The sequence below is a fragment of the Chiloscyllium plagiosum genome, unplaced genomic scaffold, assembly GCF_037043375.1.
Source record: "Chiloscyllium plagiosum isolate Xiang-an unplaced genomic scaffold, Cpla_swu_hap1 HiC_scaffold_13, whole genome shotgun sequence".
NCBI classification, from domain to species: Eukaryota; Metazoa; Chordata; class Chondrichthyes; order Orectolobiformes; family Hemiscylliidae; genus Chiloscyllium; species Chiloscyllium plagiosum.
Genome location: NW_028270151.1, coordinates 86,732,743 through 86,876,921, shown reverse-complemented (window position 1 = coordinate 86,876,921; position 144,179 = coordinate 86,732,743). Strand labels below are relative to the sequence as shown.

The 144,179-nt window shown below is 45.9% G+C and overlaps 1 protein-coding gene across 5 annotated transcripts; it reads right to left on the bottom strand.

Annotated features, from left to right (window-relative positions):
• Window positions 1-57,185: 57,185 nt before the first annotated feature.
• On the bottom strand, window positions 57,186-143,703 carry LOC122555685 (lactosylceramide 4-alpha-galactosyltransferase-like). Of its 5 annotated transcripts, XM_043701701.2 has the most exons (5): window positions 143,430-143,505; window positions 99,119-99,228; window positions 79,521-79,661; window positions 73,476-73,921; window positions 57,186-66,245 (listed from the first exon to the last, which is right to left on the bottom strand). In XM_043701701.2, the coding sequence occupies exons 4-5, from the start codon at window positions 73,914-73,916 to the stop codon at window positions 65,655-65,657; spliced, it is 1,032 nt and encodes a 343-aa protein (XP_043557636.1). In that variant the 5' UTR covers window positions 73,917-73,921; window positions 79,521-79,661; window positions 99,119-99,228; window positions 143,430-143,505; the 3' UTR covers window positions 57,186-65,654. The 5 variants fall into 5 exon arrangements, with proteins under 5 accessions (XP_043557636.1, XP_043557635.1, XP_087850010.1 ...); XM_043701700.2 differs by lacking the exon at window positions 99,119-99,228 and having other exon boundaries at window positions 143,430-143,533; XM_087993884.1 differs by lacking the exon at window positions 79,521-79,661 and having other exon boundaries at window positions 98,153-99,228; window positions 143,430-143,507.
• Window positions 143,704-144,179: the final 476 nt, after the last annotated feature.

Here is a 144,179-nt window from a genome sequence, read left to right as displayed (position 1 = left end):
GGGGATCATGGGAGTACAACCCAGATGGCCTCCTCCTTCAAAGACCGCAATTTCCCCCCAGACGTGATCGACGATGCCCTCCACCACATCTCCTCCACTTCCCGCTCCTCCGCCCTTGAGCCCCACCCCTCCAACCGCCACCAGGACAGAACCCCACTGGTCCTCACCTACCACCCCACCAACCTCCATATACAGCGTATCATCCGCCGTCATTTCCACCACCTCCAAACGGGCCCCACCACCAGGGATGTATTTCCCTCCCCTCCTCTATCAGCGTTCCGAAAAGACCACTCCCTCCGTGACTCCCTCGTCAGGTCCACATCCCCCACCAACCCAACCTCCACTCCCGGCACCTTCCCCTGCAACCGCAAGAAATGCAAAACTTGCGCACATACCTCCCTTACTTCCCTCCAAGGCCCCAAGGGATCCTTCCATATCCACCACAAATTCACCTGCACCTCCACACACATCATTTATTGCATCCGCTGCACCCGATGTGGCCTCCTCTATATTGGGGAGACAGGCCGCCTACTTGCGGGACGGTTCTGAGAATCCCTCTGGGACACCCGGACCAACCAACCCAACTACCCCGTGGCTCAACACTTCAACTCCCCCTCCCACTCCACCAAGGACATGCAGGTCCTTGGACTCCTCCATCACCAGACCATAGCAACACGACAGCTGGAGGAAGAGCGCCTCATCTTCTGTCGAGGAACCCTCCAACTACAAGGGATGAACTCAGATTTCTCCAGTTTCCTCATTTCCCCTCCCCCCACCATGTCTCAGTCAAATCCCTCGAACTCAGCACCACCTTCCTAACCTGCAATCTTCTTCCTGACCTCTCTGCCCCCACCCCCACTCCGGCCTATCACCCTCACCTTAACCTCCTTCCACCTATCGCATTTCCAACGCCCCTCCCCCAAGTCCCTCCTCCCAACCTTTTATCTTAGCCTGTTGGACACACTTTCCTCATTCCTGAAGAAGGGCTCATGCCCGAAACGTCGATTCTCCTGTTCCCTGGATGCTGCCTGACCTGCTGCGCTTTTCCAGCAACACATTTTCAGCTCTGATCTCCAGCATCTGCAGTCCTCACTTTCTCCTCGAAGATCATGGGAGCAGGCTGAGATGAATCATCCATTCAACAATTCTGGCTGAAGATTGCAAAAGATAATACTGAAGCATTCACAGCACTGATGTCCTGGGCTCCTCCATTATTGAGATTGGGGATATTTGTGGAGCCCCTCCTCCGGCGCATTGTTTAATTGTCCACCACCGTTCACAACTGAATGTTGCAGGACTGCAGAACTTGGATCTGATCACATGGCCATGGAATCGCTTAGCTCTGCCGATCATTTGCTGCTTATGTCGATCGGCGTACACGTCATCCTGTTTGGCAGCTTCACCAAGTTGACTCCTCATTTTCAAGTATATCTGGTGCTGCCCCTGGCCTGCTCTCCTGCACTCTCTATTGCACCAGGGCTGATCCCCTGGCTGGATGGTAATGACTGAGTGGGGGATATGCCAGGCCATGAGGTTGCAGATTGTACTGGAGTATAATTCTGCTGCTGCAGATGGCCCATAGTGCCTCATGGATTCTCAGTCTTCAGTTGTTAGATCAGTTCGAAGTCATTCCCATTTAGCACAGTGATAGTGCCATATAACACAATAGAGGGTATTCTCGATGAGAAGGTGGGACTTTGTCTCCACAAGGACTGTGCAGTGGTAACGCTTACCGATACTGTCATGGACAGATGCACGTGCAGCTTGCAGATTATTGAGGATGAAGTTCAGTCTGTTTTTGATTCTTATTGGTTTGCTCACCACTTGCTGCAGACCGACTCTGACAGCTCTGTCCATTAGGACCTGACCAGCTCGGTCAGTAGTACTGCTGCTGAGCCACTCTTGGTGGTGGACATTGAAATCCCCCACCCAGAGCACATTTTGTGCTCTTGCCACACTCCAAGTGTTGTTTGATAAAGAAGAGCACCGATTCATCAGCTCAGGGAGGACAGTTTCCTAACTTACACTTAATCTGAAGTCATGAGACTACATCGGGTCTGGAGTTCAGGACTCCCAGGGCAACCTCCTCCATGGTGTCACCCATCTCTGTTAGGTCTGTTCTGCTGGTGGGACAGGACATAACCAGAGATGGTGATGCTGGTGCCTGGAACATTGTCTGGAAGCTATGATTCCATGAATATGACTGTATTAGACTGATGCTTGACTAGACCGTGACCGTACAGCTTTCCCAGTTTTGGCACTCGCCCCCAGATGTTAGGAAGGAGGCCTTTGCAGGGTCAGCAGGGCTGTTCCTGTTGTTGTCATTTCTGGTGCCAACTTACATGAGAGGAGGTCTCTCTGTCTTCATTTCTTTGATGGCACTTTGTAGCGAGATAAGGAAACTGGTGAAATTGACGTTGATGCCATGTGGTTGGAGTGTTCCAAAGTGGAAGATGAGGCGTTCTTCCTCCAGGCGTCAGGTAGCTTGGATTTGGCAGTGGAGGAGGCCCAGGACTTGCATGTCCTTGGTGGAGTGGGAGGAGGCGTTGAAGTGGTCTTTGGATTAACAGTCTGGCGATAATACCATTATCGCCTGACAATTGGAACAATTCAGATATTGAAGTCCTTTTAACAAGAACAGCCAGATAAATCTAGAATTTTTAATTTGCATGAGCAAATATTTGCTTTCCTTTTTAATTCTGGAAACAGTAAGTGCTGGAATAACTCAGCAGGTCTGGCAGCATCTGTAGAGAGAGAAACAGAGTTAACATTTCGAGTCCAGTGTGGGGTTTACCCATCCCATTATGTAAAGTTAACTTAAGGTGTGACTTGATCACTGATTTGGTTGTTTTTGGGGTCATGGCGAAGTTACCTACTAAAGAAGTTGATTAGCACGTACACTCACTCACTGAGCTGGAAGGTTTGTTTTCAGACATTTCATCACCATGACTAGGTTACATCATCAGTGAGAAGCATTGGTGGTATGTCCTGCCTCTATTTATAGGTCTTGGTTTCTTAAGGTAGGTGATTCTTTTCTTCAAAGGAATGTAGATGAGATCTAAGTTGATGTGTTTATTGGTGGAGTTCTGGTTAGAATGCCATGCCTGTAAGAATTCTCGTGTGTGCCTTTGTTTCACCTGTCCTAGGATGGGTGCATTGTCCCAATCAAAGTGGTGTCCTTCTTAGTGTGTCTGTGTGGAAACTAGTGATAGTGGGTCATGTCTTTTTTGTGGCTAGTTAGAGTTCATGTATCGCGGTGGCAAGTTTCCTGCTTGTTTGTCCGAGGTAGTGGTTTTCACAGTTCTTGCATAGCATTTGCCCCATCCATATTACCTTACTCTCTCAGCTCACCATCTTCCACCTCCATTTTCCCTACTTCATTCCGCAACTCACCTTTCCTTGTCCAACCCTTTCCCATTCCATCTATCCTATCGCTCTCCAGCTGGTACCAGGAATCTTTTTATTTTATTCATTCATGGGATGTGGCATCACTGGCTGGGCGCAGAATTTATTACCTGTCCCTAGTGGCCCCTGAGAAGGTGGTGGTGAGCTGCCTCCTTGAACTGCTACACTCCATGTGCTGTCTGTTGATCCATAATGCCCTTACGGATGGAATTCCAGGACTTTGACTCAGCAACAGTGAAGGAACGGCAATGTATTTCCAAGTCAGGATGGTAAGAGGCTTGGAGGGAAACTTGCAGGTGATGGAGTTACCATGTATCTGCTGCCTTTGTCCTTCTAGATGGAAGTGGTTGTGAATTTGGAAACGTTGCCCAAGGATCTTTGGTAAACATCTGCAGTGTAGCTTGCAAACAGTACACACCACTGCTACTGAGCATCGGTGGTGGAGCGAGTGGATGAGGTGCCAGACAAGCAGGCTGCTTTGTCCTGGATGGTGTCAAGCTTCCTGAGTGTTTCTGGGGCTGCACCCATCCAGGCAAATTGGGAGTACTCCATCACAGTCCTGATTTGTGGATGGGCTTTGGGGAGTCAGAAGGTCAGTTACTCGTGACAGTACTCCTAGCCTCTCACCTGCTCTTACAGCCATTCTGTTTATGTGGCAGGTTGTGTTTCTGGTCAATGGTGACCCTCAGAATGTTGACAGTGGGTGATTCAGTAATGGTACCACCACTGAATCTCAAAGAATCTTAGAATCCCTACAGTGTGGTAGCAGGCCTTTTAGACCATCGACTCCATACCAAACCCCTAAAGAGCATCCTACCCAGACCCAACCCCCGAACCTATCCCTGCATTCCCCATGACTAACCTACGTAGTCTGCACAGTCTTGGACACTAGGGGAATTTAGCATCTACCCAACCTGCACATCTTTGGACTGTGGGAGGAAACCGGATCCAAAGGAAACCCACACAGACACGGGGAGAATGTACAAACTCCACACAGGGAGTTTATATCCCAAGGGTCACATCAAACCTGGGTTGCTGGTGCTGTCAGGCAGCAGTGCTAACCACTGAGCCACCATGCTGCCCACAGGTGGTGGTTAGACTGTATCTGAATGGAGACAGTCATACTTGGCATCTGCGTGGTGCAAATGTTTCTTGCCACTTTTCAAGCCAAATATGGATATTGTCCAGACCTTGTTGCATTTGAACATAGACTGCTTCAGTATCTGAGGAACATTGCACAGTCACCAAAGGGTTGGGAAGGACCAGGAGATCTAAATGGTCATCATCTCAAATCGCCTTTCTTGAACCAAATCCTCAGGTTCAATGTGCCAGTCGCTGTTTTGAAATTTCAGTGAATGTGTGAAGCTTGGTGTTTCACACCTTGAGGGCAGACAGCTGCAGGTTGAAAAGCCTTAATTGGTAATTTAACGAAGAGGAAGGAACTGATGTCAAAGGTCAAAGTAATGGATTAACCAACAAGGTTAAACGCTGAGTTTCATAGCACCAAGGTTTCTTGGTCTGTCATGTGCAGGGCAAATCAATTGAATCACACAGACAGTTCCAGAATGACAGTGCTGGTCTGGGTACACCTCGGGCATGGACACAACAGAGTCCAGTCCATTCCAAGGAATCCTGGCAGTGGTAAGTGGTTGAATAGCGTTAGAGTCGGATGAGAGGATCACTGTGAGGAGTCAATAGTTAGTGAGATGACTTCGGTAAGATACAGAGAGAAATCTCACTGGGCTTTACAGAGAGAAATCCTCCATGAAACTGAGTGAAACCGACACTTAATCAAAAAAGCGTAAAACTGTTCATTTGGTTTGGAATGCAGATATCATGTTGTTCCCGAATCTGGCACTGTTTAATTCAGCAGCAGGTTGATTGGACTTTGGCCTTGGATTGAGTTTGAAGTTTCCTTTTCTTTACAGTCTTTTGAGTGTCATTTCATTTCCACTCACAGCAGAAAGGTGGGGGCGTGGGGGACAGAAAAACAAAGTGAGACAGAGGGAGAGAGAGAGAGATAGGGACAAAGGGATTTGGAGAGAAAGACAAAGACAGAGTGAGAGAGAGCGTGTGCAAAAGAGAGAATGTGAGAGATCAAGCTGGAAAAAGAACCAGTTAGAGAGAGAAAAACAGAGCGAGAGAAAGAGTGAATGAGCAAGAGAGAGAGAGAGAGAGAGACAGAGTGAGACCAAACGAAAATGCTGGAAAATCTCAGCAAGTCTGGCAGCATCTGTAAGGAGAGAAAAGAGCTGACGTTTCGAGTCTAACTGACCCTGTGTCAAAGCCCTTACAGATGCTGCCAGACTTGCAGAGGTTTTCCAGTATTTTCTCTCTTTTGGTTTCAGATTCCAGCATTCGTAGTAATTTGCTTTTATCCAGAGACGGAGAGAGCCAGCCAGAGAGAGAGAGAGACAATCTCACTTCCTTGAAAGGCGTGGGCGGTCCGAACAGTGACCTCCCCTCTTCTCTCAGTTCTGCTCCTTAAACCAATCCAAACGCTGTTTCTGGGCCCATTGGTTTTTCCAACCCAAAAGTACTTGGTGCAGTTTGTTCTCCCAAAAGTTACGAATCCAATTCCAGCAAAAATCATATTCTCTTGCGGAACCAATGAGTGAATACCACACTGTTCCACTTTTGCTTTGAGTTTATTAAACAAAAACGTGTTTATTTCCCTGTTAAGTCATAGGCCCACCTTCTGGTTTTCCAACACATGTTTCATGTGAAATACATGCAGTTCATGTAAGTTACTGTTGTGATGTACTGAGGGAAACGATGAATCAGTTCAGAGCGCTCCGAGATGATGGCACACTATCTATCCAGGTCTTTCAGGAGTGAAACTAGGAAGCACTTTTACACACAAGGTGGATCTCTCTTTGGCAAAAAGCAGTTTGAAGCTGGATCAATGTCAAGACCAGCAACACTGCTCACTGCAGCCCAGGCTGAATGTAAGCAAGCACAGCATGGATTGGAGGCTGGAGTATTGTCAGTCAGATAGTTGACAACTGCCTGACAGCTCAATCATTGGGTAGACAGAGCATTCTTGCCCTTCACTGTTCACGGAGTGAGTTCCCACATCCCGAAAGAAGCAACTTGATGATGTCAGAATGAATAAAACTCCACAGATTGTGAGATCTTTGAAACCACATGGTTGAAGAGTGGCACAACAAGTTTCATCCGACATTTCTATTATAAATTGTTGGCCCAGGAGATTGTACAGTGTGGGAACAGGCCCTTCGGCCCAACAAGTGCACACCAACCCTCCAAAGAGTAACCCACACAGACCCATTTCCCTCTGACTAATGCACCTAACACTATGGGCAATTTAGACTATCTTTGGATAGTGGGAGGAAACTGGAGCAGCCGGAAGAAACCCGCGCAGACAGTCACCCAACGCTGGAATTGAACCTGGGACCCTGGTGCTGTGAGGCAGCAATGCTAGCCACTGAGCCACCGTGCTACTCTCAGTGAACAGAAAACGTTGAGAGGATGCAGGTGAGTCTTTTTTGTTTTTGTACATGACGACGTTGGTATCAGAACTATGGGGAGTGCTCAAACCTGCTGGCTGTTTGGATTAACTTTATTTACATTTCTGGAATGGATCACAATGGTTGTGCTTAACTGCCTTCTGAAGTTTCCTTACAAATTACTCAGTTCGTTCAAACTACTACAAGCAGTGGTCAGGAGAAAGGACCATCATCACCCAGGAAGTCTTGAATGGGGAAGAAATTCCAGAATTGTCAGTGACTTCCACATCCCGGGAATTAGCATCAACATAGTCCAGTCATTGGATTGTGCTGTTCCTGACACAGAACCCTCCAAATGCAAGTGAAGAATCCTGGATTCCTTCTCTGGAAGTGTAGCTCATTAATCACATCTTTATGAACAAACGTCTCCTCACACAGGGTCAAGGACTGAGTCTGTTGGATAGTAAAGAAGCAGAGTAACTTTTAAACTCTGGATAGGGATTCCACTGTCGTCTGAGGGCATCACCATCTGAGGCCTGGTTACTGTGAGGTGAGCTTGACGAGAATGAACAAGATGATCTTTGGTTTGGAATTTTGGGGGAAAAAGATGCAACATTTAAAAGGCATCTGGATGGGTATGTGAATAGGAAGGGTTTAGAGGGATATGGGCCAAGTGCTGGAAAATGGGACTATATTAATTTAGAATATCTCAGCATGGATCAAAAATTGGAGACCAATCTCACTATTAAATGCAGATTACAAAACCTTGGCAAAGGTCATCGCCAACTGGGTCAGGTTTGCTCTGGGATCGGTGATCCACCCTGACCAAACATGTGCTGTACTGGGCAGGAAGATCGCTGAGAGTCTCGCACTCCTCAGGGATACGATCGCCTACGTGCAGGACAGGGGGGTGGACACCTGCCTGATCAGCCTGGACCAGGAGAAAGCCTTTGACAGGATATCACACAGGTATATGAGAGATTTTCTGTCCAAAATGGGCTTTGGGGAGGGAATCTGTCATTGGATCAGACTGCACTACACCAACATTGTCAGTGCAGTCTCAATCAATGGGTGGGATCAGATAGCTTCCCAGTCAGATCTGGAGTCAGGCAGGGCTGCCCTCTCTCTCCTGCCTTGTTTGTGTGTTGCATAGAGCCATTTGCCGAGTCCATCAGGAAGGATGCGAGCCTGAGAGGGGTGACTATTCCTGGCAGCGGGGTCCTGCAGGTTAAGGCCTCCCTGTACATGGATGACGTCACCGTTTTCAGCTCGGATCCGCTGTCCGTGCACAGACTCATGTGCATCTGTGACCAGTTCGAACGGGCCTCGGGGCCCAAGGTAAACCGAGGCAAGAACGAGGCCATGCTCTTCAGGAACTGGGCCGACCAATCCTCGATCCCCTTCACCGTCAGGACCGACCACCTGAAGGTGCTGGGTACTTGGGTTCGGAGGGGCTGGGGTGTGCGCCAAGTCTTGGGGGGAGTGTATCAAAAAAGTGAGGCAGAAACTGGGCAGATGGAAGTTACTATAAATGCCAGAGGAAACAACACAGAAGCGCTTCACAGGAGGCTCCCAAGCAATGAGGATGTCACCTAGACAGGGGACGAAACATTTGCAACACAAATTCCCAGCTCGGCGAACAGAACCACAACAGATGGAAGCTACGGTCGCTCTCCATCGCGGGTAAAATCCTGTTCATCAGGTGTGAGGCACTGTCATTGCTGTTATATATGGCACAGGTCTGGCCTATTTCAGAACCTGTACAGTCTCAGTCGCCTGGGCCACCTTCCATTTTATATGGAGGTCAAAGATGGACCGGGTCCGAAGGGACTCGCTGTACAAAGCTCTGGGCAACGGGGGAAAAAACACACCCAAGGCCACCCTCACCCTGATGGCCACATTTGTGTGTGGCTGCATCAAGCTGTGCGTGGATCCCCAGTACGCAAACACCAAGTGTCACTACGCACTGAGGTTCTACCTGTCCCCGGTGTTGCGAAGGATGGGCCTGGCCTCGCTGCCGCGGAACGCTCCGAGTAGTTGGACCGTTCCGTATCACCTGTCCTTCATGGAGAAATTTGTGAAGAAAAACACGTTTGGCCACAAATCCATCAGGAAGTGGTCAGCACATAGTGTCCTTGAGACCCTTCGGGAAAAGGAGAGGGTGGATCCTATCGAGCGGTTCCCTGAGCAGACTGTCAAAGCTATTTGGCAGAATGCCTCATCGCCAGAACTTTCCAACAAGCACCAAGACATGGCTTGGCTGGTGGTGAGAAGGGCTCTGCCTGTGAAATCCTTTATGCACGCCCGGATTCTCTGCCGCACCGCGCGCTACCCTCGAAGCGGCTGCAGGGGGGACGAGACTGTCACACACCTCCTTCTGGAATGTGCCTATGCAGAGGAAGTCAGGAGAGGAATGCAGTGGTGTTTGTCGAGGTTCGTCCCGAGCAGCGCCGTGACGCGGGACTCTGTGCTCTACGGTCTGTTCCCCGGGACGCACACCGAGACGAACATTAACTGTGCCTGGAGGGTCATCAACTCAGAGAAAGACGCTCTTTGGTCTGTCCGAAACCTGTTGATCTTCCAGCTGAACAAGCTGACCCCAACTGAGTATTGCAGACTGGCACATTCCAAGGTCCAGGACTATGTGTTGAGGGACGCGCTGAAGCTTGGGGCAGTTGCCGCCAACGTGCGGTGGGGAAAGACCACCATGTAACATCTGCCTGCCTAAACACAGGGGTCCGACGCTGTAAGTGGGCTCTGCTGATGCCTCACCTAAACATATGGATAGTAAATGTACAGACCTGTATATACAAATGATTACTTGATCTCTGTGTGTAAAGAAATGGAATGTTTACGTATGTATGGCATGGCCAACTGTACAGATCATCAAAAGATGAAAAAGAAATCTGGTCAGCATGGACAAGTTGAACAGAAGGGTCTGCTTCTGTGCTATACATCTCTATGACTCTAGAGGGAAGATAGGGCTGCATTGAGGGAAGCTACCGGAGGACAAATTTTGTTGAGGAAGGAACTATTGAAATCTCCAATGAAGAGCTCCCTCTGTTGGTCTATGTGAACAATGAAGCCCAGCATGGGAGAAAATGCCAGACATCAGCAGGTCCTGAAGCATCTGTCGAGAGAAAAACAGATAATATTTCAGCTCAATGACCTTTTGACACACGTCACCTGACAAGACCCATGAATAGTGTAGCTTGAATCTTGAATAGAAGCAGAATTTCGGAGCCCAGCCTTCAAGAAAAGGTTTTTCCTTTGCCAGTGATCAGTTACTGGACAGGAAGAGCTCCCAAAAAGCTGCCATGACATGTCAGAAAGGATGGGGACGGGTTCCCTGCCAATGTGGATGCAGTGTTTCTGCCATGACGTTGAAGTAACCCACCCAGAGATTTGAGCCCACAATGAAAGCTGATCCTGTGTTGAGGTGAGACCTACATTCTTCTGAGTAAACAACTACAAACATTATTGAATGGACCTGAATACAGCAGACAGTAAGTGAGAACATGTTATCTGGAGTCTACACACCCAGACCCTGGTTTCATGTGAGTTGATGTCACCATGACATTGTTTGCACATACTCAGTGGCTACAGAGGAAAGCTAACATTTCCTTTGCTCTTCATCTCCCTTGTTCCTTTACTGTATCCTTTTTGCCATCACCATTCAACCTAAGATATTTAATTTCTTTTCACTTTATTTCTGACCCCTCTCTCTCCACAATACTCTCCTGTTTGCGGGACTGATGTCTCCAATAGTTGGTTCGCAGAGAGGAGGTGTAGGATGGACCTGTGCTCTGTTGCCATTTCTTTGGAGTACTAACACATTGGTGGAGTGGGATGGAAACCAACTTTAGATTTGGTTCCCCAATGCCCTTTAGAAAAGACGTTTGCCTTATCTGGAGTACATGCAAAGTTATTCTCTGACAAGGCAAAAGAGAAAAGTATTAGTATGAGATATAATAAAGTGATAGTTACAGGATGGATAGGGAGTGTCCGAAGAGTAACTCAACACCTATGCCTAGAAGTTTTTTAAAAATTCAGTAAGGCATTCAACAAGGTTCCCATGGGAGACTGGTTAGCAAGGTTAGATCTCATGGAATACAGGGAGAACCAGCCATTTGGATACAGAACTGGCTCAAAAGTAGAAGACAGAGGGTGGCGGTGGAGGGTTGTTTTTCAGACTGGAGGCCTGTGACCAGTGGAGTGCCACAAGGATCGGTGCTGGGCCCTCTACTTTTCGTCATTTACATAAATGATTTGGATGCGAGTATAAGAGGTACAGTTAGTAAGTTTGCAGATGACACCAAAATTGGAGGTGTAGTTGACAGCGAAGACGGTTACCTCAGATTACAACAGGGTCCTGATCAGATGGGCCAATGGTCTAAGAAATAGCAGAGGGGGTTTAATTTAGATAAATACGAGGTGCTGCATTTTGGGAAAGTAAACCTTAGCAGGACTTACACAGTTAATGGTAAGGTCCTAGGGAGTGTTGCTGAACAAAGAGACCTTGGAGTGCAGGTTCATAGCTCCTTGAAAGTGGAGTCGCAGGTAGGTAGGATAGTGAAGAAGGCGTTTGGTATGCTTTCCGTTATTGGTCAGAGTATGGAGTACAGGGAGGTCATGTTGCTGCTGTACAGGAAATTGGTTAGGCCACTGTTGGAATATTGTGTGCAATTCTGGTCTCCTTCCTATCGGAAAAATGTTGTGAAACTTGAAAGTGTTCAGAAAAGATTTACAACGATGTGGCCAGGGTTGGAGGATTTGAGCTATAGGGAGAGATTGAATAGACTAGGGCTGTTTTCCCTGGAATGTCGGAGGTTGAGGGGTGACCTTATAGAGGTTTATAAAATCATGAGGGGCATGGATAGGATAAATAGACAAAGTTTTTCCCTGGGGTGGGGGAGTCCGGAACTAGATGGCATAGATTTAGGGTGAGAGGGGAAAGATATAAAAGAGACCTCAGGGCAACTTTTTCAGGCAGAGGGTGGTACGTGTATGGAATGCGTTGCCAGAGGAAGTGGTGGAGGCTGGTACAATTGCAACATTTAAAAGACATCTGCATGTGTATATGAATAGGAAGGGTTTGGAGGGATATGGGCCGGGTGCTGGCAGGTGGGACTAGATTGGGTTGGGATAGCTGGTCGGCATGGACAGGTTGGACCGAAGGGTCTGTTTCCATGCTGTACATCTCTATGACTCTATGAGACCTCTGTTGACGGCTGACAATTGGTTGTGACACTGATGAAGACTTCAATGTAGCCTCAGGGATAATCAATCAATTAAAGTAAAAGTGATCCACAGGAGAAGGCTCCGGGTTCGAGTGATCATTGTCTCAGGTAAAGGAGGCTGAGGAAGTGATATGCTCACTCTGCTTCCTATTTGCTTTGCTCTCTGATCTCTGGATGGATGTTAAAGGGATATTCTGAAGATCATGCTGGAGGTGAGGAAATGAAAGATTTCCATGGGAACGACCTGGACAGGAATTTCTCTTTCTGTCATTAATGGTATCTCTAGGAAAATTGGCCGGGATGTGAGGATGCTGAGATGCAGGCCAGGACATTTCAGTGACTCTGTGAGAAATTATGACGGTACCGTTATGGAGAACAGAACTGGAAATGAAAGCCAAGAGGAAATTCAGATGTATGACTGCAATCTGCAAGCTACTTGAAAGGGCAACCTGATTCTCCAGGCAATTCTTATCCTTGACACAGGAGTGAAGATTCACGTTCTTTCCCTCCAGGTTTCCATTTTTGAAAGGCAAGCACATCATTTATCAACTGTAGCTAATCATTCACTGTGATCTAGGAATTTGAACATTTCTGCAACAGAGAGGCTTTTTCCTCCATGTCTATCTTTCTCTGTTGTATTAGTTTGGTGAGAACACCAGTTGTCTGGATGTATAATTGTGGTGAGTCATCTGCAAACTTCTCATTTTCAGACTGCACTGCTTGATTGTACTATTTGACATCAAACGTTGAACATTTAGTTCAGTTGCATCATCTGAGATAGGTAGACAATGCTGCTTCTGTCACTCTATGCTCATTTCGCTGGCGTGCCCAATGTTTCTTGAGAAAGAATTCCTGTGTGCGGTGATCTTCCACTGTCAGGTGACATGATCATCAATATTGGTCTTTTCACGATAACCTTGTACTTTGTTTTGAATGAACTAAGAATGTTGAATGGCTCAATTGAAACTTCTTCCATGATTCTTCTAGAGGGAAAGAAACAGGATAGAGGAGACAAAGAGGGAAAAAAGATATGAAAACAAGAGAAGGCAGATGTGAAAAAGTAGAAAAAGAGCAGAAGAAAGAAAGCAACTGAATTCAGCCAAAACCTTCCACAAACAAATTACTTCACAATGCCCCTCATTGCTGGTTGTGGGAGCTTGCTGTGTACAAATTGGTCACATATCTTCTCTACTTTACAAAATAGGCTCCATTTCAAAAGCACGTTAATGGCTATATTGTGTGTTAGGATGTCTTGAAGATGTGAAAGATGCTATTTCATTGGAAGTTCATTTATTACCTGCTTTAAAAATGCATTTAGTGATAAGAAAGTATCACAATTAGATTTTTACCCAGCAAACCTGATGTGTTTATTGATGGAGTTCTGGTTAGAGTGCCATGCGTCTAAGAAAACCAGAAATGACATCACCCACCTTAAGAAAGCAAGATCTATAAATAGAGAGGCAGGACATAGCACTAACCTTTCACTGGAGACTCTCACTGATGATGTTATCTAGTCATGGTGACGAAACATCTGAAAACAAACCTTCCAGCTCAGTGAGCTAACTACATACTAATAATAGGGTTATAATGGTAGGGGATTTTAACTTTCCAAACATAAACTAGGACTGCCATAGTATTAATGGGTTGGGTGGAAAGAAATTTGTTAAGTGTGTGTAAGAATATTTTCTTATTCAAGCTGGGGATGTATCTATAAGAGAAGGAGCAAAACTTGACCTTCTCTTGGGAAATAAAGCAGGGCAAGTGACTGAGGGGGACCACTATGGGGCAAGTGATCATCATCATCATTTAACTTAATTGTTTGATCAGCTACATGCAGGTAATTTAGTTATAAACTGAGCTGAGAGTGAACTTGCCAAGGTCAAGGTGATATATTTGGGTGACACTGTGCGACAAAGCAAAGCATCATCTAGCAAAAAAACAAGCTATTTTAGACTTTCCAGTTCCGAAGGTGAAACACAAACTTTATAGTACATTGGAATGAGCGATTTCTTTAACACATCTGTTCAAAGCCCCAGCATTATTGTTCCACCTTTAACAAACTTTTTAAAAGGATAGAAAATTTGAATGGATACAAGAGTGTCAAATTGCCATTGAATATTAGAAAACAATACTAACAGTGACATCAATGTTAGCAGTCATACGACACCAGGTTATAGACCAACAGATTTATTTGAAATCACAAGGTTTTGGAGTGCTACCCCTTTGTCAGGTGAAGTTCTGACGAAAGGGCAGTGCTCCAAAAGCTTGTGATTTCACTGGACTGTAACCTGGTGTCAGGTGACTTCTGACATTGTCCACCCTAGTCCAACAATGGCACCTCCACATCATCAATTTTAGCTACACCGAATTATGCAAAGATTTTCAAACCGGCTGTTGGGGCCAGTGACATAACTCGGGGGCCGGTTCTATGGGATGAAATGAGGAGTGAGTAGCCTTCAATCATTTCTCACAGAAACTGACTGCATATCAACAAAAATATTCTAGCACTGAAAAAGAGACATTGAGTCTTGTGCTGGCTATATGCCACTTTGAAATATAAATCACCGATAACGTGGACAAAGCTGTTACCTATCCGGACCACAATCTTTGATTTTTTTTCTTGGAAAGATTAAAGGACAATTATTTTTGGTTATTTGATGGAGTTTATTTCTTAAACTGCCTAAGTTGGAGATCATTCATGTGCCTGGAAAACAAAATATCATTGTAAATGCTTGATTGAGAGACCCTGTAAAAGTCAATTGCTGTATGACACAGTGTCTAATTAATATTACAATTTCATTTCTGCTGGTATATTTTAGACAGAATGGGAAGATGACTTTTGATGAATGAAGAAAATGCCTTGTTAAAATGCTTTTTATTCCTTTTTAGGAGGAAGATGTGATATAAAGTGTGGGATTTGTATATCTCAATATAATTTACTTGGACATTTTGGATTTCTGGTTTTGAGGGAGCAACTGTTGACTTTTTGGTATGTGAAATTAATAACTAACTCGTAACAATTTCTGTCACCATGCTGATTCTTTTCAAAACATTTTGAAGCCAGCTGTAGATTGAAAGAGTTTGTGCGAAATCCTATTTAACTTTTGTTTATTTTAGACAGCTTTGCAAACAGCCAAGTCAATAACGGGACCATTGGGTTTGTTAGAGATTTCTGAAACTTCTCTTTAAATTTAAAAGAAACATTCAAATTTTAAAAGAGTTTTTTTTTAAATTTTCCGCAATCCTGAGAAGTTCTTCAGGATGGCTGTATCAGAAGTGCTTTTGATAAGGAAAGGATAAATAGTGAACGAGGTTATCTTAGTTAGTATTACTCCCAGACCAGAAATGTTGGAATAAACCCCTGAAGAGATTTATTACAGCTGAGTAGATTGAACTTCAAGTGTGTGGTAGCTATAGAGAGGAGTTATCTACAGTCTAGTTGAAAAGTTCAAGTTACCTTACCAAAGTGTTAGATACAGGACTCTGGTGTGAGCATAATGTAAGCAATGATTTTCCAAAAAAAACTATTTTTTTTTTAGTTTATGAAGGAGTTTTTTCAGATTAAGGGGATCATACTCTTACGGTGTATTTAAAAATTTTGAATTTGAATTATAAGTTGAAGATTTGGTTCATTCTATTTTATGTTAATTTCTTTTGTTAATAAATTTTTGTTTTACCGTTAAAGCAAAATCTGCAGCACTTCATGTGTTATTTTTTTCAGCCAGAGCCCACTTCATTAAAACCAAAATGATTAAAATATTATCTATCAAGCCAGATTTCTGTCTGGAATCCACCTTAGCAGATAATAACGTTAGCTGTGATCATAACAATGGAGAGAGATCACAGAATTCTGCAATGCAGAGGGATCTGAGTATCCTGGTACAGGAATCGAATGAAACTGGTGAGCAGATACAGCAAATAATCAGGAAGACGCAAGGAACATTGACCTTCATTGCAAGGCGGATGGAGTATGAAAGTCAGAAAGTTGCTACAGTTCTATAGGGGCTTGCTGGCATTGCATCTGGATGGTTCTGATGGAGCAGGCTTGATGGGCTGAATGGGCTACCCCTCTTCCTATAACTATCAGACTATCACACACACACACTCCTGGGTGCAGACAGAATTCATGAGAGGTACAGCTGACAGTGCACACACCTTCACCCAGATATGCACACACACCTAAAAGTCTCTCTCGCTCTCCCTCCTTTCCGGGAAGAAACATTCCTGGACTCACCATCCCCTAATGCTTTTTTTTTTCCAAACTGAGGATTTGTGATTTTTTAAAATTTTATAAACTCTATATAGGAGAATTGTCCAGTTTGATTGGATGTAATCCTAACAGCGTAACTAAGTGATTTTCTTTCAGATACAACATGCTTGTGGTTGACAATTTTAGTATAAATGCAGTAGACATTTAATTCACAAAAGCCTGAGCTTCAAGAACCAAGAAGCCTGAGCTTCTGTCTCTCTGTTATTGAAGGCTCCCAGAGTTGCCGACAGCTTTTTCTGGAAATTCTCCTCCACGTAAACACACAGAGCTGTCTGACTCTGTCACAGTCCTCACTCTCAGATTCCCTGACCCACCCACATCATCCCCTTCCCCCCGACCCACCCACATCATCCCCTTCCCCCCGACCCACACACGTTCCCTTCACCCCGACCAACCCACCCACCCATATCCCCTTCCCCCCGATCAATCCACATTCCCCTTCCCCCCATAACCCACCCACATTCCCCTTCCCCCAAGACCCACCCATATCCCCTTCCTCCTGACCCACCCACATTCCCCTTCCCCCAAGATCCACCCATATCCCCTTCCCCCTGATCCACCCACATTCCCCTTCCCCCCGACCCACCCACATTCCCTTTCCCCCCCCGTCCCACCCACATTCCCCTTGCCCCCATAACCCACCCACATTCCCCTTGCCCCCATAACCCACCCACATTCCCCTTCCCCCCATAACCCACCCACATTCCCCTTCCCCCAAGACCCACCCATATCACCTTCTCCCTGACCCACCCACATTCCCCTTCCCCCTGACACACCCACATTCACCTTCCTCCCGACCCAACAACATCCCTTTCCCCCCGACCCACCCACATTCCACATCCCCCCGACCCACCCACATTCCCCTTCCCCCTGACCCACCCACATCTCCTTCCTCCCCGACCCATCCACATCCCATTCCCCCCTGACCTAACCACATTCCCCTTCCCCCGACCCACCCACATCATCTCCTTACCCCGACCCATCCACATTCCCCTTCCCCACCAACCCACCCACATTCCCCTTCCCCACAACCCACCCACATTCCCCTTCCCCACAACCCACCCACATTCTCCTTCCCCACAACCCACCCACATTCCCCTTCCCCACAACCCACCCACATTCCCCTTCCCCACAACCCACCCACATTCTCCTTCCCCACAACCCACCCACATTCCCCTTCCCCACAACCCACCCACATTCTCCTTCCCCCTGACCCACCCACATTCCCCTTCCCCACAACCCACCCACATTCCCCTTCCCCCTGACCCACCCACATTCCCCTTCCCCACAACCCACCCACATTCCCCTTCCCCCTGACCCACCCACATTCCCCTTCCACCCCCGACCCACCCACATTCCCCTTCCCCCCGACTCACCCACTTTCCCCTTCCACCCAACCCGACCACATCCCCTTCCCCCCGACTCACCCACATTCCCCTTCCACCTGACCCACCCACATCTTCGTCCCCCCCTCCGACCCATCCACATCCCATTCCCCCCAGACCTACCCACATTCCCCTTCCCCCCGACCCACCCACATCATCGCCTTCCCCCCGACCCACCCACCCCACCCACATTCCCTTCCCCCTGAGCCACCCACATTCCCCTTCCCCACCAGCCCACCTACATCATCCCCTTCCCCCACTGACCCACCCACATCCCTTCCCCAAGAACCACCCACATCCTCATCCTCTGACCCATCCATATCATCCCCTTTCCCCCAGACCCACCCACATTCCCCTTCCCACCGACACACCCACATCCTGTTCCCCCCCGACCCACCCACATTTCCATTCACCACCAACCCACCCACATCCCCTTCCTCCTGACCCACCCACATCCGCTTCCCCCCGACCCATCCACATCCCCTTCCCCCCATCCCACCCACATCCCCTTCCCCGACTCACCCACATTCCCCTTCCCCCAACCCAACCACATTCCCATTCCCCCCAACTCACCCACATCATCCCCTTCCCCCCCGACCCACCCATAATACCCTTCCCCCTGACCCACACACATTCCTTTTCCCCACGACCCACCCACGTTCCCCATCACCTCGACCCACCCACATTCCCCTTCCCCACAACGCACCCACATTCCCCTTCCCCACCAACCCCCCCACATTCCCCTTCCCCACGACGCACCCACATTCCTCTTCCCCCTGACACACCCACATTCCCCTTCCCCATGATGCACCCACATTCTCCTTCCCCCTGACCCACACACATTCCCCTTCCCCACGACCGACCCACATCATCCCCTTCCCCCCCAACCCATCCACATCTCCTTCCTGCGACCGACCGACCCATCCACAAGCCTTCCTCCCAGAACCACCCACATCCTCATCCTCTGACCCATCCACATCATCCCCTTCCCCCCGACCCACCCACATCCCCTTCGCCCCTGACCCACCCACATCCCCTTCCCACTGACACACCCACATCCCGTTCCCCCTCCGACCCATCTACATTTCCATTCACCACCAACCCACCCACATCCCCTTCCCCCTTACCCACCCACATCCGCTTCCCCCCGACCCATCCACATCCACTTCCCCCCCATCCCACCCACATTCCCCTTCCCCCGACCCACCCACACCCACAACCCACCCACATTCCCCTTCCCTCTGACCCACCCACATTCCCCTTCGCCCCTGACCCACCCACATTCCCCTTCCCACTGACACACCCACATCCCGTTCCCCCCCGACCCATCTACATTTCCATTCACCACCAACCCACCCACATCCCCTTCCCCCTTACCCACCCACATCCGCTTCCCCCCGACCCATCCACATCCACTTCCCCCCATCCCACCCACATTCCCCTTCCCCCGACCCACCCACACCCACAACCCACCCACATTCCCCTTCCCTCTGACCCACCCATATCATCGCTTCCCCCCCGACCCACCCACATTCCTCTATCCCCGACCCACCCACATCATCCCCTACCCTCTGACCCACCTATAATACCCTTCCCCCTGACCCACATACATTCCTTTTCCCCACGACGCACCCACATTCCCCTTCGCCCTGACACACCCACATTTCCCTTCCCACCGACCCACCCACATTCCTCTATCCCCGACCCACCCACGTCATCCCCTACCCTCTGACCCACCCATAATACCCTTCCCCCTGACCCACACACATTCCTTTTCCCCACGACGCACCCACATTCCCCTTCGCCCTGACACACCCACATTTCCCTTCCCACCGACCCACCCACATTCCTCTATCCCCGACCCACCCACATCATCCCCTACCCCCCTGACCCACCCACATCTGCTTCCCCAACTCACCCACATTCCCCTTCCCCCAACCCAACCATATTCCCATTCCCCCCGACCCACCCACACCCATAACCCACCCACATTCCCCTTCCCTCTGACCCACCCATATCATCGCTTCCCCCCCGACCCACCCACATTCCTCTATCCCCGACCCACCCACATCATCCCCTACCCTCTGACCCACCCATAATACCCATCCCCCTGACCCACACACATTCCTTTTCCCCACGACCCACCCACGTTCCCCATCACCACGACCCACCCACATTCCCCTTCCCCCTGACCAACCACATCATCCCCTTCCCCCCCGGCCCACCCACAATACCCTTCCCCTTGACCCACCCACATTCCCCTTCCCCACCAACCCCCCCACATTCCCCTTCCCACCGACGCACCCACATTCCCCTTCGCCCTGACACACCCACATTTCCCTTCCCACCGACCCACCCACATTCCTCTATCCCCGACCCACCCACATCATCCCCTACCCCCCTGACCCACCCACATCTCCTTCCCCGACTCACCCACATTCCCCTTCCCCCAACCCAACCACATTCCCATTCCCCCCGACCCACCCACATCATCGCCTTCCCCCCCGACCTACCCATAATACCCTTCCCCCTGACTCAACCACATTCCTTTTCCCCACGACCCACCCCACGTTCCCCATCACCTCGACCCACCCACATTCCCCTTCCCCACGACGCACCCACATTCCCCTTCCCCCTGACACACCCACATTACCCTTCCCCATGATGCACCCACATTCTCCTTCCCCCTGACCCACACACATTCCCCTTCCCCACGACCGACCCACATCATCTCCTTCCCCCCCGACCCACCCACATCCCCTTCCTGCGACCGACTGACCCATCCACATCCCTTCCCCCCAGAACCACCCACATCCTCATCCTCTGACCCATCCACATCATCCCCTTCCCCCCGACCCACCCACATCCCCTTCACCCCTGACCCACACACATTCCCCTTCCCCCTGACCCACCCACATTCCCCTTCCCACTGACACACCCACATCCCCTTCCCCTTGACCCACCCACATCATCCCCTTCCCCCCCGACCCACCCATAATACCCTTCCCCCTGACCCACCCACATTCCTTTTCCCCACGACCCACCCACGTTCCCCATCACCACGACCCACCCACATTCCCCTTCAATCTGAACCACCCATATCATCCCCTTCCCCACCAACCCACATTCCTCTTTCCCCGACCCACCCACATCATCCCCTACCCCCCTGGCCCATCCACATCCCCTTCCCCGACTCACCCACATTCCCCTTCTCCCGACCCAACCACATTCCCCTTCCCCCCTGACCCACCCACATTCCCCTTCCCCAGACCCACCCACATTCCCCTTCCCCTGACCCACCCACATTCCCCTTCCCCCCTGACCCACCCACAATACCCTTCCCCCTGACCCACCCACATTCCCCTTCCCCACGACCCACCCACGTTCCCCTTCCCCATGACCCAACCATATCATCCCCTTCCCCACCCGGCCCCCCCCCCGGCCCATCCACAATACCCTTCCCCCTGACCCATGCACAGTCCCCTTCCCCACCAACCCACTCACAATCCCCTTTCCCCTGACCCACCCACATTCCCCTTCCCCACCAACGCACCCACATTCCGCTTCCCCATGACCCATCCACATCCCCTACCCCCCGATACACACACATTCCCCTTTCCCCCGATCCACCCACATCATCGCCTTCCCCCCGACCCACCCACCCCACCCACACTCCCTTCCCCCTGACCCACACACATTCCCCTTCCCCACCAGCCCACCTACATCATCCCCTTCCCCCCCCCCGACCCACCCACATCCCTTCCCCCAGAACCACCCACATCCTTATCCTCTGACCCATCCACATCATCCCCTTTCCCTCGACCCACCCACATCCCCTTCGCCCCTGACCCACCCACATTCCCCTTCCCCCTGACACACCCACATTCCCCTTCCCCACCAGCCCACCTACATCATCCTTTTCCCCCCCCCGACCCACCCACATCCCTTCCCCCAGAACCACCCACATCCTTATCCTCTGACCCATCCACATCATCCCCTTTCCCCCGACCCACCCACATCCCCTTCGCCCCTGACCCACCCACATTCCCCTTCCCCCTGACACACCCACATTCCCCTTCCCACCGACACACCCACATCCCGTTCCCACCCGACCCACCCCCATTTCCATTCACCACCAACCCACCCACATCCCCTTCCCCCTGACCCACCCACATCCGCTTCACCCCGACCAATCCACATCCACTTCCCCCCATCCCACCCACATTCCCCTTCCCCCTGACCCACCCACACCCACAACCCACCCACATTCCCTCTGACCCACCCATATCATTGCCTCCCCCCCGACCCAAACACATTCCTCTATCCACGACCCACCCACATCATCCTCTACCCCCCTGACCCACCCACATCCCCCTGCCCCTGACCCACCCACATTCCCCTTCCCCCCGACCCACCCACAATACCCTTCCCCCTGACCCACCCACAGTCCCCTTCCCCATCAACCCATCCACATTCCCCTTCCCCACGACCCACCCACATTCCCCTTCCCCACCAACCCACCCACCTTCCCCTTCCCCCGACCCACCCACATCCCCTTCACCCCTGACCCACCCACATCCCGTTCCACTCCCCGACCCAGCCATATTTCCCTTCCCCACCAACCCACCCACATCCCCTTCCCGCCGATCCACCCACATCCCCTTCCCCTCATCTCACCCACATTCCCCTTCCCCTGACCCACCCACATCATGCCTTCCACCCTGAACCATCCACAACCCCTTCCCCACCAACCCACCCACATCCCCTGCCCCGACTCACCCACATACCCCTTCCCCCAACCCACCCACATTCCCCTTCCCTCTGACCCACTCATATCATCGCCTTCCCCCCTGACCCATCCACATTTTCCTTCCCTCTGAACCACCCATATCATCGGCTTCCGCCCTGACCCACCCACATCCCCTTCCCCGACTCACCCACATTCCCCTTCCCCCAACCCAACCACATTCCCTTTCCCCCCGACCCACCCACATCATCCCCTTCCCCCCCAACCCACCCACATCATCCCCTTCCCCCAACCCACCCACATTCCCTTTCCCCACGACCCACCCACGTTCCCCTTCCCCACGACCCACCCACATTCCCCTTCCCCCAACCCACCCACATCCCCTTCTCCCCCGATCCACCCTCATTCCCCTTCCCCACAACCCACCCACATTCCCCTTCCCCTTGACCCACCCACATCATCGCCTTCCCCCGAACCACCCATATCCCATTCCCACCGACCCACCCATATCCCCTTCCCATCGACCCATCCACATTCCCCTTCCCTCTGATCCACCCATATCATCGCCTTCCACCCGACCCATCCACATTCCTCTTTTCCCAACCCACCCACATCATCCCCTACTCCCCTGACCCACATACCCCTTCCCTCGACCCACCCACATTCCCCTTCCCCCGACCCACCCACATTTCCCTTCTCCCTGACCTACCCACATTCCCCTTCCCCCTGACCCACCCACATACCCCTTTCCCCCGACCCACCCACATCATCCCCTTCCCCCCGACCCACCCACATTTCCCTTCCCCACTGACCTACCCACATTCCCCTTCCCCCTGACCCACCCACATACCCCTTTCCCCCGACCCAACCACATCATCCCCTTCCCCCCGACCCACCCACAATACCCTTCCCCACTGACCCATCCACATTCCCCTTCCCCACTGACCCACCCACATTCCCCTTCCACACGACCCACCCACGTTTCCAACCACATTCCCCTTCCCCCTGACCCACCCACATCATCCCCTTCCCCCCCCCCCGGCCCACCCACAATAGCCTTCCCCACCAACCCACCCACATTCCCCTTCCCCACGACCCACCCACATTCCCCTTCCCCACCAACCCACCCACATTCCCCTTCCCCAGGACCCACCCACATACCCCTTCCCCCTGACACACCCACATTCCCCTTCCCACCAACACACCCACATTCTCCTTCCCCACGACCCATCCACATCCCCTGCCCCCCTGACCCACTCACATTCCCCTTCCCCCCGACTCACCCGTGTTCCCCTTCCCCACGACCCACCCACATTCCCCTTCCCCCCTGACCCATCCACATCCCCTGCCCCCCCAGCTCATCCACATTCCCCTTAACCCCCTGACCCACCCACATTCCCCTTTCCCCCTGACCCATCCACATCATCCCCTTCCCCCCCGACCCCCCCACAATACCCTTCCCCTTGACCCACCCACATTCCCCTTCCCCACTGACCCACCCACATTCCCCTTCCCCACTGACCCACCCACATTCCCCTTCCCCCTGACACACCCACATCCCCTTCCCCCTGACCCACCCACATCCGCTTCACCCCGACCCATCCACATCCACTTCCCCCCATCCCACCCACATTCCCCTTCCCCCTGACCCACCCACACCCACAACCCACCCACATTCCCTCTGACCCACCCATATCATTGCCTCCCCCCCGACCCAACCACATTCCTCTATCCCCGACCCACCCACATCATCCCCTAACCCCCTGACCCACCCACATCCCCCTGCCCCCCAACCCACCCACAATACCCTTCCCCCTGACCCACCCACAGTCCCCTTCCCCATCAACCCATCCACCTTCCCCTTCCCCACGACCCACCCACATTCCCCTTCCCCACCAACCCACCCACCTTCCCCTTCCCCCGACCCACCCACATCCCCTTCACCCCTGACCCACCCACATCCCGTTCCACCCCCTGACCCAGCCATATTTCCCTTCCCCACCAACCCACCCACATCCCCTTCCCCTCATCTCACCCACATTCCCCTTCCCCCTGACCCACCCACATCATGCCTTCCACCCTGAACCATCCACAACTCCTTCCCCACCAACCCACCCACATCCCCTGCCCCGACTCACCCACATTCCCCTTCCCTCTGACCCACTCATATCATCGCCTTCCCCCCTGACCCATCCACATTCCCCTTCCCTCTGAACCACCCATATCATCGGCTTCCGCCCTGACCCACCCACATCCCCTTCCCCGACTCACCCACATTCCCCTTCCCCCAACCCAACCACATTCCCTTTCCCCCCGACCCACCCACATCATCCCCTTCCCCCCCCCCAACCCACCCACATCATCCCCTTCCCCCTGACCCACCCACATTCCCTTTCCCCACGACCGACCCACGTTCCCCTTCCCCACGACCCACCCACATTCCCCTTTCCCCAACCCACCCACATCCCCTTCCCCCCCGACCCACCCTCATTCCCCTTCCCCACGACCCACCCACATTCCCCTTCCCCTTGACCCACCCACATCATCGCCTTCCCCCGACCCACCCATATCCCATTCCCACCGACCCACCCATATCCCCTTCCCATCGACCCATCCACATTCCCCTTCCCTCTGAACCACCCATATCATCGCCTTCCACCCGACCCATCCACATTCCTCTTTCCCCAACCCACCCACATCATCCCCTACTCCCCTGACCCACATACCCCTTCCCTCGACCCACCCACATTCCCCTTCCCCCGACCCACCCACATTTCCCTTCCCCCTGACCTACCCACATTCCCCTTCCCCCTGACCCACACATTCCCCTTCCCCCTGACCCACCCACATCATCCCCTTTCCCCCCCCGGCCCACCCACAATAGCCTTCCCCCCTGACCCACCCACATTCCCCTTCCCCACCAACCCACCCACATTCCCCTTCCCCATGACCCACCCACATTCCCCTTCCCCACCATCCCACCCACATTCCCCTTCCCCCCGACCCACCCACATTCCCCTTCCCCACCAACCCACCCACATTCCCATTCCCTCGACCCACCCACATTCCCCTTCCCCCGACCCACCCACATTTCCCTTCCCCCTGACCCACCCACATTCCCCTTCCCCCTGACCCACCCACATACCCCTTTCCCCCGACCCAACCACATCATCCCCTTCCCCCCCGACCCCCCCCACAATACCCTTCCCCCGACCCACCCACATTCCCCTTCCCCACTGACCCACCCACATTCCCCTTCCCCACGACCCACCCACATTCCCCTTCCCCCCCGACCCACCCACATCATCCCCTTCCCCCCGCGGCCCACCCACAATACCCTTCCCCTGACCCACCCACATTCCCCTTCCTCCCGACCCACCCATATCCCCTTCTCCCCATCCCACCCACATTCCCCTTCCCCCGATCCACCCACATTTCCCTTCCCCCGACCCACCCACATTTTCCTTCCCCCCGACCGACTCACATCCCCTTCCCCTCCATCCCACCCACATTCCCCTTCCCCCAGAACAACCCACATCCCCTTCCCCCCGAACCACCTACATCCCCTTCCCCCCGACTCACCCATATCCCCTTCCCTCTGACCCACCCACATCATCGCCTTCCCCCCTGAACCACCCACATTCCCCTTCCCCCTGAGCCACTCACATTCCCCTTCCCCACCAGCCCACCCACATCATCCCCTTCCCCCCCGACCCAACCACATCCCCTTCCCCCCTGACCCACCCAAATTCCCCTTCTCCCCCGACCTACCCACATTCCCCTTCCCCCCGACCCATCCACATGCTCTTCCCCCTGACCCACCCATATTCCCTTCACTCCGACTCATCCCATTCTCCCCAAATTCCCCTTGCCCCCCCTGACCCACCCACATCCCCTTCCCCCTGACCTACACACATCCTCTTCCCCCTGACCCACCCACATCATCCCCTTCCCTCCGACTCACCCACATCCCCTTCCCCCTGACCGACTGACTCACTCATATCCCCTTACCCCCAACCCACCCACATTCCTCTTCCCCTGACCCACCCACATCATCCCCTTCCCCCCGACCCACCCACATTCCCCATCCCCCTGACCCACCCACATTCCCCTTCCCCTCCGACCCACCCATATCCCTTTCCCCCATCCCACCCACATCATCCCCTTCCCCCCCGACCCACCCACATTCCCCTTCCCCACCAACCCACCCTCATTCTCCTTCCACTGACCCACCCACATTCCCCTTCCCCCCCGACCCACCCACATCCCCTTCCCCCTAACCCACCCATATTCCCTTCCCTCTGACCCACCCACATTCCCCTTCCCCCCTGACCCACCCACATCATCCTCTTCCCCCCCTGTCCCACCCACATTCCCCTTCGCCCCTGATCCATCCACATTCCCCTTCCCCACCAACCCACCCACATCCTCTTCCCCCTGACCCACCCACATCCCCTTCCCCACCGACCCACCCACATTCCCCTTCCCTCTGACCCACCCACATCCCATTCCGCCTGACCCACCCACATCCCCTTCCCCCCTGACCCACCCACATCCCCTTCCCCCTGACCCACCCACATCCCCTTCCCCCTGACCCACCCACATCCCCTTCCCCACCGACCCACCCACATTCCCCTTCCCTCTGACCCACCCACATCCCATTCCGCCTGACCCACCCACATCCCCTTCCCCCCTGACCCACCCACATCCCCTTCCCCCTGACCCACCCACATCCCCTTCCCCCTGACCCACCCACGTCCCCTTCCCTCTGACCCTCCCACATCCCCTTCCCCCCGACCCACTCACATCCCCTTCCCTTGACCCACCCACATCCCCTTCCCCCTGACCCACCCTCATTCCCCTTCACCCGACCCAACCACATTCCCCTTCCTCCCTGACCCACCCACATCATTGCCTTCACCCTGACTCACCCACCTCCCCTTCCCCAACAATCCACCCACATTCCCCTTCCCCCTGACCCACCCACATCCCCTTTTCCCCTGACCCACCCACATTCCCAACTCATCATCCCACCCTGGGCCATTTCGATGGTGTGACAGAACTCATCAGTTAACCTAACCTTCCAGCAGAATTTTGTAATACGTAGCCAAGTTGCAAAAGGTATTTATTACACTGAATGTCTTACTGAGGGAATCTCATCCTTCTTCCTTTTGTTCGTCAGGTGAGTAGCATTTCAGACACTAGAGGGCAGTGTACTCCAGGATTCTCTCTGTGCAGTCCTCAGTTTAAACCTCAGATACACTCAGGAACGAGGGCTTCAACATTGGGATTGTAAATCATCGCAAGGTGAAATGTAGAACATTTGAGACACATAAGGGAGTTTCAGGGCAAATGGCCTAAAGTGTGATCAACGGGATAGATTTTCAGGACTCTCTTAAAGTGGAGGGGGAGCGGCATAAGGTTTCAGAAGGGAATTCCAGAGATGAAGTGATTTAAAGAGCCCTTGTTCTGATGAACAAGGACTCAAAACATTAATTGTGTAGGGATTCTAAGAATCTAAAATGGTCTGTTTCCAAGTTGAATTTGAGAGGCTTCTTGAAACCAGAATCCTCTGTTTTTGGATACTGGATTTACCTTGAATTGAAAGACTGTTTTAAATATATCAAATGTACAATGGCTCATATTCAGGACATTGCATTGGAGGCGTTGGTTCAGATTCCATCATGGCCGCTGATGAAATTTAAAGTCAACTGACAAAAGCAATCTGACATTAGCAGCTAGACTTAGCGAGAATCATCCAACTATTAGCGATTGTCAAAAAAACCACCAACTGCTTCCTTCAGGGGAGAGAAATCGGCCATCTTTACCAGGTCTGGCTCAGCCTCAGCTCCACGTTCCTGCCCACTCTCAATAACCCTTCAACTCATTGCTCATCAAAAATCTGTCTATCTCCTCCTTAAATTCACTCCATGTCCCAGCATTATCCCGTCATCCACCACACTCTGGGGTAGTGAATTCCTCAGGTCCACGAATGAGGATACAGTCAGTCCTGATAAAATCCGATAGTTCCATTCTCATGCGATCTTGTGTTATAAGAAAATTGCACGATAGCCGTGCCATTTGAACCAATGGGCCAGAATCACGTTATAGCCAATACAGGTAAGGAAAGTTCATGTTCTACAAATAACGGTCTAAATTCTTCAATTGCCTTAGCAGAACTGACTGTAGGCTATTCTGCCCCTCACATTTCTCCTACTAATGCGATCATGAACAATTAGCAACATAGTCCTGAATAACTCTTGATTAACAATAATCTATCAAACTCAGATTTGAAATAAACAATGGGTCTAGCTTTAATCACTGTTTATGGAAGAGGTCATCCACCTCCTTTTATGTTTTGGAAGTGTGCCCAAATTTCATGACTGAAGGATCTGGCTCAAATTGTTGGAACATGACCTTGAGTGTCCAATCAGCAGAAATAGTTTTCTCCCCATCTACCAAAGCCATTCTCTTGAAAACTTCAATCAGATTACACCTTAACCTCCAGGGAATGTAAAGTTTATTTGTGTAACCTCTCCTGGGGAATGAACTATTGGAACCCAAGGCCTCACATGGATTGAAATAAACCAAACAGAAAATGAAATGGCAACCTCATGGAATCGGAATCCTATTCCCCGTCCTCATTTTTGATGCTGGCCACTTCTGCTAGTGAGGGGAAGGAGATGGTTTCAGGAGACCAGGATTCTTGGCAACTCAGATGGCCTTGAGAGGCTTTGGAGCCACGGCAGCTCAGTGCGGTCTCTGAGAGAATGGGAGGCCATTCTGAAAGGCTGGAAACCTCCAGGAGGGGATATGCTCATTGACAGCTAGGGATCTGCTCAAATGTCTTTGCCCTTCAGGACTTCAGGCCATTCTGCCAGCCATGTGCAAAGTCTATCCCGGGAAAGGAAGGCTGACACTGGCCGTTGAGGGAGTGCAGTGACAGTGTTGCGCATCAAGGGATAGGATCCCAAATAATAAACAGCCAACCCTCAAGCATCTAAGGCTGAGGAGAAGGATTAGGGGCACCTGGTTGTAGAAGACTCAGATCCCAAGGCTGGACATCAGACAGCAAGGTCCAGGGCAGTTCAAGGGGAATTCATGCAAGATGCTATTGCTGAAAGGGGCTTAGTGACCCAAGAAAACTGCGGCTGAGACTGGGAACAACTGATTATAGGATAGCTGCCTGATGCTACAGGTGGCCCAAGTTTTCACATGGAAATCAAACAATCCAACAGCCCTCACAATGTAAACTCTTTCCGTGTGTGGTTCCATGACATGCCCATCTGTTTGTATTCAAGACAGTATGGTCAAGGAGAAAGTCAGGTTAAGAACTATCTTGAGGTACTCCTTGGCACATATTATGGCCAAATGTTACAATGGAGATGTACCAGACTCTTGATTTACTGTTATATTATTGTTATTAAAAGTATTCTATCTGATCTAGCACTGAATTCTAGTTTGGCTAATCAACATGGTTCTCTGCAAGAGTTTCTAATAGTCACCTAGCTAGACCTCAGGTTTATATCCAGGTTTTCCAAGCCAGGGAAACCGACTGGAGTGTGAAGGGTTAATCCTGATGTTGTGATATGCTAATGAGTCATGATATACCTCATCACAGGAAATGCCGACCCTTGACCTTGCTCTCTCTCTCTTGTGGCCTTTTGGAAAGATGAAGGAACAATAAAGACATTTCTTAAAGAGAGTTCATGTTTTCCTCACCTCAGTAGACTCTTTAGCATCACACCATGACCAAGAATATTATGCAGTGATGGCAACATGACAAAGTCTCTACTACAGTGATTGTAACACGGTCAGCAGGTAGACCTGATAGAATATGAGTTCCCTGACTGGGGCTGTTAATCCAGTGCAATCATGGAGCCCTGGCTGACAGATATAAACAGGAGTATCAGACATTCTGTTCATTCTGACAGCTGGCTCTGAGGGAGCTGAATCAGTGTAAAGGACTCTCCACATGTAAAACAGAGAAAAACAGAGTTAATGATAGAAGTCCAGCGAGCCTTCTTCAGAACTGACAGACTTGTGGGATTTGGAACTGGGACTGTCCCTCAACATCAGCTTGTTGGTTGTGTCACAGGTGATCTAACCTCTTGCTTCAACAGGTCAATTTCCTTCTTGTATCTTGGAGGATTTAATTTGCAGGGTGTAACCAGACACACAGCTTTTGATTCAGGGGAGAGAGTGATGTGGCATGCTGACTTCACCTTTGCCCGTCCAGTGAAATGCTGTGAAATTCAGCACCACAGTTTTTAGACTGATCCATTTCGCTTTCCATTTGCTCGACTCTTCTTCTTGGTACTATATGTTTTGCTGTTTAGGAGTGAATAGTTCTGATTCACTATCATATTTCAGTGATTTATCTCTCTTTCTCTCTTTTTCTATCTTGATTGAAGGATTACATTCAGTTGTCCAATGAGCTTGAGTTCTATGCAGCTTGGCCCATGTGCTTGGTGCTTTCAACTATGGTTCAGATTGAGAAATAACTGAAACTATTGCGATTGTGTTTAAGTTAAATCAAGCTTTGTGTTCCTCTATTAGGATATCAAACCTCATTTACATCCACTTGCCTCCTTTAACCTGCCAAGCAAAGACATCTCCACTTCATTCATATCTTCTATTTCATGGACCTTTCTATTTCTCGAGGATTTCCGTTGGTCCCCAAGCTTCTTGCTGTGACAGAGTTTGGAAATGGCCTTTCCTCTTGTAAAAAAGGCATTTAGCCTCTTTGGTGAAATAAGTTCGGTGCTTGTCTCATTAGTCTGCACAGTGGTTGGTGCGTGCACTGCCTGTTTCCCTTGTCTTTGTTCAGATCCTGCTTTGAAACTCACCATACGCCCACCGAGTTTAGTCTTTAGTTTCTAATTATCCCTGCCATCCCAAAGCATTGAATGAAGTTGCTTCCTGATCTCAGGTTGGCTGCTTAGGTGGATTTTCTCTGTTAATGTTAAATCATTCCATGAGCGGTTAGTCAGTGCTTCATTCAAGATTCTGACAAACAGCTATATCCCTGGTTAGTTCTTTTTTTACTTTTCTGCCACTTTTCTGCAAGTCTCTACAGATCTTTGATAAAAATATCAACGCTTTCCCTTGGTACTGGATTAAAGTGATATTTCATCACTCAACAATTGTTTTTTTTCTTCTACAGTTTGAAGTGGGCGTTATAACTTCCTTGTATGTAGCCTTTCCTCATTGGCTCCTTTGCCTAGTTATTATGTGCACAGCCATCATTGTACCCAATGGCACACTAACATGCTCACTACTCAGGTTCACAGCAAGGCTGGATACAATGCAATATCTGGTCAATCTTTGGAGACAGGCCTGTCATAGGCCTGTGTGTTTGGAATCTGTGACCTCTCAAAGCTTTCTGGTAACGGTAGATAAAATGACTCCTCAGAGGCTGGTATCACATCATCAAGTGATGATGTGATACATCATCATAACCGGGTTATGAATGCCTGGGTTATGAATACCTGGTTATGAATGCCCGGGTTATGAATGCCCGGTTATGAATGCCCGTGTTATGAATACCCGGGTTATGAATGCCCGGGTTATGAATGCCCGGTTATGATTGCCTGGTTATGAACTCCCGGGTTATGAATGCCCGGTTATGAATGCCCGTGTTATGAATGCCGGGTTATGAATGCCCGGGTTATGAATGCCTGGTTATGAATGCCTGGTTATGAATGCCCGTGTTATGAATGCCCGGGTTATGAATGCCGGGTTATGAATGCCCGGTTATGAACTCCCGGGTTATGAATGCCTGGTTATGAATGCCCGGTTATGTACTCCCGGGTTATGAATGCCTGGTTATGAATGCCCGGTTAGGAATGCCCGGTTATGAATGCCCATCCTCCCATTCCCACTCACCTAGCAGCCTACCCCCTCCCATACCTAACACCTCAACCCACCATCCTGGTCCCTCACCCAACAGCTACACTACCTCCTTCCTCACACACTTGGCACCTTATACCCTCATTCATCTGATACCTTACACCTTCACTCACCTGGCACCATGCCCCTCGCACTTATCTTGCACTCTATCTCCTCATCCACCTGATACCTTAACTCCTCCCGTGCTCAACTGGCACACTGCCCTCTCACTCAGCTGGCACCCTACCCCCTCACATACCTTATGCACTTATTTTCTCTCAGTAACTCTGAACTGATATTGAAATCATGGAAACAGCAGGAATCTTCAACAGGAATGATCATGGAAAATTGATCGTGATGTCAATGCCGATTCATTTTGCTGCTTGCAGGATATTATTCTTAGTCTGGGCAAAGCTGCTTCAGCTCAGAGGACTGCACATGAAATTCCTCTGAAGGAATGTGTGCAACCAAAATCAGAAATAGGGACCATAATCTTTTTGGGGTCTGAGTATGGTGGCCAATGGAGAGATGTGGGTCAGAGTCAGACGAGAAGCCCAGTGAGGTCAAGATCATCTGACTCCATCTTTTCTGCTCTCTACAAGTGGCACAGTGAGATTCTCACTAGGCAGCAGCAAGATGTTAATTGACGGTCATTAACATTTGTTCACTGGCTTGTTTATTCAAAATATATTTTTATAGAAAAAATAGATTTTTTAATATTATAACAAATACCAAACAATACAATTCAAAACAGTACAAAAAAAACACAAGAAAAAAAAGCAAAAAAACCCAACCCACCCTCATGTACAAATGTATAAATATATATAGAATAAAAAAAGGAGTAAGTGAGACTGCTGAAGATGCTGGAGATCAGAGCTGAAAATGTGTTGCTGGAAAAGCGCAGCAGGTCAGGCAGCATCCAAGGAGCAGGAGAATCGACGTTTCGGGCATAAGCCATTCCTGAAGAGGGGCTCATGCCCGAAGTATAGAATAAAAAAACCTAACTAACTATTAAACTAAATAAATACTAACCGACAAAAAAACTAATAAATAGTAATAACTCAACTCAGCCAAACAAGACACTCATACATTCACAATTCCTCCTCCCTGGATATCGAACTCATAAAACACAATTGCTATGGCTGTATAAAAGCCCTTGTTAGTGTGGCAGATAAATCTGTGTCTAGGTATTCCAAAAAAGGGCTGCCATGTCTTATAAAAATTCTCAGTTTTGTGGTGTACCATATTTGTGAGAAAATCCAGGGGGAAATGCTCCATAACAATCTTCCGCCAACCTGACAGGCCTGGGGCGGTTTCAGATACCCAACCTCGCAAGATATTCTTTCTTGCACAAAAGGTGAGGATATTGAAAAGTTTTTCTCTTATGCACACCTGCAGGGAACACACTGGGCAGGCTCAGAAGAAGAGAAATCGGGCCTTCTCCACCTTTACACCCAAAATCCACTCCATCGGACTCGCCACAGCACTCCAATATGTTTGAAGCCTACCACAGGACCAGAGACAATGGGTAAGAGTGCCCATACAGACCTTGCAGTTGGGACATGTTGAAGATACCCCTGGTTTAAATTTTGACAAATGATCCGGAGCCAAGTGGACCCTGTGGGGAATCTTCAACTATAAAGCATGGGTCCAATTGCAAATTGATATCTTTCTTGCGTCTTCCTAAATATCTTCCCATGTCTCGGAGGAGACTTCAACACGTAACTGTCTCTCCCACACGCTGCAGAGTCAATCGAACTCATCTGAGGGGGCATCCCACAACTGAGGATATAAAGTGCTGACAGAAAGTGTACTGTTAGCTCTGAGCACCCTCCTCCCTATGTCGTATTTGTAGGGATCAGTCAAAAGTGTAGTCTTTTTTTGAATAAAATCCCTAACTTGAAAAAAACAAAAGAGGTCCCGGTTAGATAGCTCGTATTTCCGTACTAACTGATCGAAGGACATCATTGTGTCTCCCTCAAATAAATCGCCCATGCAAGACACACCCCTAGCTGCCTAATGTTTGAGTCCTGAATCTATCATCCCTGGTTGAAAACCCGGCATACCCACTATAAGTGTAAAAGAAGATGTGTGGCAAATATTGCCATCCCTCTGCTGAATTGCCCTCCATGCTTTAACAGTATTGATAACGATTGGGTTATTGCAATATTTCCTAACTGTCCTCATTTTGTCTAGTAAGGGAGCACCATGCATGGGAGGCTTTGATATCTAGCCATATTGAAAGAGGGTGCCCACAGCCCAATCACTCATGTCCGATAAAAGCGAACTTAGTTGGTAGCTTTTAATGTGTGGAAGGTCCACTCTCCCCAATCTGTGAGGCAGTTACAGTTGAGCTAATTTAATGAGGGGTCGCTTCCAATGCTAAATAAAGGAGCTGAACCAGCTATTCAGTCTCCTGAATGTTTGCTTATTAAAAATCAGAGGGAGCATCTGTCTAGGGTACAGCAAACGGGGGAAAATATTCATTTTAATAAGTGCTATCCAACCCAACCATGAGACCGGAAGCGCCTCCCATCTTTGAAGATCTTGTTTGATTATAATTGAACAAAGTTGGATTTGAACAGCCGCTCTAGAACTGGAGTCATGAATCTGCCCAGATACACAAAACCCCCCTGTGACCACCTAAATGGGAATCTATATTCGCCCTCAAGAGCTAGCTCCTGCGTAAGACCACCCATAGGCATAGCCTCTGATTTAGTAAAATTAATCTTGTACCCCGAAAAAGCGCCAAATGCGCAGATGCATTGGATCAGGTGAGACACTAAACCTGCTGGATTTGACAAAAAAATTAGGATATCGTCTGCATACAACGAGATCTTATGTAATTTTGACCCCATTTCTGGAGCTGATATATTAGGATCCTCACGAATGGCCTCTGTCAATGGTTCAACCACCTGTGTAAAACACAATGGTGAAAGGGAACAGTCCTGCCGGCTGCCCCGAAAAATATTAAACTCGATCAAATGCCTTCTCTACATCTAGAGAAATCACCAATCCCTGTATTGACTGCTGTGGACATGTTTGAATTACATTAAGCAGCCTCCTAACGTTATTGGAGGATATGTGACCCTTTATGAAGCCTGTCTGATCCTCTTTAATAATAGAGGATAACACAGTCTCCAGCCTTAACGCACAAGCCTTAGAGAGGATTTTAAAGTCCACATTTAAGAGTGAAATGGGCCTGTATGAAGCAGTTTTCCGGGACCTTCCTTTTTTTAAGAATAAGTGAAATATTGGCCTCTCTGAGGGATGACGGGAGACAATCATGACTATATGAGTCGTTAAACAGATGAATCATCTGGATTGACAGTATGTTTATACACGCCTTATAGAATTCACCGGGAAGTCCGTCAGGACCGGGTGCCTTTCCACTTAGAAGCTACCTTACAGCTTCCTGCACCTCTTGCTCTGATAAGGGACATTGAGAAAGGACTCTTTTTCGGGGGTCATGCCCGGGAGCTTCAGATCTTTAAAAAAAGACTCCATTTTGACCTGCCCCTCCACACAACCCTCAGATTGATATAACGTAGAGTAAAATCTCTAGAATGCCACATTAATCTTTTTAGAATCACATGTTAGGTTCTCAGACCCTTCCCTAATCGCTGTAATGGCTTGTCGGGCATTCCTTTTCCTGGTGAGATATGCCAAGTATTTGCCTGGCCTGTCACCATGCTCATATAACCTTTGCTTTGCAAAAGTAAGCTCCTTCTTTGCTGTCTGCGTGAGCACGGAACTCAATGCTGACCGCAGTGCCGTAATCCTCTGCAGCTTGGCCAAAGAGGGCCTGTCAAAGTAGGCCTTCTCGGCTGACTTCAACCGAGCCTCAAGGAGACGTTGCTGCTCACCCCTCTACCGCTTCCTCCTGGCAGAGTAGGAAATAACTAACCCCCTGGCATAGGCTTTGGCAGTTTCTCAAAGAATGGATGAAGTACTAACCGAGCCTGAGTTAGCGTCTAGGAATGCCCAGATTTCCCTGGAGAATTTCATCAAACTTTGAACAGTTTTCAACTAAAACATTATGACCTCCCTTATGTGTTGATTTGCTTTAAGTCTCACTTAGATTTCTTAGATATGCACCTTTTGTTGGCAATTTTTGTGAGATTATAAAAAAATAATAGAACTAGGCAAAGTGGATTTGAAATTCTATCATATCATTATCACTTCTCCATACAGAATTCCTTACCAGGAGTAACTAATTAATTAATTAATGGCTGTACAGGACATTGGTTAGACCACTTTTGGAATATTGCGCGCAGTTCTGGTCTCCCTCCTATAGGAAGGATGTTGTGAAACTTGAAAGGGTTCAGAAAAGATTTACAAGGATGTTGCCAGGGTTGGAGGGTTTGAGCTATAGGGAGAGGCTGAATAGGCTAGTGTAGTTTTCCCTGGAGTGTCGGAGGCTGAGGGGTGACCTTATAGAGGTTTATAAAATCATGAGGGGCATGGATAGTGTAAATAGACAAGGTCTTTTCCCTGGGGTGAGGGAGTGCAAAACTAGAGGGGAAAGATTTAAAGTGAGAGGGGAAAGTTTTAAAAGGACGTAAGGGGCATGTATGGAATGTGCAGCCATAGGAGGTGGTGGAGGCAGGAACAATTACAACATTTAAAAGGGGGTCTGGATGGGGTTATTAATAGGAAGCGTTTGGAGGGATATGGGCCAAGTCTCGGCAAATGGGACTAGATTAATTTAGGGTATCTGGTCGGCATGGATGAGTTGGACCGAAGGGTCTGTTTCCATGCTGTACATCTCTATGACTCTAAGTACTCCACAAATTTGTTATTCTTAAGGATAAAGGGATCCATTCGCCAGTGCCTCGGACCCACTGTAACATTCTTAATCCTAACTAACAGGTACACTGGAGCGTGATCAGAAAGGGTAATATTACCAATCGCACAAGATGCCACCAAGTCCAGGCTTGCCAAAGGAGTCAGAAAAAAAAAACAATCCTGGTGTGACATCTATGCAGATTGGAAAAAAATGTAAAATCCCTGCCTATAGGGTGGAGACGCCTCCAGACGTCCACCAACCCTAACTCCCCACACAGATCCACTAGTTGTTTAGTTTGTACAGAGGGTATTGAGGGGCCTTTGGGCAACCTGTCTACTATGGGGACCATGAGACAGTTAAAACCTCCCCCTGTAATGATGTGCCAGGACTCGAGACTGATCAGTTTGGAAAAAGCATCTACAAAACTTTAAGGGGATGAGCTGGAGGGCAATAAACATTTAAAACACCATATTCTTCCCCATTTATCAAGGCTTTAAGAATTACAAACCACCCATGTATGTCTTTAACACACTCTAGTAACTTAAATGGGAGATTCCTCTGAACCATCATAGCCACTCCCCTACTTCTGGTTTTAAATAATAAAAAGTAAACCCGATCAAAGTCATTCTGCTGGTAGTTTCAAATGCACCCTATTATCCAAGTGTGTCTCCTGTAACAAAGCAATATCCACCTTCTCCTTTCTAAGACTCAAAAGTACCTTCTTCCTCTTAATTGGTGAGTGACTTCCCTTGATAATAGGGAATTTAATCAAGTCATTAGCCATAACCTTCTGCAGTAACATTTAAATTCCAGAGAGGAGGAACTCAAACTACAAATCCTGAGCTTTAGTGTCACACAATCCATCAAACATAAAAGCTACATAAACTAAAACAGTTAACAAACTTACAAAAACTATCAAAGATTAAAAACAACAAAAACCAAAAAACAAACCCAACATATAAAGCGCCAACAGCACTGAATAGAGGAACTCACCCCCTGCCCAAAAGGGGCAACTACCCATCCCAAACTGCCCATAAATAGGCATCTAGCCATCCCAACCATTTTCCTTCCTCCTAGATAGAGCCGCAACGCAAACACAAGCAGAAAATAAAGTAAATGTATCATAGAATGGCAATGTGAATAAAAAAAAGAAAAAAATTAAAGAAAAAAGGGCCAAATACCCATTCATCCTTTGGTATAACTTAACCCAGAAATTGAAAGTACACATCTCAACCGCCACCAAACATTGTTTAAACCAAGTTATTACCAATAGAAAAGGGAAAGAAAGTTCCAACCGGATCTCCTATTTCTTTAAAAAATACAACAAAGACATACCCAAACAACACAACTATTTGTACATATTATTGTTCAGGTTAGATTCATTTGTCCACAGAGTCTCTTGCCTTCTCCAACGTGTCAAAGAGATGTACGAATCGATCTAAGGTGATCTAATACCTCAGAGAGTACCGAGTCTCAAGCTCACCCAGTCTTCTCTTGACACCGTCATAAGATTTTCTTTTCTGAATCACTGCCGCTGAGAGGTCCTGGAAGAACATGATCTTGGAGCTCTTGTAAACTGGGGCCCCCAGATCCATCCCATGGATTCTGGAAGCTTCCACAATTCTCTCCTTATCTCGATAGTGATGAAACTGCACCAGGAGAGGACGGGGACATTGACCCAGACCTGATCTCCATGCTGTGACCTGGTGTGCCCTCTCGATATTCAATCCTTTCATGCCAGCCTCTAAGTTAAGGAATTTCGGCAACCGGTCCTCAATAAATTCCATAGGCCGTTCACTTTCCTTACCCTCAGGCAGACCAATGATCCGAACGTTTTTTCTCCTGTCTCTGTTCTCAAGATCAACCATGTGGTCACACAAAGTATGGACCTGCATCTCCAGGGCTATGATTCTTTCCTTGGAGGAACTGGCATCAGCTTCCACCGCTGTGACCTGTGTTCAACCTCATCCATCCTCTTTACCAGGTCCTCCAACTGCTGTTCATGCTTCTGCAGCATGAGAGAGATCGGGGCCAGCTTCTCCTCTATTTGCTTACCGAGCATCCTGCAAGATTTCGCAGGCTTGTTCACCAGGGCCCGGTAGGTAATCGAGACCGAGGATCCTGCAGACTGAGCCACGGGCCTGGCCTCGGACTCTCATCCTCCCTTTGTTGGCATCTCTGGACGGCAAGACATGCAGCTAAGTTAATTTTTCACAGTTTCCTGGGTCTCCACGACCTTTCTAGAGTCCCAGAATATTGCGATGGTCCAGGATGGGTGGGTTAAAGGTTTGTCCCACTTGTGCCGAGGTGCAGAGCTCTGCAATGCGATCCTCTCAGATCACCGCCATCTTGGATCTCCTGTTCACTGGCTTGTTAATTCTCCAATTCACCTCATTAATATTCAGACTCGTACCTTACCAATCTCACCAAACAAGCTCAGTGCGTGGAAATATCAATATGGAAACCCAGTGACTGATGAATTCAGATCACTACTTGCTTTGAACAACCTCCATGTTGGACACCCGTCACCTCCATCTCAGGGCAGCTCCATTGGCACCAGCCAAACATTTCTGGTGCACATCAATATTTTCACACAACACGTGCCAGCCTCAGTGAAACCTCATGGACCATCTATCCTTGTACAAGATGTTTCTGTTCTTCAATGCTGTGTCTCGGATTGCCTCAGTAACTCCCATTGTAATATTGTAGCAAGGAAATATGTGCTCAGGGGGCATACCTAGCTCACAGACTTTACCAGGCTGTATCTCCAGCCTCCTCACTCACTGTCATACGGTCACTCACTCCAAGTCCATCTGGATACTCACAGCAGCCCTGCCTTCTCTTGCCTTTTGCACTTTGACCCCTCAGTCAGAGACACCAGGCTTATAACACATCAGTCCTCAGTCAAGTCAAGAGGCATAACTTCACTCTGGGGTCCCCACTGCAGTCAGTCAGGGGCAGCCTCAGGTACCAGGCCCAGCCCTGCTTGGCTCAGGTTCCTTCTCTCATAAAGAAAGGGTGAAGAGTCCATGTTGGTCATATCCAGGGAAAAGGTCAGGAACTGTGCAGGGGAACTCCGAATTTATCCTGGTACACAATGGCCTTTTAAAGATGGTGCAATGGATACCGGTGAAAGCCGAGCATCTGCTGAGTGACGGGTTGTCCTGGGAATGGGTATTTGGTACGATGAAGGCAGAAATCAGAAATGAGAGGCATCGGAGGGTCATGAAATAGGACTTGAACTCAGGACCTTCTGATTTCGACATTCTCTACATGTTTGCACTATTGTGTGGAGACTCACAAGTTACTGTCTGCTTGCAAGTCCCACCAAGGACAGCTGGAATTTTGAGGATATCTTTGACTATTAAAATAACTTCCTGTGAATTGGAAGACAAACATTATGAGGGAGTGAAACCCAGCAGAGCTTGGAAATGAGAAGGAGTCAGATGAGGATAATCGAATCATTGAATGTTCAAACACAGAAAGAGCCCACTCAGCCCATTGTGCCTGTGCTATCTCTTTGAAGGGACTATCCAATTGGTGCCAGCCCCATCTCTATTTTCCTCCCTTTACATTATTTGTCAAATTGATTTTGAATTAGCTCCCATCATTCCAGAACACAGCCACTCACAACAACAGTCAATAGCTCCCTCTTGTGGGCTCTGGTTCTTTTGTCAATCAGGGTAAATTGTTTTCCTCTTGTTCCTGACAACACTGCAAATACTTCTTTCGCTTTCGTATTCTGTTCCTCTATTAGTTAAGCTGAGGTTCACTGATACTTCCTGGACAGTTTTCTGTGTAACAACCTTCAGTGATTCATGTCCACATACATCTCCAGCTTGCACTATCCCTACACCCCCTTCAAATTGATACCAATTAGTTTCTATCACTTGTCTCATTCTTCCAACCAACAGTATGACAGAATCACAAAAGTGATGTGACTGTAGAAGGAGGTCATTTGGTCCACCATGTGTGTACCAGCCCTCCAAATGAGAATTATAACTGAGTGCCATTCACCTACATTTCCCCCATTTCTTTGCACTTTGTTGCTATTTGAAGAAGCATTCGCTGTTCTCTTGAATGCCTCAAGATGGCGCCAATGCGATGTACCTCTGCAGGCTCTCCGCAGCAGATCTGATTCTGACATATCTGACAATCGTCCCACACTTGTAAACCTCAAATCGAATTCTGTCTCTTTGTGCACCTCCTCTGCATCCAAGTGACAATCCTAAATTGTTTGTCGGGCGTAATTCCTCCCACGTTCATGTTTATGCAGTAAATGTTTGCAGAATCATATCTAACGTTGGACACTGTGTTGTGAGTTTTGGATGCACGAGCAATGTTGAGTGCAGTCGATATCTTGTCTGTTGTAGATAACCATAGGATTTGCTGTTTGATATAATCCACCAGCCTATGGCCTACATCCCTGGCATTACATCAACACTGAAACTCTTAGACCACATTATTCATTACTGTGATGGCAAGAATGATGTTTTGGTTTCACAGCAGCATCCGCTTCGTAGGAAACATTACCCGTATTAGAGTTGCATCATAGCAACATGAAAAAGATCACTTCAACTATTGCACAAACTTTTCAGGGGAATCTGAGGAAGACTGAGAACTTTTCAGGACCTTATGTCCTCTCATGCATTTACCTGATATATAGCGAGAAGTTATCTGATCTGATTTTATTGGACAAGTATTGAAAGACAATATAAAATACGAGACACAATTCTGAGAGCAGAGGACCTGATGAATATGTGCACAAATCATTGAATGTTGCAGGACGGGAAGAGAGAGCAGTTATGAAAGTATACTGTGTTCATGGCTTATTTAATAGAGATGTTGAGTACAAGAGCATGAAGGGGATATTAAACTCGCGGCAGACCTCAGCTGGAGTATTGTGTACAGGTGATGGCACCACATTAGAGAAAGGACAGAGAATTGGACAGAATGCAGAAAGCTATTTACAAGAATGGCTCCTGAAATGAGACAGTTTGGTTCTGAGGATGGATTGAAGAAGTTGGGACTGTCTTCCCTGGAGAGGAGACGGCTGAGAGGAGATCTGATGGAGATTTTCAAAATCATCAGTGGGACTGGAACAAAGTAGACAGAGAGAAACTGTTCCCTCACATAAAATGAACAGGGACAAGAGGGCATAGATTTAACGTGATCTGTAAATGAAGCAAGGGTGATGTCAGGAAAAGTGAATAATTAGGGTTTGGAATGCCCTGCCTGGAGCTAGATTCACCTGAAGAATTCAAGAGAGGCATTGGATGATTATTGGGGTAAAATTAATGTGCAAGGGCATGGGGGAAAGGCAAGGGATTGGCACTGGGTAACGGTGCTCATTTAACAAGCCTGTGCAGGCTCGATGAGCTAAATGGTCTCCTTTTACACTGAAACAATTCTGGGATCCTGCCATTGCGGGGTAACTATTATTCTGATGAATGGCTCTGACGTGCCCCACTTCAGCATCAGGTTTGCACAATGAACATATGATCCAGCTCAATTTATGAGGTTACCGATAAGGCCAGAGGCTTCTCTCTCAGTGCTGACTGTAAACTACCTTCACTGTCAGTAATACACACTGGGATTCCTACAGTCCCGTATGCTATAAGATCGACCTAATCAGCAATTGTGTAAATAGGGCCTGAGTCATTTATTCTGATCCACCTCATGATGATGTTGATTCTGTTTTCATGATATTATTTCTAATATTATATAAAATTATTCTTCCATCACTTCACACTTCTCTGTTTTAGGTTCTGACTGACATATGTACTTCCATTTCACCAGTCTGTTTGTATCAGTAATGCTCCTCCTCATTGTTTGACTGCAATCTGGTTTTGTACCATGTTAGGAACCGTCTATTTTTCCTTCGGAATATTTATGGAAATGAAAGGTGGACAGTTGGTAACAGCACCAGAAGAGCATTACCTTTCTGTCATCTCAAGATTAAGTGGGACTGTGCAGTGCACACTGAGTGGGATGATGTTACTTTTCAAAGCAGACAAGTTGATACATGGCCTGGAGTTTTCTGAAGGGTCAAGCCTTCAGATTGGTGTGACTACAAATTGTTGAAGACCCCGTGAGTGTGGTGCAGAGAGAGATGTAGGGAAACAGGGAACCACTCCTTCTCTCTATGTGAGGGAAAATAAATAAAACTCCTACAAGCTCCAGAGAAAAATATTCTGAAAGACCTAGGTCCAACTGATCATCCTGCAGATAACATTGTATTTTCATTGTTTATAAACAAAAGAACGAAGTGAAATAATTCTCCCCCGTGTTGTGTTCTGCACTTTTGATTACCAAAAACAGTTTTCCTTCTTTATATTGCACTGTACATTGTACAATCTTAGGCAACTGTCCCCACTTCTGCCCTTATGGTGTAGGGAAGGTCATTGACGAAGTAACTGAAGATGGTTGGGCCTAGGACACTACCCCTGAGAAACTCCTGCAGAGATGTCCTGAAGCTGAGATGACTATAACCATCTGACTTTGTGGCAGGTATGACTACTTGTAAGGGCTTGGTGAATCAATGGCTCGGAGGAACCAAATATAGGTTCTATCATTTAAGACAGAAATGAGAAGGAATTTCCTCTCGAGCATAGTTATCCTTTGGAATTCTCTTCCTCAGAAAGCAGGACTGACTGTGCCATTGAATATAGACAACACTGACTTGGACACATTTTTGATTAACAGGGGAGGTCAAGGGTTATTACAGGCAGATAGGCCAGCCTAGATTTTATTGATGCTGGAGCAGAGTTGAAGGGCTGAATGGCCTACAAGTGCTCCTATTTCTTCAGTTCTTCTGAGCAATTTACGAGCATTGAGTCCTGTGTTACACAGCTGCTTGGGATGAACCCCAAGGATAACCATTGTACCTTTTTCCAGACATGCATGGCAAAGGAACTTTCTGGAAAGATGTAGACAATGGTTTCCCCATTATGGCCAACTTGAGGGCAACATTCAGACACAGTGAGATTTCAGGCATCAGAGTGAAAATCACGTGAAAGACCTTTTCACTACAAACCAAGATGCAGCATGGTACTGGTTTGAGAGGTCTGGCATTGAGCCACACCATGAACTGGAAACAAATACTGTGGGTGCAAGTTGCAATAAAAACTGGAATTGCTGGAGTAGCTCAGGACATCTGGCACCATCTGTGAACACAGAAAAAGAATCAAAGTTTCATGTCTAGTATAAGTGGTCTTCAGAGGCCCAGCATGGCCCTGAGTTCAAAAGAAGATTCGTACTAGACTCAAAATTTTAACTCAGTCTCTTTGTTCAGGGATGGTGCCAGGCAGTTTCAGTGCAATCAGAAAAATTCACCAATCCTAGTCCCCGTCTTCTCCCCATAAAACCACACATTCTTGCATTGCAGGGAAAAGTCTTAACTTGTTTTCAAAAGTGTTGAGTGAACCTGCCTCCCCCACACTTTAGGACAGTACATTCCAGACCCTAACCCCCTTCAAGTGAACCTGCCCACCCCCCACCTACACTCTCAGACAGAAAGGGAGGCAAGAGAGGAGGGGGAGTGGCATTTTTGATAAGGAATAGGATTACAGCTGTGCTGAGGGAGAATATTCCTGGGAATATGACCATGGAAGTTATTTGGTCACCTTATTGGTATTGTGCTGTTTCTGAGAATCTTAGAAAAACAATTCAAGAAGAATTTAAAAATAGGCCCCACTCAGATAAAAGTAAATTACAGCATAAAATTAAAGGTGGTACAGAATGGTGGATATTTATGGAAAGATCAAAAGCAAATTAATACCAGGCCCCAGTTCCGAAACTCTCAGAGAAGGTGGACAGATAGGTGGCTTGATAGTGAAAGGGAACCTGGTTCTGGTGAGAAAGTTCACAAAGACAAGCGTTCAGATTCGTAAAAGTCCAGAGGATGAGGCTTATCCAAGCGGAATGACTTGTTATTTTTGCCACAACAAAGGACATGTAGAATTTGAATGTAAGATGAGGTAAAGCAAACCTATAGTGTTAGTCCAATTACACAGTGCCCCTCTGATAATAATCCAGGTAACCAAATAAGTTCCAATGTGTTTAGTGACGGAGATGTCAGGGTGCAGGAACATGTTCTCAGTAAGGGTGAAGTGATTCTGGATTAGTGGTGCTGGAAGAGCACAGCAGTTCAGGCAGCATCCAAGGAGCTTCGAAATCGACATTTCGGGCAAAAGCCCTTCATCAGGAATAAAGGCAGTGAGCCTGAAGCATGGAGAGATAAACTAGGGGAGGGTGGAAAGTAGCATAGAGTACAATGGGTGAGTGGGGGAGGGGATGAAGGTGAGAGGTCAGGAAGGAGTGGGTGGAGTGGATAGGTGGAAAAGGAGATAGGCAGGTAGGACAAGTCTGGACAAGTCATGGGACAGTGCTGAGCTGGAAATTTGGAACTAGGGTGAGGTGGGGGAAGGGGAAATGAGGAAACTATTGAAGTCCACATTGATGCCCTGGGGTTGAAGTGTTCCGAGGCGGAAGATGAGGCGTTCTTCCTCCAGGCATCTGGTAGTGAGGGAGCGGCGGTGAAGGAGGCCCAGGACCTCCATGTCCTCGGCAGAGTGGGAGGGGGAGTTGAAATGTTGGGCCACGGGGTAGTGTGGTTGATTGGTGCGGGTGTCCCAGAGATGTTCCCTAAAGCGATCTGCTAGGAGGCGCCCAGTCTCCCCAATGTAGAGGAGACCGCATTGGGAGCAACGGATACAATAAATGATATTAGTGGATGTGCAAGTAAAACTTTGATGGATGTGGAAGGCTCCTTTAGGGCCTTGGATAGAGGTGAGGGAGGAGGTGTGGGCGCAGGTTTTACAGTTCCTGCGGTGGCAGGGGAAAGTGCCAGGATGGGAGGGTGGGTTGTAGGGGGCCGTGAACCCAACCAAGTAGTCACGGAGGGAACGATCTTTGCGGAAGGCGGAAAGGGGTGGGGAGGGAAATATATCCCTGGTGGTGGGGTCTGTTTGGAGGTGGCGGAAATGTCGGCAGATGATTTGGTTTATGCGAAGGTTGGTAGGGTGGAAGGTGAGCACCTGGGGCGTTCTGTCTTGTTACGGTTAGAGGGGTGGGGTCTGAGGGCGGAGGTGCGGGATGTAGACGAGATGCGTTGGAGGGCATCTTTAACCACATGGGAAGGGAAATTGCGGTCTCTAAAGAAGGCCATCTGGGTCAGTTAGACTCGAAACGTCAGCTCTTTTCTCTCCTTACAGATGCTGCCAGACCTGCTGAGATTTTCCAGCATTTTCTCTTTTGGTAACACTACAGGTTTGCTTTACCTCATCCTAACTATAGGGCAACAGTTTTAGCATGGCCAATCCACCTAGTCTGCACATCCCTGGACACGACAGACAATTTGGCACAGCCAACGCCCTGAACCTGAACACCTTTGGACTGCAGGAGGAAACCAGAACACACCCACACAGATACAGGGAGGATGTACAAACTCCACACAGACACCTAAAAGTGGAATTGAACCCAGATCCCCAGCACTGTGGGGTTGCAGTCATAGCCACTGAGCCACCATGCCGCTCAAATGATGATTGTGAAGGCCATCACTTGATCAGCAGCTTCTGACACACAACGCTTTCAAGTAACGCTCCTGTTCCCAAGCACTACAGCTCCTGGTCACCGTGATACCATGTGAGACTCTGCAGAAGGTGCGATCAATTTTCCTTTACTGCCCATTGAGATTGCCAGGTACAATAGTCAATGTTTAGGGATTTCATATCACACTTGCATCCTGCTTGAAGCAGAGGCTTGTGAGTCTGTTTGAACATCTGGCTCGGACTACTTCACTTTACAGAGGTTCCTTGAGGACACGATCAACTTCCGCCCTGTGGAGATGCCTGCTGGATCAAAACCACCTCTGGTCAATTTGTACCAACCTCAGCCTGTGGGAGGAACACCTCATTCGTGTGGAGTTTACTTGCCAGGAAGTATATGTAATGAGGAACAGGTCGGGATTGTGGAGCTTCTGTTCCTGGCTACTGCACTTTGGCTTAGATACAGCACGGCCTTCAACTCATCCATGCCGACCAGGTTTCCTAAACTGAATTAGTCCCATTTGCCTGTGTCTGGCCAATATCCCTACAAACCCTTTCTATTCATGTACCTTTCCAAATGCCTTTTAAACGTAATTGTACTCACCTTGACCAGTTCCTCTGGCAGCTCGTTCCACACACGTACCACCCTCAGTGTGAAAGAGTTACCCCTTCAAACCCTTTAACATCATTCCCATTTAATGTAAACCTACGCCCTTTAGTTTTGGACTCCCCCCCCCAACCTGGGGAAACGCCCTTGGCTATTCACCATAACCATGCCCCTCATGTTTTTATGAACCTCTATAAGGTATCCCCTCAGCCTCCAACACACCAGAGAAAAGGTCCCAACCTATTCCACCTCAGTGTATAACTAAAACCCTCTTCGTCCCACTAACATCCTAGTAAATCTTTTTTGCAATGTTTTCAAGTTAATAATATCCCTCCTATAGCAGGGCAACCAGAATTAGATTAGATTACAGTGTGGAAACAGGCCCTTCGGCCCAACAAGTCCACACCGACCCGCCGAAGCGAAACCCACCCATACCCCTACATTTACTCCTTACCTAACACTATGGGCAATTTAGTATGGCCAATTCACCTGACCCTGCACATCTTTGGACTGTGGGAGGAAACCGGAGCACCCGGAGGAAACCCACGCAGACACGGGGAGAACGTGCAAACTCCACACAGTCAGTCGCCTGAGGCGGGAATTGAACCCGGATCTCTGGCGCTGTGAGGCAGCAGTGCTAACCACTGTGCCACCGTGCCACCCACAAATTGTATGCAGTATTCCAAATACGGCCTCGCCAATGTTTTGTACAACTGTAACACAATGTCCCAACTCTTATACCCGATGCTCTGACCGCCAGCGCACCAAACACCTTCTTCACCGCCCTGTCTACCTGTGGCTTCGCTTTCAAAGGACTATGTACCTGCAACACTAGGTCTCTCTGTTTGACAATAGTCTTCAGGGCCCTGCAATTAAGTGTATAAGTCCTGCCCAGATTTGTCTTACCAAAATGCAAAACCTCGCATTTGTGAGTTAAACTCCATCTGTCATTCTGCGGCCCACTGGCCCAGTTAATCAAGATCCCATTGTACTCTTAGACAACCTTCTTTATTGTCCACTGTATCACCTATTGTGTTGCCCATCAACACAGCAAAGTGCTAAAAACACAGCCTTAAAACCCATCAGCTCTGCCCCGGTGATCGGCCTGGTGTTAACGCTTTGCTGTTTTCAAATCAGACAAAAGTGCTTGCTGCTTTCCCAGACTAGTAATCTCTCTCTGCACCAAGTGATGGATTATCTGTCACCATGGAATAAAATTCATATCAGCTAAAGATAAATGTTAAATTAAAATTCTGTCTGGGTGTCAAATGATGTCCTCTGTGATTGGGGCAACATTAAACCTCAAACCCATGTCTCTTCACCCATCTGCACGTTTTTTTGGGAATGCCAATGACATCCTCCTCCAATAGGTTTCTACCATCTCCATGTGGGTGAAACTGCTGTCCCCTGGTTTCATTCCTATCTCCTTAATCATAGCCAGAGAATCATTTGTAAAGACTTCTCTTCCTGCTTTTGCATTATTACCTCTGGTGTCCCCCAAGAGTCTCTCCTTACGCTGTCCCTGCTCAATTTCTCACATGTGCATGGAGAGGGGATGATGTCATGGTGATGTCACTGGACTAGTGATCCCGAATGGTCTTTGCATTGTGGATATGGAAAGGAGCTTGCCTCTTGTTGACTCGGCCAGGACTATGGGGCACTGTTTTAAAATTACAGTTGACCTTTCAGCTCAGAGATGAGAAGAAACATTTTTTTCCTCAGACATTTGTGCAACTTTGGAAATCTTTGCTTCAGAAGGCAGTTGAAGAGGGAGCAATGAATATTTTTAAAACACAGCTAGATAGCTTCTCACTAATAAGAGAATAGAGGGTTCTCGGGGGTAGATGGGAATTCAAAACACAAAAAGGATCAGCCATGACCTCAATGAATGGTGAAGGAGGCTTGAGGGATCCAGTGGTCTCATTCTGCTCCTATTTCATATGCTCAGATATAACCCCAGGGTGATGATCTAGAGACATATGGGCTCAAAATCCACTATAGCAGCGGGTGAAATTTGAATTCAAGACAATTTCGAAATATAACTCTGGCCCAAATGCCGACCGTGCAACTTTTGTTGATTGTCATAAGAACACATTTGGTTCATTAACATCCTTACCCGGCCGGGCCTCCATTTGACAACAGACCCTCAGCAGTGAGGCTGACCCTTAGCTTCCCTGTGGACAATTAGAATTGGGTGATAAATGCTGACCTAGCCAGCAATGCCCACAACTCAAGAATGAACACATTGCCTCTTAGTGACATTACCTAGAAGCAAAGCTTTAGTTTAGACATGTACATTGACCAAGCTCTGCTATATGTCACCAGCAACACCAATACTCCTGATTCCTCCACTGTTACTAAGTTACCAGGCACTTTATCTGACATCAGCATGAGAGCAACAGAAATATCTTCCAGCTAAAGATTGGGAAGTCTGAACCATTGTTTTCAGTCCTTGCTCCCATAGCTACTGATCCATCTTCCCAGAAACAACATGAGAATGTATTGGAGTAAAGCAGAAATTGCTGGAGAAACTCAGCAGATCTGGCAGCATCTGTGGACCGAGAAAGCAGAGTTAACATTTCGAGTCCAGTGACTCTCCTGACAGTTCAGTTCTTCAGTTCTGAAGAAGTGCCATGATAGATTTGAAATGTTAACTCTATTTCTGCTTACGCACAAGCTGGGGGATCTACAGAGCTCTGCCAACATTTTCTTACTTCAGATCTCCAGCATCTGCAGTATTTGGTTTTTATCAGAGAGTAAACTAGCCTATTCCCCAACTTTGGTGTTGGTTTAAGCTTGAGATCACTCTCAAGTCACAAACGCATGTCATGCATTCATTCCTGGCTTGGTCTTTACTCATCTATTGCTAAAAACCCTCAATCAAACCACTGTGAAGCTCACAATCCCAATGGACCACTGCAGAGCTGTCACATTCTACCCTCCATAAACCTGAAGTTATTCTCAACGTTCCTGCATTTGTCTCAACTCACACAAAGCCCCTGGGTTATACTGGCAACTGGTCAAAGAATGTCTTTATTTTAAAACCCTCATCTATATTTTCAATGACCTACATCTCTCCAGATCCTCCGAGACCCATGACCTCCTGGGATAACTGTGCTCATCTGATTCTCTCAAAATAATTTCAAATCACGGGAGTTTGCTTCCTTTGAAGGTGGTGTTTGGTATGCTTTCATTTATTGGTCAGAGTATTGAGTACAGGAGTTGGGAGGTCATGTTGCTGCTATACAGGACATTGGTTAGGCTACTGTTGGAATATTGCGTGCAATTCTGGTCTCCTTCCTACCGGAAAGATGTTGTGAAACTTGAAAGGGTTCAGAAAAGATTTACAAGGATGTTGCCAGGGTTGGAGAATTTGAGCTATAGGGAGAGGCTGAACAGGCTGCGACTGTTTTCCCTGGAGCGTCGGAGGCGGAGGGGTGACTTATAGAGGTTTACAAAATTATGAGGGGCATGGATAGGATAAATAGACAAAGTCTTTTCCCTGGGGTCGGGGAGTCCAGAACTAGAGGACATAGGTTTAGGGTGAGAGGGGAAAGATATAAAAGAGACCTAAGGGGCCCCGTTTTCACACAGAGGGTGGTATGTGTATGGAATGAGCTGCCAGAGGAAGTGGTGGAGGCTGGTACAATTGCAACATTTAAGAGGCATCTGAATGGGTATATGAATAGAAAGGGTTTGGAGGGATATGGGCCGGGTGCTGGCAGGTGGGACTAGATTGGGTTGGGATAGCTGGTCGGCATGGACAGGTTGGATTGAAGGGTCAGTTTCCGTGCTGTACATCTCTATGACTCTACCTCAGTGCCCTTCCTTAAAACGCTTCTTACAAATAACATCTTCAGTCAAGGTTTTGGTAACCTGATCCAAAATTGGGGACTGGCTGTTAAAACTTAATTTTATAATGCTCCAGTGAAGCACTCTGTGAGGACTCAGCTCATCGAAGGTGACCTATAAATATCACTTCTTGGTGTTGTTTGTGTGGAATACATGCTTCAGATTCTGGTGCTGCTTTGTTCATGCTCCATGTTTAAGTGCCTACTTTAATTGGCACAACTCTGCCCACGTCTCTAACCCTTTGGGTGACAACATGGAATCCCCCTCCTACTTTAGGGGAGGTGATGGCCTCATGGTTTTATCACTGGAATGTTAATCCAGTGACCCTCAGATAATGCTTCGGGCACTGGGTTCAAATCCCACCATAGCAGATGGAGGAATCTAAATTCAACTAAAAATCTAGAATTAAGAATCTAATGATGATCACGAATCTATCATCTATTGTTGCAAAAATCCATCTGGTTCACAAGTGCCCGTTAGGGGAGGAAATGGTCATCCTTATCTGGTCTGGCCGACACTTGCCTCCAGACCCACAGCAATATGGTTAACTCTTAACTAATCTACCCAACTCCCCAGTTCAACATTGTCAGAGGGATAATGGTGGCAGCAGGCAAAGACAAGGTGTCCCTCTCCAGTTGAGGGGAAAGGTCAAGCTTTTGACCACTTCAGAACTATACAAACACATCAATTAGGAGCAGAAGGCAGCCATTTGGTCCTTTCTACTGTTCACCCATTTAATAAGATGATGGTTGACCTGACTGTGGTCTCAACACCAATTCCTCACCTGTCTGTGACAGCCTTTGACAGTCAAGAATGTATCTACCATAGCTATCAAAATATTCAATGACCCTATCTCCACCAAACTCTGGGGAAGAGAGTTCTGATATTCTCAATCATGCAAGAGTTAACAGATCTGGCCTCAAATGATCCAGTGATGTCTCCAGCCTTGTCCATACAATAATACACTGCTTGTAGGAGGAGTCCTGGTCACCTTTTTGGAATTCCACCATCTGTTCCAGTCAATCAATGAATGTTTACATTCTTTCAGAGCAACCTTGTTACTCTGTCATAGCTCTGTAACTATGGGGCACTGTTTTAGAATTACAGTTGCCCTTTCAGCTCGGCGCTGCTTACCTGGCCAGGCCTCCATTTGACAACATACCCACAGCATGAGGCTGACCCTTAAGCTTCTCTATATCACCCATTCTGCAGGAAGTATTCTTTCATCAATGTTACTATTTCCCCTGATTTCCCTTCTCTTTATCTCTGCCGTGACATTATATCCCAGTTTGTTTCTTTTTCCAGTTTTGAACAGCTTACAGTAAGCTTTCTACAAGTTTCGGTTCTGAGATGTTATAACACAACTCTGGAACTGGTGGGATTTGAACTGGGACTCCTGGCTCAGAGCCAGGGACATTACCACTGCACCACAAATCACTCAATCCAGCTTCCAACATTGTTTTTGTAAACCCAGGAGTGCTGTCACACACAACTGAGTGAGTTTCCCACCACCAAAATCACTGCCATGTTTTTGTTTTCTTTCCCTTTTTAAACAGTAACCACAGCTTTCTGAAGTGTTTTTTTTTTAATTATTAACAAGGTACAATCAGCTCTACATTGTCTGGAAAACCTATCCTTTATTCCATCTCCCACAAGATCTTAGTCTTCTGTTTCACCAAGTCCGCATGACACTATTATAGAAGTTGGCGCCTACTGCATTTAATCTTTTATTTACCTTTTTAGATCCTTTCAAACCCACGTACAACACACTTTTTTTAAGATTCCCTACAGTGTGGAAACAGACCTTTTGGCCCAACTAGTCCACACTGACCCTTCAAAGAGTAACCCAGCCAGACCCATTCCCCATATCTATCCCTGACTAATGCACCTAATACTGTGGGCAATTTAGCATGGCCAATTCACCTGACCTGCACAACTTTGGACTGTGGGAGGAAACCGGAGCACCCGGAGGAAACAGGGAGAATGTGCAAACTCCACACTGACAGTCGCCCCGAGGCTGGAATCGAACCCCGGTCCCTGGTGCCGTGAGGCAGCAGTGCTCACCACTGAGCCACCATGCCACCCTTTACAAAATCTTGACTTCTTTTCTAAAAAAGAATGGCCATAATTGAACATAACACAGAGCAAAAAAGGTGTTGTCTAAAGATTTAGCAAAGTTTCCTTGTTTTTGTCTCCTTTACCTCTTTGATAAAGATGCTTTGTTTTTATTTAACTTATTTTTGCTAATCAACCTGTGCCAAGATATTGTTACACACCTATGGGGACTTGAACCTGGATCTCGTTGACCGCTGATTATTTTCCGATTGATTGCAATCTGGGGCAGGGCTGCCAAAAGAGGTATCCAACCTCAATTTAACTATGTGCCACATGGACAAGGGTGTATTTGTCTGGTTCATTTGCAAATAACTTGAAATAGTTCTGCAAACAATGAGGCTCTTAGTAACCCAAGCATGCAAAATCACCATGCATTTTTCGTCAAAGAAGGGTAAATTACTTTGGAAGCTTGAAATTTGGAAAAAAAGCCAATATGTTGGAAGTATTCAGCAGGTTTGGTAACATCTATGGTGAGTTAATATCTCAGGTCTAGGAAAAAGATGCAGAGCTGAAGGACTGCTTTTGTTATGTTCTCTGCATTTGATGTCATGCCTGCTGAATATTTTCAGAACTTTATTTCTTTTTTTTTCCAAGCGATAGAGTTACCCTTATAAAGGCTTGAGTCCTACATGTGCAAATGAAAAGCCTCAGTTTCACTGTCTGCTGACCCATGGAAAGAGTGGAAAGGCTCCATGCACAATTAGATGACTTATATAATATTTCAAGTAACTTAGGATGGTACTGGTTCTTAATGAGCTGCAAAAAAAAAGTCAATAGAGCAACAGCAAGACTGAGCCAGCAGAGATCATGTTCATCAGGAGGGAATTGCCTGAAGAGTCATCAACATCGACTCTAGACCCCATGATCTCTTAAACTATCAGATCAAACATGGGAAAGGAAACCTCCTGCTGATTATCATGAAGCACCCTCCCTTGGCTGATGACCCTGTGTTCCATCATGTGGAACAACACTTGGAGGAAGCATTGAGGTTGGCATGTGTGCCAGAATGTACTCTGGGTGGGGGATTTCAGTATCCACCACCAAAAGTGGTTTGGCAGCAGCACGTTTGATCAAGCTGGTCAGGTCTTAATGGACTGAGTCTGCAGCACGTGGTGAGGGAACCAACAAGTGGGAAAAACATACTTGACCTCATCCTCACCTGTCTGCCAGCTGCAGATGCATCTGCCCATGACAATATCAGTAAGAGTGACCACCACACAGTCCTTGTGGAGACAAAGTCCCACCTTCACATTGAGAATACCCCTCATTATGTTGTGTGGAATTATTACTGTGCTAAATGGGACTGACTTCAAATAGATTGAGCAACTCAAGACTGGGCATCTATGAGCCACTGAGCAACAGCAGCGAGATTGTACTCCAGCACAATCTTTAGCATCATCACCCAGCATACCCCCACTTAACCATTACCATCAAGCCAGGGGATCGACCCTGGTTCAATGGAGAGTGCAGGAGGGTATACCTGGAGCAGCAGCAGGTTTACCTGAAAGTGAGATATCGACCTGGTGAAGCTACCAAACAGGACTACTTGCATGCCAAACAGCATAAGACAAAGGTAAGTGGGTGATCTATCTCTGCCTCCTCCAGAGGTCCCTAGTATAGGAGATAACAGTGTTCAGCCAATTTGATTCACTTCATGTGGCGTTAAGAAGTGATGGAGGCAATGGATACTAAGAGGATGTGAGCCTTGATATCAGTTCAGCTATAGTACTAAAGAGTTGTGCTCCAGAACTTGCTGTTCCCTCACCAAGTTCCTGTGCAGGTACAACACCAATATTTACATGAACAAAATGGAAAATTGCCAAGGTATGTCCTGTACATAGTAAACAGGACAATCCAACCCAGCCAACTGCTGCCCCATTAGTCTTCTCTTGTTCATCAGTCTGGTGATGGAGACATCATCAAGTATTAAGAAGCACTATTTTACTCAGCCTGCTTTGCAGAGGGTTCAGAAAAGACTTACCAATATGTTGCCAGGACTGGAAGGTTTCAGTTACAAGGATAGGCTGGATCTTTCTCCACTGGGGTGTAGGAGGTTGATGGGCGACCTTATAGAGGTTTATAAAATCATGAGGGGCATTGGATAAGGTGAAAGGCACAAGGTCTTTTCCTTAGGGTGGGGGAGTTCAAAACTAGAGGGTGTATGTTTAAAGTGAGAGGAGAAAGGTCTAAAAGGGACCTGAGGGACAACTTTTTTCACAGAGTGTGGTGCGTATATGGAATGAACTGCCACAGGAAGTGGGAGATGCAGGTGCAGTTGCAACATTTCAAAGATATTGGACAGGAAAGGTTTAGAGGAAAATGGGCCAAATGTGGGCAAGTGGGACTAGATTAGTTTGGGAAACTTGGTTGATATGGGAACGTTGGACCAAACAGTCTATTTCCATGTTGCATGAAATAACGACTCTCAGTCCAGGGGTGGAGACACTACCACTGCAGCACGGGGGCTCCAAGTTATTTCTTTTTAAACTGGTAGGATTTGTTTGTTCTGCCACTTTCAAAGATAACCATATTTACATTTTTTTTAATGTAACCTATTTTTCTGGTCAACCTGTTCCGAGATGTTATCACACCCATTGGGACCTGAACCTGGGGAAGCTTTGTCAAACAAATGCACCTTGTTTTATAATAAATGCCATTTACCTTTGATTCCAAGCCAAACAGTCCCCCCTTTACTGCAGACTTCGCCCAACTTCGAACTGGTGCAGCCAATTTTATTGCTCTGCTCAATATCCAAAGCAGGCTGAAAATCATTTAACGTTTGACTTGACAGCAGCTCCCCGTGAGACTTCTCAAGGGCTACCCATTGATTCTTAGGGACTTGGAAGCTCCTTTACTCCTCAGCACCACCTCCTCCACCGCACCGTCACGCTCACCCCCATTCCCACAACACTGAAGCTGCTCACCCTGGGATCTTGCTTCCCCCCCGCCCCTTAGTTCTCCTCCCAGGGCTCTCAGGGTCCCAGGCCTCACTCCCCATTCCCCAAACCTGGCCACAGTAGTCCTCCTCATTCCCCGGTATCAGCCCTTCCGCCCAGCGTCCTCGATTCCCGATAGCCCCCTCCCATCTACGTGACTACGACCAGTCCTCAATTCCTGATAGCACGCCCTCTCTATCTCCAGTCCTTACTGCTGTTGCTCACTTCACTGCTCCAATCAGAGGCTGCTCACCTCCTGCTTTTGCTGCTGATAGGCTGGCACGCTCCCTATGAGCCTGTGATTGGAGGACCAACTCCACCAGTTTCTCCCCATTCATTCAATTCTTGGCAGTAACTTTTCTTGGATTGGTGCTACCATGAGTGAATTTTACCCGGGTGGTTTCGGCATTCCGATCACCCATCCTGATTTTGCTTTCCATGTTTCCTTTCAGTGGCGATGCCTTCAGCTTCTCTGAAATTCCTCCCATAATCCTGTGTTTCTCCTTCTTTAAGAAACGACTTAAATCTAGCTGTTTCTAAACTGGTTTTCAGATCTCGTTATGTGGCTTAGCATCAGCATTTGCTAGTTCTTGCTCCTGCGTTGAGGCCTCGACATAAATGCAATTTGCTGTCTAGTCCAATTTTGGACATTTCCTCCCACTTAACACTGTAGTTCAAAGGGTAATGGACCAGAGGCAAGTAAACATTGGTCAGACACTGACCCTCCTGAGATCTGCATGCTGGTTCTTCCAGATTGTGTGAGGAGGGGCGGGGGGAGCAGTGAGACAGGAATCAAGGTCCAGGAACTGGGAAATACCCAGCAGTTACTACATCAGAGAACAACCCTTTAAAACCCCTGCGGGAGATGTTAACTCCCGACTCGAACCTGCTAACTCAATCCAGCACAGGGAATAAAATCAATTACAAGTTAAACCCTTTGCAAACCCATTTATTGTGTCAAAATCATCAGCATTTATATTCTACATATGTATAAGCATAATCAAGAATACAGAAACACTGCAATCATTTTTTTAAAATCCCTTCGTATCCATTTATCTGTTCACCAATGTAAATCATTTTCATAAAATTTCATTCCATTAGTTTAAACAAAAAAACCTTTGATTCTCCACTAGGGATCAAAAATATCTTACAAAAATATTCAAGAGAAGAAGAAAAGGAAGAACTGCAGTTCCTGGAAATCTGAAACAAAAACAAAAATTGCTGGAGAAACTCTGGCAGCATCTGTGGAGAGAGAAAGCTGGGGCAACGTTTCGAGTCCAGTGACTCTTCAAAGGGAAGACCAAGCCCTGGGTTCAGAGAAACCAAAGAATTGGATTCCCATTTCCCATGCCCCAGGATCTGCTGCAGACATTGGAAAAGTAATGAGCAGGAATTCTGACAGAGAGACTAAGACAGAACCTTTGAAAAAAAAAATAAGGAAAGGTGATTGTAACACTTGTCCCGTTTCAGCACAACAATAATCTGTCAAGTTTCAGATAGTTAAAACTGCTTGTAACCCACTAGCTCAGTGTGATTTAATCTCCAAGGATTACCCTCAGTGAGATCAACTACTTAATCAAGAGTCCTCATAAAATGTGCAAACGCTGCAGAAAGTGTTCCTGCTGGAGGAGTGGACGATCTCCTAAAATGTCATCATCCTAGCTCAGGCACTCTCAAACTGGCATTCCCTTCGTCCTATGTTTATTTCAATGCCAAAACTTGGAACAAGTTGCTAAGTGATAAACACACTCAGTCTGAATCATTTTGGTAAACAAGGGACAGGAACAAACTGCAGAAGAATCAAAAGGAGCTTGAAATGCTAAGACAGTTTCTCTCTCCACAGATGCTGAACATCTCCAGTAGTTCCTGTTCTTATTCAGATTTTCTATATCTGCTGTATTTTGCTTTTATTTGAGGGAAACTAGTTTCAACTTTAAGGCAAAAGTCACTGCTTGCGACCAGTGTTAGTGTTTTCTACCTGTTGAGGCCCCAATTTCTCATTGACCAACGAGTCAAACTGGAACCACAAGAGAGGCCACTCAGCAGCAACAGTACTGCAGATAGCAGAGAGCTGAAATAAAAGGAGTAAAAACTGCAGGTACCGGAGAGGTGAAATAAAAGGAGAAAATACTGCAGATACCAGAGAGCTGAAATAAAAGGAGTAAATACTGCAGGTACCGGAGAGCTGAAATAAAAGGAGAAAATACTGCAGATACCAGAGAGCTGAAATAAAAGGAGAAAATACTGCAGATACCGGAGAGCTGAAATAAAAGGAGAAAATACTGCAGGTACCAGAGAGCTGAAATAAAAGGAGAAAATACTGCAGGTACCAGAGAGCTGAAATAAAAGGAGAAAATACTGCAGATACCAGAGAGCTGAAATAAAAGGAGAAAATACTGCAGATACTGGAGAGCTGAAATAAAAGGAGAAAATACTGTAGATACCGGAAAGGTGAAATAAAAGGAGAAAATACTGCAAATACTGGAAAGGTGAAATAAACGGAGAAAATACTGCAGATACTGGAAAGCTGAAATACAAGGAGAAAATACTGCAGATACTGGAAAGGTGAAATACAAGGAGAAAATACTGTAGATACCAGAGAGCTGAAATAAACGGAGAAAATACTGCAGATACCGGAGAGCTGAAATAAACGGAGAAAATACTGCAGATACTGGAAAGCTGAAATAAACGGAGAAAATACTGCAGATACTGGAAAGGTGAAATACAAGAAGAAAATACTGCAGATACTGGAAAGCTGAAATACAAGGAGAAAATACTGCAGATACTGGAAAGGTGAAATACAAGGAGAAAATACTGCAGATACTGGAAAGCTGAAATACAAGGAGAAAATACTGCAGATACTGGAAAGGTGAAATAAAAGGAGAAAGGTCAGAGTATTGAGTACAGAAGTTGGGAGGTCATGTTGCAGCTGTACAGGACATTGTTTACGCCACTGTTGGAATACTGCATGCAATTTTGGTCTCCTTCCTATCGAAAAGATGTTGTGAAACTTGAAAGGGTTCAGAAAATATTTACAAGGATGTTGCCAGGGTTAGAGGATCTGAGCTACAGGGAGAGGCTGAACAGGCTGGGGCTGTTTTCCCTGGAGCATCGGAGGCTGAGGGGTGACCTTATAGAGGTTTACAAAATTATGAGGGGCATGGATAGGATAAATAGACAAAGTCTTTTCCCTGGGGTCGGGGAGTCCAGAACTAGAGGACATAGGTTTACGGTGAGAGGGGAAAGATATAAAAGAGCCCTAAGGGGCAGAGGGTGGTACGTATATGGAATGAACTGCCAGAGGAAGTGGTGGAAGCTGGTACAATTGCAAAATTTAAGAGGCATTTGGATGGAAATATGAATAGGAAGGGTTTAGAGGGATATGGACCGGATGCTGACAGGTGGGACAAGATTGGGTTGGGATATCTGGTCGGCATGGATGGGTTGGACTGAAGGGTCTGTTTCCATGATGTACATCTCTGTGACTCTGTGACTCTATACCGGAGAGCTGAAATAAAAGGAGAAAATACTGCAGATACTGGGAAGGTGAAATAAAAAGAGAGAGAAAAATACTGCAGGTACCAAAAAGCTGAAAGAAGAAAAATACTGCAGATACTGGAAAGTGCAAATAGAAAAAGAGAAAATACTGCAGATACTCAGCAGGGCAGACAGCATCTGTAGAAACTGCTTGGATGTTCACTCATCACTATGGTCAGGCAGTCAGAGTAGCTTCAAGTTGGCATGCCGGGTAATTTGTAAATTAGTCTTCCTTCTGTAGCAGCTTTGACATTCCGACTCTGGGATTGGGAAGGGCTGCAGTGTTCCAGGACACTGGTGACCAGTGTACTAATGAGGAGCAGGGCAATAACAGGGGGAGGGGGGGGGGCTGAGATCCTGAATCAAAGTGTGGGAATTCAAATGGTGTTCTGCAGAAAGTGCAGCTTTAGCAGCAGAGCAGTGTAACTAAAGGACAGACAGTTTTAAACCAGAAGGAATTAAAGTGCAGATTCACTGGGACTCCTGTTACAAGTCAGTTTTTGCTGCAGATATGTTGGGACTGAATGTCAGACACACTTAGTTTCAGTGATATATTTGTTTTTTTAATACTTTCCAATGAGAGTGGCCATACACTGAAGCTTAGCCTTTCAGACATGTCCCAACAACCATCCTCTGCTTTTAAACCTCCTCTGGGTTTGACAACTCGTTTTTCCTGCACATTCAATCTTGCAACTGTTGGGTAGATGGAACAAGATAGTTTTCCTTTTGGATTTTGTTAAATGTCACACATTGTCCTTCACACTTTAAGATTAAGGAGCGGTTTTAATTAATCAGTGACTGCACTGGGCTCCAGTACAGGTCACAGGCATTGTTTTAGAGAGGATTGATTTCGGAGCTTGGTTGGGCATCAGTATAAATGGGAAAACTCTGAAACTGCATTGTTAGACTTTTGGCAACCATCTAGAGTTGTGCTGGAGCTTTCAATAACTGGAGATTTATTTCCCAGATACTGACATGACCAAGTTACAGCAGTTTTAAAAAAAACACTTTGATTCAACACTTTTATTTTAATTAGTTCCCACTAATCTGGGCCACATGATAGCCCTCTGGGACAAAGGGAACTCAGATACTCATTTGCATGCATGGTCTCACAGGAACTTCCTCATTCATCAACAGCACCCAGCCCTCACACACTTGGGGTATGTGGGGGACAGATTCTGTTTGACTTACTGAAACCTGGGGCAGTAAAGCCAAAGTTAGAAGTAAGAGTTGCTTTATTTAATATAGTTTATCAGAAAGGAACAAATGTAGAAGGGGGTCACGCCACTGTGGTTTGACGATAATGTCATTCAGTGTCTAGGGGACAGCTAATGAAGAAATAACCACACAGCACATGACCATGCACACACGAATCTGGGCCACATGATAGCCCTCTGGGACAAAGGGAACTGAACTTCAGATACTTATTTGTATGCATGATCTCACAGGAACTTCCTCATTCATCAACAGCACCCAGACCCCACATGCCAAAACCAAACCCTGCCTGCTTATTTTTCAACTTGACTTTTCACGTGGGCCCCAATGCCATACATGAATCAACCGAATGCTGGCTGCTGCCAACGGCAAACACACACACAAACCCCAACCACTCCAGTAAAATCCCACAGAACCGTTCGGAAACAATGTCGCCGGGTGATGAAGGTGATGTCACCATGGGGTTGATATCGATCCGAGGATCTCTGGATTCCTAGCAGGAGGCCACAGCACATGCAGCAGGAAGCAGGGTTCCTGTTTTTACAGGAATGACTGCTCCAGCAGGACAAAGACAAAGAAAAAACACCACCTCACTGTGCTTACAGGATCTGTACTGGGTACACTGTTGGGGGGGGGGTGGGATGTATTGTGTTTAGCGAAAGGGTTCTCCACAGGGGCACAGTGACACCGTTCTATTTTGGGGTTCAGCGTGAGCAGTCTGTATTAAGCTATATTGAGGTATAGTGAGTGGTCTGTAATAAAATATAGGGAGAATGGGCCTTTGTTGAAGTGATCTGTATTGGGGTGCAGCAAGGTGTGTCAGGATTCATCAAGATGGTCCAATTTGTGGTTCATTGTGTTCAGTACATTGGGTCCAGATCAGGAAGTGGCCGGTGTTGGAGCTTATGATGTAGAGGTGCTGGTGTTGGAATGGGGTGGACAAAGTTAAAAATCACACAACGCCAGGTTATAGTCCGACAGGTTTATTTGGAAATATCAGCTATCGGAGCACCATTCTTTCATCAGGTAGCTACTTTGTCAGGTATTGAAGCTCAGAAAGCACGGCCCATATTGGAGGCCAGACAGCGTGGTCAGAATCAGGGTTCAGACAGCACAGTCTGTATCAGGGTTCAGAGAGAGGGGTCTGTAGCGGGGTTCACAGAGCACGGTCTGTATTGGGGTTCAGAGAGAGGGGTCTGTATTGTGTTATTGAGAGTGTGGAGAACATTTTGCCCCTGGTGTAATAAGCACTGCATCATCCAAACATCAACTAAATGAAAATTACCTGTTTCGTGGTTTTGATAAAAAGAAAAAAAAGATTCAATAGAAAGTCACCTAAAAAAAATAAATCAGCACAAAAGATTCTAATCTGTTCACTTCAATAATCACAGCAAGAATAGACTGACTGAAGTTAAAGTTATAAACATCCCATCAGCTCTGGACAGGGAGAAGACGCTGGGATAAACAATGGCTCCAACTCAGCGCCAAGGCACTCGAAACCAGAACTTCCTGGAATCTCGTCAGAGACTTGAGAAAGGATTCTGGCCTCAGCATGACAGACGACAAAGAGGCCACAGGCAAACCAAAGCAGAAAGTCACAATTTGATTATTCACATTCAGACATATAAAGGCAATACATACACAAGTTCACAGTCTGAAATTTGATTACCCATACGCGTGGGATCACGATGCTCTCAGATCAACACAGCAAATAATGGTTAGTGCTCACACCCTTACTCTGCCTGAAATGCCCAAGGGTTCTGGGCACCCAGTTCCTCACGGAGGGATCCTGAGGGGCAGGGTGTTTGCCAGGAGGGAAAGATGTCCGTTTTCAGTGTCTTCGAGGACAGCAGCTCTCTGTCAGCTCCTGACGTTTGGAAGAGTGTGAGAAGCAAATCTGCTGTTATTCTATAGTGACATTTCTCCTCCAATCACATAGAAAGGGTCAGTCCCAAAGGACAGTGATGTTTACACCAGCCAGCAGATAGGAAACATTAAATAGGAATGTGAGAATAGGAGCAAAAAGAATCAAATTATCACTGCAAGCAATCTCCTCAGAGTGAATTATTAATTTCCATTAAAACCCACGCTAACCTTATTCTTGTAATGGCTGTGCAACATGAAGTCTCTGGGACCACCTCTGCCATCAACGTATGTTCCATTGAAAGAATAGAAAGAAAGAAGGTGATGAGTCTTTAGTCTGCATCAGCCCAATTACAAATACTTCACCACAACAACTCCTTGGGAAAAAATCGCATCACAACATCAAACAGAATCCCCTTCTCCATCTTCCAGTCTCCAGATTCAAAACCTATCTCCTTGATCAACAAATAGTGTTAAAAACACATATACTTACAGTCTTGGGGAAAGCAGATGGTCCACTTTGATCTCAACCAGCATTGAGTGGACTTTAAGGGGTGACACAGATTCAATAATCAGTTTCTCACACACCTACAGTGGGCTCTCAACTGAAATGAGGTACATTTATAAAAACAGAAAGCCATGTTTCCAGCACACTAATAGGATCAAATTATTGGTTAATCTTCAAAAGTGCAGCATCAAGGGAGTCAAGAATGACAGAAGAATAAGAATGCCTACAGGATCCTTATGACAGAATGAAAACTTTCAGTGAAGATTTGGGACAATAAATAGCCCTTGTAATTGTAATCGCCTGAGAAAATTTCACCTTCTGTAGGGGATAACCCATCTTCACTGGGCAGCCTAGGTAATACTCAACCAAGTATCAAGAAGGGGTACCCAGTGCCCAATACCCATTCATCTGTGGCATCCTCCCATTAACATGAAATCTGGCCCTATTCAATCTAACACCATCAACAAGGTCGGTACAGCACACCAGAAACTGAGGAATGCACCACAACTGAGTGTTGGTTTCCAACAGATGTATCCACTTCTAGTTTGACGCGAGATTTAAACAGAATGAAACAAAACCACAACACGACCAAAAATACAGTCTTTCATCAGGAATGAGCTGACATCAACACGTGGGACATCTTCATATGATCCGACCCTTAAACACAATCGTCTCCATGACTTCACTCCAAAATGCTCCAATGGGATATCCCAGTTGAGGACAAGGCAGCACCATGTCATTTCCATCCTCTCCAGCTCAGGGTGAAGCTGTTGGGATGATTTGCTGATCGTTCTCAAACCTGGATTCCTTCCTTAAAATGGGTCCAAATGTCCGAGAGCCAAACACTAGAAGCACACAGCAGGAACCAGAGATATTGGGATGGTCTCTATCACATTAGCACGCAGCCTGTTCCACTGGAGTGAATACAGGGACGGTAAGGTTCCTGAGAGACAGGTGCAAAACCCCATCATTGGGTGCCGTGGGTACAGTATAATTCCAGTCCATTTTAATAAGCACATCTTCTGTTGCTGGCCACTTTACAATTAAGATCTCAATATTTAATAAAGGGGCTGCTCCGATCACATTAATGATGACACAGATAGAGCTCCCTCACAGAGGATCCCAGTGATGTGCAGCAAGTTGACACAATGTCTCTGACTGGAAACGGTGTATCACTCAGTTACCAGTTCGAGACTGGTAACTGGGGTCAAGCTGTCTTTAATAATTGGGCAGATTTCCCCAGTCTTTCTATTTTAATTGTAACCACAGTTGAACTACAAGCTCAATTCCACAAAGTGTCAGACCAAACTTTAGTTCAGATACAAAGACTGAATCTGCAAGGTCAATTAATTAATCAATAGACTCATCCAAAGAATTATCCAAATAATCACAAAACAGCGACAAAGCAAAGATTTCCCTTATTTCACCTAAAGATTCTTGAAGATCATGTATATTAAGTATAATCTCAGTGCAGGCAAGAAGTCAGTGATTCAGTAAATAGATCATGTCAGATCAAAATTAAATATCCCAGAGATTTAGGAATATATTGTACTCTGTACATGTACAAACTAATAACCTCAACCAGATAAGGGAACAGTCCAACAGTAAGAACTGCTACAGTAGAGATATGCCTTTCACTATATTGTGCCTGAGAGCAATGGTCATGTTATCACAGACTTTGATCATATTTTATTAAGAAATGCTGGATAAAGAGGTTGTAAAATATTCACACCAACTTCCAGATAAGAAAGGACATTGGAAATAGTTTGCAGTGTTCAGACTATAATTCAGAATGTGAGATAATTAATGAGTGAAGAAGTAAACGTCAAATTGACTTGGATCGGGAATGTTAAACTCATCGTCATTCCCTATACTGCAAATGGTCTCGTCCCAATGACTGTGTGTGCTTCTGAACTGGATAAAAATAAAAACACAATAATTTAAATGAAGCAATGTCTGTAATACTGAGATGAACTGAATCAACAGTTATCCAGAATCGACCAATTTTGAATCAAGAGGCATCGAATATGTTGGAGGAATGAACCTCAGGGAAGTGGGCACTGCTGAGTTGGAAGGAAGGGAGCAGGATAGAGGGTGAAACCAGTAACAATTCCCCCACTCCTCCTATTACCCGACAGCCTCACAGAGAGTAGGAAGATACCAGTGAAGATACAATGAGATGAGGCCAAATGGATGGCCATACTGTCAGTCAGTGATTAGCAGTCATTTTGTTATAACCACATGTAAAACAATTATGCAAATCAACACTCAAATAAACATCAATCTGGGAGAAAATTGTATGTTCTTGGACAATATTTGCTAAAGAAATACTCCATGAGTGATCGACTTCCTTTGAAGTGATTATTCTGACCACCACTTAAAAAATTCCAGACGTGTACCCCTCGTGTCTTTGAGAATTCATGTTCAATTTCTTTACTGTTCCCTTCCCATGTATCTGGTTCAAAGTACCTTTCCCAATCGGTGTATGGAACAGGGTAGAACCAGTTGCTGGACAGGTACAGGATCCCTTTGCATTGTCTATTCAGAAAGTTATCCAGATTATCAGTCTCACACCATTTCTTCAACATTCGGGTCATCAGATCTGGACCCTGCTGACCCCAAGCTGCTCCATTATAATTCTCAATATAATCCTTTAAGCACTTCCTGATGAAGGAATGAGAGCGGTTAAATCCCAAAGCTGCACCATTTGCATAATTACTTGATTGTGCACAGATGAAGTTCTGGAACTCCAAGGGTTTGATTGAAATGATATCCGTGTCCAGATAGATGCCCCCGAACTTCCACAGCAAGGCTATCCGACAACCATCAGAGAGCACATGGAACCAATATTGTTCCAAGTTGGGATCCACCTGTAACAGAGTAAAAGATCATCAGTTAGGTGTTTTGATATTCTGAATGATCCTTCTCTCCAAATGCTGTCCTCTCCCTCCACACAATATTTACTGGTTGAGCACCAAATAGGAAAATAGGAACAGAGTAGGCCATTCAGCCTCTCAAGTCTGTTTGATGAGGTCATGGCTGATCTATAACCCCATGTACCTGATTTGCTCCACATCCTTTAATACTTTGCTTCACAAATTGTATCTATCTCAGATTTAAAATTAACAACTGATCCAACATCCTCGGCTATTCGTGGGAGAGAGACCTAACCATCTATCCCCGCTTGCATGTCGAAGTGCTTCCCGACATCTCTCCTGAATAGTCTGGCCCTAATTCTCAGACTATGTCCCCTTGCTCTAGAATCCCCCACCACTGGAAATAATTTATCTTTATCTACCCTTTCTTTACCTGTTAACATCTTGCAGACTTCAACCAGATCACCCCTTAATGTTCTAAATTCTTGAGAAGACCGAACTAATTTGTATAATCTCTCCCCATAAACAAACCCCTGTAGTCCACATATCATTCGTCAACATCTATGTTATAATCTCTCCAAGGCCAAAGTATCCTTCCAAAGGTGAATGCCTGGATTTGCTCACTTCACTCCAAGTGAGATCTGGCCAGTGTTTCGTATAATTGCAGCATAACTTCAGCAACACCTTGTACTTCAGTCCTCTCGATATAAAGGTCAGCATTCCATTAGTTTTCCTGACTATTTTTTGCATATATTTGTAGCATTTTAAATATCTCTCCCCCTGAAACCCAAGTCTCTTTGGATCTCCAATATATTAAGTTCAAACCAAAAAAAGGTGGGTTTGCTTCCTGGAGAATTAACTGTGGTGTGGGGTGTGCAGACTTTCTGGTGGTTCAGTGGTCAGCACTGCTGCCTCACAGCGCCAGGGACCCGGGTTCAATTCCCTCCTTGGGTGACTCTCTGTGTGGAGTTTGCATAGTCTCCCAGTGTCTACGTGGGTTTCCTCCCACAGTCCAAAGATGTGCGGGTTAGGTGAATTGGCCATACTAAATTGCCCATAGTGTTAGGTGCATTAGTTAGAGGGTCTGGGTGGGTTACTCTTCAGAGGGTTGGTGTGGACTTGTTGGGCCAAAGGGCCTGTTTCCACACTGTAGGGAATCTAATCTAAATATTAACTTCAAAGTACCCTGATTTAATCCTTTCTCTGTCCAAAATGGATAACCCCATACTTGCTTACATTGAACTCCATCTGCCACAGTTGCACCCATTCACTTAATCTATCAATATCCATTTCATGCTATGATCTACACTGTCTACAACATCACCTAACTTTGTGTTATCATTGGATATAGGATTGTTCATGTCATTAAAAAATAGATAATTCCTGAGAGCACTTTGTAACTGGCTGCAAGGCAGGCCATGAGTAAAGGAGAATCTAGGTTAGTTCACTCTTAAAGCTGCACACTCTTTCAATGGAGAAAAGCTGCAGCCTCTTTCCCCGTTGCCCCCAGCACGGTCTCCAACTTCAACCACAAGAGCCAGAGTCCTGGGAACTACACCACAGCCACATGTCAAATAAAACTTTAGTTCAAACAGATGGAGAAACAACTCCTTAGTCTTCAGATCAAATGGGAACCCAGGGAGACAGTTGGAAGTGTGACAGGACTGTTTGCTGCATCAATTTCCCCAGATGGAAACAGATGCTGCTCAGGCCAGACGTTCAACAAAACTGCCCCACAGCAAAAAAAAATGGAGGTAGGGGTGTGTGGCCTCCACTCCATAAAGGAAGGGGGTCCCACCCTAAAGAACAGCCAGTCAATCACAAGAGTGATCTGTACTGGAGCTCAGCAAGAGATTGGATTCAAGTATGAGACCACCACCCCCTCAAGGACTCGAAGTCCCACCCTCCTATGGTGCTGGCCAAGCTGATTGGCTGCCTGCTCTGTGCAGCACCCAGAAACCAATGGTGGTCACTGCTGAGACAAGGAGGTCAATATGAACACAAGGCACCTTTCTCAATGTTATATGGTGCCAATTTTGTGTTGGGTGGGAATTGGCGACACTGGTGACAGGGTGTTGGATTTTAAAACACAAGAGGAAGGACAAAGGAGGTTACAATTTCAGTGAGGAAGCCCCACAAAAAGACATGTGGATGGGTATATGAATAGGAAGGGTTGAGAGAGATATGGGTCAAATGCTGGCAAATGGGACTAGATTACATTAGGATATCTGGTTGGCATGGACGAGTTGGACTGAAGGGCCTGCTTCCAAGCTGTACATCTCTATGAGCAGCCCAAAGGGGATAGCCCTATTTCTTGTCTATTTTTAGATCCTGCAAAGAAAACTATCAAGCTAATTGCACCTGTGACAGCAAGGTAGGTAGTCTGACATCCTTAACAGGCATTAATTAATGAATTAAGGGTTTCAGTTAGACTAAGGATGGGCAAGCTACCAGATTCCCGACATATCCCCTCTAAAGGGCTTGTGTGCAAAATGGTAATGGCCCTGCCTCCAAGCCAGAAGGTCTGGCTTCAAATCTCACATGGCTGTTTGAGGTAACATGGCAGAACAGGTTGATTAGAATAACGCAATGAGTAACTTACTTGCTGACTCCCCCAATGCCTGTCTACAATCTACAAGGTACAAGTCAGGAGTGTGCTGCAATACTCCCCACTTGCTTGGATGAGTGTGTACCCTCAACAATACTCAAGCAGCTTGACACCATCCAGGACAAAGCACACACAAGCATCCATTCCCTCCACCAACGACGGTCAGTAGCGGCTGTGCACTATCTACAAGAAGCACTACATAAATTAACCAAAGACCTTCCAAACCCACAACCACCTCCATTCAGAAGGATTCGGCAGCAGATACATGAGACCATCACCCTGCAAGTTCCCCTGCAAGCCATCCTGCCTTGGGAATATATCGCCGTTCCTTCACGGTCACTGGGTCAAAATCCCAGAATTCCCTCCCGAACAGCATTGTGGATCTACCTACAGCAGTCAGCTGCATTCTATAGAAATTACAATTTTCCTTAGTGTACAGACACCAGATCAAAGGTCAACACAATAGATTAGAAAAAGCTAATCATCTAAAGTTTGACAAATAGTTGGAAATGCTCCATGTTCCATTGGAAGGAGAGGGAGTGTTAAACAACATTGTTTAGGAGACATAGAACATAGAAAAATGGAGTGCAGAATAGGCCCTTCGGCCCTCAATATTGCGCCGACCTGTGAATTAATCTAAGCCCAATCCCCCTACACTCTCCCATCATCATCCATATGTTTATCCAAGGACTGTTTAAATCTCCCTAATGTGGCTGAGTTAACTACATTGGCAGGCAGGGCATTCCACACCCTTACCACTCTCTGAGTAAAGAACTTGCCTCCGACATCTGTCTTAAATCTATCACCCCTCAATTTGCAGCTATGCCCCCTCGTGCAAGCCGACGTCATCATTCTAGGAAAAAGACTCTCATTGTCCACCTTATCTAATCCTCTGATCATCTTGTATGTTTCTATTAAATCCCCTTTTAGGCTTCTTCTTTCCAATGAGAATAGACCCAAGTCCCTCAGCATTTCCTCATAAGGCCTTCCCTCCAGACCAGGCAACATCCTGGTAAATCACCTCTGCACCTTTTCCAATGCTTCCACATTCTTCCTGTAATGGGGCGACCAATACTGCACACAATACTCCAACTGTGGCCGCACTAGCATTTTGTATAGTTGCAGCATGGCATCATGGTTCCGGAACTCAATCCCTCTACCAATAAAACCCAACACACTGTATGCCTCCTTAACAGCACTATCAACCTGGGTGGCAACTTTCAGGGATCTATGTACATGGACACCCAGATCCCTCAGCACATCCACACTACCAAGAATCTTTCCATTGACCTAATATTCTGCCTTCCTGTTATTCTTTCCAAAGTAAATCACTTCACATTTAGCTGCTTTAAACTCTCATTTGTCACCTCTCAGCCCAATTCTGCAGTTTATCCAAGTCCTCCTGCAACATTCTTTCACACTGTCCACTACTCCACCAACTTTGGTATCATCTGCAAACTTACTAACCCATCCACCTACGCCTGCGTCTAAGTAATTTATAAAAATGACAAACAGCAGTGGTCACAAAACAAATCCTTGCGGCACACCACTAGTAACCGGACTCCAGGCTGAATATCTTCCATCAACCACCATTCGCTGCCATCGTCCAGAAAGCCAATTTCTAATCCAAACAGCTAAATCACCCTCAATCCCATGCCTCCGCACTTTCTCCAACAGCCTACCATGTGGAACCTTATCAAAGTCTTTCCTGAAGTCCATGTACACCACGTCAACTGCCCTACCCTCATCTACATGCTTGGTCACCTTCTCAAACTCAATGAGGCTTGTGAGACATGACCTGCCCTTGACGAAACCATGTTGACTCTCTCCAATCAAATTGTTGCTTGCTAGATGATTATAAATCTCTCTTATAATCCTTTCCAAAACCTTTCCTACAACAGATGTAAGGCTCACTGGTCTATATTACCTGGGTCATCTCCACTGTCCTTTTTGAACAAGGGCACAACATTTGCAATCCTCCAGTCCTCTGGTACATGTTATCAGGGGAGATAGTGAGGGATCAAGACCAGAGAGAAAAGGAAAACAATTCAACCGAGCCAACACAAAAAAAAAACCTCCTAAGTTGTCATAAATAATTTTGACGGACACACAGGAATGAAAACTGAGCCAATTTAGAGATAAGATCAGATGCTGATGCTCTGTCAGGAAATGGTCTGATAATAATCAGTAATAAGCAGGGCTGGTCTGCCAGAGATGGCATCTGACTAGAAGATGGCATTCTGCAAGAAGGATTCAGATTAACTGTACTCAGAATGATGCAGGAGGAACACGACCATGTAGGAATGGAAGAGAGTAAACTCAGCAGATCAGCTCCAGGAGTTGTATCTGCACACCTTATAAGCAGAGACGGTGATAGATACTGAATTACCATCCAGACAAAGGTAATCTGTGGGGACAATTTACTCACACATAATCAACAATAGTCCCACAGTTGTTGACCATTACTCAAGGTTCTCTTTTATTGAAAAGCTAAGATTTGACAGCTACAACAATCATTTCAGTTGCAGGAATACAATTCACTGAGCAATGGATTCCTAGAATAAATAAGTGACAAAAAGAATGGACGGAATACACTGAACAGTATGGGTTGACTATCTCCATTCCTCAATGGGACACCAGTTTTAGAAAGCCATATCCAGGCAGTCAAGAGAACCCTCACAAAACATCAAGAGTCATAGTCATACCGCATGGAAACAGACCCTTAGACCCAACTCATCCATGCCAACCAGGCTTCCTAAACTGAACTAGTCCCATTTGCATGTGTTTGGCCCATATCCCTCTAAAACCATTCTATTCACATACATGTTCAAAAGTCTTTTAAATTCTGTAATTGTACTAATGAAGGCTAATGTGCCAAATGCCTTCTCTATTACCCTGTCTACTTTCAAGGAACAATGTACCTGAACCCCCAGGTCTCTGTGTTTGACAATACTCCTCAGGGCAATACTCCCCAAGCCTTGCCGTATTGTCACTTCAATCCACACATCTCAAGCTCATCATGAAATCGTTGCAGAACAGGAATTCCCTGAATGGAAGAAAGTACAAGATGATTCTGCCAAGACACTCCTTCCACATGACCAGGAGGAAGACAGACAACAGGAAGGAGCTCAACACTTCAACAAGAATGCTAATTCCCTCCTGAGCTGTTGAGTTCTATATGTACAGCATTCAATCATGAAAACCTAGAACCCAGTAAAAGTTCCTGGTGAATCTGAGATTCCAAAGTCATATGCATCATTGAGTTTATCGTTAAGCAGGTGAACAGTAACAAAATCCATACTGAAACTACTCCCAAACCGGAAAAGCAGCAATGGGTTATAATCTCTCCTGGATAAATCAGGTCTCAGAATGAAATCTGCTTTGATAGATTTGGTTTGGTTAGTTAATTATGTTAGTTAACATAGTGCTCAGTCACATATTCACCTAAGGCTGTAGATTTTCATTAACAACATGAGTTGAAAGAGGCTGTGATCTCTCTTGATTCAGGGCATTCTAAAGGATATCGTCAGGAAATAGTTTTAAACTATGTTTTGTTTCATGTTTTAACTTTACTCTTTTAGCTTTAGATTGCATTTTTCTACTTATTGTTTGTAAAACTCTTGCTATAGAAACCCTACTACTTTGTGTGAACATGTTTCAGTAACTAACCATCATGTTAACTAATTAGTTTCAATCCTGCGCTTTTACAACCCCTGTTTAACTAATTAAAGAAACACTTGAGCCTGGTTCTTTCTCCAGCTCTGTGTCAGGAATCAACTTGTTCAGTTGCAGGCAGCTCAGAGAATGGTTAGAGTTTGATTCTGGGGATAAAGAGGTTGCCTCATGAGCAAAGAGTGAACAGTCTGAGTCTCCACTTCTCCGAGATTAGAAGTAGAAGAGATGATGGCATTGAGAGGATGTTTCCCTCTGGGGGGGGGGGGCACTGCAGAAGTGGGGGGCACAGTCTCACAATAAGGCCTCCCATCAATTACAGGTAAAAGATGGAAATTCCCTTCTCGGTGATTCATTAATCATTGGAATTCTTTTCCTGGGGAGAACTGGAGGTGAGGTCAATGAATATATTCAAGGCTGAATTTGATTTTTAAATTTATCTTAAGCATGTCAAAGGCTTTTGAGGCAGGTAGAGAAAGGTGTTTCAGGCTCAAGGGGTCAAATAGTTTACTGTTGCTCCTAATTGTTACGGTCTTATTGTCTCAACTTGGTAAGAGACATTTACAAAGCAATGAATATGGTCTAATATTATTGGACAAAGATTGAACTAACATGCTTTGAACTGGAGAGTTTCCAAATTAATGGTTCCCCATCCCACCAATGAACAAAGTACAGTCTTGAATAATTGAGATAAATAATGATTTTCAGGAAGAAAATGATTCTAGTCTTCTTGCACGTTCTGCAAATGATTCATCAGGACCTGAAACTGAAATTCAATCTAAAACCCACAGGAATTCCAGCTCAGCATTATCCATCATCAGATATTTAGAAACTGGGGATTTAACTTGTCAGTGTAAAGTTTACTATTTCATTTTTCAGATTGGTAACCAATAGCAGCTTTTTTCATCCACAAACCAAGCAGCCAACTCTGTACAAGTCCTTACCTTCTCATACCATCCAGCCAAGGGTGTGTTGTTGAACAATTCTTTAGGATTCAAGGGCAAGATGATGACATTCTCGAATGAAGAAAGCAAAGAGATGGCTTTGTACTCAGGTTCTCGATACGCAGATATATTCCCATTGAAACCACTCATGAGGAAATAAATGGTTTTGTTTCGGTTTTGTCTAGCTGCTGATTCAATGCTGCACATGGCCAACGGGGAAGGTGCTACATCATTGGAGGTCTGTACAAACATAATTCCAGGCTCTCTGATTGCGTCTGATTGACTCAAACGTATTGCAAGTCTTGAAGCTTTTTTCGGGAAGGGGTATTTGAGCTTTAAAGGTTTAAACTCAAAGACATAATAGTAGACAATGGAACTAATGATTAGGATAAGTACCAAGGCTTTGTGCCAACTTTTCAAAATTAGAACTGATTCCTCCATGGTCACTGTGAAGAGAAATAATGATTGAGAAGTAAGTAAAATAGTCCAAGTGTGGCATCCCACAGTCATATCAGTGACAAGCATCAATAAATTCAAAAGCAAAACACTGTGGTAACTGGAAATGGAAATAAAACAAAAAAAACTCAGCAGGTCTGCAGAAAGCGAAACAGAGTTACTAATTCACTTTTAATAAAAGATATTAAGATATGAATGGAGACACTGGATACTGTGGAGGATATGGGCCCTGATAATGTTCCAATAATAGTACTGAAGAGACAAAAGCTCAACAGATCTGGCAGAATCTGTCAGAAACTTTTTACTTAATGTTTGGAGTCGAGTGACCCTTCCTCAGAACTGAACTGAAGACTTGTACTCCACTACCCTGGCCAAGCTCTTCCAGCACAGTTACAATACTGACATCTACCCAATAATGTGAAAAATTGGCCAGATATAACCAGTTAGCAAAAGAAGGACAAACTCAACCAGGCCAATTACCACTCCATCAGTCTACTCTCGATCATCAGTAAAGTGATGGAAGATGTCACCAACAGCACCCGCTCAGCAATGCCCAGTTTGGGTTCCACCAGGCCACTCAGCTCCTGACCGCATTACATCCTTTGTCCAAACATGGACAAAAGAGCTATATTCTAGAGGTGAGGTGGGAGTGACATCAAGGCTGCATTTGATGGAGTGTGGCATAAAGAAGCCCTACCAAAACTGGAGTCAGTAAGGAATGGGGGTGGGAAAAACTCTGCACTTGTTGGTGTCATACCTGACACATCGGAATTACTTAAGGTTCTGTACGCCAATCATCTCCACTCCAGGACAGTCTGCAGGAGTTCTTCAGAGTGTCCTAGGCCCAACTATCTTCAGTTGCTTCATCAATGACCTTCCCTTCATTCAAAGGTCAGAAGTGGGGAAGTTCACCGATGATCGCACCATGTTCAGCACCATTTGTGACTCCTCAAATACTGAAGCTGTGCATGTTCAAATACAACAAGATCTGGAAAACATCCAGGTTTGGCTCAAAGGTGGCAAGTAGCATTCATGCCACACAAGTGCCAGGCAATGACTATCTTCAACAAGAGAGAATCTAACCATCACCCCTTGATGTTCAATTGCACTGCTATAATTGAATCCCCAACCATTGAGCAGAAACTGAACTGGACTACAACAGCGGGTCAGAGAGAGGCTGGGAATTCTGTGATGTGTAACTCATCTCCCCAAAAATCTATCTAAAAGGCAAAAGTCAGGAATGTGATGGAATATTCCCCACTTGCCTGTATAAATGAAGCTCCAACAACATTTAAGAAGCTCAATAACATCCAGGACAAAGCAACCTACTTGATTTGCACCCCTTCAATGACCTTTAACAGTTATGGCCTCTGCGACCAACAAACAGTAGCAGCAGAGGGGAGATACAACAAGACATTTTAGAGCAATTCATGAGGCACCTTCCAAACCTGGCATCTAGAAGGACAAGAGCAGGACCTATGTGGAAACACCTCCAGCTGCCTTTCTCTCTGAGCCACACATCATCCTGACTTACAGCTTATCACCATTCCTTCACTGTCATGAGGTAATTAACCTAAACTCCCTCAATAACAGCACTGTGGGGGTATCTACACCACATGGACTACAGTTCATGACGATAGCCCACCACTACCTGCACAAGGGCAATTGAGGATGAACAGAAAATGTGTTTGGTATGCTTTCCTTTATTGGTCAGAGTTTTGAGTACAGGAGTTGGGAGGTCATGTTGCAGCTATACAGGACATTGGTCAGGCCACCGTTGGAACATTGCACGCAATTCTGGTCTCCTTCCTATCGGAAAGATGTTGTGAAACTTGAAAGAGTTCAGAAAAGATTTACAAGGATGTTGTCAGGGTTGGAGGATTTGAGCTATAGGGAGAGGCTGAACAGGCTGGGGCTATTTTCCCTGGAGCATCGGAGGCTGAGGGGTGACCTTATAGAGGTTTACAAAATTATGAGGGGCATGGATAGGGTAAATAGGCAAAGTCTTTTCCCTGGGGTCAGGGAGTGAACCACCATTACAAAGATATAAAGATGAGGATAATGATCTTTGCAGGGCACACAATGTTTTGTGAAGACAAACAGAATGGCAATGGACAAGGAGTAGCCATGTTAGTAAAGGCTGACATAAGGGACACTGGTGAGTAAAGATCAGATCTTCACAAGATCTTGAATTGGAATCAGTCTGGATCGAAATTCAATATAGTAGAAACCAGCATATTTTGATTGCAATTGTTCACCAGGATATATCCCTTTGGACAGAGCAGAGAAATAATTGGAAGGTGTGTCAAGGGCAGTGTAATAATTGTGGGGGACTTTAGTCTCCATTTAGAATGACCAATCAAGTTGGCAAGAGTGGTCTAGATGATGAGTCAAAGAGTTATAGAGCTTGTGACAAGTTCCTGGAACAATACATTGTGGAACCAACAATAAATAATGCTGTCATGGATCTAGTTATGTGAATTGAAGCAGGGTTAATTAGAAATCTCATAGCAAGAGACCCAATGGGAAATAGTAATAGTAATATTACTCCACTTGCCTCTGCCTTAAAAATGTTCAAGGACTCAGCTTCCACTGCATTTCAAAGAACAGAATTACAAAAAAAAACAAAAATTGCTGGAAAAGCTCAGCAGGTCTGGCAGCATCTGGGAGGAGAAATCAAGTGACCCTTCCTCAAACTGATGGCGTCAAAATCAGAGGTCACACGACACCAGGTTATAGTCCGACAGGCTTATTTGAAATCACAAGCTTTCAGAGCACTGCTCCTTCGTCAGGGGAAGGCAGCACTCCCAAAACTTGTGAGTTCAAATAAACCTGTTGGATTATAGCCTGGTGTTGTGTGACTTCTGACTTTGTCTACCCCAGTCCCAACACCAGCATCTCCACATCAGAACTGATGTTAGCTGGGAAAATGTTGGTTTTCATGAAGAAAATAGGGGAGGGGGGGGGGCAAGCTGTAAGTGATAGGTGGAGGCAGAAGAACGGTTGGACAGACAAAAAAGGGGATAATGGTCAGCCTCGGAGAATAAATGGGTGCTAATGTGAACGATTAGTGGCTAACAATGGATTGTGTAATAGCAGCCCATGTGATAACAGGGCCTGGTGTGTGGAGGTAGGGTTAAGGACATAGGGGAAGGTGCTTCGAGCCCAAAAATTGTTGAACTTGATCTTAAATCCTGAAGGTCGTAAAGTTCCCAAGCGGAAAAGGAGGTGCTACTCTTCCAGCTGGGTTTTGTTGGAGCACTGGAACAGGCCTGAAACTGAGACATTGGCCAGGGAACATGGTGATGTGTTGAAGTGGCAGGCAACTGGAAGGTCTGGGTCTTTTTTGCGAACAGAACATAGATGTTCTGGGAAGTGGTCACATAGTCTACACTTCATTTCCCCAGTGCAGAAGAGACCACATTGTGAGCAGCGAATGCAGTAGACGAGATTGAGACAAGTGCAGGTAAAGCGCTGCTTCACCTGGAAGGTGTGAGAAAAATATTTTCTTTACCCTTGTTTTAAATTGGTGGACCCTTATTTTTAAACAGTAATCCTAGTTTTAGACACTCTCAAATCCTTCAACCTCCTCCCTGTCCATACCCCTCAGGATCTTGACACCTCAAGAAACCTCTTCCTCTTCTAAACTCCCACGGCAACAAGCTTAGCTCATCCAACCTTTCCTCATAAAGACAACCCACCCACATCTGTATAAGTCTGGTGTACAAGGGTTAAGGACAAGGTTAAGAACCAACTCAAGACGCATTGGATGAATCAATAAATCGCTGTGGCAGGAAGTATTTAAGAAAACAATTCTAAATAGAGTCATACAGTACAGAAAAAGACCCTTCAGTCCAACACATCCATGCTAACCAGATATCCTAAACTAATCTAGTCCCATTTGCTAGCACTGGGCCCTTATCCCTCTGATGACTTCCTATTCATATACCCATCCAGATGTCTTTTGAATGTTGTAATTATACCAACCTCCAATTCCTCTGGCAATGCATTCCATACTTGAAGCACCCTCTGTGAAAAGGTTGCTCCTTAGGTCCCTTTTAAATCTTTTCCTTCTCACCTTAAACCAGTGCCCTCTAGTTCTGGACTCTCACACCCCAGAGAAAAGACATTGTATACCCACCCTATCCATACCCTCGTGATTTTACAAACCTCTGTAAGGTCACCCCTTAGCCTCCAATGCTCCAGGGAAAATAGCCCCAACCTATTTAGACTCTCCCTACAGCTCAAACCCTCCAACCCTGCCAAAATTCTTTTAAGTCTATTCTGAACCCTTTCAAGTTTCATAACATCCCTCCCATAGCAGGGAGACCAGAATTGCATGCAATATTCCAATAGTGGCCTAACCAATGTCCTGTACAGCCACCACATGACCTCCCAACTCCTATACTCAATGCACTGACCCATAAAGCAAAGCATACCAAACACCATTTTCACTATCCTATCTACCTGCGACTCTACTTTCAAGGAGCTATGAACCTGACTCCAAGGTCTCTTTGTTCTACAACACTCCCCACAAAAATACATTCTACAGAAAAACTTAAAAAATTACCAAGAAAAAGCTATGCTGGGCTCACTCAGAAAGTTCAGAAGATTAAAAGAAGAGAATTATAACGTTGTGAAGAATAATAGTAAGTCAGAGAACTGGTAGCATTTCATGAATGAGCAAACAGCCACCAAGATGTTGTTAAAAAAGGAAAAACATTGGAATTGAAAATATAAAAGCAGGTGATGAAAGTGGTTATGAGAAGTAACTACTTTAAACTTTGGAACTTTAGAGGAAGAGACAAGAGTAATTATGATGGGAAATGAGCAAATGGCAGAGGCGATGAACAGACCTTTCTGTCTGCAACTTAGACCACGCAACTTAGAGGCTAAACAGGTGGAGGAAATTTGACAATTGATATAATCAGAAATAACATATTTCTCAAACAGAATCTTTAGAGACTAAAGTCTAACAACAAATTCCGAGGATGTGATGCCTACACGTCAAAGCTGAAATGGCTTCTGGGATGGGATGGGATAGGATAGACATTTATTGTCAAATATACTTATACATGGTAAATGCAATGAGAAGTTTTACAAGTCACATCATCACAACACCTACATTAACGACAGAATTCATAGATTCATATAGCATAGAAAAGGCACCGTGTCCCATTGAGACCTCACCATCGACATAACTACCACCAAAGATGTACTAATCCCAATTTCCTGCACTTATTCCATATCCTCGAATGACTGGAAGTCATACATAATGAAAAAAGTTAAAAAGGGTGGTGCAGTGACTCAGTGGTTAACGGAGCTGCCTCACAGCACCAGGGACCCAGGTTCAATTCCACCCTCAGATTACTGTTTGTGTGGAGTTTGCATGTTCTTCCCCTTGTCTGTGTGGGTTTCCTCCAGGTGCTCTAGTTTCCTCCCACAGTCCAAAGATGTCCAGGTTCGGTGGACAAGCTGGGCTGAGACCACCATTCCTGGATGAGACCACCTTACCAGGTCACTAGAATGCCTGGACAAAGACCGCCACCCTGGGACAAGACCTTCAGGAGCCCGGGTATAGCTATGTACCTGTAGCCTCAGCCTAGCCTGCAAGTTTGGGCTGGGAAATCAGCCTGGGACCTGTTCCCTGTTCACCGGGAGACCCCAGGCTGTGATGGAGCTCAGTTTTGATGGTTCACTTCAGAAGACTTCACAATTCACAGCGAAGAACTGGAGAGAAACAGTTAACATAGACATAATTAGAACAGTACAGCACAGGAAAAGGCCCTTCAGCCCACATTGTCTGCACCAATCTAGATTCAAAACCAATCCAATCTGCCTGCATATGAACCCTATCCCCTCTACTCTCTCCCTGTCCACATGTCTATACATTGGTACCTTTATACCCAAGCATTTCCGTAAGTAGTGACTTGTAAATGTTTCACTGTGCTCATGTGACGACATGTGACAATAAAGCTAATTCATTCATTCTAAATGTTTCTTAAACTTTGTTTATGCATCTGCCACAACCACTTCCCCGGAAGCACATTCCAGGCACCTACCACCCTCTGTGTAAAACAACATTCCCTCGTACATCTCCTTTGAACTTTCCTCCTCTCATCTGAAGCCTATGCCCCTTCGTATTTGACATTTAAACTTCAACTTGTCGTTGGGCAGATCACAAAGGCTTTTAGCATTGTTCAGTTTTAATTTGCTGACCATCAGTGAAGAGTTGAGGACTGGGAATTTGGATCCAGAATTCCTGGGAAGAGCTGAAGAGTGCAGCCTCAGAGAGCCTTATATATATAGCTGAGACAATTCTGGCTCATCTGTCACTTGGTTCATAAAGTTGCCAAATAGGTGACTCCAGATGCACACTGTGCAAAAGGCCACTGTCAACTTTCCATAGATTAGATTAGATTTGCTAAAGAGTGGAAACAGGCCCTTCACCCAACAGACTCTCCGAAGAGTATCCCATCCAGACCCATTTCCCTCTGACTAATGCACCTACAATTATGGGTAATTTAGCATGGCCAATTCACCTGACCTGCACATCTTTGGACTGTGGGAGGAAACTGGAGCACCCGGAGGAAACCCACGCAGACGTGGGGAGAATGTGCAAGCGCCATAAAGACAGTCGCCGGAGGCTGAATCTAACCTGGGTCCCTGGTCCTGTGAGACAGCAGTGCTAACCACTGTGCCATCGCGCTGCTCCTATACAAGTCCGGTTCACACATGAATAACTCTTGACCAACTATCTAATTGGTGGGCAGAAGACTTTTACAAAGTCTTAGAGAATCATCCAGAACAGAAGAGGCCCTTCAGCACTTCAAGTTGCTGCCACAAAAGATACCACCGCTACCTACACTTGCCCCACTTTCCTATGCAAGGCCCATAGTCTTCTTTCTGAGGTGAGTAAATTTTGAGTGAAACCTGTCTTTACAATTAATGAGCTGTGGTCATCAATAATCGTACCCTTTATCTTTCTCTCTGCTGCACATGACCTACTTGTTTCCGTGTGTGATCCTTTTCAGATAACAGTTAGTGGCACACAGATGCAACTGAACTAAATGTGTGTTACGATTGCTCCATTCAGCGGAACATTCCAGATTGTCTCTCAGCTCCTCGCTCATGTAACTTAAAGGGAGTACAGCTCATCAAACCAATCATTCTGTCTTTTTACGCACTGCAAAATAGATTTAGATAAAACCCATTCTGTTGTCTTGTTCAACACAATACCCCACAGTGACTTAACAGAAATTAAAGTATGTCTATTGGAGATCACATGGGGTGGTCATTAGTTAGCAGACACAAGCTTAGCGAATGGATTAAAAGGATCCCTGACCTCAATGGGCTAATCAGACATGGGGCATACCCCAAGGATCTGCGCTGCTAACACAAGTTTACCTCATAAATATTGATAACTGAGACAAAGGAACATAAAGTAATTTATTCAAATTTGTAGATAACATTAAAAAGGAACAGAAAATAGTTCACACAGAAATAGGAAGGGAAGGTGAGGTGACAGCAAATGGCATACCATCCCAGGAAATGGTAGTGCCCCTATCTCTGACCCAAGAGGCCCTGGTTCTAGTCCCACTTGCTCCAGAGGTGTGTAATAACATCTCTGAACATGTGGATTAGAAATGATCTATTGCAGGGTACAAAAGTGACCAAGTTGCACCTTAGCTGTACAAAGCCCTGGTTTGATTGCATATAAAGTACAGTATGTGTGCCCACACCATAGGGCAGAGGTCAATGAACGGAGTTCAAAGGTTCCCCAGAATGTTAAAAAATTAAATTGGAATATCTCTCTGGACATTAATGTAATATTGAAGAGTTAAACTGCACTCAGTGAACATTCTGGAAGTGGGTGAAGACAACATTCATGCAAGAATGCGAATCACCCACAATTAGACAGTCATTTGCTACTACTCCCCTACGATTATCAAATTAAACTCTCATTCAATCTCTTCCATTCAGAAATGCTTTCTAGCTATCCTCTGACGCTAGGCATGTCACACTTACATTGTCTTGGGGAATCACTGAGTCAGGAAATCGTTTGCATAATGATTCCCCAGGATTAGGGCATTTACATCATCTCTGAGAATGACCTCATCCTACCACTGTGCCTGGGGTAACTTGTGACTGACAGGGAGTGACTGGGAGTTGTCTTGAGTGGCATGAAACTATGAGGGAGTGACCAGAGTATCTGTAAGCATGGCCAACTGATCTATATAAAGGAGATGTGTTTCTTTGTTCAGGGCCTCACTTTGACTTTACTTTGCATGCCTGCAAAGAGGATGTGGATGTAGGTTTGCTCGCTGAGCTGGAAGGTTCATTTCCAGATGTTTCGTCACCCTACTAGGTAACATCTTTAGTGGGCCTCCGGGCGAAGCACTGTTCATCATTCCTGCTTTCTATTTATAGGTTTTGCTTTCTTTGGGTTGGCGATGTCACTTTCTGTGGTGATGTCATTTTCTGGTTCTTTTTCTCAGGGGCTGGTAGATGGGGTCTAACTTGATGTGTTTGTTGATAGAATTCTGGTTCGAATGCCATGCTTCTAGGAATTCTCGTGCGTGTCTCTGTTTGACTTGTCCTAGGATGTGTTGGCTAATTGTCTGCTAATTATCATATATAGCTTTCTTCTGGAAAGATAAAAATCACACAACACCAGGTTATAGTCCGACAGGTTTAATTGGAAGCACCAGCTTTTGGAGCGCTGCCTCTTCATCAGGACAACCACCTGATGAAGGAGAAGCATTCTGAAAGCTGGTGCTTCCAATTAAACCTGTCGGACTATAACCTGGTGTTGTGTGATCTTTAACTTTGTACACCCCAGTCCAACACTAGCATCTCCACATGATGACTTCTGGAAAGATTGGGATTGAGGCACGGTCCTGCCTCGGAGTTAGACGTTCCAGTTTTAAACAGAGACTTGTGATAGCTGAGTGACTTTGTCACTGAAGAGTAGTCCAATCGCCTCTGTTCACTGTTGAATTGTGCACCATCATTCACAACTGGACGTTGTGCAGGACTGCAGAGCTTAGCTCTAATCCTTCTTAATTCATTCACACAATGTGGGCATCACTGGCCTGGCCAGCATTTATTACCCATCCCAGAGGGCAGTTAAGAGTCAACCACATCAGTGTGGGTCTGGAATCATTTGTAGGCCAGACCAGTTATGGGTGGGACTTTCCTTTCCTAAAAGGACAGTAGTGAGCCTGATGCGTTTTTTCCAACAATCGACAATGGTTACATGGTCATTAGATGTCTTCAAATTATTTTAATTCCAGATTCATTCTAATTAAAATTTTTCCAGTTGGCAGGATGGGATTTAAACCAATGTCCTAAGATTGTTAAGCTGGGATTCTGCATCAAGAATCCAGTGATATTGCCAGTACAACTCTGCCTCCCCTGTTAAAACAACAATCCCTGGTTCAGACACCATTTAGAGTAATCAAAGTTTGGTGTCACTTTTGTGCTTTCTTTCCCTGTTGTTCCCTACTAAACAAAGCCATGGATGTTGCAAAGAATTCTCATAAAGCCAGCCCAAGGTCCTTTCAGTGGAGTTCTCTGATAAACCTTCACTGGGAGCTGTTAATGCAAACACCAGAAAGTGAGAGCCCTCTTTAACAACTCCCACATTGCTAAAGGGAGATGTTTACTCTGAAGCTCAAAGAGCTTCTCTCTGAACAGTCAGGCTGTCAGGAACACGTGTTAATTCTCTCTCATGTCAGGCACAAGCAGGAGATTCCTCATATTCCCTGGGAACCTTGCTTCCAGAAATCCTGAATTAACACTTCGAAAACATCAAATCACTGGCTGCCCGAAACCAATTACAATAAGCGACCTAACCATATCCAACCAGCCCCAGCCCAAAAACACAAGCTATCCTGAACAGTGTGCTCTCTGATGTTAAGGAGGGCAAAACCATCCATCAACAGTGAAAAGGACTTGTTTGTAAACAATAACTTCTCACCTGTAAATCCACAGTGGCAATACTCCACTCATAGGCCATTACCCAGTGAGAGAATCCATGGATACTCTGCTCTTGATGGCAGAGATACAGCAAGCATTCCAATGAATGAGAAGTAGCTCAGTCTGTGGCCCCCAATCGTATTCCAGCCTGAGGTCTTCAAAGCTGCTGGCTGGCTGCTCTCATCAAGATTCCATGAGCCCATCCTACAGTTACAAAGGTAACTCCTACCTCATGGCTTCTGGGTAACTCCTTTGAAGAGTGAATATTCCTTCCTTCTCTGGAAACTCCTCATGCATTTACCCCTTGTCTGTTGCAGGGAAAGTCCTGATACATATTCCTCATTCATTTCCTGTCGCTGAGAAAATCTTACAGAGACACAGTGTGGCTTCAGACCTTCCAGAGGAACCTTCAATATCACCTTTATTGTTTTTAATGGGCTTCTAGATGGTTAGAGTACTACCACCAATCCTCCTTTCAATGCTGAGTCTAAAGGGCTTTCTAAGTATTAGTGGCAAGAGGAGAGTCCACCAGTGAGTATTAACAATCAGTGGCACTTGTCTTACATTAGAAGGTAGTTAATGGCATACAGGTGATATTAACTCATTAAGAAATAATTCCTCAAGGCCATCAGATAATTGTCACTTTTGATTCAGTCAGGATCTCGTTCAAGAAAACTGGAAAATCATGAAGGGCATGAATAGGGTGAATAGCCAAGGTCTTTTTCCATGGGTAGGATATGCCAAAACTAGAGGGCATAGGTTTAAGGTGGATGATAAAGATATAAAAGGAACCTAAGAGGCAACATTTTCACAGAGAGGGTGGGGTGTGTGGATTGAGCTGCTAGAGGAAGGGGAGAAGACTGGTCCAATTACAACATTTAAAAAGCATCTGGATGGATATAGGAATAGGAAGGGTTTAGAGAAATACGGCAATCCTGGCAAATGGGACTAGATTAGGTTAGGATATCTGGTCAGCATAGCCGATTTAAACCAATGGATCTGTTTCCATACTGTTTATCTCTATGACTCTACGACCAATTCTCTTTCCCTAGATGCTGCCCGACCTGCTGCGCTTTTCCAGCAACACATTTCCATCTTAATGCAGCTCTTCTGAAACCATTACCTTCTAAGACATTTGTAGCTAAACAAGCCCAAGAGAAAGGTCAAGAGCACCACCAGGAATTCTCCATTGCATTCATCAATCTGACTTAAGCATTTGCCTCCACAAATCACAAGACTCTGCAGACTACAGTCCAAAGAATTGAGCGTTCAAGAAATGTCATAATCCTACCACTGTTTGACGATGATATAACTGCAAATTTGAGTGGATGATTTGAATCGGATGCCATCAAAATTCAGACTAGCATCAAGCCCCCACAAAATTTGCACAAGTTACAAAAAGCTGGCATCCAAGCTCACCAGATAATCTGGAATCTTGGCCTTGATTTCAAAAGGATTGGAATCTGCAAAGGCACTACTCAGACCACAGCTAGAATACTGTGAACAGTTTGGGGTCCCATACTCCATGGAAAGATATACTGACGTTAGAGGCAGTCCAGTGAAGGTTCACTAAACTGTGGTTCACTAAACAAGATATGAAAGGACAGGTTGAGTAGGCTGGGCCTGTAGTTGCTTGAATTTAGAAGAATGAGAGGAGACCTTATTGAAACATACAAGATTCTTAGGGGACTTGACAGGATAAATGTGGACATTTTGTTCGCCCTGTGGGAGAGTCTAGGACCAGACGGCTTCATCTTAGAATAAGGAGTTGCACATTTAAGTCAGAGATGAGGAGGAATGTCTTCTCTCAGAGAGTATGAATGTGCGAAAGTCTTTACCTCAGAAGGCTGTTGCGGCTGGATCATTAAGAATAGTGAAGGCTGAGAGAGAATCTTAATCAGGAAGGGAATCAAGGGTTCCGGGGAAAAGGCAGGAAATTAGAGCTGAGGATTATCAAATCAGATTGAATAACGGAGCAGACTTGATAGCCTGAATGGCTTACTTCTGATCCCACATTTAATTTCCAACTTTTCTTCTGGGGGTAATTCACCTCAAATCTGGCCACAACATTAAAACACAACAGGTTTGAATATTCAAAGGTACATAATATTTACAAAGGACAGAAAGCTATGAAAAGTCAGTGGGGTAGCTCTGTAAATTAATGAAGGTATTGGTACAATAGAGAAAGAGAGAGAAAAATGACCTCAATTTTGAAGATAATTTGGGTCAACATCAGAAATAATAAAAGGGTAACAAAATAGTAATGATTTATAAGCCCTGACAGCAATAATTCTGTAGGACACGGTGTACAGGATAAAATCACAGGGGCTGTGGGAAAGCTACAGTAATCGTAGGTGAATTTAATCTAGCCATTCATTAAATTAATCACAATTCAAAGTAACATGGATTATGAGTTTGTAGAGTGTTCCTGGGACAATTTCTTACAGTAGCATGTTCCAGAGCCAATGAGAAAGCAAGCTATACCAAATCTGGTTACGTGCAAAGGCATTGATCACATAGTGAAGGCATCACTAAATAAGTGGTTAAAAAAAAATCATTGATTTCCATATTGAGTTTGAGGGAGAGAAGAGTGGGTTTAGGAAAGTGTTTTAAACATTGAATAAGAGAAATTATGAGGGCACAAAGACAGAGCTAGGTTAAGTGAACTGGAAAATTAGGTTGAAAGATAGGTCAGTGGAGATACAGTGGCAGACATTTAAGGAGATATTCAGAGTCATAGAGATGTACAGCACGGAAACATACCCTTCAGTTTAACCCGTCCATGCTGACCAGATATCCCAATCCAATCTAGTCCCATCTGCCAACATGCAGCCTACATCCCTCCAAACCTTCCTATTCATATACCCATCCAGATGCCTTTTAAATGTTGTAACTGTACTAGCCTCCACCACTGGTAGCTCATTCCATATACGTACCACCTTCTTCATGAAAACGTTGCCCCTTGGGTCTCATTTATAGCTTTCCCCTCTCACTTTAAACCTATACCTTCTAGTCCTGGACTCCCCACCCCAGGGAAGAGACTTTGTTTATTTACCCTATCCATGCCCCTCATGATGTTATAAACCTCTATAAAGGTCACCACTCAGCCTCCGACACTCCATGGAAAACAGCACCAGCCAATCCAACCTCTCCCTATAGCTCAAATCCTCTCTGGCAACATCTTTGTAAATCTTTTCTGAATCCTTTCATGTTTCACTGCCATGCCACCACCACCCCCTCCCAATCGAAGCCAAACGCTCAGAGACACAGTACAGTTTTACCTCCTTCATCTTTATTCCAGGCCCTGGAAGGAGAGAGAATGATCGCCCATGTGCACAGGGACACAAGCTCACAGACTTCTCTCGAACAGCAGATTCTTAATGAATTATAGAATCATTTACAGGGAGAAGCATCCAGTTAAGGCAACATACATATTGATTAGGTGACCGGTACAATCAGCAAGTGCCAATAGTAGAGATTAAGCCATCTAGCCTTATACAATGAATAACTGACTTCACATAATGAAGGCTTTTCACCTTGTGAACTGATTTTACTTAATAAATGCTTCTTCATCTTGTTAAATGGCTTTACATAATGAATGCCTTTTCACCTTGCTAACCCACTACCCTTGCCTCCAGTACCTCATTGTTTACTGCAAGTTCTTATCTGATCTGAGTCATGCTCAGCTGAATTGTGTTTCACAAAACTCAAAACTTAACCCTTTCCGTACCTGCTCATACCTTATATACTTTCTCATCACAACATCCTTCTGATAGGAAGGAGACCAGAATTGCTTGCAATATTCCAAAAGTGGCCTACCCAATATCCTGTACAGCTGCAAAATGACCTCCTAACTCCTATACTCAACACTCTTACCAATAAAGGAAACCATACCAAATGCCTTCTTCACTAGCCCATCTACCTGCAACTCCACTTTCAAGGAGCTATGAACCTGCATGCCAAAGTCTCTTGGTTCAGCAACACTCCCTACGACCTTACCATTGAGTGTATAAGTCCTGCTAAGATTTGCTTTCCCAAAATGCGGCACCTCACAATTATTGAAATTAAACTCCATTTGCCACTTCTCGGCAAATTAGGTTTGATCAAGAGCCTGTTGTAATCTGAGGTAACCCTCTTCGCTATCCACTACACCTTCAATTTTGGTGTCATCTGCAAACTTACAAACTATACCTCATGTTCACATCTGAATCATTTATATAAACGATGAAAAGTAGTGGAACTAGCACCGATCCTTGTGGCACTTCACTGGTCACAGGCCTCCAGTCTGAAAAACAACCCTCCAACACCAGCCTCTGTCTTCTACCTTCAAGCCAGCTCTGTACCCAAATGGCTTGTCCTCCCTGTATTCTGTGAGATGTAACCTTGCTAACCAGTCTCCCATGGGGAATCTTGTCGAACGCCTTACTGAAGTCCATATAGATCATGTAACACACTGCCCTCATCAATCCTCTCTGTTACTTCTCCAAAAAACTCAATCAAATTTGTGAGACATGATTCCCTACGTACAAAGCCATGTTGACTATCCCTAATCAGTCCTTGTCTTCCCAAATACATGTAAATCTTGTACCTCAGGATTCCCTCCAACAACTTGCCCACCACTGTCAGGCTCACCGGTCTATAGTTTGCTGGTTTGTCCTTACCACCTTTTTTAAACAATGGCACCATGTTAACCAGCCTCCAGTCTTCTGATATCTCACTTGTGACTATTAATCATACAAATATCTCAGCAAGAGGCCCGGCAATCACTTCCCTTGCTTCCCACCTAATCAGGTCCTGGGGATTTATCCACTTTAAAGCATTTCAAGACATCCAGCACTTCCTCCTCAATAATATGGACATTCTTCAAGATGTCACCATCTATTTCCCTACATTCTATATCTTCCATGTCCTTTTTAATAAGATATTTCAAAGTGCTCATAACAGTTGCATTCCAGTGAGTAAGATAGACTCTATGGGAAGGATAAGTCATCTGTAACCATTGAGGAAAAAAAAGCAAAAAGCAGATAGATAATTCCCCAAAAGATGAGACACTCAGCAAACAATTGCTATTCATTACATTCTGCGCAGATAATTGTAAATAAGGAGATGGAAAGCAAACAAAATGTTTAAAAACAGATCATAAGAGTTTCCGCAGTTGGAAATGGGGAAACAGAGAATAAGGATAAAAGGAGATAATCATGTATTGATAGAAAACGGCAAATATTGGCATTATTGCCTCACTTTTACATGACATAGTAATAACTTGGATTAAGAAAGTGAGCATGATATAGGTTGCAGGCAAAGATATTACTCTCAAATAAAGGCAAAACACTGTGACTGCTGGAAATCTGAAACAAACACAGAAAATGAAGCAAACTCAGCAGGTCTGGCAGCTTCTGTGGAGACAGAAACAGAGCTAACATCTCGAAGCTTTGTCCACAGATGTTGCTAGACCTGCTGAGTTCCAGCATTTTCTGTGATTGTTACAAGAGATTACACTATTTGGTGCATCCTTATTTTCAGAAGTTGTCCTTTTGTCCTGGAACACTGAGCTTTAGCTCTTCCCAAAATGATTTCAAACTGCGGGGAGGGTCCAGTACCTGAATTTCTATCTTAAGAGAGCCGTCACAGCTTCTTGTACTGCCTCAGTTTTACAAATAAACACACTGAATACACACTATTTCACCCCCACTGAATAAATAAAAAAATAGAGGGGGCATCTAAGCACAGATGGAACGTGGCTTTCAGTCTATAGGACACAGTTTTGTTTGCATGCATCTTGATGATCCAATCTGTTTACGTGTCCCATCAAAGCTACTTCACTGTAGCATTACAGTGGCTCAGTGGTTAGCTCTGCTGCCTCACAGCACCAGGGACCCAGGTTCGATTCCAGCCTCTGTCTGTGTGGGGTTCGCACATTCTCCCTGTGTCTGCGTGGGTTTGCTCCGGTTCCCTCCCACAGTCTAAAGATGTGCAGGTTAGGTGAATTGGACATGCTAATTTGCCCATAGTGTTCAGGGAAGTGTAGGTTAGGTGCATTAGTCAGGGGAAGTGTACAGTAGCAGGGAATGGGTCTGGGTGGGTTGCTCTTTAGAGGGCCAGTGTAGATTTGTTCAGCCAAATGGCCTGTTTCTACACTGTAGGGATTTATGTATAGTACACACCTTTCACAACATGCAGTCCAGCAGCTCAGGATTTCTTTAGATAAGTAGGGCAATTGGCAAATCAACCTCCAACTGATTGTCTAGTTGGCCCACCGACCCCGCTGCTCCAAACCTTGGAACATCGCACTCAGTTTATAAATCCCCAGCCCAGTTTTTCAAATGCCTGCATTAGCACAGAGAAACAAAAGCCCCAGAGAGCATTCACCACATTAAAGTTGAAAGAGGATCCTCAATTAAAGCAGTGTCCTGCCACAGACACTAAAGCAGCACAACTTCCTGTGCTCTGCAAAATACACTCTGTGACAATGTTGCTCTGGGAACTGCACCCTTTCAGAAACAACGGAAGTAGACCTCAGCCAGGCTCAAAGCTGACAGGTCAGCATTTGTCACACCTCACTTCCATAGCTCAGCTGATGTTCAGGTTCTGTGATTCACTTTGAGACAAAGCTGAGGTTTCTTTGTAAAAAAAAACGGGCAAAGGACAGCCCGAATTGCACCAACCACACATAACGTGCATGATGGAAAAGGGCCTTCTCCCTCTCAGCCACAGCTTCTGTACATAAAGGAACAGAATTTCCATCGAGATCACATCTCATCCTCTCCCTTTCACATTGAAGAGGAATCTGCATTTGTATAGCATCCATCCAAAGGACTTTACAGTCATTGCAGCTACCGTTGATCTGTAGAGGGGTTCGGTAAGTGTGCATACCATGCGCTTGCAAACAGCAACCACATCAATCAATGGCCGTTAGTAATGGTGAACACAGGGAGGGGTTAAACACTGGTTAGTGTTCAGGGGATCCCTCTATCCTTTGCAAATGGTGCCATGCTACCCGACATTCTCCTGAAGGGACTGACTCAGATACCTGCACACTGCCCCACCACTCTCTGATCATCATTTCCTGACCTCACATTTACATACAACCATTGGGTTCACTAGCAGAGGTGTGCACTGATAGGCCATCCTTACTGCTGTTTGTAGAAAGTTAAGCTGGTCAAGCTAACCCAGTGCTGGATGACCTAGAAAATGCTGACCATTCTGAGAGATGTGGTGGTTCAGGTTGTAAGTTTGCTCACTGAGCTGATAGATTTGTTCTCAGACATTTCGTCACCGTGCTAGGTAACATTATCAGTCAGCCTCCGGTGAAGCACTGGTGTTCTGTCCCGCTTGCTATTTGTGTATCTTGGTCTGTTGTGGTGGGTGATATTACTTCTGGTTCTTTTTCCGAGAGGTTGATAAATGGGGTCCAAATGGATGTGTTTGTTAATGGAGTTCCGGTTTGAATGCCAGTCCTCTAGGAATTCCTGTGCGTGTCTCTGTTTAGCCTGTCCTAGGATGGGTGTATTGTCCCAGTCGAAATGGTGTCCTTCTTCGTCCATGTGATTCTTGTGATAGCTGGTCATATCTTTTGGTGGCTAGTTGGTGTTCGTTTGTCTTGGTGGCTAGTTTCCTGCCCGTCTGTCCAATGTAATGTTTGTTGCAGTCCTTGCAGGGTATTTTGTAAATGACATTCATTTTGTTGGTTGTTAGTAAAGGGCCCTTTAGGTCCATCAGTAGCTGTTGTAGGGTGTTGGTAGGGTAGTGGGCTACCATGATGCCAAGGGGACTACCAATCTACCAACAAACCACAACAGAACAAGACAGATAAATAACAAGTGGGACTTAACACCACTTCAATAGATGCTCACTGATGGTGTTACCTAGCATGGTGATGAAATGTCAGAGAACAAACCTACCAGCTCAGCAAGCAAACTTACAACCTGAGCTACAAACCTTCTCAAAAATCACAGATGCAGTGGTCATGACCTGGAAAGTATGCAACATCTCCCAGAGTCTTTTCTGCAACATGTATGAGACCTGGAATATGTAGCTGGCCAGATGCGGGTTGATATAAGCTTTAAAGATTTAATGAAGATCTGTAGTTTGGGAGCTGGTTGGAATCATCGTTGGTACTGCACCACTTTAGAAAATCATAGAATACCTACAGTGTGGAAACAGGCCACGCGACCCCCCACAGTGTGGAAACAGGCCACGCGACCCCCACAGTGTGGAAACAGGCCACGCGACCCCCACAGTGTGGAAACAGGCCACGCGACCCCCCACAGTGTGGAAACAGGCCACGCGACCCCCCACAGTGTGGAAACAGGCCACGCGACCCCCCACAGTGTGGAAACAGGCCACGCGACCCCCCACAGTGTGGAAACAGGCCACGCGACCCCCCACAGTGTGGAAACAGGCCACGCGACCCCCCACAGTGTGGAAACAGGCCACGCGACCCCCCACAGTGTGGAAACAGGCCACGCGACCCCCCACAGTGTGGAAACAGGCCACGCGACCCCCCACAGTGTGGAAACAGGCCACCGGACCCCCACAGTGTGGAAACAGGCCACGCGACCCCCACAGTGTGGAAACAGGCCACGCGACCCCCCACAGTGTGGAAACAGGCCACGCGACCCCCCACAGTGTGGAAACAGGCCACGCGACCCCCCACAGTGTGGAAACAGGCCACGCGACCCCCCACAGTGTGGAAACAGGCCACGCGGCCCCCACAGTGTGGAAACAGGCCACCGGACCCCCACAGTGTGGAAACAGGCCACGCGACCCCCACAGTGTGGAAACAGGCCACGGGACCCCCACAGTGTGGAAACAGGCCACGCGACCCCCCACAGTGTGGAAACAGGCCACGCGACCCCCCACAGTGTGGAAACAGGCCACGGGACCCTCACAGTGTGGAAACAGGCCACGCGACCCCCACAGTGTGGAAACAGGCCACGGGAACCCCACAGTGTGGAAACAGGCCACGGGACCCCCACAGTGTGGAAACAGGCCACGCGACCCCCCACAGTGTGGAAACAGGCCACGCGACACCCCACATTGTGGAAACAGGCCACGGGACCCCCACATTGTGGAAACAGGCCACGCGACCCCCCACAGTGTGGAAACAGGCCACGGGACCCCCACAGTGTGGAAACAGGCCACGGGACCCCCACAGTGTGGAAACAGGCCACGGGACCCCCACAGTGTGGAAACAGGCCACGGGACCCCCACAGTGTGGAAACAGGCCACGCGACCCCCACAGTGTGGGAACAGGCCACGGGACCCCCACAGTGTGGAAACAGGCCACGGGACCCCCACAGTGTGGAAACAGGCCACGCGACCCCCCACAGTGTGGAAACAGGCCACGGGACCCCCACAGTGTGGGAACAGGCCACGCGACCCCCCACAGTGTGGAAACAGGCCACGCGACCCCCCACAGTGTGGAAACAGGCCACGGGACCCCCACAGTGTGGAAACAGACCACGGGACCCCTACAGTGTGGAAATAGGCCACGGGACCCCCACAGTGTGGAAATAGGCCACGGGACCCCCACAGTGTGGAAACAGGCCGGGGGCCCCCACAGTGTGGAAACAGGCCAGGGGGCCCCCACAGTGTGGGAACAGGCCAGGGGGCCCCCACAGTGTGGGAACAGGCCCCGGGACCCCCACAGTGTGGGAACAGGCCGCGGGACCCCCACAGTGTGGGAACAGGCCACGGGACCCCCACAGTGTGGGAACAGGCCACGGGACCCCCACAGTGTGGGAACAGGCCACGGGACCCCCACAGTGTGGGAACAGGCCACGGGACCCCCACAGTGTGGGAACAGGCCACGGGACCCCCACAGTGTGGGAACAGGCCACGGGACCCCCACAGTATGGAAACAGGCCACGGGACCCCCACAGTGTGGAAACAGGCCACATGACCCCCCACAGTGTGGAAACAGGCCACGCGACCCCCCACAGTGTGGAAACAGGCCAGGGGACCCCCACAGTGTGGAAACAGGCGTCGCGACCCCCACAGTGTGGGAACAGGCCAGGGGAGCCCCACAGTGTGGGAACAGGCCAGGGGACCCCCACAGTGTGGGAACAGGCCAGGGGACCCCCACAGTGTGGGAACAGGCCCTTCGGCCTTACAAGTCCACACCGACCCTCCAAAGAGTAACCCACCCAGACCCATCCCCCTCCCCTATGACTCTACATTTACATGGTTCTGGTTGAACTGTTTCCAGTTGGTGCCAGAAGCTTTTCAAACACAGAATTGAATAGAAAGAGTGGTTTTCAAATCTGGTGCAGTGTGTTCAAGGGTAGCTTCTTTTTGGATTCCATATGTCTCTGGTGGTTAGTTTGGTTTTGGACAGAGAGATAATGGAGGTTAAAATACTTTTCAACCATTTGTTTTTTGTTGGGCACCACAATGGCTCAGTGGGGAGCACTGCTACTTCCTGACAACTGGGATTCAGGTTCAATTCCACTCTTGGGCGACTGTGTCCAGTTTGCACATTCTCCCAGTATCTGTGCAGGTTTCCTCTAGGCACTCCAGTTTCCTCCCACAGTGCAAAGATGTGCAGGTTAGGTGGAGTGGCCGTGCTAAATTGCCCTGTATAGTGTCCAGGGATGTGCAGACTAGGTGGATTAGCCATGGGAAATGCAGGGTTACAGGGACAGGGTATGGGGCTGGATCTGGATGGGATGCTGTTCGGAGGGTCAATGTGGACTTAATGGGGCAAATGGCCTGTCTCCACACTGTAGGGATTCTATGATTCGGCATTTTACACTGACACCAGGTGGCAGTCAAGTTTTGAGGTGAATAGCCCCCATTGAGTAAATTGTAAATTAGATACAGAGAAGGACCTTGGGTTTACCATCGATGAGAAAGATTACACCGCTGATAGTGCATCTTGTCCTCAGTACTACACTGGATGTCACATTCTATTATGTTCTCAAGCTCTGGAACGTAACTTGAACCCACTATCTCAGAGTTGGGGAGTGACCAATGGAACCATGGTTAAGAACCAACATGTTGCTAAATGGACCAACCGCCCGTTCACATCACTCTCCTCGGTGATAGGGCAACAATGAGTTGCAGGTTCTTGTCAAAAGAACGAATGCCGAAGACAGAGCATCCAATGCAAACTAGAAAAATCACTGGAGAGTCAAACAGTCCCCAAGTTTTTTTATCAAGCAAATACAAACAAGGCACCAAAGGTCTGGGTCACATCGTAAAGGTTGACAAAGACTTTCAACAAGTTAACACTGAAGGTAGCAGCATTTCAGCCCTGGTCCCTGCTCTGCATGTTGGTTCAGACAAAGCATGGAGCTGGGATAATGACATACTAGTTTGGAACTTGTTGGAACCATTGCACTGGGTTCACAAAGCTCCTACCAGGATTAGCTTTCAAAAAGTATCTATTAATGTGTGGCGTGGATGGTCCGTACATTCAGATTCTGCACAAATTTCCAACCAGCGTGCTGCTGCTTTACTGTCAACAGAGGGACCCCTGTCAACCATTCCCATTCGGTGGGGGGGGCTAAGGCAGCTGGAAGTGGTCAGAATCCTGTTTCCCCCACACTCAGGCAGCACTCCATTGGACCCAGCATCCACTGGCAAGGATGGCAGAGTGGCTATTTAGTGTCCTGGTGCCAAGGTAATAAGACCCAGGAGGAGAGGCGGCATGTTTAGGAAATAGTCATCATCAGCCCAGATCACTGCTTAGGCCCACAGGGAGGAACAAGGTTAGAGTTTCTGCCCTAAAATGAAAGTAATAGAAATACAGAGTAAAGGAGAAAATAGAGTGCGGTGTGGTTAGCATTGCCAGCTCAGGCTCAGTGTGGTTCTGGTGATTTATTACATGACCCATCGAGCCCATCCTGCGGAACATCAGTTGTCTTTCCCACCTTCACCAACCGGAAAAAGGAACAGTGTTTCTCTTGTTATCCAGTTGGAATCATCCTGACTAAGCAGCAAGCCTCCTGTCCCCAGATCAGGTCATTTATTGTTTAAAACCAAAAAGGAAGTCTGAAACGTTTTCATTTCGTTGGCGGTGATCTTGTGGTTTTCCTCTCGCTAGGCCCACGGCAATGTCTTTGACTGGTCAGGAAATGCAGACCAGTTCTGGAGGAAATAGCCTCAGCCTTAAACATGGTCAGAAGGGTATCCCCTCTCTGAGAATTTATGGGGATGGGGGCAAACAAATGACAGATGTGACGACCTTCCTCTGAACTAAGCCAGCATCAAGAGAGGTCGAGCAGATTAGGACTGTTTTCATTAGAAAGCCAGAGGCTGATGGGGACCTGATTGACGTCTACAAAATCATGAGAGGTATAAGCAAGTTTTGAGAAGATTTGTAGCTGAGATTGAGGTTCTAGATGTAAGTTTGCCCGCTGAGCTGGAAGGTTCATTTTTAGACATTTTGTTACCATACTTGGTAACATCGTCAGTGAGCCTCCAAATGAAGCACTGGTGTTCTAGCCCGCTTTCTATTTATATGTTTGCGTTTCCATGGGCTGGTGATGTAATTTCCTTTGGTGACATTATTTCCTATGGGGATGTCATTTCCTGTTATTTTTCTCAGGGGGTGGTAAATGGGATCCAAGTCAATGTGATTGTTGATAGAGTTCCAGTTGGAATGCCATGCTTCTAGGAATTCTCATGCGTGTCTCTGTTTGGCTTGTCCTAGGATGGAAGTGTCGACCCAGTCAAAGTGGTGTCCTTCCTCATCCATATGTAAGGATACGAGTGAGAGTGGATCATGTCGTTTTGTGGCTAGTTGATGTTCATGTATCCTGGTGGCTAGTTTTATGCCTGTTTGTCCAATGTAGTGTGTGTTATGGGTCTTGCACGGTATTTTGTAAATGACATTAGTTTTGCTTGTTATCTGTATAGGGTCTTTCAAGTTCATTACCAGCTGTTTTAGTGTGTTGTGGGTTTGTGGGCTACCATGATGCCAAGGGGTCCGAGTAGTCTGGCAGTCATTTCCAAGATGTCTTTGATGTAGGGGAGTGTGGCTAGGGTTTCTGGGTGTGTTTTGTTTGCTTGGTTGAGTTAGTTGCTCAGAAATTGGCAGATTGTGTTCATTGAGTACTCGTGAGAGACATAGACAGGGTGGGTAGCAAGAAGCTTTCTCCCCCAGAGTGGAAGACTAAATTACTAGGAGTAATGAGTTCAAAGTGAGAGGGGAAAAGTTTAAAGAAGATATCCATGGAAAATTCTTTACGCAGAGGGTGGTGGGTGCCTGGAACGTGTTGCCTTCGGAGGTGGTAGAGGCAGGCATTATAGCACCATTTTAGATGTATCTAGACAGATACATGAATGGGCAGAGAGCAGAGGGATACAGATCCTGAGAAAATAGGTGGCAGGTTTAGATAGAGGACCTGCATCAGCGCAGATTTGGAGGGCCGAAGAGCCTGTCTCTGTGCTGTTATTTTCTTTGTCCTTTGTTCACTGTCCCAGCAGTGAAATGGTGGTGGGGTGGGCGAGGATTTAACAAACCAATCAGGAGTGGTGCAGCTTCTCCACTCAGACTCCCTCAGCCACAGCGAAGGCCAGCAGTTGGCAAAATGCCAGAGCCAGACATTAGTCTCCAACTTGGGGCGGAATAGCGGCTCAGTGGTTAGCAATGCTGCCTCACAGCACCAGGGACCTGGGGAGAATGTCTAGAGTCACTTTCTGTGTGGAGTTTGCACATTCTCCCTGCGTCTGCGTGGGTTTCCTCCCAGGTGCTCCAGTTTCCTCCCACAGTCGAATGATGTGCAGGTTAGGTGGATTGGTCATGCTAAATTGCCCAGACTGTCCAGGGACGTGCAGGCCATGGTGAATTGGCCATGGAAAATGTAGGGTTATAGGGATAGGGTCGGGGAGTGGGTCTGGATGGGATGCCCTTCAGAGGGTCAGTATGACTTTGTTGGGCTGAATGGCCTAAATTTAGGGGTTCTATGATTCTAACTCCCAAAAGTAACCAAGGAATCTCCAGGGGGCGTGACAGCTGGCAGAGTGGACTGGGTGAGTCTTAGAACAGCTGAACAAAAATGCCTATCCAAGGCAACAAAGAGACAGCCATGGAGAGCTGACAAAAATCTTACAACTGGGCTGGCTTTTAAAGTCAACTCACAGCATGTAAGGGTCCATGCTCTGTCGATGCATTACCCAATGGTGCAGGACAAAGTAACTACATTAATTACCACTCCGTAAGTGTTTCATGTGTGCCTTAGATTGTAACAGTGCCATTCATAAACTCCACGATAAAACAGCTGCAAGCTCACCCTCACTCCAGTGAAATGTAATGCGATTCCAATTTTGCCCGTGTCTGAGCCGCACTGCATCATAATGGTTGGGCTGTGACCTGGAAATGATCTGACTGACTGGCATGTGAACATTGTTTTCAGGATTGTTGTTCAACAATACATTCGACAATGTTTGCTGAGGGCATCCAGTTATTTCTGGGCAACTACAGGATAGATGTTACAACCTCAGGCACTCTTAATCCAAGTTTTAATTAACTATTTCAAGTTTTCATTGATCAGCAAGCTGATCCCAGCATCAAAAATTTACAGTTGAGAAATCCACTCTAATTTTTACAGATTTCTTACTTTCTTCCATGTACCTCTCAAAACACTAGTATCTCCTTTCTAAAATATTTCTGTCGTGAGCTGACCCTAGAAGAAACCCACTGATCTAGCTGCTCACTCAAATTATCGACTCTATCTTTCTTTTATTTGTTCATGGGTTGTGGGCATCACTGGCTGGACCAGCATTTAATGCCCATCACTAGTTTCCCTTGATAAGTCGGTGGTAGGCTCTGTTTCTGGACTGCCACAATGCAGTTTAGGTAAAAGCTTGAGGTATAAAGGAATTGCTAAGTTAGTATGGCGTGAGACTAACAAGAGATGGTGCTCCCCCCAAGTGTCTTTTGCCCTTGTCCTCCTAGTTTCTAGTGGCTGTGGGTTTGGAAGGTGCCTTCTAAAGATCATTGGTGAATTTCTGTAGTGCATCTTGGAGATCGTGCCCACTGCTGCGATATTTGTGGAGATAGTGCCCACTGCTGCGATATTTGTGGAGATAGTGCTTTGTCCAGGATGGTGTTGAACTGCTCGAGTGTTGTTGGGGCTACCTCATTCAGACAAGTAGGGTCTATTTCAGCTCACTCCTGACTTGCACCTTGTAGATGGTGGGCAGGCTTTGGGGAGTCAGGAGGTGAGTTAGTTGCTGCAGTTTTCTTAGCCTCTGACCTGCTCTTGTAGCCACAGCACTTATATAGGTAGTCCAGGTCAGTTTCTAGTGAATGGCAATCTCCAGGATGTTGATAGTGGAGGATTCATTGATGGTAACACCACTGAACCTAGAAAGGAGATGGTCACATTATCTTCTGTTGGAGATGATCATTGCCTGACCATTGTATGGTACAAATATGACTTGTTGTTTATCATCGCAAGCTTCTCCTGAGAATTAGGTTCAGGAGAGGTGTTAGGAAGCACTTCTACACACAAAAAGGGAGGAGACATTTGGAACTCTCCTCCACAAGTGGCAGTGGATGTTGGATCAGTTGTTTATTTTAAATCAGAGAGATATTAACAAATATGGATCAAAGGCATGTATATGGAGAGAGGCTACAGATCAGCCACGATCTAACTGAATGGTGGAACAGGCTTGAGGGGCTGAATGGCCTTCTCCTGTTCCTAATGTTGTCTAAGTCTTAACGTAAATGGGTATGAGCTGCTTCGGGGGTGGCCATGGGGCTGAACATTGTGTGTGTAGTAAACAGGGAACATTCCCACTTCTGATCTTTATACTGTTGACTGTAGCATTCTGATCCAATGCCTTTCCCGCCTGGTTCACTCTCACTCAGACCTATTCCTATTGATCCAGACTCATGGAAACACGTACCACTAGCTCTCTTCCTCCTCCTGATCTTTGACCTGTTCCCACACTAAGTAATCTAATCTAATCTATCCCTGAGCAATACTTTCTGGGAACAATGCTTCAGGATCAACACCAGCACCAGCAATGCCCTTCAACTGTCCCGAAATGATAAAAAAAATTGACAGCCAGTACTCAACAACCAGGACGTTATTTTGCACTGGAGCGTAGGTGGTTGAGGGTGACCTTATCGAAGTTTACAAAATCATGAGGGGCATAAATAATGTAAATGGCAGGTGTCTTTTCCCAAGGGTGGGAAATTTCAAGACTAGGGGACATATTTTTAAGGTGAGAGGAGAAAGACTTTAAAAAGACATGAGGGGTTTCTTTTTCACACAGAGTTGTTTGTATGTGAAATGAATTTCCTGAGGAAGTAGTGGATGCAGGTACAGTTAAAACATTTTAAAGGCATATTTAATAAGTACATGAATGGGAAATGTTTGGAGGGATAATGGCCAAGCACAGGCCGATGGGTCAAGTTTGGGACTATAGTTGGCATGGACTGAAAGACATAGAACATTACAGCACAGTACAGGCCCTTTAGCCCTCGATGTTTCGCCAACCTGTGAAACCAATCTGAAGCTTATCTAACCTATACTATTCTATTCTCGTCCATATGTGTATCACTTTAAAACCCTTAAAGTTAGCGGTCTACGACTGTCGCAGCCAGTGTGTTTCACACCCCTACTACACTCTGAGTAAAGAAACTACTTCTGACATCTGTCCTATATCTATCACCCCTCAAATTATAGCTATGTCCCCTCCTGTTAGCCAACACCAACTGAGGAAAAAGGCTCTCACTATCCACCACTGTCTAACCCTCTGATTATCTTATATGTCTCAATTAAGTCACCTCTCAACCTTCTTCTCTCGAACAAAAACAGCCTCAAGTCCCTCAGCCTTTCCTCATAAGACTTTCCCTCCATACCAGCCAACACCTCAGTAAATCTCCTCTGAACCCTTTCCAAAGATTCCACATCCTTCCTACAATGCAGTGACCAAAACTGTACGCAATGATCCAAATGTGACTGTACCAGAGTTTTGTACAGCTGCAGCATCATCCCATGATTCAGAAACTCGATCCCTCTACTAATAAAAACTAACACAACGTATGCCTACTTAACAACTTTATCACTCTGGGTGGCAACTTTCAGGGCTCTATATGCACATGGACACGGAGATCTCTCTGCTCATCCATACAACTAAGAATCTTACTATTAGCCCAGTACTCTGCATTTCTGTTACACCTTCCAAAGTGAATCACCTCACACTTTTCCGCATTAAACTCCATTTGCCACCTGTCAGCCCAGTTCTGCCACTTATCTATGTCTCTCTATATTCTACAACGTCCTTCAGCACTATCCACAACTATACTAACCTTAGTGTCATCCACAAATTTACTAACCTATCCTTCTACGTCCTCATCTAGGTCAATTATAAAAATGACAAACAGCAGTGGACCCAAAACAGACCCTTGCGGTACACCACTAGTAACTGAACTCCTGGATGAACATTTCCCATCAACCACTGCCCTGTTTTCTTTCAGCTAGCCAATTTCTGATCCAAACCACTAAATCATCCTTAATCCTATGCCTCCGTATTTTGTGCAATAGCCTACCATGGGGAATGTTATGAAATAGGATTATGAATAGCCCACCATGGGGAATCTTATGAAACCCAGTTAAACCTCACCAACAGCTTTATCTTCATCCATCTGTTTGGTCACCATCTCAATGAATTCAATAAGGTTTGTGAGGCATGACCTACCCTTCACAAAACCATGTTGACTATCCTTAATCAATTCATTCCTCTCCAGATGGTTATAAATCCTATCTCTTGTAACCTTTTCCAACACTTTACCCACAACCAAAGTAAGGCTCATTGGTCTATAAATACCAGGGTTGTCTCTACGCCCCTTCTTGAACAAGGGAACAACATTTGCTAACCTCCAAAGATTCTGCAATCTCCTCCTTAGCTTCCCAGAGAATCCTAGGATAAATCCCATCCGGCCCAGGAGATTTATCTATTTTCACACATTCCAGAATTGCTGACATCTCTCTTTGTAAACCTCAATCCCATCTAGTCTAGTCACCTGTATCTCAGTATTCTCTTTGACAACATTGTCTTTTTCCAGTATGAATACTGATGAAAAATATTCATTTAGCGCTTTCCCTATCTCCTCTGACTCCATGCCCAATTTCCCACAATTATCCTTGATTTGCTCTAATCTTACTCTCGTCATTCTTTTATTCTTTGCATACCTATAGAAAGCCTCAGAGTTTTCTTTGATCCTATCCACCAACGATTTCTCATGTCCCCTCCTGGCTCCTCTTAGCTCTCTTTAGGTCTTTCCTGGTTAACTTGTAACTCTCAAGCACCCTGAGCCTTCATGTCTCAACTTCTTCCTCTTAACAAGAAATTCAACTTCCTTAGTAAACCACGGTCTCCCTGGCTCAACCATTTCCTCCCTGCCTGACAGGTATGTACTTATCAAGGACACGCAGTAAATGTTCCTTGAATAAGCTCCACATTTCAATTGTGCCCATCTCCTGCAGTTTCCTTCCCTTATCCTATGCATCCTAAATCTTGCCAAAATGCATCATAATTGCCTTTCCCCGAGCTGTAACTTTTACACTGCATTCTATACCTATCCCTTTCCATCACTAAAGTAACATAACCGAATTATGGTCACTATCACCAAAGTGCTCACCTACCTCCAAATCTAACACCTGGCCTGGTTCATTACCCAGTACCAAATCCAATGTGGCCTCACCCCTTGTTGGCCTGTCTACACATACTGTGTCAGCAAACCCTCCTGCACACATTCGACGAAAACTGACCCATCTAAAGTACTTGAACAATAGAAGTCCCAGTTAATATTTGGAAAGTCCCCATAACAACTACCTTGTTACTCTCGCTCCTATTGAGAATCATCTTTGCTATCCTTTCCTCTACATCCTTGGAACAATTTGGAGGCCTATAGAAAACTCCCAACAGGGTGATCTCTCCTTTCCCGTTTCTAATCTCAGCCCATACTACCTCAGTAGACAAGTCCTGAAACATCCTTTCTGCCACCGTAATACTGTCCTTGACTTACAATGCCACACTTCCCCCCTTTTACTATTTTTTTCTGTCCTTACTGATGTATTTAAATCCCAGAACCTACAACAACCATTCCTGTCCCTACTCTATCCATTTCTCTGAAATGGCCACAACATTAAAGTCCCAGGTACCAATCCATGCTGCAAGTTCACCCATCTTATTCCGAATGCTCCTGGCATTGAAGTAGACACACTTCAAACCAAATTCTTGCTTACCAGTGAATTCCTGTGACCTTGAAACCATATTTGACCTCACTACTCTCAACCTCCCATATACTCAAATGACAATTTCAGTTCCCATCCTCCTTCTTCATTAGTTTAACCCATCTGAAGAGCATTAGCAAATTTTCCCCCCAGGACATTGGTACCCCTGTCGTTCAGGTGAAGACCATCCTGTTTGTAGAGGTCCCACCTACCCCAGAAAGAGCCCCAATTATCTAAGAATCAGAAACCCTTTCTCTTGCACCATCCCTGTAGCCACATGTTGAACTTCTCTCTCTCTATTCCTTCCCTCGCTAGCATGTGGCACAGGTAACAAACCAGAGACAATAACTCTGTGTTCTAGCTCTAAGCTTCCATCCTAGCTACCTGAATTTCTGCCTTAAATCTCCATCCCTTGTCCTACCTAAGTCGTTGGTGCCTATGTGGACCATGACTTGGGTCTGCCCCCCCCACTCCCCCTCAAGGATCCCGAAAACACAATCCGAGACATCATGAACCGTGGCACCTGGGAGGCAACACTAACTGCGAGTGTCCCCTGTTCCCACAGATACTCCTATCTGTCACTCTAACTATTGGGTCCCCAATGACTAATGCTCTGTGCCTCTTCCCCCCTCCCTTCTGAGCAACAGGGACAGACTCTGAGCCAGAGACCTGTACTCCATGGCTTACAGTATCCAAAACGGTATACTTGTTGTGGAGGGGAATGGCCATAGGGGATTGCTGCACTGCCTGTCGGTTCCCTTTCCGTCCCCTGACAGTAACCCATCTACTTTTTTCTTGGCCTGGTTGCACTTAAGAGTCTGCTTCTGTCCTGGATGACTTTATCCACATCTTCAACTGCACAGGCCCTAATCCCTAATCTTTGGAATTCCCTCTGATCAGCACCCCCATCCCCCTTTAATAAGCTCCGTAAATATCAATTCTTGGACCATGTTTTCGATTGTCTGTCCTCATGTGGCCTCAGGTGGAGCAGAGTGAAATATTTTCAGATTACACTCCTGCAAAGTGTCTTATGACTTGGGCACAGTACAAATTCAGAAAACAGCACAGTACAATGGAATACCATCTAATGGTGATAGCTCTGCATGGAGGGTGAGCTCCCTGTTAATTGGCTGTGCAGAGGCCAAGAACTGTTTTGCACTGTTTAGGTTAAATGGGAACTCCTGCAGTGCGGAAGCTTCATTGGCTGCAGAGATCGAGGCAAAGATCCAAACTGGTCGCAACATCAACTGGGGAGTTTTGATGTTAATAGCAGGAAACGTAAAAGGATCAACACGACTGTACAGGAAACGTTGAGGGTGCACTGACACTGGAGTAAATCTGTCATGACGCTGCATTCCTGCCATACTCAATACTTGAACAATAAAGAAACCACACCATAATGCACTGAGGTCAGTGACAACTCAATACAATACACTCCATACATCACACAGGGAAAAACAGAGATAAGTTATCAATGTAGTCATACAGTCATGAAGTCCTAGAATCCATAGAGATCTACAGCTCAGAAGAAAAGGCCCCTCAGCCCAGTGAGTCTGTTCTGGTCAAAAACAACCTCCTCACTATTCTAATCCCATCTTCCATGCCAAGTGTATATCTAAATACTTAGATATACACTTGCAACGTATATCTAAGTTAGAGGTTTTCTGACTCTAACACTCTTAAAGGCAATAAGTTGCAGATTCCCACCACACTCTGGGTGAAAAAGCTTTTCCTAACATCCACTTCAACCTCTGTCCTGACCTTAAATCTATGCCCCTAGTCATTGATCCGTCCATCAAGGGGAAAGGTTTCTTCCTGTCTAGATCAGAGTGGTGCTGGAAAAGCACAGCAGCATCCGAGGAGCAGGAAAATCGACATTTCGGGCAAAAGCCCTCCTCAGATGCTGCTGACCTGCTGTGTTTTTCCAGCACCACTCTAATCTAGACTCTGATCTCCAGCATCTGCAGTCCTCATTTTTGCCCAGTTTTCTTCCTGTCTAACCCTATTTATGCCCCTCACCATTTCATACATCTCAACCATGTCCCCTCTGCTCTAAGGAAAACAACCCCAGTCTGTTCAATCTTTCCTCATAACTGAATCTTTCCAGCCCAGGCAATGTCCTGGTAAATCTCCTCTGCACCCTCTGCAGTGCTATCACATCCCTCCTATTGTGTGTGTGAAAGGCCATCTATACAACGTACAGTGAATATCTTTGTAGCTGGAATCCTGATGACTATGGTGTGAGTTGCCTCCTACACAGTATTTTTATACCGCCGCAGCAACACCTCTTTTATCTTCCATTAACAAGGAACTGGACGTGGGTATCATGGTACTGGGGAATCCAACAGAGACCTTTTATTTTCATTTGGGATATGGGCATCATGGGCAAAGTCAGCCCTAACTGCGCTCGAACAAATGCATGCTTAGTCATTTCAGTGGGCTATTTTGAGTATGGATCTGGAGTCACATATAGGCCAGGCGAGGATAAGGATGGCAGAATTCCTTTCCTGAAGGGCATTAGGGAAACAGATAGACTTCTACAACAATTGATGTTAGTTTTCACCATCATCATTCTGGAGACTTGCTTTCAGATTCCAGACACGTTGACTGAATTTAAATTCCATTCTCCCCGGGGCATTAGCCTGGACCTCTGTTTTACTGTTCCAGTGATATTACTACCATTCTGTCAACTTCCCTTACTACAACTAACCATTATGTACAAACATTACATGCCTCAGGCGATCATTCAGGGTCTGGGCTATCATTCAGCGAGAGTGTCATGCTCGAGTGATCTGTGATCTTTATCCCATCAGCTCACAATACTAGCCTCTACACAGCATGTCTTTTAAGGGCATACTGACATACTGATTGTGAAACACAGTACAACACTTACCTCGGGTGAATTTTTTAAAAAAATTATACCAGATAGTCTCTCTAATCCCACCTGACCTGAGTCACACACATGGCATTTAGTTACCCATTTAAAGCTATATACTTCGATCTCTCATTTCTTATACAATACTTGTATTATTTATTGCTAAATAGCAAAGCCAGAAACACAAAGGTTTTATTAGTGTTAGCCTCATCAGTGAAAAGGGATTTATTACAAAGCTGGGAGTTTACCATAGACCAATGAACACTAAACAAGAGCAAATAAAAACAAGCTAGAAAAGTTTGCAATCTTTTAAGTAGGAGACACATTTAACAATTTCAGAAACATCAAACTCTTTAGTTGAAGCGACTTAATCCAATTTCAATTATTTTCCCATTTCATGTAACCATGTAGCTTTTTTTTCCAAATATTATCGCAGTACAAGATACATATACTATACACATAGTAACTACTTATTACATAAAAAGTAGCTCACATCTGACAGCACACTGCAGTGGTACTGGGGACAGCAGGAGACAAATCTATGATTTTTCAAAATATTTGTTAATCGGATGAGGGGGTCACTGGCGAGGCCAGCATTTATTGTCCATCCCTAACTACCCAGAGGGCAGTTAAGAATCAGCCACACTTCTGTGGGCCTGGAGTCACATGTAGGCCACGCCAGGTAAGGATGACAAACAGGAGGCTGGAAGAACACAGCAAGCCAGGCAGCATCAGGAGGTGGAGATGTCAATGTTTCAGGACGAGATGTGAGGGGAGGGGCTTGGGGCGGGGTGAGTAGGAGAATGGCGCGAGGTAGTGATAGATGAACACAGGTGGTGGGTACGACCTAGTTGGTCAATGGGAGGGCTGATCCGGTTGGTAGCTGGAAGGAAGGGTTAGTACGTGGAATGGAAGTGAGGAGATAGGGCTGGAAAGCGAGCCGAGGATGAGTGGGAAAGTTATTTGAAGTTCGAGAACTCAACATTGAGTCCTCTGGGCTGTAGGGTGCCCAGGCGGAACATAAAGGTATTGTTCCTCCAAATTGCAGTCTGATTCACTATGGCAATAGAGGACAATGAGGTTGGCATGTCTGGGTGGGTGGATTGAAATGGACGGTGACCGGGAGAAAGTGAGGACTGCAGATGCTGGGAACCAGAGCTTAAAAATGTGGTGCTGGAAAAGTGCAGCAGGTCAGGCAGCATCAAAGGAGAAGGAGAATCGACGTTTCGGGCATAAGCCCTTCTTCAGGAATGAGGAGGGTGTGCCAAGCTGGCTAAGATAAAAGGTAGGGAGGAGGGACTTGGGGGAGGGGCGTTGGGAATGCGATAGGTGGAAGGAGGTTAAGGTGAGGGTGATAGGCCGGAGAGGGGGTGGGGGCGGAGAGGTCGGGAAGAAGATTGCAGGTCAAGAAGGCGGTGCTGAGTCTGAGGGTTGGGTCTGAGAAAAGGTGGGGGGAGGGGAAATGAGGAAGCTGGAGAAATCTGTATTCATCCCTTGTGGTTGGAGGGTTCCTAGGCGGAAGTCAGGTTGGCCGTTTTGGGCCCAGCAGAGAGGGGTTGGGGAGGGAAAGGTGTTCTTGGTGATGGGATCTAATTGGAGTTGGCAGAAGTGTTTGAGAAGGATACAGAGGCTGATGGGGTAGTATGTGAGGACAAGAGGAACCTTATCTTTATTATGTTTGGAAGGGGGGGTTAGATCATTGGAGCGCTGAACGGAGAAAGTGCAGTGAAGGGCTGTCTGGATGACGGGGGGGGGGGGGGAGAAACGATAGGTGTTTGAAATAGGAGGATATCTGGAATGCTTGGGACTGGAACACCTTCTTGTCAGAGCAGATGCAATAGAAAGGAGGAATTGGAAATATGGGATGACGCTTTTGCAGGATACAGGGTGGGAAAAGGTGTAGCCCAGATAGTTATGGGAATCTGTGGGTTTACAGTGAATGTCGGTCTGTAAACGGTCACCAGAGATGGAATGAAGAGGTCAAAAAGAGGGAGGGAGGTGTCCGAGATGGACCAAGTGAATTTGAGGGTGGGTTGCAAGTTGTGGGCAAAGTTGATGAACAGCTCCAGTTCAGCCTGGGTGCAGGATGCAGCACCGATGCAGATATCGATATAATAATGGAAACGTTTGGCAACAGCACTGAAGGGTGACTGTTCGACATAACTGACAAAGAGGCAGGGGTAGCTGGGGCCCATCTAAGTGCCCGTGGTCACCCTCTGGATTTGAAGGAAATGGGAAGAGTTGAAGGGAAAGTTACGAAGGGTAAGGACTAATTTTGTGAGGCGGAGGAGGTATTGGTGGGGGGAGGCAACTGGATGTGCCTGTTGGAGAAGAAAAAACTGAGAGCCTGCAGGTTGTCATTGTGGGGTACTGACTTAAGCACAGATCCATACCCCACAATAATTTTTCTTTCAATTCTTCCCCTTTCCTCCAAATCCAGGTGGCAGCCATGGGCAATCACATAGGTCCCAGCTACGCCTGCCTCCTTGTCGGTTACCTCGAACATTCCCTCTTCAATACATACACCGGTACTGAACCCAACTCTTCCACCAGGCGGCGACGGCCTAGTGGTGGTAACGGTGGACTTTTAATTCCAGATAATGTCCTGAGGACCCAGGTTTGAATCCTGCCATAGTAGATGGTGGAATTTGAATTCAAATGAATTTGGAATTAAGGGTCTAATGATAAATCGATTGTCAGAAAAACCCATCTGGTTCACTAATGTCCTTTTAGGAAAGGATGACACAAAGATAGGAAAGTCAGCTGTGAAGAGTACGTGAGGAGCCTGCAAAGCGATACAGGTAGGTTAAGTAGGAATGTGTGGTAAATGGAGTACAATTCAGAGATGAGAAACATGTATTTTTCTCTAAGAAGTTGAGTGTCTTTGGTATTCCCTCCCTCAAAAGGCAGTGGATGCAGAATCTTTAAATATGCTTAAGGCAGAGCGAGATAAATTCTTGATGACCAAGGGCATGAATGATTACAGCGGTTATGCAGGAATGTAGAGTTGAGGTTAAAATCGGATTATATTGAATGGGGGAGCAGGTTCAGGGGGCCAAATGGCCTCCACTTGTTCAGTGTTAAATGTTTTTCATGAAGCAGCAACATTCACCCTCTAGCCCAGGACCTGAATCAAAGGTGGAGTGCATCGGAAACGACAAACAGAGCCCAGGTACAGACAGAAAGTAGAATCGCAGATAGATAGGATAATGAAGAAGGCATTTGGTATGCTTTCCTTTATTGGTCAGAGTATTGAGTACAGGAGTTGGGAGGTCATGTTGCAGCTGTACAGGACATTGGTTAGGCCACTTTTGAAATAGTCTGTGCACCCCTGGTCTCTTTCCTATCGGAAGGATGTTGTGAAACTTGAAAGGGTTCAGAAAAGATTTACAAGGATGTTGCCAGGGTTGGAGGATTTGAACTATAGGGAGAGGCTGAATAGGCTAGGGCTGTTTTCCCTGCAGCATCAGAGGCTGAGGGGTGATCTTATAGAGGTTTACAAAATCATGAGGGGCATGGATAGGGTAAATAGGCAAGGTCTTTTTCCTGGGATGGGGGAGTCCAGAACTGGAGGGCATAGGTTTAGGGTGAGAGGGAAAACATTTGAAAGGGAGCTAAGGGGCAACTTTTTCACACAGAGGGTGGTGCGTGTATGGAATGCGCTGCCAGAGGAAGTGGTGGAAGCTGGTACAATTGCAACATTTAAGAGGCATCTGGATGGGTATATGATTGGAAGCGTTTAGAGGGATATAGGCGAAGTGCTGACAAATGGGACTAGATTAGGTTAAGATATCTGGTCGGTATGGATGAAGGGTCCGTTTCCGTGCTGTACACCTCTATGACTCATGTCATTCCCCATATCCGGCTGACTCCTTTAACAAGGAAACTGCCGCAGGGCCCCAAAAATCGAGCTCAAGTCTTCAAGGCTCACGCACATCAGAGATTTGATGGGGAACCACAGGCACCAAAGCCGCGAGGTGTCAAGGACGATAGAATTACCTCACTAAGTTCAGCGAGGTGTGAACGGTGGTAATAAGCTGTACCACCACGTAAACATTCAGTCGTAACCTGCAAATACGCATCACTTCAATTCATTCAAACCACCGCCCCCACCCCCATTTTCCCAGAGTCTCCAAACCTACCACCTTAATGCCAGCATCGTAGCAGCAAAGGAAAATAAAATGCCGTTCAGTTGGCGCAATGGATTCTTAAAAATTAAATGAGTTATGTTGTAACCACGGACATTGGCAAAAAGAGACCGTAAGAAATAGAGCAGGAGCAGACCTCATTCCTACCTCACCATTCAACATGGTGGCTGATCTGACCCAGGCCTCAACTCTTACATGCTATTCCCTATAGTCCTCAACTCAGTACTTCAAAACTCTACCTCCCTCCTCTTTCAGTACCTTCAATGATCTGGTCCCCACAGTTCTCTCTGGTACCCAGCGCATGTCCAGACATTCACTACTCTCTGGGAGAACAAATTTCTTCCCATCTCCATTTGAAATGAGTGACCCCTAGTTCGAGATTCCTTCATTAGTGGAAACATCATGTCACCACCTACCCTGTCAGTCCCCCTTCAGAATTTTGTATGCTTCAATAAGATCATCCCTCATCTTTTTAGCCTATCCATGCCCCCGGCCTGTTTAGCCATTCTTGGTAAGTCAATTCCCTTCATCCTAGCAGTCAGCCAAGTAACTCTCCTTTGAACAGCCTCCAGTACCAGTATATCCTTTCTTAAGTACAGGACGAAACTGGACACAATACTGCAGGTGTGGCCTCACCAACACCTTGTAAAGTTGTCGAGAATGTGGTGCTGGAAAAGCACAGCAGGTCAGGCTGCATCCGAGGAGCAGGAGAATCGACATTTCGGGAATAAGCCCTTCATCAGGAAGGGAGGCTCCTCAGATGCTGCCTGACCAGTTGTGCTTTTCCAGCACCACACTCTCAACTCTGATCGCCAGCATCTACAGTCCTCACTTTCTCCTTGTAAAGTTGTAACAAGACTTCCCTGTTATTAAGCTACAATCTCCCAGTCAATAAAGGCTACAATCTATTTGCTTTCTTAATTACTTGCTGCACCTCCTTGTGTTTTATACACAAGAACACCCAGATCCATCTGCACTGTGTTTTTTTGGAGTCTCCCTTCATGTAAACAATAATCTGCTTGCTGATTCTTCCCATCAAAAAATGCATGACCTCATTTACTCAGCCTGCCAAGTTTTTACCCACTCACTCAACCTATCATCTCGCAGATTCCCCTGCATCTCATCACTACTTGTCCTCCCACGTATTTTTGTATCATCATAAAATTTGGATACATTACATCTCCCCCCTGCCTCCAAGTCAGTGATATCGATGGTAAACTGTTGAGGCTCGAGCACTTATCCTTGTGGCACACCACTGGTTACATCTTTCTCACCTGAAAAAACACATTGAGCCTGACTCTCTATTTTCTGTGTGTTAACCAATTCTCAGTCCACGCTAATGCACTACTGTCAATCTTGTGACCTCCTACCTTGGCAATAACCTTTAACGTGGCACCTCAAGAAAACTCAAATATCCTACATCTACCATAGAGTAATCGAGTTGTATGGCACAGAAACTGACCCTTCTGTCCAGCTCATCCATGGAGTTCTTCTTTTTGATTGGAATAAATTTTTGCGACATGCTGCAAACTATCTGCTTCAATGTCTGCCACTGTTCTACTGACCTTCCTCTTGGTTATTTTCCCAACTCGTTTTACGCAACTCTTTCTTCACACCTCTGTAAGTTGAGGATATTGGTTTGAGACTTGAGTTGCTCTCCCTTTAACCAAGTTTTCTAACTTGAGGGATCACTACCCCATAGATTGTCCTTAATTTTGAGATCTTTTATTAATCCTTTCTCACTTACTAGATCAAAAACAGGCTGTTGCTGGGTGGGTTCTGCAATGTACTGCTCTTAGAAACAATCCCTGATGCACTCAACGAATTCATCTTCTGTGCCACCCTTGTCCATCTTATACTTGGTCCAACAATGAGGAAACAGTTAGACAGCTCCCGTCCATGAATTCTTTCCTCTGCCATTCCTTATTTCCACCCAAACTGTTTCCATGCCATGATCTTTTGCACCTCAATCACTGCTCATCACTACACTGACACCATCCTTTACTAACAATGCAACCCCACCTCCTTCCTCCTTCTGCCTATTCTGAAACATCAAATACCCTCGAATATTGAGCCCCCAGTCTTGGTCTCCCTGTAACCATGTCTCTATCAAGTCATATCCATTTATTCATCGTTGATCTGTCAACTCATCAATCTCATTACAAATCACAAAATATCCACAGTGTGAAAGCAGGCCATTCAGCCTGAGTCCACACCAACCCTTCGCACCGCATCCCTGCCAGACCCACCCACCTGCCCTATCCCTGTAATCCTGCATTTTCCATGGCTAACCCAACCAACCTGCACATTTAGGGGCAGCACGGTGGCACAGTGGTTAGCACTGCTGCTTCACAGCGCCAGAGACCCGGGTTCAGTTCCCGCCTCAGGCGACTGACTGTGTGGAGTTTGCACGTTCTCCCCGTGTCTGCGTGGGTTTCCTCCGGGTGCTCCGGTTTCCTCCCACAGTCCAAAGATGTGCAGGGTCAGGTGAATTGGCCATACTAAATTGCCCGTAGTGTTAGGTAAGGGGTAAATGTAAGGGTATGGGGTGGGTTTCGCTTCGGCGGGTCAGTGTGGACTTGTTGGGCCGAAGGGCCTGTTTCCACACTGTAATCTAATCTAATCCCTAGATGCTACAGGCAGTTTAGTATGGCCAATTCACCCAACCTGCTCATCATTGGATTGTGCAAGGAAACTGCAGCACCCAGGGGATACCCATAAAGATACGGGGAGAATGTGCAAATTCCACACATGCAATCACCAGAGGGTGGAATCGAAACCGGGTCCCTGGCGCTGTGAGGCAGCAGTGCTAACCACTGAGCCACTGCTATCTTTGGTTTTAATTTCTGTTCCCCCTTCTGTGTACATTTCCTACCCTGTCACACTTCAATAATCATTCGCCTCTTCAGCATCTTGCAGCTGTTACTCCCTTTTCATGTTGATGTTTGAGAGCTCCCTTTGACTGACTCTTCTCTATGACGATAAAAACCACTATTTTATAGTGATTATTATTGTCCAAACTCAAATCTACAAACCATGTTGTTTAACCAGCTATACAAACCTGAAGCTCAGTGAGGCTGTTGATACCTTTGATAGAATAAACTTTTTCGATTTGTTTAAAATGTAATGTTGATTTTCAATCTGTGTATGTACCAAAGAGGAATTTTTGCCAGTGGCTAAGCATGAAAGCTGTTGATACATAATGTTCCCAGATTTGATCTTTGGCCAGAGGTAAAGTATCTCACCTGGGGAGCAGCAGAACAAAAATTTAATCAAGAGAGAAAGCTGAAATTTGACCCTCAGAGTACATACCCCACAAGATTGTAATACATCAGGAAGCACTCAAATGTAACACACAATGGCTCCGTCAGGCAAGGATTTCCCAATGTTAGCTGGCTACATTCCGACCCCTGTGGTATTGACACAGCAATTTAAAGGAGTGGGCAGGCTGAAGTCATTGCTGAAATGTCAGGCATCAACAAAAGTTGCAGAGTTTTACAGAAAACAGTACAGTGGCTCAGTGGTTAGCACTGCTGCCCCACAACGCCAGGGACCCAGGTTCAATTCCAGCCTCAGGCGACAGTCTGTGTGGAGTTTGCACATTCTCCCAGAGTCTGTGGGGTTTCCTCCCACTTATCCAAAAGATGTGCAGGTCAGGTGAATTGGCCAAGCTAAATTGTCCATAGTGTTAGGTGCACTAGTCAGAGGTAAATGAGTCTGGGTGGGTTAACTCTTCAGAGGGTCGGTGTGGACTTGTTGGGCCGAAGGGCCTGTTTCCACACTGTAGGGAAGCTAATCTAAACAAGACAGAAATATAGATTCTGCAGCATAGGCCCAGGAACTGGCACCTCATCTCAACTGTTTCTGGGATATAGACAGAAGTAGGTGCCAAATCTGAAGCTTTAGGATGCTAGGATTTACAGATTAAGCTCAAATCTGAAACAAAATAGCCACACATCCTGGTTGGCTGGAACAATGCAACTGGAAAAGATTGTATAATTGCTCATTTGTTTTGTGAGGCTAATTTTCAACAGTTAAGTTCAAGCAAAGGCCAGATTGTAAATAGATTCAGGACTGATAACCTTTCTTCCAAAAACAGTTCAAATTTAATCAGTTCAATGCACATCAGAAAGATGGTTTTTTTTTAAAAACATCACTAGTCTAATGGCTAAGATCAAATCCACTGCTTGAAGGAGACTGAATGAGTTTAGTTTAGTTTCAGTGTATAGACTGCAGCATTGTTGGTCAGCCAAATTGCCACAGACGTTCGATCGCTGTGGTCTCAGCATGATCTCATGGTTTCTCTCTATCCTCTCTCACTTTAAACCTATGCCCTCTAGTTCTGGACTCCCCTCCCACTCCAGGGAAAAGACCTTGTCTATTTATCCTATCCATGTCCCTCATGATTTTATAAACCTCTGTAAGATCACCCCCTCAGCCTCTGACGCTCCAGGGAAAACAGTTCCAGGCTATTCAACCTCTCCTTATAGCTCAAATCCTTCAACCCTGGCAACATCCTTGTAAATCTTTTCAAGTTTCAAAACATCCTTACTGTAGGAGGGAGACCAGAATTGCCCGAAATACTCCAAAAGTGGCCTAACCAATGTCCCGTGCAGCCACAACATGACCTCCCAACTCCGATACTCAAGGCTTTGACCAATAAATTAGACCAAACAAAGGTATAGATGTCTTTTCTTTCTAATACATTAGCCAAGTATTTGAGTGCCCATCAAGTGTATTTATTCTGAGGTGCGAGGCCCATTGTCCCAGACGTTAATGCCCCGTACCAATAAATCAGTCACTTCCTAGAATCTCCTCTGTCATGACAAAACACCAGGACAGATACGACGGGAAGAGGACCCACGCGGGCAACAGAAAATACACTCAATCAGTGAGCCATAGAGTCATACAGCATGGAAACAAACCCTTCGGCCCAACTAGTCCATGCTGGCCTTGTTCCCAAACCAAAATAGTTCCACTTGCCTACGTTTGGCCCATATCCCTCTAAACCTTTCCTATTTGTGTAACTTGTCCAAATGTATTTTAAACGTTGGAGCTGTACCTGCATCCGCCAGTTCCTCAGGCAGTTAATTCCCAACACAAACCACGCTCAGCTTTAAAATGTTGCTCCTCGGGTCCTTTTTAAATCTTTCTCCTCGCACCTTAAAAATATGCCCCCTTGTTTTGAAATCTCTCACCTTCGGGAAAAAGACCATTACTCTTCACCTTATCTATCTCCCTTGTGATTTTATAAACCTCTGTCAGGTCACCCCTCAGCCTCCTCTGTTCCAGTGTAAATTCAAACCCTCCATTCCTGGCAACAGGGACTTTGAACCCTCTTCAGTTTACTATTATCTTTTTCCGTAACAGGGTGACCAGAACTGGAAACAGTACTTCAGGAGAGGTCCTACCAATGTCCTGCACAACCTCAACATGAAACATCAGAAAGAAAATCCATTCTTCCATCTTCATGACAACGGTCTAATAATGACCAATCTTGGTTCGTCAACTCCAATAGGAAGATGCACTGCAGAGTTCTGAAGCAGGCATTACAGTAACGAATGGGATTTGTCCGAGTGCACATCCACTGCCAGCTGCAGTTCCAACATTGTAGCACAAAGGGTCATAAAGGTGGGCTCTCCCAAGGCAAGGTACAACAGGTCTACCAAATAAAATCTAAATACTGTGGATGCTGGAAATTTCAAAGAAATACATCCAAAACACAGCAGAGCTGTGGAGATAGAAAATACAGTTAGCATTTTGAATCTACAAATGACTCTTTGGAACATATTCCATTTTCTGAAGAAGTGCCATACTGGACTCAAAACATTAACTCTGTATGTCTCTCTCTCTCTCTCTCTCTCTCTCTCTCCCCCTCCCTTCACGGATGCTGCCAGTCCTGCTGACTTTCCCAGCATTCTCTGCTTTTGGAACAACTCTGCCAGCTTAGAAACAACTGCTCTGACAATACCGAAGATGGCAAAGTCAGAAGTCACATGAAGATGTCACCTGACAAAGGAGCAGCGCTTCAAAGACTTGTGACTTCAAATAAACTTGTTTCAAATGAGCCTGGTGTTGTGAGATTTCTGACCTTGTCCATCGCTGTCCAGATCAATAATGCACACAGTCACTCAGGGCATTACCAGAGTCTGAAACATATCTAGGTGGCACCGTCAAAAAGGGTACAGCAGTCAGACGGATGTGTGGCATTTAATCTTCACATATTGCTGCCACAGTTTGGTTCAGGAACACTCAGACTGTACAGTTTGAACAGGTCAGTGACAGCAGCAATGGATAAAACAATAACATATTAGATTGGGACTAGAAGCAAGAAAGAGCAGGCAGTGGAGAGCAAGGAAGCAGGTTAGGGGGAGAAACAGAATGGGAGACAGCCAGAGGACAACACCAGCAAGCAGGTGTGTGTGTAGGGGGAGAGGGAGGAACACAGAAGAGAGAGAGAGAGAGAGAGACAGAGGAGAGAGAGAGAGACAGACAGAGGGCAGATAGAGAGAAAGAGTGAGAGAAAAGGTGGGAGAGAGAGGAAGAATGGGGAATAGGGCGGGGGGTGGGGAAGAGAGAACGTGAGGGAGGGTGAGAAAGAGGAGCGGTGGGGGTGGAGAGAGAGAGAGAGAGAGGATGGGGAACAGAGAGGGAGGGTGGGAGAGAGAGCGAGAGGCAAGGTTGGAGGGGGTGAGAGAGAGAGGAAGAGTGTGGGGAAGAGAGCGGGGGTAGGGAAGGGAGAGGGAGAGAGGGGGGTCATTGGAGAGAAAGTGGGAGTGAGACAGAGGGGGTGGGAGTGAGACAGAGGGGGTGGGAGAGAGAGGGAGAAAGAGGGGACAAAGAGAGGGGAGGGTGGGGAAGAGAGACACACAGAGAGAAGAGAGAGAAGAGAGAGAGGAGAGAGATAGGGTGAGGGAGAGATGGTGGAAAAGAAAGAGAGAGCGAGGGAGAGAGAGCGAGGGAGGGAGAGGGAGGTTGGGAAAGGGGGTGGGGAAGAGAAGGGGGGAGAGGGTGGAGGAGAGAGAGAGAGGGGGGAGGGAGGAAGAGGATAGGGAAGAGTGAGGGAGGATGGGGAAGAGAGAGGAGGTGGAGGGCATCGGGGAAAGAGCGGGAGAAGGTGGGAGTGGAGACAGAGAAAAAGAAAGAAAGAGAGAAAGAAAGAGAGAAAGAAAGAAAGAGAGAAAGAAAGAGAGAGAGAAAGAAAGAAAGAAAGAAAGAGAGAAAGAGAGAGAAAGAGAGAGAAAGAGAGAGAAAGAGAGAGAAAGAGAGAGAAAGAGAGAGAAAGAGAGAGAAAGAGAGAGAAAGAGAGAGAAAGAGAGAGAAAGAGAGAGAAAGAAAGAGAGAAAGAAAGAGAGAAAGAAAGAGAGAAAGAAAGAGAGAAAAAAAGAGAGAAAGAAAGAGAGAAAAGAAAGAGAGAAAGGAAAGAGAGAAAGAAAGAGAGATGGGATGTGGGAAGGGGGTAGGAGGTAGAAGGAGAAATCCCATTCCCTTCAAACATCATCATCATAGTGTTTTAGTTCCCATTGGTTCTCTTCCAGCCTCTTTCAGCAGATTCAATAACACTTCACTCAAAAAAAGTTCTCACTTCAATAAAAATGTGGCTTTGATATTGACTGGCCTAGATTCCCACCAGTATGGGGTTAGAGCCAAGATTCAGGGTTCATTTTCCTGTTGCAAGGGGGATCAATTCTAGCATCGTAATCTCCAAATTACTCTTCAAAATCCCAAACCTTCCGCCTTACCATTGCTAACTTGAAGGAGATGTTCCAAACATTCCCATCTGCAAGACAAGGTTGGCCATGCCCTCCCTGACTGACGCTTATTAATTCATTGCATGGATGGATGCTATTCTCAGCCAGGCGACTCCTTGCTTTCACCTCTTTTATTATCTTTCCATTTGTTTGAATCAGTGAAACTTTCACATCCTGAGGGCTTCTACTTCCAGAAGTGTTTCTGGACAATCAGAATTCTCTTTCCCATTCACATGACTGGTCCATTTCTTGTGCATGTTTCACTCCCAGACCCATGACGTGAACTACACGTCAGGTTTCGTTAGGGGGTATGCAATTCTTCTTCTCTCTCTCTACAATGGTTGCATTCCTCCATTTGGTGCATCCTTCTGATATGTACTTTGCCCCAGTGATGCTGCAGCTTTCTGGGTGCTTAGTGCCACCCAGTCCCTACTGTATTCTCTCCCTCATTAAGAGCAAGCAAATGGTGTCTCATCACCTCCTATTAATTGCTTTAATCAATGTATAATCAATCCCGATTAACTGAAACGAAGTTTCAATACTTTGACAACCATGTTGGACAATCACTATCAAATGAGCCAGACCTTTCGGATTTTCTCAACACTGTTACTGAATAATAAATCACCATGACCATGGTTCACCTTGGACAGAAGTACATGAAGTCTTTCACCTCTTGGAATTCTCTCGAAAATGTCAACCTGGATTAAAATCCTTCTCCCTATGAGTAACACACTGGGGTGTGCTGAAAATAAAAATGGAGCAAACTGCAGTTCCTTCTGGTCAGGGAGCTCTCACCCAGCACAACAGGGAATAGAAGATTCCTCTCCCAGACCAATAAGGACTATAGCCCCCAGCTACCTGAAAGAAATCCATTGTACAGACAGATGTTATTGGATCAGCAGACCGTCAGTTAAGATCTGACAGAACATCTCGTCAAACTCGGCATGTTGACTCCATTGCGAAAAGAACCATCAGCTACAGCCACGAGGTTCATATTTTTATGAGTCTCTAAACATTCCATGAGTAAACTCCAACACCCTCACTGGCATTCAGCTCACCAAGCCCAGTGTCGTTCCAGTTCTCTGTGAATTCATCTGCAGATACCCACCCTTCTCCCCCCACATTGTGCATCACAGAATAAATCAGGTTGCCACACCCATGAAGTTTAAAATGAAAATGTTTCTTTGTCCCATGCCATTAAACCCATAGCAACAACTAGAGTCACAGAGATGTACAGCATGGAAACAGACCCTTCGGTCCAACCCGTCCATGCTGACCAGGTATCCCAGCCCAATCGAGTCCCACCTGCCAGCACCCGGCCCATATCCCTCCAAACCCTTCCTATTCAAATACCCATTCAGATGCCTTTTAAATGTTGCGATTGTACCAGCCTCCACCACTCCCTCTGGCAGCTCATTCCATACACGCATAACCCTCTGCGTGAAAACATTGCCCCTTAGGTCCTTTTTATATCTTTCCCCTCTCACCCTAAACCTATGCCCAGGGAAAAGACATAGTCTATTTACGTTATCTATGCCTTTCATGATTTTATAAACCTCTGTAAGGTCACCTTTCAGCCTCTGACACTCCACGGAAAATATCCCCAATCTATTCAACCTCTCCTTAAAACTCAAACCACCCAACCCTGGCAACATCCTTGTAAATCTTTTCTGAAACTGTTCAAGTTTCACACCATCCTTCCTCCAGCAGGGAGACCAGAATTGCACATAATATTCCAAAAGTGGCCTAACCAATGTCCTGTACAGCCACAACATGACCTCCCAACTCCTACGTTCAATGCACGGACCAATAAAGGCAAGCATACCAAATACCTTCTTCACTACCCTATCTACCATGACTCTACTTTCAAGGAACAATGAACCTGCATTTCTAGTCTGTTTGTTCAGCAATACTCCCCAGAACCTTACCAGGCCCTGATTAGCCTTTCAAAAATGTAGCACCTCACATTTATCAAAATGAAACTCCATTTCCCACTCCTTGGCCCATTGGCCCATCTGATGAAAACCCCGTTGTAATCTGAGGTAACCTTCTTTGCTGTCCACTAAACCTTCCATTTTGGTGTCACCTGCAAACTTACTAACTATACCTTCTGTGATCACATCCAAATCATTTATATAAATGATGAAAAGCAGTAGACACAGCACCGATCCTTGTGGCACTCCATTGGTCACAGGCCTTCAGTCTGAAAAACAACCCTCCACCACCACCCTCTGTCTTCTACTTTTGAGCCAGTTCTGAATCCAAATAGTATGAATTTGATTTATTTATTGTCATGTGTTTTTTTATACAAAATACAGTGAAAAATGTTGCTACTCTTCGGCACCATCTTAAAACACAGAAAAATAAACCAAAACATAGAATATAAAAGGCAGAGGAATAAATAAAAGAAAAAAACGTAAAGAATAAAGAATAAAATCTCACTCAGTCATATGTCAATGGAAGCCTTAGCCATAGGTGTAACTATGTCCTTTTTTTAAACATACATGTCCTACTTTTTCTGATAAGCCATGCCCATTTCTCATTAATCGTGTTCTTTAACAGGGTTTTTAATCCAGGGCAAGGAGGATGAATGAAATGTCTCCATCAATAAGATAGAGTCATTGAGCACATTAAGAATCATTAAGATAGAGCACGGAAACAGACCCTTCGGTCCAAATCATCCACGCCGACCAGATATCCAAAATTAATCTAGTCCCATTTGCCAGCAATTAGTCCATATCCCTTTAAACCCTTCCTATTCGTGTACCCATCCCAGGTGCCTTTTAAGTGTTGTAATTGTATCAGCCTCCACCACTTCCTCTGGCAGCTCATTCCATACACGCACCATTCTTTGCATGAAAAGGCCACCCCTGAAGTCCCCTTTAAATCTTTCCCCTCTCACAAAAACTTGGCTTTTTTTCACTCCCTCTCAGGTTGTCATCTGATGGGAGTAACAATTGTTTAGCGTGCAGATTGGAGGTTGCAAGTTTATTTTTTTCAAAAAGGGTGGGATCAATAATGTCCTGATCTGGTCATCAGCAGGACTGACCTGCCAAAGCAAATAATTGCTTCATCCTGTTGCAAGTTCAGCTTCATTTATGCAATTTTTAGGAAAGGCTTATCCAATAGTAAGTATTTTCACAGTAGTAGTGTGTGGCGAATTATCACTCAACACGTTGTCTTCACCAAACCGAAAGAAGTGGAATTTTCATACTCCCCTAACCCATGCTTTGATTGAAGTTATTCTAGATAACATTTTCAAAACAATCTGCTCCACGTATTGTCGAAGTGTAAACTACTGACCACAGTATGTTTAAATGAATCACTTATTACTGGACTAAAACTTCTTGTAGCTTGTAAAGTCACTCTAGTCCCAGAAGATCATATGGCTGCTCTCTCATTAGAGAGAATGAGAGGTGAGTTTAACCTAAGGACACCCTCAGGCAAGGGAAGAGGTTGAGAAGGGGAGTCCTTCATGGTAACCTCAGGCAATGTGGGAATTAAGCTTTCTGGGCCTAATCTCAAGATCAACAATTTTAGGGCATGTACACCATTTCACATGCTTTCCCCCACCCCCACACACCAGGCCTGGTCATCAGCATGGGCAGCTACCACACACTACCCACTGTCAGCCACTAACAGTCCCCATTATCTGCTCTTCAGTCTCCCAGGCTGACCTTTACCCACTCCTTCGTTCATCCAACTATTCTTCTCTCTCTTTGGGCTCTACCTCCCCCTTTCGTTTACTCTCAACCCTCGCTCTACCCCATCTTCTGACTAAATATCAACCTTTTCCTAGCTCCCATCAGTTCTGAGGGAGAGTCACTGAACCTGAAACGTTGACTCTGCTTTCTCCCCATAGATGCTGCCAGACCTGCTGAGATTTTCCAGCAATTTCTATTCTTCTTCCACTGTTAGCATCACTTCGCACCACAAACCAGCCGTCCAGCCAGCTGAGCTAGCCAACAGCCTGTTTGGTTACTGAGGTGGGACATTATCATCTTCAACATTGAAGTCTGTGACTCAAGGACTCTTCTACTTAGGGGTATTCATGGAATAATGATACTTTGAGGTGCCATTGAATTAGCTGTTAACTCTTTCTCAGGGCTTTGCTGGAGTTTATTTATCTTCCAATGCAGTTCCAATTCTGTCATCAGGGAGGATTAACTGCGAGTGCCTTCCCCCTCATTCCTGCAGTTTGTAACTATTCAGTTGTACTAACATCAGTGCTCAGTATCAGAATGGTCCCTGGCAATCATCTTTTGTGACACCACAGAATGTCCCATTTGCTGCTGGAAGGGACTGTATTCCCAGAAATTCCTTTCAAGGAAACAAATATCAATTCCAATGGGAAGGCTCTTTCTGAGAACTCAATGGGGGAAGACACCAGCCAAATGGTATTATTGCAGGATGGTTAATACAGAGACTCAGCTAACGTTCTGGGCACCTGTCTTCAAATCCCGCCACAGCAGATAATGAAATCTGAATTCAATAAATATCTGGAATTAGAAGTCTAATGATGACTATGAACCCATTGTTGATTGTTGGAGAAAACAGAAATTGTTATCTAGAATAATTCCAATCAAAGCATGGGTTAGGGGAGAATGAAAATTCCACTTCTTTCGGGTTTGGTGATGACAACGATTGTTGGTTCACTGATGTCCTTTAGGGAAGGAAATCGGTCACCCTTATCTGGTCTGGCCTACATGTGACCCCAGACTCACAATGATGCGGTTGACTCTTAACTGCCCTCTGGGCAATTAGAGATGGTCAATAAATGCTGGCCTAGCTAGAGATGCCCTCATCCCATGAATGATTAACAAAAAGCACTATTTAGGACTAGAAGCCTGTTTATATGAGACACCTTTAGACTATCCTTAACTTCAAGCTAAACACAATGAACAATCTCCAAAATTGACTTTCTGCAACTTTCTCTACAATTTGGTTAGATTCATAATGTAGTTCTCCATAGAAGACAGCTCATCTTTTGAAAATTTTCACAGCCTGACCATGGCACATGACCATCCAGAAAACCATCTCTCTTTTAAATGCAATCTATGCCACTCAATAGAGAATCCAAACCTTTTCACTTTCCGTACCCTGTAAATGAGACGTGGGTGTCATTAACCAGGCCAACACTTATTGCTCAACCCGAACTGCCCCATATCCGAAAGGATTGCTGGGCCATTTCAGAGGACAATTAAGAGTCAGTCACATGTAGGAGAAAGTGAGGTCTGCAGATGCTGGAGATCAAAGTTGAAACTTTATTGCTGGAACAGCACAGCAGGTCAGGCAGCATCCAGGGAACAGGAAATTCGACGTTTCGGGCACAGGCTGAGGAAGGGCCTGTGCCCGAAACGTCGAATTTCCTGTTCCCTGGATGCTGCCTGACCTGCTGTGCTGTTCCAGCAATAAAGTTTCAACTCAGTTACATGTAGGTCAGACCAGGTCAGGACAGCAGATTTCCAGGGTTTCTAATAATAATTGATATCGTCACCATTACAGAGACCAGCTGAAGCATTATCCCAGACCCATCCATCACTCCTCCAATGACATTAGCACAATGCTACCACCTGCCCTACCTTCAGCAGTGTCCTACTGAAGCCTATCCAACTCTCAAATGCTTTGCTGCTTCTTTTACTTTCATCAGGAGATGGCAATGCCAACACTACTTAAGTAATAAAGATGTGTCCCGTGTCCATGGCCCCATTCCGTCTCTCGTCTAGTCTTAAGGCTTAGCTCGGAAAACGGCAGTGATAATCACACCCTGAAACTTTGCTTTCAGCCATTCTTCACAAAAGTAAAAAAGCAACTCAGTCAAGGTGTTCAAAGTTACAAAGGTTCTAGACAGAGTAGGTAGGAGGTAGCTACTTCATTAGCAGAAGGATCAAAAACTGAAGAACCCCGATCAAGCTTATTATAATCCTGACGGAGATCAAAACTTTTTAAAAAATAACTCGCAGTTGACAGCTGATAGTACAAGATTTTACATTTTAATTATAAACTTTACAGACTTATTATAAACTGACCAAAAACACAACTGACTAAACACTGCTGAAAGCAACCAATACTTTAAACTGTAGAAAATAACTTTTTCCATTTTTATTTCCAACACAACTTGAAAACACACTTCACATGTATATTTTATGCTTTCGGTTAAGTAGTCATTTGATTTTTCTGAACACAATCCAAAGTGATTCCGAACTCCTGACGGTTAACTTCCTTCGCTTTCTTTTCTAAGTAACATTTATCTCAAGAACTGTCCTTCAAGGTGAAGCTTTTTTTTTGCTGGTGACACGGTATCTAGTACAAACAAGGCAAATCTTTCAGCTTTGTGGGTGGCACAGTGGCCCAGTGGTTAGCACTGCTGCCTCACGGCGCAAGGACCCGGGTTCAATTCCCGCGTTGGATGCCTGTCCGTGTGGAGTTTGCACATTCTCCCCGTGTCTGTGTGGGTTTCCTCCCACAATCACAAAGATGTGCAAGTTAGGTGAATTGGCCGTGCTAAACTGACCATAGTGTTCAGAGATGTGTAGGTTAGGGGTAAATGTAGAGTAATAGGGGAATGGGTGTGGGTAGGATACACTTTGTAGGATCGGTGTGGATTTGCTGGGCTGAAGAGCCTGTTCCCACACTTAGCCATTCTATGATTCTTTGTTTCAAATACTCCTGAATTTGGCCTTTTTATTTTTTTTTAATTTTTTTATTTTTTTTTAAAAACCCCTGTTTTTTTTTCTTAACCCCCCACACTACCGCCTAACTGCAGTAGTGCTTATTTTTTCCCCAGCATCCATGTTGTGTGTGTGCAGGTGTGAGACACAGTGAGAGACATAAGGTGCACAAATCTTTATTCAATTTCCACCACCAGGAAGATAGGAAAACACCTGAGTGGCCAGTGACAAACACTGCCCTTCGCAAAAGGGCAGTGCTGCGTGATCAAACAGTGAAGGGGAGGGCAGGGATTAAGTTAAAATAGAGTTGGAGGGGGAAATAATGCACTCCACTCCCTGCGGCACCCACCTCTCCCTGAACATCTCCAGGGTGTTGGTGGACACTGCGTGCTCCTTCTCCAAGGACACCCGGGCTCTAACGTAACCGCGGAAGAGGGGCAGGCAGTCGGCCCTAACGACCCCCTCCATGGCCCGCTGCCTGGATCTGTTTATGGCCAGTTTGGCCAGGCCCAGGAGCAGACCCACGAGGAGGTCCTCAGACCTGCCGTCCCTCCTCCGTACCGGGTGCCCAAAGATCAGGAGCGTGGGACTGAAGTGCAACCAAAAGCAGAGGAGGAGGTTTTTAAGAAAATCAAAAAGGGAGTGCAAACGCCCACATCCAATATATACATGGTCCACGGATTCCACAGCACCACAGAACAAGCGTTGGGCTGGGAGTCCGTGAACCACCGCAATCTGCGGTTGCAGGGGACCGCTGCGTGCAGCGCCCTCCACCCCAGATCACCGAAAGGGGGAGGACTCCCGTGTAGAGAGCCCTCCACTGGGGATCCCCACCGCCCGGTGGCAAATGGGCACGCCAAGGCGTGTCCGGACGGTGGATGAGGGAGAAGAGGTGGACGGTGTGCAGCAGCAGTCTATATAGGGCCCTCCTTTTTACCCCCTGAAATGGAACAAAATTCGGAGGCGGCTCAGGTTGTGGGGCACAGGCTCCCGCGGGAAGTACGGGACCCTGGGGCCAATGTCAAATTCCGTCCGGGCTGGGGTGAGCACGGACGGGATCCCACCGCACACCTGAGCGTCCTCCAACTGGTGCACTACGTCGGGTCCGAGCACCGCCATTTTAAGGCATCGGATGGCGGTGGCCACGTACCGGACGTCTACCACTGCCCTGCTCGCTATGTCCTGCGGCATCGTCCAGCCCAGGCCCCCGGCACCCAGCACGTCCCCGACCCTGGTCACCCTCGCCGCCACGGCCCACCCCTCCGAAAGCCACTCGAACCCGCGAGTACGGAGGTGCGGATTCCTGAGCAACGGCTCCCTGATGACAGCTGCTACTCCAGCCGGAGGGTAGGCGCGACGCGATTCGACCATGTTCCAGACAGTGATCAGGTCCTGGTAAAAGACAGGCAGCGTCTTGAGGGCGACCTCCAAACCGTCACGGACGACGAACAGGAGCTGCATGTCGTAGTTGAGGTTATGCACCAGGCGGAAAAAATGCGTCGCCAGGGCGCACCACCTAGGAGGAGGCTCAACGTAAAGGTATCGCCGCAAGGTCTGAAGGCGGAACGTCGCGACCTGGGTGTGGACGCACACCAGCGACTGACCACCCTCCTCAATAGGGAGACTCAGAACCTGCGCAGCGATCCAGTGCATCTTTTTGTCCCAGAAGAAGTCGACCATCGTTCTCTGGATGTCAGCGACAAAGCCAGGAGGAAGGACCAAAGTGACCAGCCGGTACCACAGCATGGCGGCCACCAGCTGGTTTATGACCAGCACTCCACTCCTGTAAGATAGCACTCGGAGCAGTCCGGAGCTCGGCCTGCCAGTGAGAGGGGAGAGATCCAAAGGTGTCCAGAGGGGAAACCTTTTCACACAGGGGATGGTAAGTGTCTGGAACTGGCTGCCACAGGTAATGGTGGAGGCGAGTACAATTTTGTCATTTAAGAAACATTTGGACAGACCCATGGATGAGACAGGTGTGGAGGGATATGGACCAAACGCAGGCAAATGGGACTCAATTAATTGTGAAAAATGGGTGGCACCGACAAGATGGGCCAAAGGGCCTGATTCCATGCTGTAAACCTCCATGACTCTACAACCACAGGAGCCTCACATCAACAGGATTAGGTCAGTCGGTTCCTCAAGCCATCCCTGCCATTCAGTTGGATCATGGTTGATCAAAATGTGATCTTTATTGACCCATCTTTGTTCCATAAGCCTCACCCAACATAAGATCCGTCAACCTCAAGTTACACAAAACTCTTCCTCCAGCAGCCATAGTCTTTTGTGGACAATTCCAGACTCCCATAGCTCTTCGCCAGTAACCGTGATTCTCAGTGTAATCTCAAAATGGCCAAACTTTAATCTTAAGATAATGTTCTTTATCTGCCAATTGGTGAAATCATTTCTCCTGTCTTATGACGTCACTTTATCATTTCAAACATCTCAATGAGATCAACTATTAAACTTCCTTCACTACATCAGGCCTGCATCTTTCAACCTTCCCTCTGGTATCATTCTGGTCATGTGAAGGTGGAGTATTTTCAAGGGTGGTGCATAGTTCCTCAGCTCGGGCATCTAACACTTAATACAGTGCTGCAGGTGTGCTCTGACTAGGTTTTGGTACAACTCAAACATCGCTGCCCTTTTCCTCGCATTCCATACCCACTGAAATAATGTTGAATATTTTTGGCTTCACTTTTGTTCCTCGTCATTTATAGATGATAATATATTTTAGATTATCTTCCCAAGACCCAACAGTACCCGTGCACTCTGAACACCATTTGCTGGAGTTTTGTCTGTTTGTTTCATCTGTCCACTGCCCTTTCTAACTTTCCATTTTACACAAAATATGGAGCCTGGCATCTCTCAAAGACTCACATACACACTTCCATTCACAAATAGAGTCAAAGATGTAGAAACAGACGTTTTGGTCCAACTCATCCATGGCAACCAACTATCCTAAATCAATCTAATCCCATTTGCTAGCACTTGGCCATATCCCTCCAAACCCTTCCTATTCATATACTCATCCAAATGCCTTTTAACTGTTGCAATTGTACCAGCCTCCACCACTTCCCCTGGCAGTTCATTCCATACATACACTATCCTCTACATCAAAATCTTTCTAAATCTTTCCTCTCTCACCCTAAACATATACCCTCTAGTTTTGGACTCCCCCACCTTGGGAAAAGACTTTGTCTATTTATCCTATCCATGACCCTCATGATTTTGTAAACCTCTATAAGGTCACCCCACAGACTCCGATGCTCCGGGGAAATCAGCCCCAACCTATTCAGCCTCTCCCTATAGCTCAAATCCTCCAACCCCTTTTCTGCACCTTTGCACATTTAACAATATCTTTCATATAGCAGGGAGACCAGGATTGAACATAGTATTCCAAAAGTGACATAACCAACGTCCCATACAGCCACAACATGAACTCCTTAATTCTATACTCAATGCACTGACCAATAAAGGTAAGCATGCCAAACGCCTTCTTCACTACCCTGTCTGCCTCAGACTCCATTTTCAAGAATAGCTTGCACTCCAAGGTCTCTTTGTTCGGCAACACTCCCCAGGACCCTACCATTTAGCGTATAAATCCTAACTCATCCAAATTACGGAGACCTCATCAGATCCCTCGGGAATACAACTTAGCACATCCAGGTCAATCCCTATGGGAATTCTGAGTCCCCCATTTGACTTTATTGCCTTTTTATGATATTAACTATCAGCTCTGTACTCTCATTAAACCCTTCGTTCCCCACTGTTTCTGAAATATTCCCAATGTTTCTGCATTCACTTTGTCCTGCTTTTTCTTATTTTCTTTTTGAAATCTCTCCCGCCTCTGCCTGGAGGGGGCCGTTGGCATATTTCTGATAACTCTTAAGAGTTTGTCTTTACATTTCTCCCTCTCATATTCAATTCTGTCTTTTTGAGTTCTTCTTTCATTGCTTTTCTAAAATGCACCCAATTCTCAGACTTAATCTTGCCAATCCTTTAATCCACCCTTTAATCCACTATTATCCTAAATCACTTTAGTTAACCATGGATTAATTACTTTTCCAATGGGTTCTTGTTTCTGAATGGAATGCAGAGTCATTAAAAATTTCAAATATTTCATGCTGTGACACGAGGGGGATGTGGTGGAGGCTGGTGGAGGCAACAGTTAAAAGGCACTCGGAGCAATCCTGTCCAGCGGCCTAGGCGAGCCGAGACTTTGGCCTCCAGCTCCTGCCAGTTGGCCGGCCAGGATTCCTCAGCCGGGCTGAGGTAGACCCCCAGGTAGAGGAGATGGGTGGTACTCCAGCTGAACCCCCGTAACTCCTCCGGCAGAGAGTCCACCCGCCACGGACCGACCAATAATCCGGAACATTTGGCCCAGTTGATCCTGGCGGAAGACGCTGCCGAGTACACGGCCTGGCACTCGCGCATCCTCCCCAGGAATTTGGCCTTTTTAATCTGAGCATAAGTTTCCACCTGCATCCCTTTCCAATGAACCATTAATGACTTTCAGAATTAAGCTGCTCCTTTTCATTTAGATCCTGGCAAACTAATGCAAGCAAATGCAGTGCTGTTTTATGGATCTCACTTGGTTCTCCCCACAGATTCTTCCTCCTCCCAAAGCCCATCTCTCTGGCAACATAAACCTCACAGGCCTGGTATCCAGGTAGAAGATTCCCACTCTGTTCTGTCTTGGAGTAAATGGGCAGCTTGAGCATCTCAACACCATGCAGTGACTTTGGAGACAATATACCAAAATATAGTAAATGGGGACAATGTCAACATCTTCTCAAAGTGTGGACATCTTGTCCCCTTCTTTCAAAGCAAGCCACGTCTCCCGTTAATCTCTTGCAGCCGTGTCATCCAGACCTGTTATCCAGCAGACTTCAGCACTGGTCACATGACCCTTCACTTTGCCCTAACTTAAAGCCACAGCCCCGAAACGTAACAATTTCACAAACTTCATATTTGTACCAAGGTGACTATCAATGGCCATACGTGGAGCAAGACGATATGAAATTTACTGCTTGAGATAGTGAGGTCAAAGCAGATTCAACTGCATTTTCAAAACGGAATTAGATACTATCTTCACAGGGGGAAAAAAAAAGGAAGAAAATTGCAGTAGATTAAGAAATCGCGTACGTTTCTTTACATTAGTCCTGCCAGGTGACTTCTGCAGAAGAAATTAAACTGAACAACATCAGAAATCTGGGGAGATTTGTTAACTTATTTTGTGAATCAGCCATCTTGATTCATTTTGCAATACGATTCTTGCATTACTTCCATACATTTAAACCAAGCCCATGAGAAATGAATACTTAGTTCAGTCATTCCACAAGGAAATTCCTTTGCCCTTTGTCATCCTCGTGAAGAACCTCGTGAAGAACTTTACCAAATGCCATGTCTTATTCAGTCATGGGATAGTTGGCTGGGTTAGCATTCGTTAACAATTCCCAATTGTCCTTGAGAAGGTGGGCTGTCTCCTTAAACCACTGCAAACCATATGGTGGAGGGATACCCCAAGCACTATCAAAACAGGAGTTCCAGACTGATATTCCTTCACTGTCACTGGGCCAAAGATATAATTCCAGGTTGTTGGAATTGCACTTATCCAGAATCCCTACAATGCAGGAAGAGTCAGCGCCAACAAACTGAAGACCATCCCAGCCAGACCCACAGCTCTACCATATCCCTGTATTTCCCATGGCTAATCCACCTAAACTGCACATCCCTGAACACTACAGGGCAATTTAGCATGGCCGATCCACCTAGCCTTATCTTTGGACTGAGGGAGGAAACTGCAGCACCCAGAGAAAACCTACGCAGACACGGGGAGAACATGCAAAGTCCACATAGACAGTCGCCAGAGGCTGGAATCAACATACATAGGATCAAACATCAGCCCCACAGTGCTGTTAGGAAGGCAGCTCCAGCATGGTGATCCAGTGACAGTGAAGGAAGGACAACACAGTTCAAGGACAGGGAGGTTAGGCCTGGAGGGTATGTTGCAAGTGGTAATATTCCATATTTCTGGTACCCAAAAGCTTCTACTTGATATGGGATGTGGGAAGTGGTCTTGATGCTGCAGTGAATCCTGTAGATGGTACACACTGCTGCTACTGGGCCTCAGTGGTAAAGGGAGTGGAAGCTGGTGGCTGGACCACCTTTCAGCAAGCTGGTTTGCCCAAGCAGTTCCTGACTTGATGAGGGCTGGAAAGACTCCATGTCTTCTTTCTATTTCTCAGTATTTTTAATTTTCAACTTAAATGGGAAAAGAAGACTCTTAGAGAGCTGTATTATTGGAAAGCAAGGAATTTGATGATCATTTAAGCATCGCTTACACAGCTACTTTTCAAGCAGTAGTCAAAGTGTAGTTTGCAAACGAGCTGGAACCAAGGGGTATACAAATGGAGATTCAGCTGACAACAAGTTGCATACTGGTCTGTGGACTGACCACTTACAGAGGAGAAAGTTCTTTTGCGTGCCAACAACTACACAGGAACCTCGATTATCCGGCATTCGATTAACTTAATTTCGGATTATCCGAACAAAATCGCAAGGTTCCGATGCGTGGGTAATGATGTTATCCGGCATCGATTATCTGGCATTTGATTAACCAAACGAAATACTTCCTGCCCGTGTCCTTCGGATAATCGAGGTTCCTCTGTATGTTGGTTCCTCAGATGGTTCTGAGAAAGCTGAATGATTTGGGGGCTGTGTACAAGATAATGAGAAGCCAACAGGTCTCTGTCAACTCAGCCGCTCTATCTATTTTCTGCACTAAAAGCTATTTTTAAGTCTGATAAAATAAAAATAAGTTATTTCAGTTTCAGCAATTGCAGTAAACTGTGGCTTTACACTGAAAATTCAGAAACCTTTAAAGATTCTAACTTGCTGACATATTTGTATCATTGATACTTATAGGTGAGGTGCCATGAGAATGGAGGTTGGCTAACATGGTGCCACTCTTTAAGAAAGGTGGTAAGGACAAGCCGGCGAACTATAGACCGGTGAGCCTGACCTCAGTGGTGGACAAGTTGTTGGAGGGAATCCTGAGGAACAGCATGTCCATGTATTTGGAAAGGTAAGGACTTGATTAGGGGTCGTCAACATGGTTTTGTGCTTGGGAAATCATGTCTCACAAACTTGACTGTGTTTTTTTCAAGAAGTAACAAAGACAATTGTTGAGAGCAGAGTGGTGGATGTGATCTAAATGGACCTCACTAAGGCATTCAACAAGGTTCCCCATGGGAGACTGATTAGCAAGGTTAGATCTCATGGTATACAGAGAGAACTAGCCATTTGGATACAGAACTGGCTCAAAGGTAGAAGGCAGAAGTGGTGGTGGAAGATTGTTTTTTAAGACTGGAGGCCTATGACCAGTGGAGTGCCACAAGGATCGGTGCTGTGTCCGCTACTTTTCATCATTAGTGTAAGTGATTTGGATATGAACATAGGAGGTATAGTTAGTAAGTTTGCAGATGACATCAAAATTGGAGGTGTAGTGGACAGTGAAGAAGGTTACCTCAGATTACAAGGGATCTTGATCAGATGGGCCAATGGGCTGAGGAGTGGCAAATGGAGTTTAATTCAGCGAGGTGCTGCATTTTGGGAAAGCAAATCTTTGCAGGACTTAATGGTAAGGTCCTCGGAGTGTTGCTAAACAAAGAGACTTTGGAGTGCAGGATCATAGCTCTTTGAAAGTGGAGTCGCAGGTAGATAGGATAGTGAAGAAGGTGTTTGGTGTGCTTTCCCTTATTGGTCAGAGTATTAAGTACAGGAGTTGGGAGGTCATGTTGTGGCTGTACAGGATATTGGTTAGGCCACTGTTGGAATATTGCGTGCAAATCTGGTCTCCTTCCTATCAGAAAGGTGTTGTGAAACTACAAAGGGTTCAGAAAAGATTTACAAGGATGTTGCCAGGGTTGGAAGATTTGAGCTAAAGGGAGAGGTTGAATAGGCTGGGGCTGTTTTCCCTGGAGAATCAGAGGCTGAGGGGTGACCTTATAGAAGTTTATAAAATCATGAGGGGCATGGATAGGATAAATAGACAAAGTCTCTTCCCTGGGGTGGGGGAGTCCTGAACGAGAGGGCATAGGTTTAAGGGAGAGGGGAAAGATATAAAAGAGACCTAAGGGGCAACCTTTTCACGCAGAGGGTGGTACGTGTATGGAATGAGCTGCCAGAGGAAGTGGTGGAGGCTGGTACAATTGCAACATTTAAGAGGCATCTGGATGGGTATATGAATAGGAAGGGTTTGGAGGGATATGGGCCAGGTGCTGGCAGGTGGGACTAGATTAGGTTGGGATATCTGGTCGGTATGGACAGGTTGGACCGAAGGGTCTGTTTCCATGCTGTACATCTCTATGAATTTATGTATGAACCAATCACTTTCTGAAAACCACTGGCAGCATCAAGAGAGAGAAGACAGAAAAACATCATTTTAGTCAGAACAAGAACCACCTCAGCAGATTCTGTGACCAGAGATCGGAGCACCACAGTGGTTAGCACTGCTGCCTCACAACACCAGGGATTCAGGTTCGATTCCATCCTTGGGTGACTATCTGTGTGGAGTTTGCATTTTCACCCTGAGTCTGCATGGGTTTCCTTTGAGTGCTCCAATTTCCTCCCAGAGTCCAAAGATGTATAGGTTAGGTGGATTAACTATAGGAAATGCAGGGTTACAGGGACAGGGTGAGGAGGGCACGTCTGGATGGGATGCTCTTCAGATGATCCATATGGACTCAATGGGCCGAAGGACCTGTTTCCACACTGTAGGGATTCTATGAAACCACTGAACAGTGTTCCCATTTCCTCTACATCCATCACACCACTTTTCTGTCTGTATCTGTGTGTACAAGGGGGCTATAGAGTTTAATTAGTGATCTATGCTGACAGCCATAATTGTTTGTATGCAGCTACAGTAATTAATTTTTATAAATAGTAATTCTTCTTCAGTGCAGAAACCATTCTTGCTATCAAGCTGGGTCTGAAAATCAGGTAAATTGTGTGTAAATTGAATTTTGTGTCCTTCAAAAAAAAACTTTAGCTGTTGTGAAAACTCCAGGAATCGCAGGATTGGATTTCCAGATTCCGACCCCAGTGAATTGGGACAGGGAATGCTGAAAGTGTATGGGCTAGTGTGGTTTTGAAGGGGTGTTCACCTACATTTGCACAGTGTTTGTGTCTCTTCAGAGCTCCTGGGATAAAGAACAAGCGTGTCCTACTTGCAGCAGGAATGAGACAACATTCAACCTGAGCTGCTAGTGTATTCATACCACACAAGTGCCAGGAAATGATCATGCACAAAAAGAGCAACCCAGGCCTTATCATCACTACGTCCTGTCCCTCTGGCAGAACAGACCTAGCAAAGATGGTGGCATAATGGTATACAATCGGGAAGGGGTTGCCCTAGGAGATCTCAACATTGACTCCGAACCCATAAAGTTACATGGAATCAGGTCAAACATGGGCAAGGAAACCTCCTGCTGATTACCCCGAGTGCCCTACCTCCTGTGTTGAGCAGCACTTGGAGAAAGCAATTAGGTAAAAAGAGCACAGAATGACCTCTGGGTGGGTGACCTCAATGTCGATAGTAGAGTGGCTCAGAGCACCATTAAGGTGGCCAAGTCCTGAAGGTCACAGTCACTGATCAGTCAACACATTCTAAATCTGAATCTGTTGTTTTATAGAACAGCATTTTCCCTCATATTGCTGTTTCTCATCAACACGAAACAGACTATCTTTGTTTACATGATCTAGGTCCTTTAGGATTTTCATAGAATCCCCACAGTATGGAAGCAGGTCATTGGGCCCATCGGTCCACACCAACCCTCCAAACAGCAGGCCAGCCAGACCCATCCACTATCCTGTATTTCCTGTGGTTAACCCATCTAGCTTGTACATCCCTGGACACTATCGGCAATTTAGCAGGGCCAAAACACCTAACCTGCACATAAGACCATAAGACATAGGAGTGAAAGTTAGGCCATTCGGCCTATCGAGTCCACTCCACCATTTAATCATGGCTGATGGGCATTTCAACTTACTCGCACTCTCCCTGTAGCCCTTAATTCCTTGCGAGATCAAGAATTTATCAATCTGTCTTGAAGACATTCAATGTCCTGGCCGCCACTGCGCTCCATGGCAATGAATTCCACGTGTCCTCATTTCCATTTTAGACCGACCCCCTCTAATTCAGGGGTACCTCAGGGGTCCTAGTCTCCCCACCTAACAGAAACTAATTTCCAGACTCCACCCTTTCGAAGCCGTGCATTATCTTGTAAGTTTCTATTAGATCTCCCCTCAACCTTCTAAACTCAAATGAACTCAATTCCAACATCCTCAGCCGTTCATCATATGTTATGCCTACCCTTCCAGGGATCATCGTGTGAATCTCCGTTGGACACATTCCAGTGCCAGTATGTCCTTCCTGAGGTGTGGGGCTCAAAACTGGATAGAGTATTCTAGATGGGGCCTAACGAGAGCTTTATAATAAGTCTCAGAAGCACATCGCTGCTTTTATATTCCAACCCTGTTGAGATAAATGACATTATATTCGCTTTCTTAATCGTGGACTCAACCTACAAGTTAAGATTTAGAGAATCCTGGACTAGCACTCCCTGATCCCTTTGTACTTTGGCTTTATGAATTTTCTCACGGTTTAGAAAATAGTCCATACCTGTATTCTTTTTTCCAAAGTGCAAGATCTCGCATTTGCTCACGTTGAATTTCATCAGCCATTTCCTGGATCACTCTCCTAAACTGTCTAAATCTTTCTGCAGCCTCCCCACCTCCTCAGGACTACCTGCCTGTCCACCTAACTTCGTATCATTGGCAAACGTTGCCAGAATGCTCTCAGTCCCTTCATCCAGATCATTAATATATAAAGTGAGCAGTTGTTGTCCCAACACTGAACCTTGTGGGACACCACTTGTCACCGGCTGCCATTCAGATAAAGAACCTTTTATCCCAACTCTCTGCCCTCTGTCAGACAGCCAATCCTCAATCCATGCCAGTCGCTCATCTCGAACACCATGGGCCCTCACTTTACTCAGCAGCCTCCCATGAGGCACCTTATCAAAGGCCTTTTGGAAGTCTAGATAGATAACATCCAGTGGGTTTCCCTCGTCTAACCTACTTGTTACCGCTTCAAAGAATTCCAACCAGTTTGTCAGGCATGACCTCCCCCTACTAAATCTATGCTGAATTGTTCTAATCAGACCCTGCACTTCCAAGAATTTAGAAATTTCATCCTTGACGATGGATTCTAGAATTTTACCAACAACCGAGGTTAGCCTAATCGGCTTATAACTTTCCATCTTTTGTATTGATCCTTTCTTGAACAAGAGGGTTATAACAGCGATTTTCCAATCATCTGGGACTTTCCCTGAATCCAATGACTTTTGAAAGATCACAACCAATGCCTCCGCTATTTCCTCAGCCACCTCCCTCAGAACTCAAGGATGTAGCCCATCGGGACCAGGAGATTTATCAATTTTGAGACGACTTAGTTTTTCTAGCATTCTCTCTTTTGTAATGGCTACGTATTTGAACTGTGGAAGGAAACCTAGACAGACACAGGGAGAACGTGCAAACTCCACGCAAACAGTTATGGGGGGGTGGAATTGAACCAGAGTCCCTGGCAGTATGAGACAGCAGTGCTAACCACTGAGCCACTGTGTTAGCTTACCTTGCCCCAGCTTCTCCAGTCCAGAAAGACAGACATAATTGACATAATGTAAACCCTCGTGAGTCCACTTTGTTTCCTTCTGTTATCCATGGAAGGACAGAAATGTCAAGCGAGAACTGAGGCTAGTCAACACATCTGTCTGTTCTGGCCAAGAAACAGCTAAGCATCTAATTCTCTCTCTTCAGCTCTCAGACAGCAGTCCTGGAACTTACACTTTCTAAATACGATGATAGGTCAACCATACTTTAAGCAGCGAGTTCAAGACCACCACCAACCTCTGTCTGAAAAGGAACTCCCCCAATTCCTTTCTAATCCTTCTACAACTACTCTGAATCTATGTCCTTGCTTCTCCCCGCTCTCCACCAAAGTCAAAAAGGGAAACAAGTCCTTTCCATCCACTCTACTCATCTTCATCATGGTCTTACATAACTCAATTAAATGTCTGCCCATTCTTCCCTCTGTTCCAGAGGCAGCCTTTCCTCATCACTCCGACTCTCCATTCCAAACAACATTCTTGCAAATCTCCTCTGCAACTCCCCATTTTTTTAAAATTCGCTTGCAGATTCCTGAAAACTAAATCCAGAATTGCTACAATTCTATTGTTGGGCTGGTTACACACAGCATTGGCTGAATACCTTGGGTGTATACCGATTTTATCACAGTTAACATTAGGGCAGTTGGAGTATGCAGTTGGCCCCATTCTTCTCAGCAATTTGGCCATCGGCAAATCTATCTTGCTCGGATTGGAGAGAGGCTCTATAACACCCACCCAGCAATGTGTTTGCCCCTTATGTCCTCAGTTCCTCCACAGACAATTTGACATCCCTTGCTACAGATCATCCCACCTCAAAGCTGTGACTGTTTAACCAATTCCCACTTCCTACTTCATTTTCCAATCTCTTAGGGGCATTTTGTGATGCAATGGTAGTGTCCTTTGAGCTAAGAAGACCACCTTAGCGAGTTTTGAGACAATTTGTAGCTCAGGTTGAGGTTTTGGATGTAGGTTTGCTCGCTGAGCTGGAAGGTTCATTTCCAGACGTTTCGTTACCCTACTAGGTAACATCTTCAGTGGGCCTCAGGCGAAGCCTAGGAAGATCATATTCATGTTCCTCCTGGTCAGGAGATGCGTCCTAACATCTCTCCAAACAGGTTGGTCAGAAAACATTGATTTTCCTTTCTCCTGACTGAGGAGCCTGTAACCAAGATTACTGAGCTACTTTCTTGCCTTCCTTTTAAAATTATTTTTAATCAGCATTTCAGACATGCATCTCTGGAGCAGGTGGTCTTGAACCCAGACCTACGCATCCCGAGGTAGGGACACAGCCCCGAAACTTTTCTGCCTGTCTTTAAGCCATATTTCATTAAAATCTATAATACCATACTTCCAAGTGTCTGTTAATTGTTTAAATGAAGGTTCATTAGATAATTATTTTTTTTAATTGATCCATTGGTGTGGAGTCACTGGTGAGGCTTTATTTATTGCCAAGGCCTTCAGCTCAATCATGACAGTTACAGCTCCCTTTAAAGGGTGGTTCATTGATCCATTTTATTTTTTTATTTAATTGTTACTTAAATACACAGACAGGAAACTTTCATGTCACCAGCTGTGGATTTAGGAGTTACATCATTGTAACATTTCACTCAACCCAGAAGAACACCTCAGAAATCTATGTTCATACAGTTGCATCTTTGACTTGCTTATTGAAGGAAGTAATTCCAGCTATTCGTTCCCATTTCCACGGAAGATGTCCTGCAGGCCAAGATCTGCCCTGTTCAAACATTTGATAACGTGAATATTGACCATGACCTCTGGCTGTTATCCTTCTCTTGAAGTCATGGCAAACTGTATTTCTCTCTTCCCAGACCTGCTAAGTTTCTTCAGCGCACTCCGTGTTTTCAGATTTCCAGAAATTCCCTTTTAGTAATAAGTAGGATGTTTGTCATTGGCAGAACAGGGCTGCCACACCTCTCTTTATGAAACATATCTGTTAATACTGGTCAATTTCAGTATTAAAACTGAAACTTGTCCCTGATCAAGACAAACAAAAGTTACTCATCAGTCAGCCCTTCTCTTGTGCAGATGTGAGCTCAGGTGCTTGGCCTCTATGACGTGTAATCTCTCAGTCTGTATTTATTCATTGCATTCTGGTGTGGGTTGATAGAGAATCAAAGGCTAACGGCGTAATACACTAGCGAGTAAATCCAGCACCTAACAGTATGTTACTTGTGTCATTGGGGCTGGTTAGCTAGACAGATGGTTTGCAATGATAAGTGACGCCAACAGCATGGGTTCCATTCCTGCACCTACCATCTTGACCTCGCCCCTTGCCTGAGGCATAGTGACCCTCAGATTAAACCATCATTAGTCGTCTCTCACTAAGTGACAGCAGCCCTGTGGTACTCTGGAACGATGGAGACTTTCCCTTCATCCATGCTGTTGTTGCAAACAATGCACTGATTGAAAATGCAGAAGTTAATGCCACTGTAATTGGCTGTGAAATGTTGCTCTGTCCGGATACCTCTCCAGCTACCAGCTGTCCAAAGTGTCAAAGCCTGAAGCATATGGGCATAGATCCTAGGAGCATAAGTAGGTCATTTGTACCCATCAAATGCTAGAAAGTAACCATCTCCAATAACAGAAAATCTAACCATTGTCCCTTCAAAAACATTGCCATCACTGAATCCTCCACTTTCAATATTCCACTGACTAGAATTACCACATCCAGTGGCAACAAAAGGAGGTTAGAGGCTATGAATATGCAGTGAGTAACTCAACTTCTGACTCCCCTACACCTATTCACCATCTGCAAGGTACAAGTCAGGATCCTGCCTTAAATAAAGAGAGTAAAACTTCAGTCAATGTTCAGGATGTTGTCTCCTAGTACTCTGTGTAACTGAATCATTAAACTTTTATGTTTAATTCCTCTCATAATAAAGTAAAGCATTACATTTGCCTTCTTAATTACTTGCTGTAACTGCATACTTACTTCATAAACTAGAACAGCAAAAGCCCCCAGCAGTTCAGAATTCCACACTCGGTTTCTGTTTAAGTCACAATATACCTTGTTATGTTTCCTGACAAGAAATGATAAACTTTGCAGTTCCCCTTACGAAACCTCATTTGGTTACTCAACCAATCTACAGTAAAGCCTCGATTATCCGAACTAGACAGGCAGGGAATATTTTGTTTGGATAATCGATCTGATTGTAAACAAGCGGTAACTGCAGGTTATCCGAACATTTCTCGGTAATCCCGCAATGTACAGCACAATGCCGTTTAACCAATAACTGAATGCTGAGTTGCCTAATACCGTTTTTACAGGACTTCGAGATCTTGTTCGGATAATCCAAAATTCGGAAAATTGATGTTCAGATAATTGAGGTTGCGCTGTATATCCATCTTCATCCCACTTACAGTCTCTTCACAACTTTCCCATTTATCTTTGTGCAGTATGTAAACTTAGCCACCATGCCACTGCTTCACCAGTCTAAGTCAGTGATAGAAATTGTGACAAGCTGGGGCTGCCACAAAACTGGTGTGTTGTGAGGATCAGGACTGAGTCCACTGTTGTTTGTCATTTACATAAACAATTTGGAATACAGGGGGCATGGTTTCAAAGCTTCCATATTATGAGGAGAGTTTGAATAGGTTGGCACTGCATTCAGTGGACTTTTAAAGAACAACAAGCAACTTTATTGAAACATACAATAGGAAATTTAACAGGTTAGATGTGGAAAGATCTCCCCCTCAGACCAGAGGACACAACCTGAGTGAGGGGTTGCCCTTGAGAATGTCTTCTCACAGAAGGTGGTGAATCTATGGAATTCTTTATCACAGGGCTGTGGATGGTGGGTCAATAAGTGAACTCAAGATTGAAAATGAGCAGTCATGATTTGGAGATACAAAGTTAAAAATCACACAACACCAGGTTATAGTCCAACAGGTTTAATTGGAAGCACACTAGCTTTCGGAGCGACGAACCCTAACCCTAACTCTATCACCTGATGAAGGAGCGTCGCTCCGAAAGCTAGTGCTTCCAATTAAACCTGTTGGACTATAACCTGGTGTTGTGTGATTTTTAACTTTGAGAATGAGCAGAAATACCATGATCTCATTGGATGGCAAAACAGACTCAATGGACTGAATGGCCTATTTCTGTTCCTACATCTTCGGGTCATTTTCTTATTATCAATTGTGAACATCCAATTCTCAACTTTGGAGGACCAATGCTCACTTTACTTATTGTTTTCCTGTTGAAATAACTCAAAACCTTCATTAACTATTTTAATATTTCTCATGCACTACTTTCTTTCCCTGATTAATCTTTAGTCATTCTCTATCTTTGTTATATAGCGTCCAATTATCCTACCACTGCAGCCTGGGCCTTGCAAAGAAAAAAATTACCATCCAATTATCTGAACTGCCATTCCTATTTGCAGATCTATATTTTTTTCTCAAGTTTGAAGCTTGCCTTAACATCTTTAGTTTAACCACAATGCTGGATTCTCCCCTCATGATATTTCTCCACCGTTGGTATATAGTGGCTAAATATTCTAAAATATCCTCCAATTGTCATCATTACTGATCCATCCCCTAGCCTAGTAGTTCTGTTCATTTCCACACACTAATCACCGTTCATGCCCACATAATTGCTCAGGTAGATTTAAAACATTAGTCTCAGACTTCTCCCTTCCAAAGTAGATGGCAAAGTAGATGGCATTTTGGTATCATATCGTATTGAAAAAGTCATAATATTTAAAATAGTGTTTTATATAGGGCTAGCAGAACCTATTTCCTTTAAGAATATAGAATCCCCACAGTGTGGAAACAGTCCAGTCAGCCCAACAAGTCCACATCAACCGTCCGAAGAGCATCCTACTGAGACCTGTTCCCCTACCCTATTTACTTTACGTTTCCGCTGGCTCATGCACCTAACCTACACATCCCGGACACTGCGGGCAATTTAGCATGGCCAATTCACCTCACCTGCACATCTTTGGACTGTGGGAGGAAACTGGAGCACCCGGATGTTGATATTTACACAAAGATCTCAGACTACGTTAACGTGTGCTGCCACATTTGTCCACATAAACCGGCAAGCTCTCTCTGTTCTAGTACCGCCACCTCTTTTAAAGTCTATAATTCTGGAGACTTGGTCTCCGTTACTCTTTTAAACAGAATGGGTTTTTTTGTGCTCAATTCCTCCTTTCCTTTTGAAGTCTATTTCAGTCCTCGCCCCATTTACCACACTTCAAAGTTTCATGCAGTCTGCAAAGCTTATCGTTGCGCCATGTCTTTCCCGACCCCCAAATCCAAGTCACAAATGTAGATTCAAAACAGCAAAAAGGTCCTTGCACTGTTATCCTGAGAAGCTCCACTCTCTCTCTCTAAACAATGATGTGGAGGTGCTGGTGTTGGACCGGGGGGGACAAAGTCAGAAGACAGATGACACCAGGTTATAGTCCAACAGATTTATTTGAAATCCTCACCTGCAACTCACAGAACAAGGGCTGTTTATTACCACTGTCCATGCAATAAGCCTTCACCAATTTTTTTTATGGATTTCAACACAAACCACATGCAGTGGACCCCAGTTAATGTTGGAAATCAAACATATTTTTACTCATACTGTAAACAGACATTTATTACACAAATCTGGAGCAAGTGAGATTGAACCTGGATCTCCTGGCTCAAAGATAGGTACATTACCATTGCATAAGAACCCCTCTCCAATCTTGCTAACAAGTCCTTCATCTACTGAGGGCATGCAAGTCCTGGGCCTCCTCCACCGCCGCTCCCTCACCACCAGACGCCTGGAAGAAGAACGCCTCATCTTCCGCCTCAGAACACTTCAACCCCAGGGCATCAATGTGGACTTCAACAGTTTCCTCATTTCCCCTTCCCCCACCTTACCCCAGTTCCAACCTTCCAGCTCAGCACTGTCGTCATGACCTGTCCTACCTGCCAATCTCCCTTCCCACCTAGCCACTCCACCCTCCTCTCTGACCTATCACCTCCATCCCCACCCCCATTCACCTACTATACACTTGGCTACCTTCTCCCCAGCCCCACGCCCACCCATTTGTCTCTCCTCCCTGGATCCAAAGTCCTTCATCAAATACCTTTTGGAAAATCGTTTAACGCATTGCCCTCAGGCACCTTCTCTGTTACCTCATCAAAACAAAAGACAACCTCTGCACTACATTTACAATTACAATCAACTTGCCCTTAACAAAACCACACTGTCAGGGTGCACATTATAGCAATTCACAACTTGAAGCATCATCCTACGCTGAACACAGATGTTAAGGACAGCATTAAGAACAGTGTCCCATTGAAACACCATTAAATTACACTCCAGCCCACGACCAAACTTTTCGCCATGCTCAGCAGTCCACCAATGACTATTCACACAAAACCTTCACTTCAGGTTATTCAGAGTTAAATTGTTGCTAGGCAGTATTACCACCACACAAATCCCCAGCCTTTCAGAACTCTTTCTGGGAGAGGAATGCTCAATCAGAAAAATATATGATTTCTCATGCACAACCCAACAACCTCAGCACAAGCGGGAAAGTAGTGATGGAGCCATGAGCATGTTCGAGGGACTGAATGGCCTCCTCTTGCTCAATTTCAATAGCTACAAAAACTGGCGGGGAGGGGGGTGGGGGCTTCCTAAAATTCACAACAACAAAAAAATACATTTCTGCAAAGTGATTTCCCCATTAAAGGAAATTAATTGAAAAATGTGGCAACTCCAGCCTGTGGCCAGGGACTGATCCCAGCAAAGGCAGAGTTAGATATTTAACGGGCTTTGAGCAGTTTACTGACAAACACAGACAGTTAGACTCGGAGCCAGAAAGAGTCAGGGCTGCTGCTGTTGGCTGGAAGAGGCTGAGCCACCTCTCTGTCTGAATTCACCAGAGCAGCTTTGCCAAGCCGCTCCATGTCCAGGCTTACCGAGAGAGAGAGATTATCCAAACTTCCTTACATCTAAAATTCGAATAGATGGCAAAAACAAAACCTCCCAAGCGAAAAGACAGACGTGATTCACTCAACTCCACAAGCAGCAACTTTGAAAAAAATCAAGGGGAGGGGAGAGAGAGAGAGAGAGAGACAAAGAGATTGTTGTAGGACCAAAATGGAATGATGTGTTACTGAATTAGCCCCTTACCTTTGTGACCACAGGAGGCCATAATGTTGGAGCAGTGTGCGGGCCAATTTCGCTGGAATCCTCTGGCTGAAGGGGAGGGATCAATCTGCCTTTCTCTCTCTGGATGGGCGTGAACACTCGGAGCGTCTTTCCAACACGCCGTTAGTTTGCACGGCTTCCTGTTTCACACCAGCCAGCTGCAGTAGAGATGGTGCAGCAGACTTTACTGGGGCCAACTCTCTCCAAGATCCAGCTGTAAACTTCACCCGAGCCGTTTTCTTTTGCGCGTGTGAAATGATTACTATTTAATCTTTTCTCCTTGTGTTGCACCGATATTGCCTTTGATTTCTTTTAGGGAACTGTTTCCATCTGACTCTTCCTCCCTTCGCTCTCTCTTGCCACATTCTCTGCAGTAACTCATTGCACCCACCAGCGGCCGGCTCACCACTGCACCAGCTCCATTAATAGCAAATGAGACAACTCTGGTTATCACTGTGAGGAGTTGGTTAAAGGCTCTGGGTTTGCAATTAACTCTACTGCACATCCGAACACCTCACCTACTGTGTCCGTTGCTCTCAATGTGGTCTCTTCTACATTGGGGAGATAGGATGCCAACTTGCAGAACGTTTCGAAGAACACCTCTGGGACACACACACACACCCACCGCCCTGTGGCTGACCACTTCAATTGCCCCCTCCCACTCCCCCAAGGACATGCAAGTCCTGGGCCGCCTCCACCACCAAATCCAAGCCACTCGACGCCTGAAGGAGG

What these genes read in the sequence shown, in the direction of transcription:
- LOC122555685 (XM_087993884.1), bottom strand. Translation starts at nt 98,258, where the DNA reads ATGCCAGTCAGTCAGATCATTTCCAGGTCACAGCCCAACCATTATGAT. An exon ending in TACATTTCACTGGAGTGAGG is followed by an intron (nt 73,922 to 98,152) that starts GTGAGCTTGCAG and finishes TTCTCTTCACAG; the next exon opens with TGACCATGGAGGAATCAGTT. An exon ending in TGGCTGGATGGTATGAGAAG is followed by an intron (nt 66,246 to 73,475) that starts GTAAGGACTTGT and finishes ACTCTGTTACAG; the next exon opens with GTGGATCCCAACTTGGAACA.